The sequence below is a fragment of the Zalophus californianus genome, chromosome 8, assembly GCF_009762305.2.
Source record: "Zalophus californianus isolate mZalCal1 chromosome 8, mZalCal1.pri.v2, whole genome shotgun sequence".
NCBI classification, from domain to species: Eukaryota; Metazoa; Chordata; class Mammalia; order Carnivora; family Otariidae; genus Zalophus; species Zalophus californianus.
In genome coordinates, this window is record NC_045602.1 from 76880446 (window position 1) to 77002873 (window position 122428).

General features: G+C 50.5%; 2 protein-coding genes, 2 long non-coding RNA genes, 1 other non-coding gene and 1 pseudogene across 7 annotated transcripts; 3 read left to right on the forward strand and 3 right to left on the reverse strand.

The window, feature by feature from the left end:
- Positions 1–41628: 41628 nt before the first annotated feature.
- Positions 41629–55515, reverse strand: LOC113937945. The gene is made up of 6 exons (XR_003524764.1): positions 55221–55515; positions 46344–46415; positions 44474–44636; positions 43226–43276; positions 43029–43093; positions 41629–41687 (listed from the first exon to the last, which is right to left on the reverse strand). It is a non-coding gene; the product is annotated as an uncharacterized LOC113937945 (long non-coding RNA).
- Positions 55516–62292: 6777 nt separating this feature from the next.
- On the reverse strand, positions 62293–102371 carry LOC113938106. Of its 2 annotated transcripts, XR_003524826.1 has the most exons (4): positions 102247–102371; positions 68708–68850; positions 63124–63235; positions 62293–62998 (listed from the first exon to the last, which is right to left on the reverse strand). It is a non-coding gene; the product is annotated as an uncharacterized LOC113938106 (long non-coding RNA). The 2 variants fall into 2 exon arrangements; XR_003524825.1 differs by having other exon boundaries at positions 62293–63235.
- Positions 78095–78458, forward strand: LOC113938105 (annotated as a pseudogene).
- Positions 86431–86523, reverse strand: TRNAI-UAU. Its single transcript is given in 2 exon segments — positions 86431–86466; positions 86486–86523. It is a non-coding gene; the product is annotated as a tRNA-Ile (tRNA).
- HAAO (3-hydroxyanthranilate 3,4-dioxygenase) lies at positions 102320–114861 on the forward strand. Of its 2 annotated transcripts, XM_027623244.2 has the most exons (10): positions 102320–102744; positions 106142–106220; positions 108386–108469; positions 108781–108887; positions 111471–111560; positions 111871–111914; positions 112188–112333; positions 113984–114052; positions 114241–114323; positions 114432–114861. In XM_027623244.2, exons 1-10 carry the CDS (start codon positions 102665–102667, stop codon positions 114508–114510), a joined length of 861 nt encoding a protein of 286 aa, XP_027479045.2. In that variant the 5' UTR covers positions 102320–102664; the 3' UTR covers positions 114511–114861. The 2 variants fall into 2 exon arrangements, with proteins under 2 accessions (XP_027479045.2, XP_027479046.2); XM_027623245.2 differs by lacking the exon at positions 111471–111560 and having other exon boundaries at positions 114432–114832.
- Positions 114862–116868: 2007 nt separating this feature from the next.
- On the forward strand, positions 116869–118756 carry OXER1 (oxoeicosanoid receptor 1). Its single transcript, XM_027623246.2, is given in 2 exon segments — positions 116869–118281; positions 118283–118756. Coding segments are annotated over 2 exon segments (1161 nt in total). The 5' UTR covers positions 116869–117204; the 3' UTR covers positions 118367–118756.
- The last annotated feature ends 3672 nt before the right edge of the window (positions 118757–122428 follow it).

The following is a 122428-nucleotide window of genomic DNA, read 5'->3' on the forward strand; positions in this document are numbered from 1 at the left end:
ATGTTTCACGGAGGGTGTTGAGATCTTAAATACCTACACATTTTGAACAAGTTAAGGCTTGATTTCCACATTTTAAAAAAATCGTACCCTGGTGGGGTACAGACTGCTTGAAGGCGTAGATGCCGACTGACAGAGTTGGAGAATCCCTTCACATCTTTTTGGGAAGAAGAATAACAAAAAACATGCAGTGACCATAGACATCTCCTCAGTTACCTACATTATGGAGCAGCAGAAAAGTGGAAAGAAATAGGCAAAAATTAAAGTAAGAGTGCTAGACAAAGGAGAGTATGTTCATATGTGGTTCCAGAGATATCTGGACAGCCTTCTTCTGAAGACTTGGAATAATAAACTGTCTACGTCATGCTGTCTTCTGCTTATGAAGGTCTTGGGCTAGAGTCTCCAGAAGATCTTCTGCTTCTGGAGGATTCTCAAGAGTCCTCACTGGAAAATTTCTGTTTGGGATGGCCTTCCAGTTGCCAGGGATGACTTGTGTCCCTTTAATTGAGAAGCATATATCCAAAAATCAAATTCCTGAAGTTTTACTGCTTTGCTAGGTGTCAGCAATAACTGATAAAGTTTTTTTCCATCATAGTCCATGGGCTGCCTCTCTATGATGTCTCTTCTAGAAAACCAAGTTGTAGGTTGTTCAAGGATGGATTAGGAGGATAGTAATCATAAAACTGGCAGATTGAATGGATCCCTTACAGTATGTGCTTATTACTGCTTCTAACTGGGCAGAGTCTAGGATTACAGGTGAAGTCCTAGGTGCTTGGGTAGGCTTGTTACCCTCGTGAGTAGAGAACTGACATATTCTCAAAGGAGTTGATCTTCTTGTCAGTATGGCCAGGGCAGGATTTTGGGCCAGGGAAATTCGAGTGTTTCTGAAAGCTGGTCTAGTTTAATTTGAAAATTTCATCCATCATTTCTACTTTGCCTGAAGGTTGGGGGTGGTATGGACAGAGGAAATTGTGAGTAAGCACCAATGTCTGGCAGAGCCCCTTAATGGTCTTCTCAGTAAAATAAGGATACTCATCACTATAGCAGTAGATTGGGACTCCAGTAAGACACATAAAATTGAATGGCTTGTTTCAATGCTCTTCAACAAGGAAAGACTTCAACAAATCTGGAAAAAAAAAACATGCAAAAAAAGCCAACAACAAACAAAAATAAAAACAGCCAAATATATTCATATTCCATCACAGGGGATAATTGTATAACATTTATTTGGAGGTTTTCAAATGGGCCTTGAGGTCTTGATTCCCATCCATGCCCCATCTTTATTGTTTTGCCAAGATTGTGTTGTTGGCAGGTGAGGTATGCACTAGAGCAGGATTCAGTGAACTATAGCCCACAGGCCAATTCTGGCTCGTGGACTTTTTTTGTAAATAAGCTTTCCTGGAACACAGTCATGCCTGTTTGTTTATGTTCTGTCTATCACTGCTTTTTGCACCCCAGTGCACAGTTGAAGAGTTGCAACAGAGACTGTGAGACCCACAGAGCCTAAAACATTGACTGTCTGGCCCTTTACAGAAAGAGTTTGTCAATCCCCAGTCTAAAGCACCACGAAGATGGGCCATTTTGGTCATGTTGAAAGTTCCCCAACTGGGCCCCTGTAATTCCAGACTGTTCTTGATGGAGTTGTGCCATTTTGTAAAATACGCATAAGAAGTTGGGTTACAATGAGAATCCTACAAAGAGTGGGCCACCGGTCTGGTGGAGGGGTAGATTTGGACTGAGGTGACCCCATGCAAGTTGAACCCAGTCAGTCAAATGTGTTGCTTCTGCACCTCATGTCTTGGGCTCCCAACCAAAGGGTGACTGTCTACAACTGCAGTCCTCAGCAAAAGGGATTTTGGAGATTGTGTCTGTCAAGTCAACTCTCTGGGTTGACAAAATCAGGACAGAGGAAAAACAGAGCTTGTAACATTTTCGGAGGCAACCCAAGATAAAGTTCATCCTTTGAAGGCCACCAGTGAAGCAAGACCTAAACTTGTTGGTCCTTGGGACTAGTTTTGACCATGGCCTTATTGGTATTCATCTGCTGATGACTCTATGCCCATTTCCCTCCCTTAGAGAAAAATAAAATTCATGACACAACAGGAAAAGACAAGGTAAGATTAGATGAATAACATCTAAATTGTGGAAAAACCCCAGCTCAATTAGAGAAAGCTGTTATAGTAAAAGTAAAACTGACTCTTAATGATTTAGAGAAGCATGGGAGAACACAAAACTGACCATTCTTTTAAATAACATCATTAGGAGAAATGAGTGCATTTTATTTTATTCCTCCATGTGGGGCTTGGAAGTTCTTAGGGCAGGATAGCAGAACAGGACAAACACTTAGAATGGCTGATTTCTTAAGGTGAGGGCTGGTGTATGAGATGCAAGAATTCTAAGCAAAAATGGAAGTCTTGTACAAGTCACCAGGTATTCTGCTGGTGGGGGCCTTGTTCTGGTCCTCACTCCCCATTCATTCCAGAGGTATAACGGCTGTCACTTATCAGGCCAGGCACTGTAGACAATTTATCTCTGCATACCCCTGTGCCAGACACTGTCCATATTGCATCTCATTTAAACCTTACAGCAACACTATCCGGTCTGTATTATTCTTCTTTCCATTTGACAAAGGTGGACATTGAGGCTCTTGCCCCAAACGCGTCAGCTAGTCAGTGGCTGAGCCAAAGCTAGCCTTTTCCCACATCAGCATCTCACTGCCCCTCCTGGCTCTGTGACCCCATGGACACAGCAGCCCCCATTCCCAGGACTCTCTTTCTACCTGGTCTGCAAGCTGCAGAGATGTGCCATTCGAGCGTCCCCACACACCTTCATACTCAGGAGGCCTCTCCCCATTTCTCGCCTTCCTCACTCAAAGTTAAAAGATAAAAACATGTAGGTGACTAATAATCACAGTAAAGCGTGCTCAATTTTATTAATCAAGCAGGAAATGCAAATGCATACCAAACTATAATGAGATGCCATTCCATACCAACCAGACAGAAGAGCTCAAATTAAAAGCACTGATAATGTCAAATGTTGGCAAGAATATGCAGCAACTGGAACTCATGTAACAGTGGGGATGTGAACTGGTATAACCACTTTGGAAACTCTTTAGCGTTGTCTGCTAAAATGAAGTATATACTTCCCAGATATATTTCCAACAGAATGTCTTTGTGCTCAAAATGCTCATGGTAGCACCATTTGTGAGAGCTAAAAACTAAAAGTTACCCCAAATACCCACCCATCAACGGTAAAAATGGAGAAATACATTGCAGTATATCCACAAAATGGAATACTATACAGTAATAAGAATGTACCACAACTCACATAACACATGGATGAATCTCAAACATAATTTTGAACAAAGAACTCACACATGAGAGTATGTACTGTATGGCTTCATTTATAAAAGGTACCCAAAGAGTCAAAACTGTTTTGATCAAGATAATGTGTATCCTCAGCAGGGACTTATAAAGTCCAAAGGACAGGGCACCTGGGTGGCTCAGTTGGTTAAGCGACTGCCTTCAGCTAAGGTCATGATCCTGGAGTCCCGGGATCGAGTCCCACATCGGGCTCCCTGCTCAGCGGGGAGTCTGCTTCTCCCTCTGACCCTCCCCCCTCTCATGTGTTCTCTCGCTCTCTCAAACAAATAAATAAATAAAATCTTTAAAAAAAAAAAAAAGACCAAAGGACAAACAGAGGCCTTTTGAAGTACTGGTAATGTTCTGTTTCTTGATCTGGGTGGTGAATACAGGTATGTTTCCTTTATGAAAACTAATTGAACTGCACTCATATAATTTGTGCACTATTCTGAATGTATATTACACTTATAAATAAAAGTTAAAAAAAATAAAGGTATATAGCCCCTCCTTAACATCCTACTCCTTCCTTCTCTACCCATTAAGGTCCATTTTCAAAGAGAAGGAGTTACGTATCCAGAAGGACTATGTTGGAAATGCCATACTCATTGGTCCCTAGAATGGAGGTTCCTAGTGTCCAACCAACCTACCCAGCCTCACACACACTCTGCAGCATCCACCTTTGTCTTGCACCATGGAAGTCATTGTCTAGTAGTAACAGGGCTTTAAAATCAGACAGACCCCAGATCTGCTTACCTACTACGGAGCACTGTGCAAGTTACTTCATGTCTCCAAGCCCCTATTCCTTTATCTTCAAACAGAATGGAAGCATGTGCTAGCCACTGTCTGCTCACAAGTCATGCATCCCACTTCTTTGCTTTCCACTGCAGCTGAATACACCGCTTGTGTGACTTCTCCAGTTGCCAGAGCAAGAGTATGTGACCCTTGGGAATACGGAAGATGGGAGAGCAGAAGCACGGGAGGGCACTTGTATTCTTGGTGACACTGCAGAGTCATCCTTGGAACCCTGACTCTGGACAACGGCTGGGACAGAGAGAGAGAGACCTAGGGTGGCCTCTCCCAAAGGACCTGTCCTTGAGGGTTTGTTTCCTCAAATCCCCATTAGGACTGAGAGATGAGAGAGCTTTTCCCAGGCTGCAGAGCAGGTCCTGGTGGAGAAGAGGAAGCAGGCACATACGAGCCAATTGTGAGTGGTTCAGAAGTGCCTTCTTATATTATTTCCAACAAGTATACTTGTTCTGTGCCTCTGAGTCCTGGGGACCATGCTGTGAGCTGGGGACACAGTGGAAGACAAGACCGACGGGATCCCTGGCTCTCAAATGGCCACAGCCGTTCAAGCGAATTCAGACTCCGTCAACTTTCGAAGTCACTGTGGGCAGTACTGTGAGCACATTGCCAACTCTGTATTCAGAAACCCACCAATAACCAACCCAACTCGGGAACCCCTGGCTTGAGGCCGCCCAAGAAGAATTGTTTGAAGGAAAGCTAGTATTTTTCGAGCATCTTCTACATGTAAGAGGTGGGACCCATTTTCACCCTTCAGGGAGCTTAAATTCTGGGGCAGTTGGCACAGGACAAATGTTTGATCTGAGTAGCACAAGGTATCGTGCCTGCAGGAACCAAAAAGACGGTCCAGAGCAGCTGAGTCAGCTTTGGAGCTGAGGTGACCCGAAAGATGGTGGGATTCTATCAGGCAGAGGAAGACGGGAGATGATCCAGGAGAACCGGTAAAGGGGCATGGCCCAAAGGGGGAAGAACACAGCTGAGGCTGGGGACAGAAGACAAATGGGACCAGAGGGTTGGTTTGCAGCCTGACCAGAGGACTGTAAATGACGTGGGAAACAAAGGCAGAAGGAAATGGAGATAAAATTAAATGTCCATAGAACCTCCAGCCTGTTGACAAATACTTGAGGCAGGCAGAATATAATGTTCCTCCAGGAAGCTCCTGTCTTAATGTTAATGGCTTGCTAGAAGGAAGAACAACCTTGGTTTGACAATAGCATGGCCTCTGGTATCCTGTGTCTTTAGCATGTGAAGATCCTTTTCGAACTTCCCTTATCTTTACCTCCCCTAACCCCAGAGTATATCAGCATTTGCTCCTCATAATCCCACGCAGCAGAAGGCCACGGGAGCAGCAGACAACAGCACCTCCTTCGGCCCACGGGTCCTACCCCTGGGATTTAATAAAGCCGCCATTTTGTACTGAAGACGTCTCAAGAATTCTTTCTTGGCCATCGGCTCTGGACCCCACCAAACCTCACCTATATTAAAAAAAACTACACCATAAATACCAGGTTAAGGAATTTGGATCAGGTCGTGTGGGCAAAGGGAGATTTCAGGGCAGGAAGTAATGTGACAGGAGAGGCTCTGTGGCATCGGTGAGAGGGATGAGTAAGACCTTGGAAGCAGCAAACTGAGGCATGAGCAGCTTTCAGAGAGGGGCTCACACCCTCTGAGTTTTATTCCTGGCTTTTGGTTGCCCTGCTAATAAAGACTGTGCAAATCCATGGCAGGCCATGAAAAACCACAGCTTGCCTCCTAAAATCCATTTCCCCCTCTCTCTTTTCTTTTCTTTTCTTTTTTTTTTTTTAATTTTATTTATTTATTTGACAGAGAGAGAGTGCACAAGCAGGGAGAGAGGCAGGCAGAGGGAGAAGCAGGCTCCCCGCTGAGCAGGGAGCCCGATGCGGGGATCGATCCCAGGACCCTGGGATCATGACCTGAGCCGAAGGCAGACGCTTAACGACTGAGCCACCCAGGCGCCCCCATGTAATCCATTTCTGGTCAGTGAGGTATATAAAGAATTTTACAGTGGGGCTTCTCCAAAGGGCCTGTTTTCTTGATAAAAAGATGTAAGTTTAGCAGGCCAAACTTTTTTCCCTACTCCCTTCTTCCAACGAACTCAGATATGATGGCTGGAAGTGGCACAGCCATTGATGATCATGAGGACAAAAGCTTCAAGTCAAGGGTGACAGAGCAGGAAGATAGCAGGAGCCTTGTTTCTTAATGACTCCCTTCAATAACGGTACCAACCCAGACTGCTTCTCCCCAGACTCCTTATTATGCGAGAAAAATACCCCCTTACTTGTTTAAGGTTTATTTTAAGTAGCCAGATGTAATTCCTAACAGATATGTGTGGCAACCCGAACACCTCAGTTTCTCTCTCTTTCTATGATCCCACAACCTGGTGCATGAATGGATTATGCATCTGTTACGTGCTTTTCAGAAGCTGCCCACAGGAACACCTGAAGATGCCCCCAGGTTATGCTGCCCGGTTGGTCCCCACTCTCTCAGGCTTGCAAGCCTCCCTGGCTTGCCTGGACCCTCCAGAGACCAGGCGGCAATGCCAGCTGGAGCAAGCCCCGCATACCAGATCTCCAGCTGTGAATCCAAGAAAGGAGCCCTAGACCAGCAGTCCAGAGTCCCAGGATCCTGGATGACCACCTCTGCTTCTAATCAGGGCATGATCTTGACCCAGTTATTTCCCACTCTCCGGAGCCTCAGTCACCTCTTCTTTAAAATAGGGGGAGGGAGTTGAGCTAGTATATCAAATTAGCTTACATTTAGTGGGGGAAAAAAAAAAGTAAAACAAATGAAAAACAAAAAATAGCATATTCAAATGGCTTCAACAGTAAGGAAGTTTATCACCTGATAAAGTCCTGAAACAAGACCACTACACGGACGGTAATGTCAGCTGCTCACCAATGTCATCAGACACTCTGCAGTTCTCCATGGATTCGTTTTGTCCTCGTTCCGACTTCCTGCAGGGGCACAGGGATGACTACCCTAGTATGAGCCATCACAACCAGTCACACTCCCAGCCAAGAAAGAAAAGAATCCATCTTTCTTTTTTTTTAAGATGTTATTGATTGATTGATTGATTGATTGATTTGAGACAGACAGAGAGAGAGCTCGTGCACACAAGGAGGGTGGGCAGAGAGAGAGGGAGAAGCAGACTCTCGGCTGAGCAGGGAGCCCGATGCGGGGCTCGATCCCAGGACCCTACATCATGACCTGAGCTGAAGACAGATGCTTAATCGATGGAGCCACCCAGACACCCCAAGAATCCATCTTTCTTGTGTTTCATTTTTAGGAGCAAGGAACTTCCCCCACATTTCCCTATCAGACTTCCCCCTTTTTTTTTTAAAAAAGATTTTATTTATTTAAGAGAGAGAGAATGAGAGATAGCGAGCACGAGAGGGAAGAGGGTCAGAGGGAGAAGCAGACTCCCTGCTGAGCAGGGAGCCTGATGTGGGACTCGATCCCGGGACTCCAGGATCATGACCTGAGCCGAAGGCAGTCGCTTAACCAACTGAGCCACCCAGGCGCCCTATCAGACTTCCCTTTACCTCTTATTGGCCAGAGGTGCCTGTTTCCAACCAGTCACTGAAAAGGAGAGTGGGATCACCACCTGCTGGGAAGGTACTTTGCAGAGCCAACCACGACCAGTACAGAAAGGGAGCCCTTCCTGCTACTGAAACCCCACGATACAGAGCAGATAAAGGCAGAGGCCCTTGGATTGAAGTTAGGGTTGGGGAGAAGACTGGAGCCCACCCCTATTGTCTTCAGAGTCCCAGTTACAGAGTCCTAGAGCTCTTTCCACCAGTATGAAAGCACTGGGCTCGAGCTCTAAGGCAGCTTCCTCCCAACATCCCATGGGTCTCTGCTTCTAAGGTGAATGGCAGGATGGGATAACCGCCCATGTCCATGGAGGTCACCTTGAAGAAGTGCCCGGGCTTCCTCTGGGCTTGCTACAGCTCAGGAAACTATATGGATTGTTCCGCACTCTACACTCCTAATAGCAACACACATTTATATGACGTTTTCCTATCTGTGGGCTCTTGGGCCCATATGATCTCATCCAGTCCTGGAAACAGCCCTATAAGTACTATAAGGCCCAGGTGGCTCTACACTAGAGCCGTAGAGATGGGAAAACCAAGGCACAAATCAAGGAGGTATTTGTCCCACAAAACCCAGGTCTGGACCAACTAGGTGTAAGGGTGAGTGCCACTCCTAAGAAACTGGAGGTCCAAGGGAAAAAGCCATAGCATGATCGCCAGGCGACTGGGGCCTCTCATTCTCTTTGAGCCCTCTCCCTTCATCTGTAGAGCGCACCCCCTCAGGGCCATGGGGGGGACTGGGGGAGTCCGGTGAAGGTCCCTGGGTTGTTGAGAAGGGCCGTGGGGTCCTCCAGGCTGGGGCTGCAGACAGCTTGGGGAGGGCAAGCTCTGTCTCCTCATCTCCGGACTATACCTGAAGGAAGCCTGGGCCCCAGCCCCCCACCGCCACCCCACGCCTGGCCACTGCCTCCTCCTCCCCGGGCTGCCCAGGCTGCGGCCCTGGCCCAGCACCTCCCCCACTCCCTGGGGGCAGGCAGCTGCTAAGGGCTCTCCCCTCGAGCTGCTTCATTAAAGATTTGTTCTGTGGAGTTGCAATCAAAATAAACAGACCAGCCTGAAAGCCAGGGAACTAAAAACCAATTAAGAGGGAACGGAGGTGGAAGGAGGGTGGGGGCAGGAGGGGAGAAGAGGCCGGGGCTTTCCAAAGACTCAGTTCCCATGGCATCCAGCTTCCAAAATAGTCTGGAAATAAAAAATAATGGAAACCACTGTGGAGAGCGAAGTGATCCTGGCAGGAGGAGAGTCCCAACCTCGGGATTCGCTAACTCCCCTTGCTCATGGCTCCCAGAGGGCACCCCAGTGGGCCGGAGCCCTGGGGACCTGTCCCTCCCCGCTCCCTGCCCATTCCTCTTTCCCTCCCAAGTTGGTGAATGGTTCAGACCCTCCGCAGGGCCCACTGCCAGGGCTCCAAGGTGAGGGAGCCGCAGTTGACCCGGCCCCCTGCGGAAACCAGAGACATGATGGAGGCAGGGAGGGCCCGGGATGAGACCGGAAGGGGAAGTTCAGGCACCACGAGGCCTCCAGCCCAGTTTTAGAGGGCTTCCTGGGGGAAGCGGCATTCAGACTGATACCTGAAGGAAGAGGTGGCCAGGAAATGAGCAGAGGGAAGGCCACTTCAGGAAGCAAGAAGAGGAATTGCAAAGGCCCAGGGAGTAGGGGAGTGGGAGAGAGAAAAACCAGAAGTTCGGTAGGGCTGACAATTATTGACTTAGGCGGATTTCGTGCCAAGCTTAGCACTTTTTTTACACACAGAATCCCGAGAGGCAGGCTGAGACTTACAGATGTCAAGGTGGTGGGGCTGGGACCCCGCACCCGCCCTCCTTCCCCTCTGCCGGGAGCCCCTATTTCCCTGCCCCTTCCTTCACCCTGGCGACAGCGGAACAGTTATTTCCTAGCCATATCTCCAAGGAGGCCCTGCAGCCCACCGGGAGGCATCACGGTTTAACCATCTCCAGACCCCCTTGTGGTCTGGTTTCTGTTTCAATGGTGAGGCAATAGGAAAGCTGAGATCCTGTTAAGCTGACTTGCAGAGGCCAAAAAAGAATAACAGCCAAAATTAAGTTAACCCTTGCCTTCTCCTTGGTCCACCCCCGCTTCCCCGACCATAGAAATAAGCGCTGAACCACAGAACCAGCGAGGGAAGCGACACCTTGGCCCCGGGAGAAGGGGCTCCCAGGCCCTGAGGGACACGTGGCCTCCCCAGGCAGGTCGGAGCCTCCTGCATGGGTGTGAGTGACAGCGCCATACGGGGCCCTACCCAGCCTCACAGCACTTGCCACATGGAAGGCCTCCTAGCTGAGAGGCAGGACTGGGCTAACGGGAAGGGGCAAGGTGGAGTTCAGCTGCCCCGAGGGCAGCTCTCAGGCACTGACTTCTCATGGGTCTCTCTTTCCAAGAAGCCAAGCCAGTGCCCCGTGGGAACCCACTGGAAATGGGATGCCCCTGAGAAGGCAAACCCAGAGCCATTGGCTCCCAACTTAGCGTCCCCTGAAGGCTCAGAGCAGAACAAGGGGAACGTGGGCCAAGGCAAGAACACCGGGCTGGGAGTCCAGAGGCTGACCTTGAGCGGGCGCCTGACCTGTCATCGTGGTGAATAAAGCGTGGGCATTGCAATCAGATCCCCTGAGGGATCAGCCTAGTTGCACCTCCTGGGAGCTGCTTGACCGTGGTCTACTTACTGCTCTCTGAGCCTCAGTTCCCTCAGCAGCAAATGGGTACAGTCATGCTGACCCCCTAGGGTCTGTACTGGGGCAAAATAAGGTGCCAGAGTGCCTTGAGCAAGCTGGGCAGGGACAAGGAATTCACTAGCATTCCTTTTTCCTCCAGACCTCAACTTCGCCAGCTGTAAAATGGGGTGCCAACTCCCCTAGGTTAGGTGTGTAAAGCACTCGGAAGACTGCAAAGGCCTCCAGAGGTGTGCAAGAGGCCTCTGGCTGCAGAAGCTGCCGAGAAACTACTCCCTTTCCAGCCCCCACCCCCCTCGGACTCTCACCTGCCATTGGCCGTAAGGCCTCCCTCACCCTGCATGGCCTCTTCCTGGGCAGTCTTGAGGGGTTTCTGTGGCCACAGAGCTAGAAGAACATTTATGAGGCAAGTATAAGAAACTCACAGCAAAAATAAGAAATTAGAATTCTTTTCCCCCTCCCCAGCCATTCCTCTGCTTTCAGTTGAAGGAAATGAAGCCCAGACATAAAAGGTGATTGGTCTGAAGTCACAGCTTGTAAGTGCCTGGGTTTGGAACCCCAGGGTTACCCCACTCCAAGGCCCATACCCCTGCCCTTTCTCCCTCCCACTCCCTGGCTCGTGGGCAGAACGACTCCTGGGCCCAAGGGGACTGCCCAGGGCCAAAGTGAGGAATTTTCAGAGATCAGGGGCGGGTCTCTGCTCCTGCAGGTGCTGAGAGTGCGGCCCCCTCTCTACCCGTGGGAGAAAGTGGCCCGCTGAGTTGCCACCAGCTTCCTCACTGGCCTGCGCCCTCCTAGAGGGAGCCAACAGGGCAGTGACAAGGGCAGCCTGCCCGGAGGTGGTGACCACAGGCCCGGGTCAGAATCTGAGTTCGGCTGCGTAAACCTACGCAAGGTCCCCCACCTCTTGGCTTGTGAGTCCCCTTATCCAGGAGGAATGCTTGTCCCATCTCCCAGGCAGGCTGCCAGGAGACCCGAAGGAAATAACCAATATGTGTTGAAAACCCTCAAAGCTTGTTATCATTAGTAATTAGCACACTCATTATTTGTTTGTGTTTCTAAGCAGCAGATTGGCTAAGCGTGTGAAACGGCTTCTCCCTCCCCACTCCTCGGGCCTTCCCATCCTGTTGACACTGGTCCTGCTTTGGCCACAGACAGTGAAAAGGTGACTCAATGCCCACCTGTCAGAGCAGCCCCCCATCCTGGGTGAGCGCCCACACAGATACTGAGCGTTGACTGTTTATCTCGAGGTTGTGCTGGCCCGGTCACAGAGCAAAAGAAGCAAGTGCGGCAGGCATGTTTTCCCCTTTTGGCTCCCAGGAATGAAGAAAACCCAACACGTTAGATCAACAGTCCCCTGACACATTTTTGTGGAGCACTCACTATGTGTAAGCACTGTGCTCGCCTGTCATGGATAGAATCCCAGAAGCCTCACATCACAGCCCTGTGATGGAGCAGTGACTTCCGTCCTTCTTCCTGCCTGCCTTCCCTCAGATTTCCACCTTTGATCCGCAAGCCCACATTTCCACACAACCTGAGGGAGCGTGCGGGGAGGACTGCTGGCCTCAGGGGCTCTGTCCTGGGCAGGAGGGAAGGCCTCAGCCATCCGAGAGGACCCCGGGGACCTGGCCCACCCAGAGCAGCAAAAGGGAATGAGGCACATACAGAGACCCTGGGCCCAGAAGGGGCGTTCGCTTGGAGAAGCCCTTCTTCCTGGGTGTGCAAGGAGGAATGTTTCCCAAGCAGCCCCTCAGACCAACACCTCTAAAATAATGCCAGAGGCTCCCCCCAGCAAGGCCTGGGGCTCCATGGGCACACAAGAGGTACCAAATCAAAGCAATCAGGAGATCAGATAAAATGGAGGCTTCCTCTGATATCTGAGGAAAACAGAAGCCCCCTGAGAGCTGAGCAAGTCTTGAGGGCGGAGCAGGGAGTTAGAGAGAGCCCACAGCTGAGAGAAGGCCCTAGCCCCAGAGGAGCCCCTGATTCTGAGGGGCTCTGAGGAAATCCTATCTCCTGAGCTGTAGACACTATTCTTCTGTGTTCCCAGGGGTCCACAGAGAGATGTGGTTAGCCACTGGGTTCAAAGGGACACTGTGGTTCTCACGGGTCATCCATTCAACTCTCTCGGCCACCCCCATGAGGCAGAAATCATCACGCCCAGTTAAAGCTAAAGAACCTGCAGCTCAGAGAGGTTAAATAACTCAGTCTGGGTCACACAGTGTCCTCCTCAGGGTCATTTGGCTGTAAAGAACGTACATACTTATTGTTTAACAGGATAAAATAACTGACCTGTGATTATTCCAAGCCTCCGCCCTCCCCTTTCCTGCAAGGGAGACTCCAGGTGGCCCACGTCTTTGCTTTTCCTTCTCACCCTTGAAGACACCCCTGCCCGCAAAGTGGTTCTTTGGGACTTTGACAAGCAGAATTGGAAGTAAAAGAGAGAGGAGAGGAAGATCCAAGAGGCACCGGGCTAGGACTGGGGTAGCTTTGAGGTGGAATTTACCAGGAGAGGAGAAAGGAGAGTTGGCCCTGGGGAGGCACAGAGGCCCCTAGAGAAATGGGGGGTAGGCTAGGAAGTATCCCCTCTCATGACTGAGGAACGCAAAGAAAGACATGAAGTTAGAATGACATAACATTTGGCTTCCAAACTCTGCTCTTTTGAACCAACACCGCTGAGACCAGACCGCATGAGTCACAGCTTTGTGGGCATTCCATTTGCCGGGGTGGATGAGGAAAGGAACGGGAACGGGGACGGAGGCAAGGAGACCAGCCTCCTTCTCAGACACGTTTGCTGTCCTCAGTGTCATGTTCTCTTCTCTCCACTCTCCCCCTCACTTCATTCAGGCTTCAGAATTCCCGCTCCTTTGTACCTGTGGCTAGTCTACAGCCTTCCATGGCCACCCACAGCATCTTGTTGGCCCTTTTCCGCAATGATGACCGTTTTTGCTGGAGTGCCCACTGCGAACTGTCTCATGGCATTCGTGTTTTCCTGGTTCAAAAAATCATTTCCCCAGTATGAAGTCTCCTTTTGGAAGCTTTATCTTTAAAGTTTAGCCCTAAGCTGTCCTGACTCTTGGCTGCGTTTCACCTCTGTGGCTCCGTTAACAAGTCGAGGGCTTATGAATCTATAGAACTGTGTGCTGATCCTGAAAGAATTCACACATCTAACTGCTTTATTGAAGAGTCTCATTAGGAAATAAACATGCAAATGGTTTTACTTCTTCTCTCTTCCCCTATCCATACTCTGACAAATTCCTTTTCCCCTTGGTTAAAAGCCCCCTTGTCTACTTCGTGGTCCAATCCATACTTTTCCATTTCCTTGAGTTTCTAGGACCATCTGGGTTTGTTCATTAGGACTCAGTTCTGCTTGTTTGTTTGTTTGTTCTCCTTCCTTTCCCAGGAGAGGCCAGAGATGTGGTTACTTGAGTTGGAGAAGGAATCTGATCGAATCTTCACATACTTCCCCTCCCCCCCCCCCCCCCCCCCCGCCACTTCCTCCAGGGCCAGTTCATCCCAAAGAAGATGGGCAGGGAGAAAGGCAAACATCTCCTAACCTAGGATGAAGTCCTTTCAGGGGTGGTTGCTGCTGCTCGTTATTTGGTTAAGCCCAATGACCTTTGGTGCCTTCGGTGGGGCAGGCACCCACGGGCTGGCGCCCCCATGGCATGCAGGTCTGGGCGCCTCAGAAGGCCCTGCGAGGACCAAAGACTGCTGACTCTAGGGCCTCCTGCTGCTGGTGCCTCTCACTCAATGTGCAGCAGGCTGGTGTGGGGAAGGAGAGGAGGAAGGGAGGAAGGGGATGGGAGGAGGACTAACAGCAAGGGGACTCAAGTCCAGCTACCTGATCTGGCGTCCACTCGACCCGCAGAAAATGCAGGAGCCCCGGCCTTACCCAAGTGTGGGAGAGCGGCTACTCCCTCTCCATTCTGCCAGGTCTCTCCAAACCTCCTCTCTCCTGCTCGGCTCACACAGGGCACACCAGCAATTCCGTCTTCCCATTTCCTAAGCTCCTTCAAGATCTAAAAAGCATTCTGCAAGCACCTTCAAAAGATTTTTTTTTAACCTTCTGAAGACATTTAAATGTGGGCAAATGATCTTTGAACAAGGAAACATGAATAATGGGGCCTTTAAGGATAGATCGCTTGATGTCCCCCTCCTTAGGCTTTAAGGATGAGAAAGGGCTGCCCCTTTCTTTAAGAGAGCTGCATACTCCCCCAAAGGTAACTGACTCCCAGCTCTCCCCAGTTCTCTACTGACCAAGGGGATGGGACTTCCATCCAGGAGTCCGGGCAAAGGCAGGCAGCCCCATTTGTACCCAAGGTGAACGTGCCTGTATACAGAGCATGGTGCACAAGGTAAGACTGCCAACCAAATGTGCAGGGCCGGTGGGTCTGCCCACGGGGCTATGTGCTGAATTCTGATGGCATTTTCAACTGGCAGGCCAGTTACTTGTTTCTGTCTAGACAGACTTTGCCTCCATGAGGGGCTGTGGATAACTGATCACATGAAAGTGTCAGATGAGCCGCTCTGGACAACCCAGGGGCAGGTCAGAGCGAATTACCATGCTTCACAGTACTTTTGAAGAAAGGCAGCTTTGCTGCTTTCAAGTAGATCCAGTAATGGGAACCAGGTGTGACCAGGAGAGGTCCTTGGGGAACAGCTTCAAGGACTAGCTAAGAGTGAGTTGTAACCAGCAAAGTGGTTGTTTATATGGGGATGGGTGAGCGTATGTGATTTTAAATGTCCTGTTTGAATATCTCTCCCAACATCATTTTCTCACTATCTTTCTTTCTTTCTTTCTTTTTAAGATTTTATTTATTTATTTGACAGAGAGAGACACAGCGAGAGAAGGAACACAAGCAGGGGGATTGGGAGAGGGAGAAGCAGCCTTCCCCGCGGACAGGGAGCCCAACGCGGGGCTCGATCCCAGGACCCTGGGATCAGGACCTGAGCCGAACGCAGACGCTTAACGACTGAGCCACCCAGGCGCCCCCTCACTATCTTTCTGTACTTCCACGAGGAAAGATCACCCAAGCCAAAACTCACTTCCTCCCAGCCCTGTCCAAATTACTCCAAATCTCAAATGAACACCTCCCCACAATCAAAGATGTTTGCCTGAGAGGGTAGCTCATGAGGAAGCCTGTGTTTCACAGCAGGAGGAGGAGTTTAGCCAAAACCCACGTGGAGACAACCTTGATTCCAGCCCCAACCCATCTCAGAAGGGAGTGTCTCCAGACTTAGGTGCTCAACAGTATTGGATGAACTTAGCTGAGCTGAAATGCTCAGGGGAGAAAGAGGGAAAGCTGAAGGCTCCCCTGTGGGACTGGTCCTGTATCAGATCCAGAAATCAGGTACTGAAATCGTGAATAATTCAGTTCAGTGACTACTGTGGCAGATGCTTTGAGGATCCAGCCAGAGTCCATGTGGTCCAAGAAAATTGAATATTGTTGGTGAGAGGTGACATCCATACTAACAATGGCACAAGGCAAAGTGAAAATAATATAACAGGACAGAAAAGAACAGGATTTCACAGTGGTGCAGAAGAATAAGATTACTTGTAGCCAGAGAACCACAAGAGGCTCTATGAAGGAGATTTTTGAGTAAGCTTTAAAGCTAATTAAAAAAAAAAAACCACAACACCAAATAGACTACACTGATAATGGATACGTGAATGAGTACAATTATTTGGAGAACAGTATGGCAGTATCTCCCATGGTTGAAGATATGCATTCCATCACCCAGCAATTACACATCCAGGTATACATGGTAAAAAACAAAACAAGACAAAACAAGCAAAAAAAAAAAAAACTCTTACACGTGAACTAGACATTCAATGCCACTTTCTATGTAATGTCAAAAAATTAGAAATGACCTAAATGTCCACTAATAGATAAAAGGATGTGTAAATTGAGATATAGCCATACAATGGAATATTACACATAGGTTAAAATGAATGTACTAGAGCTGTGTGTATCAATGTGGAAAAATCTAGAAAGCTTTGTTCAAAGCATATAAGAAAATCTCTGACCAATCATTAGTTGAGCACTAGGCTGACCAAGCAGAGACTTCACTGGTTGCATACAGGGAATACAGACTTTACAGAATTAGTCCAGCAAAGTCACTAAACAGAAAAAGCAGCAATGGCACAACAATAACAACAATAACCCCTTTAAGGAGAGGAGAATCTGATTTCCAGACTTATCACATTGTATTATTTACATCATAGTCAAACTATCAAAAGACAAGGAGAAAATCTTGAAAGCAGCAGGAGAAAAATAACTCATCATACACAAGAAACTGTCAATCAGTAATTCTATATTCATTAGGACTATCCTTCAAAATTGAAGGAGAAATTAAGATATTCCCAGATAAACAAATATAACAGAAGTAACAATACATGTGCATGAGCCAATGTAGCCAGAGATTGTTAAACGGGATGTTTTGATTCTAGCTATATGCGATTTATAAGAGACACACTGAAATATATGGACCCAGAAAAGGTGAAGTAAAAGGATGGAATTAGATATAGCAGGAAAAATAACAATCGAAAGTTGTAGAATAATATCAATATCAGATGAAATGAACTTTAAGGCAAAAGGCATCATTAGAGATAGAGGTTTAATACATTTATTAATGAAAGGAAGCTCACCAGGAAGAGATGAAAATCTGTAACATGTAGATACCTAATAACTTGACTTCAAAATATATAAAGCTTGACAGAATTACAGAAGAGACATTGATACTTTCACAATCATAGCAGATTTCTCTGTAACTGAGATATCAAGGAGACATAATCAGAAATGATTTAAATTGACAGTCTTAGTCTAATGGACAAATATAGAACCCTTCACTCATTGTATTATTCATATTTTCCCTTGGAACATTTATAAAAATTGACCATGTGTTACGCACAAATTAGAAATTGATAGCAAAAATAACTTTCAAAATATTACTTTGTAAATTTATAAACACATCCCTAAATAACTCATGTGTTAAAGAAGAAATTATAAGGAAATGAGAAATGAGAAAATATTTAGAACCTAACAATAATTAAAATAACAACATCTCTAAGTTTCTTGATGCAGTTACAAGAATGTTAAAGAGAAACATGCATTTTCATTTATGGCTCCTGTAAGAAAAGATGTAAAGGTCACAACCTATAAAGAATTAAGTGGGGGCGCCTGGGTGGCTCAGTCGTTAAGCGTCTGCCTTCGGCTCAGGTCATGATCCCAGGGTCCTGAGATCGGACCCCACATCGGGCTCCCTGCTCGGCGGGAAGCCTGCTTCTCCCTCTCCCACTCTCCCTGCTGTGTTCCCTCTCTCGCTGTCTCTCTGTGTCAAATAAATAAATAAAAATCTTAAAAAAAAAAAAAAGAATTAAGTGACCAGCTCAAGAGGTTAGGGAGGAGAGAAACAACAAAGTAAACCCAAATGAAGTAGAAGGAAAGTAATAAAGATGAGGACAGAGACTAATGAAATAGAAAATGGGCATAGCAAGCATCAATAAAACCAAAAACTGGTTCCTTGAAAAGACTGATAAAGTAGATAAATCTCTGGCAAAGTTGATCAACATAAAAAAAGTGAAGGTGCAAATGAACACTGGTGGAACCAAGTTGCCACACCAGCGGTGGACCCCATATCCAGAATGTTATGTGTGAAAGAGATAGCCTTCTATCTTGTTTAAGCCATTGTCACTTTGGGTGTCTGTTTCTCAAAATGGGAACTATTCCTAACCAACTCAGAGGGCTAGGCTGGGCATGGGCTGGGTCTGGTCATCCCAACTCTGCCAGGCAGGATGAGGATGGTGGGGATAGAGGAGAAGCTGTACTATGGGTGATCAGGTGAAGCTGCCTCTGAGAAGCAGAAGTGACAGGTGAGCTCACGGCCAGGCTGGGCTGAGGTGGCAGCTCAGACAGTGGCCAGCAGGACAAGCGGTGACTGCAGCCAGTGCCATGACTATTTTCAACAGTCTCCTGGCTTTCCAGGTGGGCTCATCCCAGGGCTGCCTGGTGGAGGCCAGACCCACTGGGCAGGTCTGGTTCCTCTGGGACAGGTGATGTAGAATCTGGCTTGTGTTTGCAAGTCCCAGGAAGCCCACCTCAAACTGGTTTACACAATAAAGACAATATAGTCCCTCATTTAGCTTAGTTCGATCCCACAGCTCCAATTATGGTTCCAAAGATGCACAATATTGGCCCCACGTGGTCTCAGGCTACCCATCCCTGCAACAGCTCCACATTCTTCTCTGGTGAGAGAAATGGCTTCGGCAGTTACACACTTCCCATTCTCACCCCACACCACCCAGGAAGAAAAAGAGCTCCTCCCCCGCCCCGTCCCGCCCCACCGCGAGCTTCCTTTACGAGTCTAGCGTTTAGTGTTCTCTCATTGGCCAAAATTAGGTCATGTGTTTGTCTCTATGCCAATCAACATGCCGATTGCAGCCAATCAGGACTCACCTCTGGAGCTGCTGTTAAATTAAGTTGGACAAATTTCAGAGCCGTCTTCTCTCCTCATATATTGTAGAGGATGTTAATATACCTAACTTGTAATACTTTCAGGCGATAAATAAAATTAGTATTTACTCACTTAGCACAGTGCCTGACACTGCATTTGATCAATGGGAGCCGTGAATAGCTATTAGCGCTAACACTGAAAACCAGGGCTCCATTCCCACCCCTGGGGTGAGAAATTTGGGCGAGGGCTTTTGGGGGCTAGTTCCTGAGAAAAGAGAGCAGTATCAACACAAAACTCGACACCCTCCCCTCCAGCCCTGGGAGGTAAACTGAGGCGGTGTGTCCTTAATACAGCTGAAGGCACAGGGACCCAGGGAGGGCTAGTCCTTCCTAATCACCCAGAAACCCCAAGGACAAAGAAGCAGAGGTGACTGTGCTCAAAGATGACTTTCCCCATTTTGTGATGACCTCCCCCCCGATCATACCTAGGCCCCTAGGGTGGGACTGTCCCATTAAATGGCCACATTCAAAGTAAGAGGAGCAAGGAGGCTGCAGAGCTTCCCTCAGGCTTGGCTCCTGGTGGGTGAAGGGGTCATACGCCCTGACAGGCCTTTACCCAAGGAGAAAAATCTTTCTAATAGCCCAGAAGAATGCCCTAATCTGACATCTCGTTTAGCAGATTATTGGGCCTGGCTTTGATCTCTACTGGGCATAATGAGTGCGCCTCTCAGGCCAATCAGCTGTCATTAATTAGCAGACCGGTCAGCAGCTGGGCCTGCCCAGGAGCGGGGCCCTCTGCTCTCAAATGGGGAAAGTGAGATGTTTGTGAGCAAGTCAGACCCAGCATGAAGCTATGGGATATATCTGGGTCCCCAGGACCGACCCTGGGCTCTCTCTGGGAAAGTGCGCTAAGCTGGGCCTTCGCATGACACACGTGACACACAAAGCCACTCGGGGCCTGGGCAGTGAGCGATGGCCTACGCTTCCTGCAACACCTCACCCGATGGAGAGAAGGCTGCATAGCAGAGCGTGGGACGCCACCACTCAGCACCATGATGTGCAGGCGGACCAGAGACCACCTGCTTGTGCATCTGGCCCCTCCCCCAAGGCCAAAGGCTGCCTCTCTGACTTATTGGCTCTTGGCCCCCTTTTCTCCCTCTTCTTGGGCCCTGCCATTCCACCACCCCCCCACCATGTGGCCCTTAAGAGTCCCTGGGAGCAAAAGAGAGTGGGTATCGCGTCCTACGGTTTCGGCATCTCTAACAGCAGTGGGACCAGCCTCACGTTCCTACCTTAGGGTTGGGGTTTCAACAGAGACACGACGAAGGACGCAGATGAGGAGAAACGGCACCGGTTTTCCCCGGTCAGAGGCAGTGTCAGGTGCACAAAAACTAGAGACTTAGTGTGGGAAGAGCTGGATCCGTATGCCATCCTCTGCCACTCACTAAATAGCCCTGTGACCTTGAAGTAAGTCCCCTGAATTTCTGTGAATAGTAGTGTTGTCCTTTGCGTGAAACATATCACATAGTGATTGCGCATATGAACTGTCCTTAGTTTTTGCGTAACACCAAACACTGAGTTAACATGTGTATTTTAAGTGTTCAAAATTACTAATACATTTTAAATCAGTGAAACCAAACAGTAAATTTATCTTCATTTCAAAAATTAATGAACAGATAAAACATTAAGTGAAACATTTATGGAAATATAAACATTAAACGTAATACATCAGAACAAAAGACTAGGAGACAAAAATTTTAAAAATAATTATTTAAATAATTACTCATTTGACGTATTCGAAAGATAATAGGAAAATGTCACTGTGAAAATTAAATATTATTTGATCTTATTTAGTACTACCCTAAAAAAAATTACAGATATCCTTGTTGTGTCATTAATAATTGCACATTAACAATTTGTGTGCAAATTTTCCCCACTGCAAGTTCTTTCTGACTCCACACCATTTGGGGCAACAGCACGGAAAGAGTTATAAACTAACAGCAAATATGTTCTTTGACACCATCACTGTGGGGGGGGGCAATCCATCTCTTGCTTAATAAATTTGAGAAAAGCTTTTCAATTTTTTTCTGGCAGAAGTGGGCAAAGAATGAGACCTTTTAATTGATAGTAAACATTTATTGTTTGTTTGTTTGTTTGAATAAAAGCCTTCTTCACTCTCACCAGGGACGGACAGAGACTGATGCACCATTGGTTGTGTCCATTTCAATGCTCTTGTGTTCTTTGAACTAGAACTAGAGCTTCAGGAGAAGGCTTGCTATGTTGATTAGCGTTTTCTTTCTTTTCTTGAGAAGTATGGAAACACACGCATACACACAAAGCTTTCTAAATGAGTATCCCCTTGTTCTAGCTGGAATTTTAATGTAGCATATAACTTATCTGGGTGGTTTCAAAATAGAACTTACTCTGATATTAGATTTTTAAAAATATGAACTAATAGTATTACACTAAAAACTGTGAAGGTGTGATATTTTAAAAACACGGAGAGACTAATAAAAACTGGCTTGGCGATGACTTGCTCTAGTTAAGTGGTTTCCAAGTCTTTTCTGCTGTCGGGACCCTCTACTGAGGGACTAGAATGTAGAAAACAGCAAAGCGGGCGTTTTGAACCAAATGAGTGGAAGGGCCCAGAGCCCTGCTCTCCTCCTCCCTTACGTGACCCTCCCTCCCTCAGACACACTCATGCACATTAACACGGGAGGGGGTAATGCCCGAAGGCTTCTGGTGGAGAGGAACTCAGCATTCCAGGTGAACTCTGGGTGCTTTCCAGCTCTGAACTTCAACGAGGTCAGGCATGTCCTGGCTCAGTCGCTCCAGCCAGAAGGCTGATACCAACCTCATCAAGACCTCTCAGTTCCTCCTGGTTTCCAGGGTGAGGGTTCCTATTTCATGAGAATTGCTAGCTCTCCCATCCATCCTCCTCTCCTCACCCCTCCTCCTTCCTCATCGGCACTGAGCACTCCTCACCCCTGGACCCTACCTGCCGCAGCCCCCAGTCCCCATCAGTGGCACAGATGTCCCCAAGAAGGATGCATCCGTGGACACACAGGCACCATCCACAAGTCTGCAGAGAGGCTTCCTGGGGCTCATGACTTAGAGATGAGAGAAGGTCCTGCCTGGGTCCCTGCCTCTGCCCTGGTGCATTTATTAATTTTTTCAATTCATCTTTTTGCTAAAGGTTTATTAAGCACCACTGTATGCCACTGTGCTAGGTGCTGGGGATACAGTGGTGAGCGAGACAAACACCATCCCTGTCCTCAAGGAGCTTACAGTGTAGAAGGAGAGATGAACATGTAAAATAATCACTCAGGTGAACTTGACAATGGTGTAAAAACGCCCTTCCTTTTTCTGTGGCCCTCCAGTACTGCCCCCATACGCACAAGAAGTGAAATCTAGGAGCCTTTAGGATACCAGCTCTTACCTTCTTGAAGTTCTGACAGCCCAAGGGGCCTTGCAAAGGAGCCCAGCTCTCTGAGCAGGGCCTCCGGGGCCACACGGAGCATGTGGGCAGTGGCCAAGTTCAGTAGGCCCCTCCCCAGCCCTGCCTCTCTGACTCAGGGTACCCTCGGGGGAATCTCAAGGCAACCTCCTTTCCCTCACCCCATCCCACAGACAAATGGCGGCAGCACCAGGGTGGATCCAGTTTTGTGGGGCCAGAGACATATCCAATTCTGGGGGCCCTCCTTAAGAAGCCAAACACAAAATTACAAAACTAGGTTAAAAAAAGTGAACATTTATGGAGCACCTACCTGGGTGGCTCAGTCGGTTAAGTGTCCAACTCTTGATTTTGGCTCAGATCATGATCTCAGAGTTGTGGGATCAAGCCTTGCGTCAAGCTCTGCACTAGGCACGGATCCTGCTTGGGAGTCTCTCTCTTCTTCTTGCCCTGCCCCTCCCCATCTCTCTCTCTCTAAAAAAAAAAAGTGAACATTTATTTCTTTAAAATGTTTCTCATTCTTTTCTAGAAGTCACATCAACTCCTTCATTTTTAAAAGGTGACAAACACCAGAAAAATAATATTTTATCTATTTATTTTTAAAGATTTATTTATTTATTTGACAGAGAGCACAAGCAGGGGGAGAGGAAGAAGCAGGCTCCCCGCTGAGCAGGGAGCCCGATGCAGGACTCGATCCCAGGACCCTGGGATCATGACCTGAGCCAAAGGCAGACGCTTAACCAAATGAGCCACCCAGGCACCCAAGAAAAATAATATTTAAATAAATTAACTCCCTGACACACCTTTACAATACTCTTTTATATTTTTGGCTGGGTGTTCTCTGACGGCCTCACCAAATGCCTCAGCGACTTCCTGCCATTTTCCACAGAGAGTACAGAATGGCCCTTCCTCTACCATGGCTGGGTGAAATATGTGCTCTGCTGTGCAGAGTTTAGAAAAGTTTATTTCAGGGGCGCCTGGGTGGCTCAGTTGGTTAAGTGTCTGCTTTCGGTTCAGGTCATGGTCCCAGGGTCCTGGGATCGAGCCCCGCATCAGGCTCCCTCCTCCGCGGGAAGCTGCTTCTCCCTCTCCCACTCCCCCTGCTTGTGTTCCCTCTCTCGCTGTGTCTCTCTGTCAAATAAGTAAATAAAATCTTTTAAAAAAATAAAAATAAACCCAAAAAAAGTTTATGTCAGCTTCACGACTGATGTCGTGTGAATTCTTAAGATTGCTGTCAGTTGGGGGTAAACCCTTAACAGGTTTCATATGCGTTGTAAGATTAAAACAACTTCCCGAAGACTGGCTTCTGACTCCAAACACTTCTAATCTCGTTTCTCTACCACTTCCCACACACCTCCCCTCCTGATAGCCATAGGACCCTCCCCGGCCCCATCGCACCAGCTGGGTCAGCGCCAGGGGTCGTCTGAGAGCTTGTGGAAACCTTTCCTCCTCAAATAACCCTCCCGTTACACACAAGTGACCCAAGACCTCCTTCGTGAAATGTCACACACGAGCACCGCATCGGCACCCGTACGTACATCCCATCCGACCGCTCCAAATGCATCCCCGACTCCAGGTTCCCTAAGCCGGGTCCCCAAAATGCCACCAGTTACTCCACCGCCACTGGACAGGAGGGAGCACGGCACAGAGGGGACATTGGGATGAAGCAGCAGCCTCAAATGACTGGTCACCAGAACATGCTTTTGCAAGTTTAACAAAAACACGAGACCACGCAAAAGCATTGCCAGGACCCCTCCCGAGGCCTTGGAAGAACCCAAGTGAGTGAGGGCCCAGGGAGCTCTGCGAAGGGGCACGGCCCCCAGAGATGAAAGAGAAAGGAGAGTAATTACTCGGGCGGGGGCCTCGGGGCTGCGGCCTCTGGCACAATTATCTTAACAAGTTAAATTAGCCCCAGATAAACCTGTACCTAATAAACTGGGCGGCCCGCGCCTAAACCCCTCGTGAAGAAGGGGGGTTTCAAAGCCCCAAGGCCGGGTCATCGGAGGTGGTTTTCCCCACTCCGGGCTATAGGCCAAGGCAGGGCCTGAATGTCCCATCTCTCCAAGCCCCGCGAGCACCCACACTGACTCACGTACCCAGACCCGCCTTTGCCCGCCCCAAGTCCTCTCAAATCCAGCACCGCGTCTGACAGAACCCCCCCATCCCAAGAGCCATTCCCGAACACAGGACCAGGGTCTCCGGGGGCCTGAGCAGGGGAGGCGCCCTCTTTGCAGGGGTGGGGTGGGGTGGGGTGGGACAGGCCAGGGAACGGGAAGGTCCTCTCCTCATCTTCGCCCGGAGGGTGGGAGACACACTGGGGAGCGCAGGCCAATACCCTTCTTTTGTTGTTGTTGTTGTTTGAACTTTATTGAGGAATAATTGACAACCATAATTGTATGTATTTAAGGTGTACAATGTGATGATTTGATACACATATACTGTGTAGAGTTAGTACTAAGATCAAGAGAATTAATACATCCATCGCCTCACACAGGTAACATAATGAACTCCGTGCTCATGTGGTAAGAACACTTAGATCTATTCTCAGTAACTTTCCAGTCGGCAAAACCATGTTGGTGACTACAGTCACAGTACCCTAGATCCTCAGAACGTACTCTTCTTATCACTGAAAATGTGTTCACTTTGACCTACATCCGCCGCCCCCCCCCCCCCATTTTCCCTTCCTCCCAACAGAATGGCAGCCAGCATTGTATTCTGTTTCTATGAAATCCTGCCTTTCTTCCTCAGGGCTCACGCCCACACCCCGGGGGTTCAAAGCTCTGCAGACCTGGAATGCTCCCTTGTCCTTCCCCTCTTTCATTCCGCGCATCTCCTGTATCCGAGGAGCAGGAGGGCACCCTGGACCCGACTGTGGAACAAGATGCTGAGTCGGATTCAGAGCAGACTGACGCACTGAGCCCTAGGTCTCCCCCGCCTCGCCTCACGTGATGCAGGCTGGACAGCTGGGTGATGTCACCCACTGGCCCCAGCCTCCACCACGGGACAGTGGGAAACAGTGTAGGGGTGAGGAGTTGGGGGAACTCTCGGGGCTCTGAACTTCTAATGGCTGCAGGATTGGCCAAAGTCCTGGCTCAGTGCCCGAGCCCCGGGGCCAAGACCTGCCCTAGAGCCCTGGCTCCTAGGTTCCAAGGCAGCACAATCCCCAGATCTCAGCAAGGGGCTCGGCTGATGAGCGAAGGGTCTTCTACGAATACCAAGATGGGAGTCCCAGCCCTGGATTTGAATTCCAGGTCTTGGGAGTTTGGGAGAGGGAGGGGACGTAATGGCCATAAAGACCCTTGGGAGGGACGGTGAGGGGGTTTATCATCCTGAATAACAAGAACCATGAGCAAGCAGATCAGCCAGAGCTAGCTGGTAGTGGGCCAGGTCTTTGAGGCTCTTCCTCTCAGGAAAACCCTGTTCTCTGTCCTAAGCCAGGCGGGGGGTTGGGGGGGGGGAGGAAAACAGGAAACACATGTTCTGTAGGGGAGGTGGAGCACCCAGCCCCGAGAAGCTCCCAGGGAGGATCTGCTCCCTTGGATGGGAGTTCCCAGCTACACCTGAGGACCTAGCCCTGACCAGCCTTGAGGGAGAAACGTGCTTATCAAGCTCATACAAAGAACGCAGAGCTGCTAGGCTGACATCTGCTTTCTCACTCATAAACTCCTGGGCAACTTTGGGCCAAGAGCTTAGCTGGGCTAAGCTAAGCTTAGCTGCTTCTTCCCCTGTCAAATGGAGGTAATTGTCCCTGCCACCTGCTCTACCTTGCCTGGCTCCCTGGCTTTGGAAATAATAAGGCACCCCATGTATGGGAACACTATTTCTTCCCTCTGCATCTTTCAAGCCTCAGCCTCCAGGAAGCCTTCTGAGATTGCCCCAAAGGGAAGGCTTGACTTGCTCATGTGAGCCCCTCCCCTCTGGCCTTCACCATCTACCCCTCCTCTTTGAAGGGTCTGATGCATATTCTGCTTCAGACAGAAGTACCGATGTTTGATCATTTTCTCCATAAAATCATGAACAACTTGAGGCCCAGCTGGCCTTGCTGTCCTTCATGCCCTTCTCAGTGGCCAGCAGGTGTGTGTAAGAAGCCTGGTCAGATAATACGACATGTCCTGCGCTCAATCCTACCCACGCCTCTCACCCTCGGTCCAGCCCTGACCATCGGGGACTTTGGATTTTGCCAGCACAGTGACTGAAGCACATGGGGAGAGCTGCCCAGAAGACCCCAGGAGATCCCTCTGAGACCACCCCCAGCTGCCCCTGGCCCGGACAGCAGGAGCTCCAGGAAGCTTTAGCAGGTCCATCTCCCCACATCTCTCCAGATCCAGACTGCAGGCCTGGCTTGCTCCCTGAGTTCTCTTCCTACAGGCCAAGCCTGGGTGGTTGGAGGGGGCTGAAGTGTAAGCCCATGGTGCGCACTGTCTCCTCGAGTGTGTCTGCCCTCCCTGGGGAGGGTCGTGGTTATTTTCCTCTCTTCTTTTTCTGGAGCCCTCTCAGGACCGGGTCTGGCTACAGCAAACCAGCAGGTGGCAGAAGGGTGGGGGCCTGGTGGGGAGAAAGGAGGCCCGTGGCTGGCTTGGCTCAGAGTGGAAGCTGGTGAGACAGCCATCAGAAATCGATGCTCTCTCTTCCATTGTGTAGAGTCTTCATTTTCCAGCCACTCTTGCATCTAGGAGGGGCCGTGTGACTAGTTCTCGTGGCTGGAGTGGGAGCGCGAGTGGTCACACCAGAGGGGTTAAAAAACGTCGCACCTTCTCCACCGGCTCCTCCCTGTCTGCCCATTGGATGGCTGCAGAGAACTCTGGGCTGGAAGGAAGGGCAGGCCACTAGATGCACAGAGCCTAGATCCCTGAATCAGCACATGGAAGGCCTCCTGCCGGCCAGCAGGAACACCCACCTCAGCCCCTTGCGGAGGGGACATTAAAGTCTATTACATTCAGCCACTGACATTTTGGGATGTGTTTCATCAACAAGCATTACCCAAATTAAGTTGCCTTAGAGGAGCAAGACTACAAGGAAAAGATGGGTTCAACCCTGCACATCTGCCAATTTAGGACTTGGGATGTGATCTGAGCCCACTCCCTCAGCCCTACCCATTAGCTTGATTCCAGCTGGGGGGATGCTCTGCATTCAGAACTGTCCACTCCTCACTCATGCTCTAGCTCCCCATCATCAACCCAGACACCCCCCCCCAAGCCCGCCTATGCCAGGACCTCTAGGTTGGCATCCTGAGCAGACGCCTTCCTGGATTCCCACCTTTGGCACCATGTCCTGGCCAGTACAGGGTCTCTCTGCTCTGCCTCAGAGACTTGCCAGGATCATAGGTTTCACACTTACCTGCTGCCCTTGGTCCTGTCCCTTCCTTGCTCAGAGGCAGCTGAGCCCTGTGAAGTCCAGGGGCCAGATGGGTCCATGGCTATCTCTATGCCTTGTCCTAATTCATCCTCACAGTGAGCCTGTGAGGGAGATACCTGGATCACCATCCTGATTCTGCATCAGTGCTCTAAGTTCCATTTTACAGATGAAAAGACCAAGGCGTCAAGTGGTAAGCAACTCGTTCAAGGGCACACAGCTCATAAGTGGTAGGGCCAGGCCTAGAATCCAGGTCATGTAGAGTCCAGAGCCTGCACGGTGATGTCACTATGTTGCAGTGCCTCACAACTGTGGGTGTTCAATAGGTACGTGTTGGAGGATAAAACAAGGCAGACAAATCACCCATGGCCAGACAAAGGCCCCTGGGTCCATAGTGTTAGGTGGCCCTAGGACATTCTGAGAGGTCTTCCTGGAGGAGGCAGCACTCGAGGTCAAGTCACCTGATCTCACTGGTCCCGGTTTTCCTTCCAAGATTTGTCAGTTGCTCAGGTGTGTGTGTGTGTGTGTGTGTGTGTGTGTGTGTGTGTGTGTGAAATTCATATACGCTTGGACATAGAAATACGCAAGAAGAGGCTTCAGAACAGCACTGCCTATAGAAATACAATGACACAAATATTTAAAATTCTCTAGTAGCTACATTAAAAAAGGAAAAAGAAACATGCAATATTAACTTTAATAATATATTTTACGTTATCCATTATATTAAGAAATATTACCATTCAAGATGTAATCAATGTAAAAAAATTAGTAACAAGATGTCTTACATCCTTTTTTTTGAACTAAGCCTTCAAAGGCGGGTATCTATTGTACATGAACAACACATCTCAATTCAGTCTAGCCACATTTTAAGTGGTCAAGAGCCACGAGTGGCTCATGGCCACTGTATCAGACAGCAAAGCTCTGGTGAGGGTCTGGGCTTGTGAGGTCAGGCTGCCCCCTGGGAGCAAGGCTGTAGGGCGCGGTAGGCCTCCTGGACCCAGGAAGGCACAGATGCTTAAGCCTGACCTCGTCAAGAGCTACACAAGTCTGTAAGTAGCATGCAAGGTAATAAATGCTGCATCAACACAAGCCAGTATGTGTTAAAATTCAGGGAAAGCAGCAGATGGTTTTAATTCGCTGCAAGATCGGCATGTGTTTGTACTTTCCTATTTACAGTAGGCCCTGTAGGAAGGCTTGCAAACAGTTCATGGAGCATCAAGGAACCCAGCACTCACTCGATGCAGCTGGTTCTGTGTTCCCTGATTACCCCAGACCCCCGGGTTACAAGCAGGCACAGATTCAACCCAGAATGTTTTCACGACCGAGGGGCTCAGTGTATGAAATGTAAAAGAAATCCGAGCAAGGAGCCAGCTTGAGAAATTGTTGCCAGCTGTGGTATGTGGGAGCAGGGGTTGGGGGTGGGACCCCAGAAGGAAGCCCTGAGCCCTGCCCTGTATTCTCTGGCATCCCTGTCTGGCCCTGGAAGTACCACCTAAGAGAGAAGATTCAAAAACTCAAGTTGGCCTGCAGAATGAGAGTGATATGATCTGTCAGAATCCAGTGGAGGCTAGGCTTGGGACGTGGGTGGTCACACGGGGTCCTTCACTAGAAGGGTCTGTGCTCTGAGAGGCTCCACACTCCATTTAATGCTCTGCTGTCACCATCCTGAAGGTCTTAATAGTTTTTGAACCAGGGGCCCTGCATTTTCATTTTGCATTTGGCCCACAAATTTTGCAGCTGGCCCTGAGTGGAGGCCCCTGCAGGAAGCAAGAAGCCCCTTCTGCGTGGGCGTCCCCTTCTGGGGAGGGGCTCGGCATTCCAGTGGCCTTTCCAGGGACCAGTCTGGTGGTCCAGGCTCTTCACACAGTACAAGGAGAGACCATCTGGAGGAAAGACCAGAGTCGGCCTGACAAGGATTGCCTGGGACCGCCCTGGAGAAAGGCACCAGGATGTTGTGTATTTTCCAAAGTTCCACTTACAATGGTCTCTTTTCATTTAAAGAAAATACCACAACCATTTCCTAGCAAAGGTTAAGTCTTTACACTTAGAAAAAAAATGTTTTTTAACCTGCCAAGGAATGTGCTTTTTTAAGCTGGCTTCCTGCCCTTCCCGAAGCCAAGATTCCCTCCCCGTGCTCACAGGGAGAGCCCTGGGGTCCTCTAAGAGTGGTGAGTGGCCAGACAGCCACTGCCCCAAGCAGGTCAGGAATGGGACAGAGGGCAGAGGACCAGGCGGCCAGTGCCCGGTGGCCATCCCCTGATGTACCCAGAACCAACCAATCAGGACAAGAGCTCCTGAGGACAGAAATCCACAGAGTACCCCTCAAAGCCCATTTCAGGCTGGGACCTCCACCTCCTGCACGGCCATAAGCTCTTCCTGCACCTTGTCCAAAGGGTGCTGGCCACTCACTTGCAGCTTCTGGTCCCTGTCTCCCTTTCAGGAAGCAAAGAATCCAACTGGATGTGAGATAGTGAGTTTAGGGCAGACCCCCTGCGGGGCAGGAGGCCCAGGCAACAGGACAGGAGGTGCCTTGGGGAGGAGGGGGCCTGTGTGAGCTCCCTGCACACCTCGCTGGGTGATCTGCGGGCCTGGGCGGACTGTGCCTGGGGCCTGTGCCCCCTTCCTGCACCCTCACTGCTCACAGACGCCACTCCAGCCATCCTGGCCTCCCCTCCAGCTTCATCCATGCTCCGGCCTTGATTGCTTTATTCCCATCAGCATGCAAACACATCCGAATTCCAAAGCCAGACTAAATCGAGAAAAATCCCTCTTGCCCATTCGCCTCCCATTTTGCCCTAAAAGCAAACTTTCTGGAAAGAGTTGTCTCTCCGTGCAATCTCCAGATCACGTTCCCCTGTTCTTTCTCACTTTTTAATTTTTTAATGTAAACGTGATGAATTTCCCAAAGTGGCTGCCCCATGCAGGCAACCCTCCCGCGAAGTAGAAACACGTGAGCAGTACCCCCAAAGCCCTCTCCACGCCCTTTGCAATCACCATCCCCTCCCTCCTCCCCAAATATCACCCACCATCCTGACCTCTGACACCGTACATGAGTTTTGCCTGGTGTCCGGCATTATATAATCCAAATCAAGCCGCGTATACTCTTATGTATCTGACTTCTTTGTTCAATACTATGTTTGTGGGTTTGACCCGTGTTGTTCGACATGGCTAAATAACCATTCTCACTGCGGGCCGGTATCCACTGTATGAATATACCAATATTTGTTTAGCCATTCTATTGATGATGGACATTTGGTTTCAGGGTCTGATATAAAGTTCCAAAGGCCACTTGCATATACGACTTTTGGGAGTCCTATGAATGCATTTCTAGGGGGTGTATAGCTAGGCGTGGGCTTGCTGGGTCATAGGGTATGCACATGTTCGTATAGTTTTCAACTTATGCCGCCACCAGCAATGGTAAGAGCTCTCGGGGCATCACATCCTCACCTCTGCTCAGCATTACCAGTCCTACTGCAGCGTCAGCTCCTGCCTGGCTCTCCAGCCAGTGGCCTACTCTACACATTTGGGACATGTCAGCCTCCATAACTGCATGAACCAATGAGCCAATTGCTTAAAACCTCTCTCTCTTTATGCACACAGACACACACACACACACGCACATAAACACACACATATCCTGTTGGTTCTGTTTCTTCTTGGCTAAGAGTGCTTTCAATTAGTGTAGGTTAAATTTTATTAAATAATGTTCCTGTACCAATTAGGATGATCTTATGCTTTTTCCCTTTATCTCATTAATGCAATAAACCAAACTGATTGCTTTTCAAATGCTAAACCAATCTTGCATTTCTGTAATAAGCCAAATTTAGTCACAATTTAGTATCTTTTGTATATCTCTGGATTTGGTTTGTTAATATTTCTTTAGGGAACTTTGCATCTACATTCATGAAACAAATAGGCCTGGAATTTTTCCTTCTTGTAATGTCCTTATCAGGTATCAAGGGTTTATCAGACTCAGAAAACAGATTGAGAAATGTTTCCCCTTTTCCTATTCTCTGCAAAAGATCATGTAATACTGCCATTATTTCTTCCTCTAATGCTCGGTAAAATTCGCTCCTGGTGGTGTTTGGGCCTAGAGTTCCCTTTGCAGGAAGCATATATTGGGTTGAGTAAGGATTCGATTTCTTTCTTTTTTTTTTTTAAGATTTTATTTATTTATTTATTTGATGAAGAGAGAGAAAGCACAAGCAGGGGGAGTGGCACACAGAGGGAGAGGGAAAAGCAGGTTCCCCACCAAGCAGGGAGCCCCATGCAGGGCTTGATTCCAGGTCCCGGGGATCATGACCTGAGCTGGAGGCAGACACTTAACCAACTGACTGAGCCACCCAGGTCCCCCTAAGGATTCAATTTCTGTAAGTTTTGAGTTTCCAGATTTTCTACTTGTGGCAAATTTCAGTTGTGTTTTTTCAAGCAATTGGTCCATTTCATTTAAGTTATCAAACACATTGGCGTAAGTTGTCCATGATATCTTCTTACTGTCTGTTTAATAATAGAATTATTATTCCATTATTGTAGAATCTCAATTCCCTACCTCATTGTTGGTATCAATTACTCATTCTTGCTTCCTCTCCCTCCACCCCCCACCCCCCTCCCCCTTCCCCCTTCCCTCTCTCCCTCTCCCCCTTCCTCTCTCCATGACTGAATTTGCCAAGAGCTTGTTAATTTCACCGGTATTTTCATAAGACCAACTTTGCGGTTCCTTTCTATTGCTTGTCTGTTTTCAATTTTATTAATCTGTGCTCACATCTTCATTATTTTTACCATTCTACTTTCTTTGTGTTTAATTTGCCTTGGATTTTGTTTCTTTGGGTTGAATTTATTTTTCTAACCCCTTGGGCTGGATGTTTGAATCATTGATTTTCAGCCTTTCTTTTCTAATATAAGCATGTAAGGCTGTAAATTTTCTTCTAAGTCTGGCATTAACTACATCGTACATGTTCTGCAATGTACTCTTTTTACTATCATTTAGTTAAAAATATTTCCTAATTTCCATTGTGAAATTGTCAAAGAAGACAATTGTTAAAGAAGAATTTGACCATCGGTTATTTAGGAAAATGAATGAATCCCCGGTTCTGTCTCAGTGGGTCCCTCCCCAGACCCCACCAGGCAGGTGATGTGTTCGCCAGCCACTCCTCCCCATCCTGGAATGAATTCCCAAACCCCTCAAACCAAACCCTGTAACTACATGATCGGCCTCCCTGGATCCTCCCTGGGCAATCTGTACCCAGCCCTTAGAAACCAGGCTAAGAGACACGTAGCCTCCAATGCCTCCTCACGCCCGGTCTTTGGGTGAGTATGTTCCAATAACACATGCGGGGGTGTATACGGGTAGGTGGTAGTGAATAGCCACATGATAATTAGTTTAGAAAATGCTTCTATTGTAAAATAGAGGAAAACACTTGGACATAATAATCAGACGTTGTGCCTTTCCTATCAAGATCTGAGGCGAAGAGAAGAACTGTACCTACCCAGTGGTGGCAGAAAGAAGGCTCTGGGCACAGCCCGCTTCATTAGCAGAATGTATGCTGGCTGGGAGCCCCGCCCCCCACCCCCCAGGCTCCTGGCCAGCCCGTGGTGGAGCAGACAGCCAAAAAAAAAAAAAACCAAAAAAAAAACAGAGCTATGAAAACAGGCCCACTGAACTCTGTATTCTAAATCCAACGTTGGGAAGTTGGGGAAACTAAGAGTCTCCTAGGCAGCAAGCCCTAAGAAGAAAGGGCATCGCTGGCATGCACACAAGAGGGATTCAAAATGGTCTGGAGCAAGAGGAAGGTCAGAAGAAAGGGCAGAACTTGGACATGCTGGAAACCTGGTCGAGAACGTGGACTGGAACATTCCTTTCTCAGTTTCCCGTTGAAGAGGGATTGGCAATTAACACGAGACACAAACCTTGTATTATCTGAGATTGCCACGGATAGGACTCCCGAACTGTTGAGAAAACAGATTGTTTATAGTTCATCTGTAGAGAGGTGAGCCTCCTCTCAACGAATCCCATTTGCTGCCATCACCAAGTTCTGAGTGACGATCCTCCTCAGACACCCCTGAGGAGACACCAGTGGACCAGGGGGCCCACCTAACCAGCGCAGGGGAAGCCCCTGGGTCCGGGGAGGGAAGGCGTGTCCACAGCCCCCACTCTGTGGCCCTCGCCCATCTGGGACCTGTCGTCTGGCTGGCCCACACAACACGTGTGCTGCGACTGGCCTCTCCCTATTTCTAGAAAAAGATAAACATGCCCTGAGAACTCATCCACTGATCATTAGAGGAGGAAAAAGAGACTCACAGGATTCTGAACACCAGTTTGCAAATGGCCAGAAAGGTGTCTGTTGCAGGGAATCATTATTTCTGGTTAAGAGGAGAGGACCCATTTCTCTGGCATGTCCAGGTGGCTCCTTGGTGCTCTCAGGCTCCTCTCTCCCTGCCCCACCTCCCAAGGAAGATCAGGGTCCCACCAGCACTGGCCTTGGAACAGATGGCAAACACTGCCCAGGCCTCTGCCGGCGGCCCTTGCGGGGCAGGGAGGACTCTGGAAGGCTCGAGCTAAATCCAGGCTTCCAGCAACATCCTCTCCTCCTGGCCCCAGAGAGCAGAAGGGCAGCTGAGGGGAAGCAGAAATGAGCTTTTGGGTTTTCGGCAACTGCTTTGATTTTTTTGTTTTTCAAGAAGAAAACACTCAGCCCCAATCCCCGGGGGAAACAGGGAGGAGAGAACCAAAGGCTATTTCTGAGCCTGCTGCCTCCCCCAAAAGGAAGGGTGTGAACAGCGCAAAGAGAGTCCAGCCCTCGCTTCCTGGAATGGAGCGTGAGGGCAGCCCTTTGCATTTTGCAACCATTCTTCAATCACGGAATCTCATTTCTGGTCCTCACAATAACCCTAGCAGGGGAGACTGGAGGAGGGGTTGTATCCCAACTTTACTAGTAAAGAAATTGAGGCTCTGAGGTGTTAGCTAACGTCTGAGAAAGAGATGGAATTCTGATCCTAAGGCAGGTCCTGTGAGTCCAAATCTCCCATCGCATCCGCACCTCCGCATGCCTCTCGGGGCTTTTCCCTCTTCACACCCCTGTGCCCAGGCTGAGCCCCTGCAGGCCAGCACCCGAGAGAGGACCTAGCTCAGAGGGAAAGAATCCACTCCGTGACCCAGCTCTGCCACCATCCGACTGTGTGGCCTTGGACACATCCCTGATCTCTCTGGGCCTCAGTTTCTTTGTTTGCAAATGCCTACCTCTATCAATTGATGGAGGGGCAAGTAAGGTACCATATGTGAAATGGCTTCTCAAATTCTAAAATATTCTACCAATATGGGTGCTGTCTAGTATTACCTTCATGACAGGAGTGAGCAGAAGCACTCCCTGCTTCAAATGATCTCTCTCTCCTTTCTTCCCTTGGTGATCCAGCCTCCAGTGAGTCCTACTAAAGGGCAGATCCCCCTGGGAGGGGGTACACCTCTAACTGGTATCAGCCATGAGTTCCTCAGAGCCAGTGAGTCCATCAGCCACCCAGGGCTCTCGGGAGAGCTATGGCAGAGGGCGTTCAGGGCCCGCCTCCACAAAAACCACACGATGCGTCACACAGGAGATGGTCGAAATGGTGTCTCCAGGCCCCCGGAAGCCTTCCTTTCAGTTCTGCACTCTGAGGGTCCTGGGAAGTGGGCTGACTGGGAGTAGGGAAGAGCTCTCCTGCTCCTCAGCCACCCACAGCCCCCCTCACCCACCCACCCATGCCGAGCTGCCCAGGGCCCTTCCCGCTGACCACCCTGCCCCCAGCAGGGACACCTTATGGGAGCAGTGCAGAGACCCCACCCTTCCACAGAGAGATGGGAGGAAGGAGACCCAGCTGATCCCCGAAGTGCTCCCATGCCTGTCCTCCAGCCGCCCAGGGACACAAGCCAGGCTGCTTCCTCCATGTGCACCCTTTCCTGCTGCAACTGTAGAGGGAGGGCCAAGGTCAGCTGGAGACAGAAGGGGCTGCTGGTGGCGTACGTAGGTCTCTCACCTGGGTCACTCTTTCCACCCCTTTCTGAGCTCCCATCCCCCCTCCAAGAACTTTCCCCGCTTCCCACAGTTCCCCAGCGCCTTCCTACAGCCTGGCTCTGGTGGTCATGAGGGACTCATTGTGTTGCGGCCTTCACAGCTTAACGTGGGACCTTCCTGACGTCTGTGCTGGGCCCAAGGGCAGGGGTTCCAATGGTGGAGTATTAGGCACCTTGAAAGGTGGGGCTGAAGTGATGGGAAAAGAGGCCTTCCCTCTCCCCTCCCGTCCCCCGAGTGCAGCCACCCCCCACACCTGTTGTCAAGCTAGCCCAGCCCAGTGGCCCCAGGAGCTGAGAAGGGAGTGCTCAGCAACCTATAAATTAACAAAATGGAGCTGAGCAAGAATTTGCCTGGAGGGCTCGGTGAGGGGGTGTCCCAGCTCCTTTAGAGGTAGGGTGGATGCCAGGCACCTTGTCAGATAGCCTGTCACGATTCATAGCTCATTCACTCAGGTTCACCCGCCACAGCCCCAACCAAGAGCCACCCATCTGAGGGAGGAAGAAATAAAAGAAGACAAGTGTGAGGAAAGCATTTTCTAGCTCTTTAATAACTGTTCTCCTAGGTTCTGTTTATTCTGTGCGAAGTATGTTATAAAAATATTCAGCAAGCAAAGAAAGAAAGAAAGAAAGAAAGAAAGAAAGAAAGAAAGAAAGAAAAAGAAAGAAAGCAGGAAAGTCCTTTTAAAAACAGGTTTGAGGTGCAGAACAGGTTGATCCTATCAATGTTAGGAAAACAGCTCCTGCAGCAAAAAAAAAGGTTCGTGGATGTCTGTGTTTGCATTCCCTGGGAGGCGGGCAGGGGTGACGGTGAGGCCCAGGGGGACAGAGGCTCCAGTCTGTGAGGGCAGCTGCCAGTCCTGCTGGGATCATACCGCAGAAGACACGGCAGCTTTTCTCTGCCATGGTCTGGTCCCCATAAGCACTTCGTCCTGCAATGGGTCCGGCCTGCTAGCGGAGGCAATGACCCCTTCCTGAAACAGGGCACCACACCTCTGCTCATGACCATGTGACTCGCAGGGATTTCAGTGGGAGGGCCATCCTTCCCCACCCCACTGATGTGGCCACCGTGCATCCGGCTTGGCCAGTGGCATGAGAACGCGGGACATGTGCTACATTCAAGCAGATGTGCTGAGAGCCAGTGTCAGTGTCCCGCAGCTCTCTTACTCTTTCTCCTGTCCCGAGAACCATGTGGTCCACACTGGGGCTGTTCCTTCAGTCAGGGCCCCAGACTGAGAAGACACGGGGCAGAGCCCAGCTGACCACAGCCACCAACGTGGGACGTGAATGAGAAAGACGCCGCTGGTTTTTTTGTTTTGTTTTATTTAAGATTGTTATTTATTTATCTGAGAGAGAACAAGAGAGCACAAGCAGCGGGAGGTGCAGAGGGAGAGGGAGAAGCAGACTCTTCTGCTGAGCAGGGACCCCGATGCGGGGCTCAATCCCAGGACCCCGGGATCATGTCCTGAGCCGAAGGCAGATGCTTAATTGACTGGGCCACCCAGGCGACTCAAGACACTGCTGTTTTGAGACACAGAGCTGTGGGGCTGTTTGTTACTGCAGCCTTACCTAGCAAAAGCTGACTGACACAGGGCCTTATACTCCTCTCAGGAGTCTAAAGTAGTGGTCTGAAGTCCATGGCCAGAGAAGCCTGCTCTGCTTTCTTGATCTTGTGCAGACTTCACCTTACCCTTGGTCCCCTAACGTCTGACTGGGACTCTCACTGGATGCCTAGCATAGCTCGCTACCCTATGACCCTTGGCTATGGGGCAACTTCATTCCTATTGCCACAAGCCCTCTGGTAAACTTCCCAGTCACACGCTCAGCTACTTTCCAGCCTTTTTTGGGCTCACAGGGACACTTCTCAGGCCCATCCAGGGGAGAAAGCTGACCTGGCGCCTCCCTCTTCCTAACCCCACTATGCCTCCACAGGCCACCCACAGGTTGATACAGAGGCAGGCTTCTAAGTGACCTCCTCTAACCCCCAACGGGGTGGAGTGAGACCCCTCTCTTCTCAGCATCCCCTCAGCCACACCAGCACTGGGCCCTGGATGGAAGAAATCAGAGCACACACCTCCCGCCCCTTGCTACTCTTAGCATGTTTCCTCCATGGCCCTGGGCTGCAAAGGGGTAGTTCGCCATCTCTTCATTGTCATTACCTGAGCCCTTCCCACACGGGGAGTGGTCAACTCTGCTATCTAGTCCACCAAGGCTGACCCTGCATATGTTAAAGAAGGGTCTTTTTAGCAATCCCTTCATTTCCACAGAGCCTGGATGTCCAGACCATCATCTCAATAATGAGGTCAGACAGTCGGCTTGAGCCCCAAAGATGACCACCCACCCCTTCCCTGTGGCAACATCTGATGGCTGGTCTTCTGAGATGGGAGCTGCAGGAAAACCTGATGGAAACAGTGATATTAAAAAGAAATCAGTTCAAATGTTTAGGATGGTAAGTTTTATATTATGTGGGGTTTTTTTTTTAGATTTATTTATTCATTTGAGAGAAAGAAAGAGAGAGCAAGCAGGAGGGGCAGAAGGGTGGAAGAGAGACTCTCGAGCAGATTCCACACTCAGCACGGAGCCTGACGTGGGGCTCGATCTCAGGACCCTGAGATCACGACCTGAGCCGAAACCAAGAGTTGGATGCTCAAATGACTGAGCCACCCAGGTGCCCCATGTGTTTTCATAGTTGTTTTATATCAGTTCAAATTCAACTCTATTTTGCCGATTAATTTTCCCCTTGCATTACCTAGACCCTTACACAGGAGAAGTTATGAAATAGGGTGGGCTGGCAGCGGTAAGCACCTAAATAGCCACTTCTCTTAAATGTTGCTCTTTGTGGTATTTCTGTTTCCTCCTTCTCTGTGGTTCTTGGTCCTACCGAGGAGGGAAGGACACTTCACTGTCACCCAGATTGCTGCAGTGGGGCTTAAAAATGGCCCTATCTATCCCATGTGACCTTCTGGCCCCAGACTCCAACAAAATCACAGATGAATGGAGCCCGGGGGCTTTGACATAAGCACTAAGATGCTCACTGTTGTTCAGCAATCAGGTTGGCTGCACAGAACAGAAAACCCCAACAACAGTGGCTTAAACAAAATAGGGAAGCATCTCTCTCACATAACAAAAACATCAAAGGTTGGAAATTCAGAGCAGTCTAGCATGGGCACGATGTTAGCCCGGTCTCAGGCTCATTCTAGCTTTCTCCTCTGCCAAGGTAGGGTGAGAATTTTAAATTCACGATCACAAAATGGTTGCCGGAGTTCCCACCATCACACCCACAGACCAGGCAAGAAGGAGGGCCAAGGGCTCTTGTGTGCACCCTGTTTGAATGTCTCTCCCTTTTATGGGGATTTCGTGGAAGCCCAATCCAACTTCTGCCTATATCTCATTGTCCAGAACTGCGTTGTGTGGGGACCCCTAGCTTCAGATGAGGCCCCAAAATGTAGTATTTAAGCTAGGCCAATTGCCAACCCCCCAAAAGGTCGAGATTCTAATTAGTAAGGAAGAGGAGAGGGAGAGTTAGTCGGGAACTGGAAGCCCCCCGTCACTCATTCCTAACACCAGTGTTCCCTTTACTGGCCCTGAGGCTGGTGGCTTCCAGGGTCTGTCTCCTCTCTCCCCTCCTATCATTTCTGTCTGTCCTCAGTTCCCTCAGATGATAAACCCCTTCACAAACAGAGACAAAATGCTACTCTCCCCACTAACCCAACCTTCCAATCCTACAGTCCTAGTTCAATAAATGCTTATTTTCAAATAGAAAAACAAATGACTCACTATTAACTATATACAGATGATCCCCGACTTATGGTGGTTCAGCTTATGGTTTTTGGGAGGTTTGTTTTTGTTTTTTGACTTTGTGATGGTGCAAAAGTGATACCTGTCCAGTAGAAACCAAACATGGAATTTGGAATTTGGAATTTGGACCCTTCCCTAGGCTAGCGATATGCGGTCCGACCCTCTCTCGTGGTGTTGGGCGGTGGCAGCCCCAGCTCCCAGGCTTTCGATCACCAGGGTCAACAGCCCACATCCTTACATCCACTCTGCACCCCTGCAACCATCCTGCATCTCACTTTCAGTACAGTATCCGATCAATTACATGAGATATACAACACTGTTATAAAAGAAGCTTTGTGTTAGACGATTTTGCCCAACCGTAGACTAATATAAGTGTTCTGAGCACATGTAAGGTCGGCAGGCCTAAGCTATCACGTTCAGTGGGTTAAGTGTATTCAATGCATTTTTGACATACTATTTTCAACTTACGATGCGTTGGTTTATCAGTACCTAAGTCCAGGAAGATTTGTATGCCTTGTGTTGCCTCCAATTACTTAACCTGAATCACTATTCTAACCCGTATTATAATTTTACGTTTCAAAAGGGCACGCACTAACTCGGTGGGTGGGTTGTAAACTCTCAAGAATCTGGAAGAGCCCAATCCAGTGACCTTGGTGCTGGGGGTGCCCTAATGAATTGTGAGATTTCTGACCTGGGTTCTCCTGTTTATCAGTAACCACACAATAGTAATTTGATCCCTTTGTGATGCTTTAAAGTTTACACAGCTCCTTCAGCTGCATTATCTCACTCGGTCTTTTAAATAACTCTTTTAAGTAAGAAGGCCTGCTGTAATTATGCCTTTTTTTACAGATGATGAAATGGGGACTAAGTGAAGGTACGCGACTTGCCCAAAGGCATGCAATGAGTATTTACACTGGAACTTAAATGGAGGTCTTTGGACTTCAAGTCTGGGCCTTTTCTAATGTAGTGCCGCCCAATGGAAACAGAACGCGTGCCACATACGTAATTTTACATTTTCTAGTATTCCCTTTGAAAAAGTAAAGAGAAACAATGACATTAATTTTAATAAGAAAATTTTATTTAACTCAAAATATTGTACTTTCAACATGTAATCATGATAAAAATTATTACCTAGATATTTTACATTCTTTTTTTGTTTTGTTTTTTAGTCTTTCGAATTCAGTGTGTTTCTTACATTTTCAGCACATCCCTGTTCAGACAAACCGTATTTCAGGTGCTCAAAGCCACACAAGGCCAGTGGACCCTGTATTGGAAAGGTCAGCTCTAATGTTTGAAGGGTCCATTTAAATTTAAAACTAAGCTCTGAAATTGCAGATTTCATGACCAATAGTCCTAGAAATCACCTAGAAAAATTATCTTTTGTTGATACATTCTTGCAGTAAAGAACTGTGCCTCCAGCAATAGTCCCTATAGAAAAAAAAGGTCTTTGCCTAGATCCATCACAAAGCACCACTGCCATCTGGTGGCAGCCTCCTGAATTGCAAGCAAATTCCGCAGATGAAATCTTCCAGGTTCTAGGAATGTGTTTTTTCCAAAGCATGTTCTTCTGACTGCATCTGATTTACCATGGGAATTTATTAAAAATGCACACCGCTGAGCCCCCCCAATCTGGAAGTCAGATCCCAAACACCCACATTTTTAATAAATTTCCCGAGTGATCATCGTGCATACTAAAACTTGAGAATACTTTATCTGAAGAACATGCCTCCATAACACAACCAAAGAACATTCAGGGGCAGTATATGTCAGAAGGGGACTCATTTTTGTCAAGATGCTCCCCCTGTATTTTGGGGACCTTTCCTTTCTCTTTGTAGTCTGCTGGGTTCTATGGAGTTGCGTGCTGTTCCTAAATAGAAAAAACACCCAGCACCCCACATGCCCAACACACACAGAAAGCTGAAAAGAATCCGTAATCCAATCACTTTTAAAAGACTAGAAGAGGGGGCACCTGGGTGGCTCAGTCATTAAACGTCTACCTTCGGCTGGGGTCATGGTCCCAGGGTCCTGGGATCGAGCCCCACATCAGGCTCCCTGCTCAGCGGGAAGCCTGCTTCTCCCTTTCCCTCTCCCTCTGCTTGTGTTCCCTCTCTCGCTGTGTCTCTCTCTGTCAAATAAAGAAACAAAATCTTTAATTAAAAAAAACAAAAACCAGTATTTAAAAAAAAAAAAAGGCTAAAAGAAAAAAGTTTCACGCCATCCCTGCCTGCCCCACGCAACCTTGTTCACAAATACGTACAGCTCAAGGCCACACCTGAGTCAGCCTCTGCTGGACCCTCCCCCCTGCTCCTTCCACACCCTGTGATGCAGCTCACAGCCCTCCCCTGGCTCTGAGACTTTGCAAATGTTGTTCCCTCCATCTGGAACGGTACTCTACATCCTCCCTCCTGGATGACAACTCAACCCTCAGGAGGCAGCCCAGGTGGCATCTACTCAGGAACCCCCCCCTGGGGAGCCCCCGAGGCTGGGCTAGGTGCCCCCACATTTCATCCTAAAGTGCCCTGCATGGTGGATTGTCTGTGCAGGGTCTGACCTCCCCACACAGCTCTAAGCTCCCAGGTGTCTCTTTTCTCTGTATCTCCACAACCTAGCAAAAACCACCAAAAGCAGGGCATTTAAAAATATTTGCTGAGTGAATAAATGTTTTCTGAGGCAACAAGTTGTCTGGTCTTTGAAATAACAATAGTGCCCATGTGTCTGGAAGAGACTAACAAGGCAGCCCTCCTGCCCCTACGTGCATTTTGCAGCCGTCTCCCGAAGCCATGGCAACGGCACCTGACGGCTGTGCTGTGGGACTTGGGGCAAGAGACTGTGGGAGGGGCTGTGATGCGGACACCCACGAGGGGAGGGAGACAACAGGGAGGGGTGCGGGGAGAGGGCAGGAACACAGCAACCTGGGAATGTCCTCACCACCTCCCAGGAAGGGAGCCATTTCCCCAGAGGACAGAGGCCTGTCACATCTCGCCCAGCTAATCTGACAGAAGCCAGCTGCCTGACTCGCTGGGCCTGCCCCCGGGAAGGCGGGTTCGGGCTGAGAACCACAGGCTGCTGTGTGCCCCCAGGGATGGGGCACAGGGGGAGGGTAATTGACTTGTCTCCCAAATTTATTTATTAATTCCTAGCTACCCCATTTGATGTGGTTTCCAGGAGGCACACCGTTGAAATCTGCCCCCTCCCTCGGCACCCCGGCAGAACATGTTACACTCGCACCGCAGAGTCCCCGGGGAGATGGGCGAGACCAGCCCCGCAAGGAAGACGGTGTGCGGCCCAGGGCCTGGAAAGGGGGCCCACCATGGGGGCAAACAGACCGTTGATGAGTAGGCCCCCAGCAGAGGGGCTCCCAGCCCCCCAGCTCAGGCATTGGGGGGGGGCACTCAGGAGGCCTGGGTTAGGGACAGCCCTGCCACCTCCTGGGACGATGCAGGGTACACCTAGGGACAAGTCTCACCTTTGTGCTTCAGCTTTCCAGCTGTGGGACGGAGAAACCAGTGACGGCTAATGCACTCCAGAGGGCTGTGCGAGAAGATGGAATGTGACAAGGGGCGGGAAACTGCCACTACCAGCAAAGGGGGGCCCAAACCGGCAGGAGCTCAAACGTGGGGGGGTGTTCCACATGGGCAGCGGGGTGAGTCTCTAAGTGCTCACCTCAAGCCACTGAGACAGTCAACTTTATGCTCTCCCGACCATCCGTGTTGCCTGCAATTAGCACAAAGGAGTTATAAGCAGGGAAATACTAAAATAAGCAAAAGATGGGAAGATTGTGGCCCAGGGACCGAGCATGGGCCTGAATTTACAACCTGCCGGAGGCAAATCTTTGAGGCTGAATCCCGACAAGCAGGGAGGTTACAGGATGGAAGGAGAAAGGGGGTCCCCCACCCACCTCAGCCCCAGTCGGGAAGGAGCCCCCACCTGAGGGAGAGGGGTGGAGACCTCAGGGTAAGAGGTGGTGTTGCTGACTTGGATGAGCGCAGCCTCAGAGAGCAGCCAGAAGGAATGGGAGTCAGACCCCCATGAGTCTCCACCACCTTCTAACTCACATGTAGCCTTAGTAGAATCAGCACAGACAACATCTGGGTAGCTGGTGTGCTGGGGGAGGGGTGGCTCCCAATCCTTCAGACCCTAAGGAGACCCTTAGTGACAGCCCAGGAAGAGGGGAGTTGACTCCATAGGCCAGGCGTCCTTGATGCTCCTTCATACACCGTGGCCCTGGTCCCAGGAATGTGTCTGCATGTGCAGCCCAGGCAGGGCTTCCGGCCAAGGCTGCAGGCTGGGCCCCGCAGACCCTGACCACAAGGAGGCACGACCGGCTGCTTCCCCCCCACCAGACACACACTGCCCGGGCCCCTCAGTAACTGCTCGCTCCCTCCATCCACTGGAGAAGGGGCTCATGAGGAAGAAAATGTTCAAAGGTCTCACCGTGGGCAGCAAGCCAGGGTCCTGGGAATCTAAGATATAGATGCGTACGCAGAGGTACCTGACCTTTGAGAATCTGGAAGAACTGGCCCAAATCCCATCACTTATACTCTGCCTACCAGTCTTTGCCCCAGCACCACTTCGGCTGAATAGATCAGAGGGCAGATAGCATCCCTGCACACGTTCGGGGCCCCACCTCCACATGGACAGGCTCAAACGCCAGAATCCACCCCCTTCCTCCGCTCCCCCACCCAAGGATGCTCACACAAGGCCACTGTGTGTGGAGCGAGGCCACTGAAGTTTGGTGGGAGGGGGCTTTACCATCGCCTGTGGCTCTGTCATCTACTGCCTTTCAAAGCCTCCAGCTTTCTCATTTTCCAGTCTCATCCCCGCCAGCCCGCCTCCATAGAAAATTGGTGTCAGAGACGACATTTTTCTCCCTCCGCTCCCTGGCTTCTCTTTCCACCTTCAAAGACTCACTCTCTTGCTCGCTCGCTCACTCGCTGGGCTAACCCCCAGGCTGGGCCCTCTCCTCCAGGCCTGCCCCTCAGGTCCAGGGAAACATGAGCAGAAGCTCTGAGACGTGTGGTCTTGCACTCCAGCCTCCTCACGCACCCATACCCACAGGCTCCACAAGCCGCTCCTGGAAGGGGAGAACTCGGGTCAGCCTCCAACCCCCAGGACATTCCCCGGCCCAGACCAAGGGCTCCCTTCTCTTTGCCTTCACCTCAAGTGCAAAATGGAGGGGTTGCCCAAAAATTCAGCAGGCAAGAAAGTCCGATTTTAATGCAATATTTTTTAAAATCAAAACTAACGCAAAATATTGATAATGGATGAATGAAATAGATTTTTTAATAGAGACAGGATCGGTCTTACTGAGTTTCCCTTTTGCCTCAGGCTCCAATGTGGAGGGGCCCAGCATTGCTTTGAGTCTGCCTCAGGATGAAACCACCATAGGCGGGAAGGTACTCCTTAAAAGTGCCAGGAAGGTGAAGGGGAGCATGACTCAGAGTTCTCTGAAGAAGACTACAACCAGCCAAATAGTGCGTTTTGCCAGGGCTCGAGCTACTTGAGTGCCACAAACCCATGGAGACAGGAGCTCATGTCCCCTGATGGGCCCAGACAGGAGCCAGCTCCTGGGAAAGCACAGGCCGGGTGCCAGATGAGGGTGTACCCCAGCCTGTGTGGGCACCTGGGGAGGGGGAGGCAGAGGGGTAACGGAGTGGATATGGAGGCTGTGGAAGGGGGCAGGGAGGCAGAGAACCTGGGCGCAGGGCAGGCAGCGCCTCCAAGCCCGCTCAGGCCCTGGCCAAGGAGCCCCACAGTCTGGCCCATGAGTGTAGGAGCCCAGATCCTGGCCCGCATGATTCATCAGGCCTCTGGCTCCTCAGGCACGACCAGTCACTGGGGATCCCGACATCATGCCTGCCAGAGAGGTTTACCATCCCCAGCTTGGAAAAATCCAAACTGGCTGATAATGCTGACTCTGCGAGACTGAAATCATCTTCACCTCCGGAAGGGAAGCCTGTGTCTGCTTAGCCAGACCAGACAAGACCTGGACTCCTGCCCCATCCCCCCAGGACCTTCCCAAGGGCAAGAGCTAGCCCCACCTCTAGCCTAGGCCATTTTCCAGGGATGTTCTCCATGCTTTACCTCATAATTGTAGGAAACACTGAGCTCAGAATGGGTGAAGGGGGCTGCGGTTCCAGCCTGCAGAGGCCAGGCAGGGGACACGGGGGAGGCACAAGGTGGAGTCATGGCCCCAGCCCCAGCCATGCACCGTCAGGCTTGCCCTGGGTGTATGGGGCGGGGTGGGAGTGATAGCTAAGCCATTGTCTACACACTGAAGAGGCCGAGGCCTCTAGTGAGGACAGTTTTAGCTGGCTACGGCGGCCATTTCTGGAAGTCTGTCTGCACCAGGGGCCTGTGCTGTGCTTACATTCACACTTATTCACTCAACAAACACTCACTCTATGCCAGGCCCTGGGCCCACGCGGACCAGGCTGTGTGTGCCCTCATGCTGGGCTGGACAGATGCCAACCGCGCTGTGCACACACCCAGTCTGGGCAGGACCCTGCACCCCCTCACGAGGACCAAACATCACACTCGTGGCACTCTCACATACTCACCTAGACCGTTCACACTTAAGGGCTCCTACCTCTGCCCCTCAGAGTCACACCCGCTTCGGGCGACAGATGCTGCTTGTTGGTGGCAGCAGATGAGGTACGCAGAGGCCCACTGCAGAGGCCAGGGCCACTCGGGGCAGGATGACAAAGGACGGGCTGGGTCCTGGGCTGGGTTAAGGCCCAGCCTCTGTCTCTGTCTCCCAGGCCCATCTGGTTCCACTGACCTGTGGGCAAGGAGCCGTCTCAGGCTGACATGGTGTTCTCCAGCCAGGGGGATCCAAACGCAGAAACGGGACCTGAAGAATGTCCAAGAGTGACAAAATGTGGAGTGGGTTCAGCTCTGCCACCGTCTCTCCTCAGGCCCACTCATAGCCCTATGCTTCATCACCCCAAGCACCCCCCACCTTCCCCTTTTCTGCTCTTGCAGCCTCTGTCCCCACCCAGCAGCTGACCTGATCGTCTGGCCAGTCTCTCTTCCTAAACATCCCGCTCCTTTCATCAGGTCACTTCCCCTCTCAAGAATCTTCAGTAGCTCCCCATCGCCTAAGGATGAACTCTGGCTGGCACTCAGAGCCCCCTTGATAGACTGGAGCTGACCTTCCCGTTCATCTACCACTCCTCCCTTCCCAGACCCCCTCTGTGTGGGCACCGTCATTCCATGAAGATCTTGCCCTTTTCCATCTCTGCATCTTTTGCAAAGTCCTCTCCTCCTCCTAGAATGTCCTTTTTCCCTCCACATCCTCACCACCCTTCAAGGCCCAGCTAAACTTTCACCTCCTCCAAGAAGTCTTCCCTGATGACCACAGTCCACAGAGATGGCTCCTCTCTGCCTCCTCTCCACACCATATGCTGCGCCCACCCCCACCTTGATACACCTCTTACCCTGTTGGGGGATTTGCTCTTCTCTGCTAGATGCCACGCTCCCTCAAGTGTAGCACTGGGCCGGCGGGGGGGAGAGCAGGTCCAAACTTCCCTGCTTTTTCTCCACAGCACAGAGCTGGGCACACTTACCCAGAGGCTCTGAGGAAGGCATTTGTGGGCTTCTCTCACCCCTAGCCCATTCCAGCCATATCTGATTGTGTGACTGTCATCTCTGGAACGGCTTGCCTCTGGCCAGCCAGACTCCCTGTTCCCAGGGCAGCCTTGGCTGGCCGGGTGCTTTGCGGCTCCCCGTCAGGCCAGGGCCTGCTCTGCTGGGCCGGGACCCACACACATTCCTTCAGAATTAAACAAGGTCCCATCAGCTCCAGGCTCCCCAGCATCACGATGACCCCAGTGGCTTTTGGAAGTAGCTTTTTGCCCTCCCCGGGGTAGCGAGGCCCACTTGGTTCCAGAGGAAAATTCTCTGGTCTCGAGGCAAAGACCTCAACAGCCACAGGGGAGGGTGAAAGGTCACATTCAGGATCGCTGAGAAACCGGACACAAGGCCCAAGACTTTACTCGCAACCACATCGGGCCTAGTGTCCATCTTGCCAGACATCTAAGGTGCACATGTGTGTGCAGATGCAGAGACACACACACACCCGCACACAGACACAACACACAGGCAAACACGTATACACAGTGTACACTGCAAACACACACTGTTGCCAGGTAAGCATACGTGTTAACACGTAACCACACATCATGTGTGTGCATACATATATGCACCACGCAAGTACACGCGTCAACACCCAGAGACTTGCGCGCACACACATACCCCATGCTGCCCCCCCAGAGACCCCAGAGGTGGGCTGGGCAGCCTGGCCACCCTCACTGGGCTGGGGCTCGGGCCAAAGCCCATCCCTTCTCTTCCCAGAGCCGCAGCAGGAGAGGGCAAAAACGTGACCCGAAGCAGGGCAAGGTCATTTTCATCCTCCAACAGGCTCGGCCCCAGAGGCAGAGGCCCCTTAGCTAAAACAAAAGAGGAGAGTTCCATTCGCACCGCCCCCACCTATGGCTGGGTGCAGTGAGAGAAACGGACCCGGGCGGACGGCGCGGGGGCGGAATGGAGAGGTCCAGCTGCCACACATCTCCGGGCTTCTGGAACATGGAGACAGCATCTGCCCCTGTCTGCTCGTTGGAGAGCTTCAGAGTGTCCCCCCAACCTCCAAAATGTGCTCAATACTTGATGCCAGTCTTGGAGCTGAAAATGTTGGGGTGCTGCCTCCTGGGGCAGCAGGAGGGGGCAGAACCAGAGGAGAGGGTGGAGGAGCCTCTCATCTATGACCCTGCCGCCCAGCAGGCCCGGCAAGGAGCCAGGGCACAGGGCAGCACTGACACGCTCAGGCAGCACGGTCACACTTGTCGTGTAGGCCCTCTGCAGAACCAAGCAAACGGCCTTGCTCTCAGCTTTGGAATCAGATGGGCCTGGGTCCCGATCTTGCTCTGCCACGTGGCGATGGAACTTGGGGCAAGCCACCCAATGCCCTTGGCCCTTGTTTGCACGGCCATGAAAAGAGGGTGATAGAATCGAGTTCACGGGAAAGCTTCGGGGATTGAGTGTGGTGGTCTGGGGAAAGGAGTTAGGCCTGAGTATGTGTTTGAACCTAAATGTGACTGAGTCAGACCTGAATTTGGGGATCTCAGGAACCCAGATGGCCCTGTGCACAGGGCAATGAGATAGCTCTCAGACAGAAGGAAGGTGCTTCCAGAAGCCTTCACTGAGGAGGATTGGGTGGTCATCCCCAGCTTTGGCCACAAGGGTCCCAGACTGGATGGTGAGAACAGGGATAGTTTAAGACCACCCTCATATTTCCTCCGCAGGCTCTGAGAGTAGATTCTATCAATGTTTGAAGGAACAGGGTCATTACAAGATCAAGAGAAGCCATAGCCTCGGGACCAGCCCAGTCCATCAGGCTGTTGGAGGCACAAGATCTCCCTCCTTAAACTTAATCCGTGGAACCACGATGGTCTTAGGACCCTGCTCAGACTCAATCAATATGCCTAACCGAGGTCACATGGCTCCTCCAAGCCAGCCTGGAACCCTTCGCAGTAAAGTGATCTGGCCACTGCCTGTCCAAAAATATGTGCCTATATAGAAAAAGGTGCTCCTTCTTCAATATTTCCATTGGTCAAGAAATTATTGTAATATACATATAGTGTTAGAATAAGCACTTTACTGCCATCTGCAGGAAATCTGCCATAAGAATTACACACTGCCCACCTTTGGAGCCAACAGAATTACTGTAAATATATGAAAAAGTTTTCCAAATAATAACAGTATCTATGATATGAATAGCGCTCCCTCCGGTGTGGTGCCCCGGAGTAATCTTGTGCTTGGCCCTGCTTGTGGTCTCCATCACCCCCAGTATGGGCTGAATTGTATGCCCCCAAAATCCATACACTGAAGCCCTGACCTCCAGCACCTCAGAATGTGGCTGTATTTGGAGATGGGGTCTTTAAAGAGGTGATTAAAGTAAAATGAGGCCATTAGATGAGCCCTAATCCGATCTGACGGGTGTCCTTACAGGGAGAGGAGACTCGGACACGCAGGGAGACACCAGGGGTGCACGCACAGAGGGACCACCACCTAAAGAGGTAGCAAGAGGGCGGCCACCTGTGAGCCAAGGAGAGAGGCCTCCGAGGAAACCAACTCTGCTGGCACCTTGATCTTGGACTTCCAGACTCCAGAACCCTGAGCAAATTCATCCGTCTTTTGAGCCACCAGGTCAGTGGCAGCCCAAGCTAACAGAGCCCCTTCCTTAGTTACTATAATTGCCCCATCCCCCAATCCCCAAGACAGACTCAGAGCCTCCCTCAAAATAAACCCGTCAGGATGGGGGACAATCGACACCCTGAAAATGCAGACTAACGGACTGGGCCCTGCCCTCAGCAGCATCACACCTCCACCTGGCTGGACAAGCATTCCGCACCAGTGATCCTGGTGCGGGGCGATCTGGAAACGTGCAGGGCCTTCCACAGTCAGCTCCTGCCACCCACCCAACACCAAAGAAGGCCCCAGAAGGATCCGCCTGGTGCCTCTGCGCTGGGCCTCGTGTAGAGCGAGTCAGGCTGCCCTCTGCCTCCACAAGGAGGGCCAAGCACACAAAGCCCTCTGTTCCTGAGGTGGGAGAGGCCTGCGGAGGCTGGGGGTGGGGCTGAGGGGAGCCCACCTCTCCCCCACCAAGCAGCCAGGCGGAGGACGGAGGGGTCGCAGTCTCCATCCACAAGGGGAGGGTGTGGGAGGCTCTGGGGCAGGCATCAGGGCAGGGCTGGAATCTGTGTTAGTCCCAGCAGGCCCACTGCCCACAGCCCTCGGTTCTTTTAGGAGCCTCCGAAAAACAGAGGCATTTCTTTTAAAATCGGAATAAATATAATAATAATTAATATAATAATGAATCCTACCTGGGCTATATTCACCTTTATACTAGCACAGTCATAAAGCATAATTTTTAATTTTTTTTTATGAAGGAAGAGTCTCCCGGAAGCAAAAGTACATCGTTCCACAAAAGTCATAATGTGGCCCTAGGAGCTCTGGGTGTTGCAGGGGGTCTGAACTAGAGCAGGGGTTTGTTGTCCCTCTCCTTCCCCAGGGTCTGAAAGGTAAGCCCCTCAGGACAGGCTGCACCCGGCAGGTACCAGAACCTCTCCCCTCTCCCCAGCACTGGCACATCCACATCCTTCAAGCCAGGAGGCAAAGCCCGCCCTGGAGGCCACTGGGCCAAGCCAGAGTGGTCGGGCAGACAGGAGGGTGGGCCTCAAGCCAGGGTGAGGACTCTGCCAACAGTTTCCCCTGGGTGCTGGAGAAGGGCTTACCAGTGTGTCCTGTCCTCGCAAGAGGTGCCGCTCCTTGTGGGGGACATGACCCCTTCCGCCCAGGCCAGGGGCGTGCTCAGCTGGGTGCAGCTGTGGCCCCTGCTGCTGGAGTTTGACTTTCAAAATTGATTTATGGGGAACACCAGGCTGCTTGAAAGGCACTTGCATTCCTCCCCCATGAAGCAATGATTTGGGGAGGGAGAGAAGGGCCCTGGAGCCCTAAAGGGGCCCCAAGAGAGGTGGGGAGCACTCACAGAACTGGAGCTCCCTACACAAGGGAGGGCCCCCTTCCCCCCCGCCCCACCCCGTGGGCACAGCCGCCCCTCGGGGCCTGCAAGGAGCCTTCCTCGGAGAAATGACATACTCATGCAATAGAATGACAATAGTGCAGAGTTGAAAATAAGGGGGCCAGAGTTACACATGTCCACATACCGGAATCTCGTAAACATTGAGTGGGGAGAAACAAATTGTACAAGAATACATATTAGAATGATGCTATTTACATAAAGCATGAAAAATAACTCTATAAATACTTCCAGAAAACTTGCATAGTTAGTACAAAGTTCAATTTGTGACCATGAAAAAACACCAGCTATAGGATAGTAGGGGGGTGCGGTGGAAGGGAAGTGAATTCTACTAGATTTGTAATTTTATTTCCCAAACTGCTTTGTGGCTACGCCGGTGTCCATTATATCACTGTTTGTTTTAGTATATCTGAATTATTTTATAATAACAGTATTTTTAGGAGAATGAAGCCCCAAGGGAATGGAGGATGAAAGAAAAAGTCCTGGCTTCACGTCCAGTATCGCCCAAGTCCAAAATCCCCAAAGAGCTTTCCCATGACTTGATGCCGCTTGGAGCCACGTCCCTGGGGGAGAAAATGTACCCACAGCCAAACCTGGATCCCTCACTTCACTCCTGCATCACCCAGGGATGAGACTGGTGAGGCACTCGGGAGAGACCTCTGGCTGCCCCGGGAGTGGGGCTCGGGCACTCAGCAGAGTGATGGCAAGCAATCACAAAGCCCCCACTGTGCTCGAGGCCAGGGTGAAAGGATGTACCCCAAGATTCCTGCCTGAGTTCCCAGAGCTCCACTGTCACCCTGTAGACTGATTCTCCCAGATGGCCCAACCCTCACCCAACCTAGACTCTCCTCTCCCTCCAAACAGGCCTCACTGATAAACCAGGGGCCCCGCATAGCTGTGCTGGCCCAGAAACCAGGCCTGGGCTATGGCTGCAGCCGCAAACCCCAAAGCCACCCCGAGTGACCCAGGCTACAGCTTCTTATGCTTCTGCTCCATCTCCTCCGAGGACTAGGGGTCTGGGCCTGGGTCTTGCTCCCTTCCGGCCCTCCAGTGGCGGAACTGGCCCCTGGGTGTGGCCCAGCTGACATCTCATTCTCTAATATGTCAGCCTGACTCCCTGCAACCTTGCCAAACGTGCATTTTTTTTTTTTTTTTAACTTTGAACATCAAGAGACACGGAAGGACTTGGAAAGGTGGGCACTCTGAGGCAGTTCTGGGGTAGGGCGGGACGGGACCGCATCAGCCCAGCCCGTGGCACCTACCAGCCAGGCTGTAGAAGTTGCTGGGCTAGGAGAGAGGCTCCAGGCTCAAGGCCCAAGTGGCCCTCAGCCTGTATTGCCCCCACCCCACCCCCCCGTCCACCAGAAGCCAGGATGAAGTCACAGCAAGAGTGTCTCTGCCCCAGGGGTCTCCTGCCTGCCTATTTTCTGTGTGTGTGACTAGCTCCCTGCTGCCGAGGACCTTGCTCATTCATTCTGCATATATTAAGCACCTATTACCTTGTGCCTTGCGGGACATTGCGGCCTCAGTGGTGAAGTCCCATCCTTGCTCTGAAAGACCAGACTGAGCCATGGCAGCAACCAGCAACAGAGTAATTGTCAGAGAACCTGTAGCCTGCTTGGATGCTGGAGAGCAACCAGCCAGACTCTTCTACAGACAAGGAACCGGCACCCAGGAGGTGACATCATTGCCCAAGGTCACACTCTAAAGTGCAGAGCTGAGCCCTGAGCACTCTCCATGCCGCTAGAGGGTCCCAGAAGCCCCAGTGGCCCTGGAGCCAATCTGAGTGTACCTCCTGAGCTTGGTGCTCATTGCCAGGCTGTCTATGGGGAGCCCAGCTGAGCCCAGAACATGCTCCCCACCTGGGGCTACACATGGGGAGATCCAAGGCCATACTCACAATGCCACATCTGAGGCCAAAAGCTGCCCACCCCCTGCCCTCCCCCTACCTCCGACCTAGGAAAACAGGGCAGAATCCGGAGATGTCAGGATCTTCCCCCCAAACCCAGGGATTCTCCAGCATTCCCTCTCTGGGGAGGCACCACATCCTCCACTGCACAAACCAGAAACCGAGAAACCGTCCTTGACATTCCATCTGTCACCTGCTCAGATAAGGTGCCCTGAGCCAGGATGACCACTGCCTGCCCTCCCTGCCCCCGGCTCCGCAGAGGCCAGGTCCAGGGGGGCCTTCCACACAGGATGGTACTCGGTGAAAGAACAGGGGTCTGTGTCCCTGCCTGGAGAGAAAGCAAGCCTATGCCCCCCCACTGGGGACAGCTTAGGCTAAAGCTCTGCTCTCGGCAAATGGGCTCTGGGCATCCCGGAATTAGTTTGGGGCAAGGAGGGCTGGGGAGTCAGGGTGCACATCTCCAAACATCCAGAATGACAGCTCTGCCTTATTTCATGATAGGCACAGCCAGCCGGCAGGCATGTTCTTCTTGGCCCACACCACGTTTTAGATTGAGGTTTGTTGCCAGCATGTAACTTTTGGACAGTTCCATAAAAGACCAGATTTGTACATGGGAGAACTGGCTTCCCTGGGTGGGCATGGCCCTGCTGAGAATGGGGTTGTCACTCTGGATGGAGCACATACTGTCCAGGAGCTGCGGTGCCCACCACTCCCCGCTGCTTCCCAACCCCGAGGCCCAGGGCCCTTGACCTTCCTTCCTGGGTCCTGCCTCTCCTCCCCTCGCATTACCTCCTGGGTCCCTGTGTGCACTGGAGTTTGCGAATCCTCACTTTAGGACCTGAGAACAATGTTGCTAGTGAGATAAGATGGCTCCATGATGTGTATGTTCCTGGGACAGTCCATCATCCCTGGCCTGCAGCAGCCAAGGTAGAAGGTGCCAGCCCGCCTGGGATAGAAGAGGGAGCCATGGCAGAGAAGACAACTTTGTTGTACAACCTTCAATCGAGCAGGAGGGAGAGGCTCTGGGAGCCCAACATACAGCCGTGCTGGAAAGGGAGGCGACGCTCAAACCAGGGGGGGGGGGGGGCTGTGGGCTTGCGTTTTCCTTTGCAGATTCTAAAGCAAGCCTCTTTTCCCTAGTACACGATCATGCCCTCGGTCCTTCTGCCCCCACCCCCAGACTCAAAGCTCCCCCAACCCATTCGCTGTGCCACAGGAGAGGGAAGGTGTGTGTGGGACTGAGGCCTGCGCCCACCCCAGAGATTTCCAACTCACCACCAAGGGAAGACCACCAGCCTAGGAAGGACCTCAACTGCAAGGAGATTTCGGCCCCACGGTGACCGGAGGGAGGGAGGAAGCTGAAGCAGAAGAAAGGGAGAGGCTCTGGGGGTGGAGGCCAAGGGCACATGCCCTCTGGGGGGCACTGAAGGGAGGGACAGGAGGCTTCTCAAGGGGCGAAGGAGATGGATAGATCAAAAGAGGAAATAGAGGCGCCTGGGTGGCTCAGTTGGTTAAGTGACTGCCTTCGGCTCAGGTCATGATCCTGGAGTCCCGGGATCGAGTCCCGCATCGGGCTCCCTGCTCGGCAGAGAGTCTGCTTCTCCCTCTGACCGTCCCCACTCTCATGTGCTCTCTCTCTCTCATTCTCTCTCTCTCAAATAAATAAATAAAGTCTTAAAAAAAAAAAAAGAGGAAATAGTACTGTTCAACCGCCTCCACCCCCACCGGGACCCCCAACTCTGCCCCCTTTGAATTCCCTCCCTGGAAACTGGAGTTTCCTGACATCCTTCTTCCCCTCACCTTCCTCCTACAAGCACACACCCCAGCCAAAAGGAAAAGCAGACTCCGAAGTCAAATTCACTCAGGTCATGGGGACGCAAAGGAGTGACCATGCATGTCACCTAGCCAGAGAAACCATGAGTCGGGCCTGACTGTCGTCCCACATCGCAGCCAGCCAGGTTAGGGATGCCAGACAGAATCACCATCGCCACAGCCCAGGGCCATAAAAAACCGGCCTTCAGGCAGAGCACAATGGTCTAGTTATCGGGAAGTATACAAATGTCGACTGACTTATCACTCAGCAGGCACCAAAGGTTTAATGAAATCTTACTGGCAGAAGACTCAAGGTTGAGAAACTTCGAACCACGTACTTGATATTTTCCTGCAAATCAGGACAAGGCAGCGAAGATTTGGTCTGAGCTGTGAGAAGACATCTTGTTTCAGCTCTTGAGCGCCAAGTTCCCTCTGGCCCGCGGCTCAGGCCCCACCATCCTAGTAGGCCGTCATTCCTGCTGACCTGCCATCATGGACCACGGGCAGCAGGAGCTGGTCCAGCAGTGGGCAGGGTCTGCCTGGAGCCTTCTGGACTCTCCCGCCCAGCCCAGGTTGGGTCATTGACAGGCTAGAGTCAGAGGAACCATCTATGGGATGAGAATGAGGACCACAGAGGCGGCCAGGCCCTTTGCCAGCCCAAGTGGGTGTCCCTTTTTCCTTCTGGCAGGCCCCACCCACTCAGCCAGACTCCTGCCCCCCTGGGCCTCGGTGTACCACACCCCTCCCCCCCACCCACATCTTGGTGCCATTTCCCAGAAATCCGCTTGGGTGGCAGGAAATGACCTCTCAGGCTCCCTTTCTTACAGCATCCCCAAACAAGCCCACAGAGCAGCCTTTCCACTCCGAAGGTTTACTGCCAATCCTGAAGGAAAACAGAGTGGGAATGATAAAATTAACAGCCCCAGGAAGGGACCGATGCTCAGCCAGCCTTCCTCCGCAGCTTTATAGTCACGGGCCTCGCCTGCCAGCACTAATGTTCCTTTTGCCATGAAGCCAGTCATCCTCCCTTTTAACCTTCGCCCTCCTCCCCGCCTTCCTCCAACCGCCTCCTCCAGGCCCTTCAGCTGCCAACAGCCTACTTTCCCAGCTTTGATTTATCTCCACCAGAGGGAAGGCAGAGTTCAATCCAGCCCCACAACCAGTACCTTTATAAAGAAAGTATCTCAAACCCACCCAAGGTCCGGACAGACGGAGGCACAAAGATACACCTCGATATCCTGGAGACAGAGCTAGGGCCCACGCCAGACATGCCACACACTCTCGCACGCAGGACAGACCCCCGGACACGTTCCGGAAGACGCACCAAAAGCCCGCCCTGCACTGAGAGCAATTTGGAAGTTTCTTTTGAGGAAAAACACTCTGCTCCAAAGAAGGCTCCTGACAGGCCGGTTTTTTCAGAGTGGCTGGATAAATTGCTTTTCTGCAAAAATAAACACAAGTGAACTGCATTAGCTGAGCGAGTGACACATTAGTTACAGATGCAAGGCCTGTCAGAACATTGAGGGAACAGCTTTTACTGGGGAAGGGCTGAAAGACTCATAAATAACCAGTTGGCAATCTCACATAAACATTTGTGCATTCTCATAAACACCGCCTACCACAAGCGCTGGCCTGGCTGCTGGTGCGGCCAGGAAGAGCCCTCTCCCCCCTTCCTCAGAGCACAACAAGGCAGCAAGGTGGGGGCTGGTCACAGGCACCTCTTCCCGCATAGTCCCAGCTCCTTGGACTCACGCTCATGTGCCATGGGGTAGAAGGAAAGATCCAAGCCCCATCCTCAATATCTGCCAGAGAATGAGAATCCAGGACCAGCCCCAGTGGGACAACTGGTCCACCTTCCTCCCTCTACATAGACTAGAAGAAGAGAGAGAATCAAGAGATATAATAGTGCTGGGGGCTGAGTTATTACCTAAAGCCAAGTGAGGAATTTAAGAAGTATAGAAATGCCCCCTGGATTTGACTCCTGTGGTGCCCATCAGAATCATCAGGAAAGTGAGATGAGGGCAGCACCACCCCCACTCAGAGAACATAGGCCACAAGGGTTGGCACCAGCCTCGTCCATCCATCCACGAGGGGAGTCTGGGCTTCCTCCCATTGGCTCTCGGGGATGCCCTTGCCTTGGGGCCTGGGGTTCTCTCCTCTGAGCTGAACACCTTGGAGCCACATCCAGCTGATCCCATAAAGAAGGGCAGAGTGGGCCATGCGCGCTGACTCACATCTGTCTTCCCTATTTCTCTTACGGTGCCTACCAACCCAACAACCACCTGGTACCCTCATCCCCCATACCTCTCCCAAGCCAAATCCACTTTCTAGAAAGGATCCGAAGCACTAATTTATCCTGAGGTATGAGTAACACTCTCTGTGCTTCCTTCTTATCCTCTCTGCCACAGATGCTTAGGGCAAAGGGACAGAGTATGAAGTGGTAGGATTCAAAGCAAATGGCTAATACTCACAATCTTTGCTGAACATTTGACTCAGCCAAGAAGGGGGAAGAGTTTCGATCTTTTCAGGGAGGCAGGTGTGGAGAGAAAAGAGAGAACGTCCACTGGCCCCAAGATGGCACTACGATGGTTAGCTTCAAAACCAGCTCCACCACCCACATCTCAGTAACTTTCTATTGAAAGGCCCAAATCCTTAGACTGAGTGAGCTTCTCCTTTATCCATCCTGTTTCTTGACCTGGTTCCACCCAGACTTCGACTTGACTTCCCTTGCTGCCCCTCACGCACCTTGTGGTCCAGCCAGACGAATTCATCCCTCCCCTCCTTAACCCTCTGTTAGAATTTTGTGCTTTCTTTTACCTCAGTTCCTCTTCCAAGAAGGCCTTTCCTTCCAGTCCTGCAAGTCCAGCTCCAACCCACCCTTCCAGACTCAACGCAAACACCTCTTCATGTCTCCCTCCTTTGACCTCTGGGAGAATTTTTTCAGTTCCTTGCTGCTGACTTTCCTTCTTCTTCTAAGTTATTAGTGTATCTGGCCCAATCCCCTAGAGATGTTAAACCCTCAGATCTGTGTCATATTAATCCTTCAGGTTCCTCCACCCTCTCAGACCCTCGCCAATGCCTGGGACATGGGAGGTGTGTTGAATCCATAAAGGAAGGTGGGGATGGCGTCTGGATTCGGGGTCGTGATGGTGGTGGGGATAATGTGAGCAGGGAGAGGAGAGGGTGGTAGTGATGGAAACTGGCCAACAAATCTGCCCCTGGGCAGCCTCCCTTTTGGCTTTCATTCTGCAGCCCAACAACGAGCAGAGCTGTTGTTGCTTTGGAAGAGGAATTAAGATGCCAGGCAGGTACAGCCAGCCAAGCACCATTGCTCTATTGAATCGAGCTCAGCGGTCTAGGCTCTTTCTTCCCATCAACAAATGGAACGCTTTATGAGAAAATACAAAGCACAGCCCTACACAGAAATATCGAAGCCTCCTTGGCCAGGCCATCCCTCAGAAGGGAACGCAATGTAGCCATAATTTATTGCGTTCAATATTTTTGCTTCCAATCTTATTTTTATAGACATTATTTCATAGACTGCAAGTCAAACACAGATGGAAAAGATTCTGGCTTTGTAATAAGAGAAGGTTTATGGTGGGCCAGCCCGCTGCTCTGTGTTTGTGTGTGAGTTAAACGCGCATTATCATGTCCTTAGGTGGGGCAGGGAGATGCTTTTATTATGTGTTTGGACTTTGATCCAACAATTCTGCCTTCATCTCTCCACTAGGCCAGGGCCTCCGGATACTCCCAAGGGGAGGAAGTAACAAACACCGAAGCGGGGCAAGGGGGAGGAGAAGTGCGCCAGCCTTTGAAATGCATTCTTGGCTCTGGCCGGACCTGCCTTTCCATGGGTCTTCAAAGGGCCTTGACCCAGGGACCGGGCCTCCTCCCCAAAGGACAGAGGTGAAAGGAAGTGGACACTATGGTGTTATATGTATGACTCTGTGTTGTGTGATTTGCACCGTCTCTTGGGGTGGGGGAGATCAGAACACTGAGCTCACACTGCCTATAAAATGCCCTTGAGATTCTCTGTAGATAGTCTCATCCAAGGAACATTTTTTTAAAGATTTATTTATTTACTTGACTGAGAGAGAGGAAGTGTGTGTGCCTGCGCGAAGAGGGGAGGACGGAGAGAAGCAGACTTCACGCCCCGTGTGCAGCCCAACGCAGGGCTCGATCTCAAGACCCCAAGATCACGACCTGAGCCGAAAAACCAAGAGTCAGACGCTTAACCAACTCAGCCACCCAGGCGCCGCCCGCAACTAACATTCTTAAAAACATCATCTGGCTGGGCGCCTGGGTGGCTCAGTTGGTTAAGCGACTGCCTTCGGCTCAGGTCATGATCCTGGAGTCCCGGGATTGAGTCCCACATCGGGCTCCCTGTTCGGCAGGGAGTCTGCCTCTCCCTCTGACCCTCTTCCCTCTCGTGCTCTCTATCGCTCTCATTCTCTCTCTCTCAAATAAATAAATAAATCTTTAAAAAAAAAAAAAAATCATCTGGCTTACGATGTTCATAGTCCGGAGGTACTAAGGTTTGTTCGATCAACCTCGTTTCGGTTGGGGAGAGAAAGAGCATGCGCAGGAAGAGAGACGGGCTGGAGGGAGATCTAAGGAGGAGGAAGGAGAGAAGGAGATGGAGACAGAGAAGTTGGGACAGGACCAGACCAGAGCAGGGGTCAGGAGGTCTTGGCCCCAGGCGTGGCCCCACACACCCACAAATGCACCGCTAGCAGGCAGCGCACCTTCTGGAGCAGAGGGAGCGGCCTCGAGGTTGGGCCACCCAGCCCCTCTTTTCTTTGCTCTTGGGGGGCCGTCGGCTTCCAGCCGCCTCCAAGAAGCAATGAGAGCATGTGTCAGAAAACACTGGGAGTGGGGAGGAGGGGGCTGCAGCCACATTCAGCTGGGAGGCTGAGTGGAAAGCAAATCAAGGGGGAGGGCCCCTTTGGGGCCTCGGGAAGAGTGATCTGTCCTACTCGCCAGGCTTCTGGAGGATTCCACCGGAGGAACGGCTGTGTGAGGTGAAATGTTAATGAAAGGCCGTCCATCGGGTCTCCAGCCATGGAGAGCCTGTCAGTAGAGCTCTGGGGGAGAGGAACAGCCCCCCCAGTTGCCTGGTAGCAACAGTGTCTTTGATGTTTATTGTGCAGACATTTCTACCGTGCACACCTGCAGGGGTACCGTTCTGGGGGAGCCGTCCCTGGGGGGGGGCTCTGAGTGTTCAAGCAGACCTGAGGAAAAGGCGAAGCGCACCCAGAAAGCCTCTGCCCTCCTTGGGCCCAGTCCCTTCTGCTCGGCGGCTGATTGTCACACCTCCCCCGGGGGCCTGGCGAGGGACGGAAAGCTTTGAAACACGGGAGTGGGTGAAGAATCTGCCACAGCCAGTGTCAGGAAAACAGTCCCTCCCACCTGCGCTGCTTGAGAAATCAGGCCCAGGTGCCCAGCCCAAGAGACGGAGAGCTGAATTTCGCAAACGGTTATAACCAGGTGTGGAGGGCCTGGTGCCTTCTGGCGACCTCCCGTCCTTGGGGGCACTGTGCACGCTTCCCCCACCCTCCCAACACTAGACGTCCTAGTGGGCTGTCTGTCGGTCACAGGGCTCTCCCCAGCCCCCAGCCCTGACAACGAAGTTTGAGCCCTCTCTCTGTGCCCTTATGGGAGCCACCATATTCCCTTTCTATTTAAGCCTCTTTGGATTGGTCTTCTGCCACTTGCAGCTGATAACGTCTCAACTGATACACCAGGCCAATAACGGCCTAGGGAATGTTTCAAACCAAAGAACTAAATCAGAATAAGAACGAGGCACCCAAGGGTCAGAGTTCCATAGGACTTCGGGAGAGAGGCACAAGAGGGGTCTGCCGGGCCCGCACAGAATGGCCGGAAACAGTAGCAGCCTTTTGGGTGGACGCGATCCGCCTCCGTTCAGAACCCCACTCTTCAGAGGACCCACATTTCACACACACACACACACACGTATGCACACATGAATGCATACACACTCGTGTACATGCACACGCGCACATACACGCCCTCTGTTCAGAGCCCCACTCTTCAGAGGACCCACATTTCACACACACATACACACGTATGCACGCATGAATGCACACGCATGCACACACTCATGTACATGCACATGTGCACACACACGGCCTCTGTTCAGAGCCCCACTCTTCAGAGGACCCACATTTCACACACACACGTATGCACGCATGATGCACACACATGCATACAAACTCATGTACATGCACACGCACACACATGACCTCTGTTCAGAGCCCCAGTCTTCAGAGGACCCACATTTCACACACACACACACGCACGCACGCACGCATGAAGGCACACATATGCATACACTCATGTACATGCACATGCGCACACACGCCCTCTGTTCAGAGCCCCACTCTTCAGAGGACCCACATTTCACACACACACACACGTATGCACGCATGAATGCACACAGATGCACACACTCGTGTACATGCACACACGCACACACACGGCCTCTGTTCTGAGCCCCACTCTTCAGAGGACCCACATTTCACACTCACACGCACACACACACACATGCACATACTCAAAGAACATGACAGCTCCGTCCCTGCGGAGAGGGCACTCAGCGCGAACACAGCATGATCTCTCACCCTAAACATCCACGCTCACGGCTAACGCCATCCAGGCCCCAGGGAAATGCTTCTCCCCGACATTCGCGTCGTGTCCTTCAATCAAGAGGAGACCGTGTTCAAATGCTATAAAAACGTGTGGGTCGTGGGGCTGCTGACACAGACCTGGCCCTGCTGCTCTGGAGGATCGAATGGTGGAAGCTCTTAGAGGGAAGACAGATGAATTTCTCAAATCCTTCCTCTTACATAGAGCAAGAAGACAATAGAAGTAGCGTGTCTCGGTGGTGGCAAACATACATTTTCCTGCTTCTCTTTGTGGTTCCAAAGGTACTCACAGATTAGCAACGTTACAATTGTACATGGCAGCCGCAGAACACTTTCCAGTATAAAAAATTCATAATTCTCCCACATTTGCACATATAGAGGTCAAGATAGAACATGCATAAAGCATGAGACTGATTCTTTACATTGGCAACGAGACAGACATGGAACAACTATAGGATTTTATTTTCTTTTTTTAAGATTTTATTTATTTATTTGACACAGAGAGAGAGAGAGACAGCAAGAGAGGGAACACAAGCAGGGGGAGTGGGAGAGGGAGAAGTAGGCTTCCCGTGGAGCAGGGAGCCCGATGCGGGGCTCGATCCCAGGACCCCGGGATCATGACCTGAACTGAGGGCAGTCACTTAACGACTGAGCCACCCAGGCGCCGCCCCTAGGATTTTATTTTTATAAAAATGTTTACTAAGATGTAATAAATTTGCAAGACTTAAATTTAAAAATTCAGCTTTATTTAAATATTTGACATTTTTGTATTAGATAAAATGCGTTAAGTTATAGTATTGGTTACATTTGCCTTTTAATTTTAGTAGATAATTTTGAATATTTTAAAGAAAAATAACTTGGTAAAAACTTATGTGAAAATGTTTTGATCTTTTACAATTTAATTTGCATTTTTTAAATTAAAACGCACATAATTTTTTTTATTGTTTCAGTTATCTGTTGCCATATAACAAAGCCCAAAGTTTAGTTGCTGAGAAGAAATTCTTTTTAGCTCTTGCAGTTCTGTGGATTGACTGGCTCGGGCGTCACTTGGTGGCTGGGGCGAGGGGTCTCACATGGTTGCGGTCAAACCGTGGCAAGGTTGAGAGTCAAATGCAGGTTCAGCTGGGCTGTACGGCCAAGATGGCAGCATCCTGACTCTCCTAGCTGGTCTCAGCTGGAACGGCTGGACCAAGCAGAGTCTGGTGGACCGAACTGCTTTCTCCTGTGACTTTTCCACATGGCTAGCTTGGCCTCTCCATAGCATCTCAGTCTCAGAAGAAACCAACTTCTTACACGATGCCTGGTTTGTTCCAGAGCAAGCATTGTAAGAGACCCAGGTGGAAGCCAAAAGGCTCCCTATGCGCTGTCCTCAGAAATCATGTGGCATCACGGGCACTGCTTTCTATTGGCCAAAGTGAGTCACAGGGACGACGCAGATTCCAGAGAGCGGCCTGCACGAGGTCATGAATACCAGGAGAGGTGGTTTTCACTGGGGGCTAGCTTTGAAGACTAGCCCTCTGCACCGCACCCCCCGATGAATCACATCCCTCACACATCCGAATGACTGTACACTCACCCCCGAGGCCGCCCGAAGTCTCATCCAGGACTTCAACATCTACATCAGGTCCGGAGGAGAGGAGGCCCCTCAGGTGTGGGTGCTTGGAGATGGCTCTTCTTGACTTGAAGTTCTGTGAAAAAAAGAAACGAGTTGTCTCCCTCCGCCAAACCCCACAAACAGTAAGGAGGTAGGCACGGGATAACTGCATTAGATGCTGTCATTCAAAAAGGGGAAGAAACTTGTGCAGAGAGCAGTTCTGAAATTAAGCCGATTCCTTAATCAGGGCCCAGTCCTGTTCTCTGTGGCTCTTGGCCATACTCTGAGTTATCCTTCGTTTTCTAGAAGAAATAAATGGTCAGTGTTTATAGCCACATTGACTTCTCAACCTGTTTCTTGCCCATTAGAAAGGACTCTTCGGGGGCGCCTGGGTGCCTCAGTCAATAAAGCGTCTGCCTTCAGCTCAGGTCATGACCCCAGGGTCCTGGATCGTGAGATCAAGCCCCGTGGTGGGCCCCCTGCTCAGCGGGGAGCCTGCTTCTCCCTCTCCCTCTGCAGCTCCCCCTGCTTGTGCTCTCTCTCCCTCTCTCTCTCTCTGTGTCAAATAAATAAATAAAATCTTAAAAAAAAAAAAGGACTCTTCGTTTTGAACAGTCTCTGTCCCTTTCAATCCAAGCTGAAAAAATATTTTTAAAATATGTGGGTTTCTTATATACTAAATTAAATCCTATTCCATTAAAGAAAAGGTCCCTCTCACTTTAAGCCACTTGTGAGGTTGTGGTGAGATTCTCAGTTCAGTCCTATTGTTCAGCAGAGAGGACCTAGGAGGTACCCCTTTACATTCTTATAAGTCCTGGTGTGTATCCAAAGGGTCTAAAGACATGCCCTTAAATATTTCTAAGGTCTTGACAGAGGGTCTTACAGGCACACCTTTGACTCTACCTGAGAACACATTTTACTGGCAACACCCAGGATTTTCTTTGCCCTGAGGCCAGGCCTTGCTTTTTGAGCCTTTTGCTGGCTGGAATATAGACCTGGCCTCCTCAGTTACTAATCCTGCTCCGAAACTTCTTTAGCTCATCTTGACCTTTTCCTATTTTATCAGCGTCATCTGGAAGAAGCTAATTAGCACTTTCAACTTTCTGCTTGGAACTGGCCTTAGACGTGGCACAAGTTCATAGGCACCCCTTCTATTTTCCCCATTACTATAGGGGATGGTCTCACATAATTCTGCCAGTGCATGGCTTATGTCCCCTTTTCTCCAGTCTCCAATACCCTTTCCTTACCGTGTTTCACGACTTCCATAATATTCTCCCCAAGGTTCTTCAGCTTCTGCCCCCCATTTGCTTTCTGTCCCAAAGCAAATGCCACAGGTTTTAAGTTTTTGTTACAAAACTCCCTTCCAACACTGTGGTAGCTGGTCTCCAAAGAAGGCCCCAGTGAACAAACCTCCTGGTATTTGCGTGGTCTGGGGACCCTGTGTGGTCCTCCCACACTGAAGCTGGGCCGTGACTCATGCTAACACATAGGACACAGTGGATATATGCTGCATAAGTTTTGGACGTAGACTTTAGCTTCTTCCTCTTCCTTTTTGGAATACTCGCTTCTGGGAGTCCTGCTACCGTTTGCGAAGTCTAGCTATCCTACTAGAGGGATCATGTGGACGGAGAAGGACCCAAGGATTATATGAAAAGAAGGAAAGGACCGGCCGTCCCGGCACCCAAATTGAGCCTCTTGATGATTCCTGCCCCACCCACTAGCTAGCCACAACCACATGAGAATTTCAAAGCAAGCAGCAGAGGAGATGCTCAGCTGTGCCTGGTCAACCCACAGACCATGGGAGATAATAAAATCATCTTTAATATTGCTTTAAACCACCAAGCTCTGGAGTGTTTTGTTACATGGCAATAGCTGGGTAAAACAACTCTGAATACAATCACACTTGGTTTTTAATCCTGTAGGTCATTACTGTTCACTAGAACACAGACTATGAGTTCTCTATTATAAAAGCATGATGACTGGTTTTGCTGAAATTAAGACAAGAAAATAAATCTCAAAGAACAAATACATGCTAATATATGAATTATTAACGTCTTTATTGTATTATTCATCCAAACATCACTGGCCCTTCCACAGAACCCCTGGTGTACTTAATAATCATTTAATTCAGTTGTCTTCAGTATTTTGTAAACTTTCAGTCATGTAAAAGTCATAACTATATATGTAGTTTCAATTTTATCATCTTGAAGGTAAACTCGTAACGGTTGAAGTGTAGAACATATTTCAATGAAGAGTTTGTTAGCTTGACTTACAACTTTTACATATTTAGACATATGGTCTGTGGGCCTCCACTTATACCCTTCTCCCAGGAGTGGCTAGCACCAGAACCAACATGACAGGTGCCTGACCAAGGGGGAGCAGCAGAGGTACCACAAGAGCCAAAAGGGAACTTGGATACGTAACTAGGCCGGAAGGAACACCCGAGCAACCACCAGAAAAGACCAGAGAGGAGCATGGGGTCAAGGGCGGGCGGGAATGAGGTGGGGTGGAGTGGGGTGCTGAGAAGCCCACCTGCCCCATCTGCAGAGCCAATCACTGCTCCACTGGCCAAACTTAAATGGCCTGGCCTGGCCTGGCCTGGGACCAGGTGCAGGAACACCACAGAGCTAAACCCATCCCCAGAGTCGTCCTGAAACCTGACTTATTCTGGGGAGCATACCATCCTTCCGAGGCCCCCAGGTTCAGGCCCAGGCCCAGTGCTAGGTCAGGAGGGATCTATAGTCAAACTGAGTCAGAATTTGCTACTAATGAGTATCTGAGATTCATGCTTTCTACATCCAATCATTTTTACAATTGCGAATGTGCTTCCTTTCCCCCATAGTTTCCTTCCAAGAATTATATCTGAAACACCCTCATCTTTTCTTTGCAAAATTAAGGTGAAAAAGATCTGTCCACATTTTCGTTAAAAGTGTCGAGTGGGGAGAAGAGAATAGGGGACAAGGAGGTTGAGTCGAGGAGGTGACAGGAGCTGCGGATCTTCTTGAAGACCTGGAGAGCCGGACATGTGTGTGACCAGGATCACACCTATGCCTCAATTCTGCAGGGCTGGTGCAGTAGATGATCTGGTCCCGAGACTACACATGTCTGGGGCCTGGGTACAGCTACCTGCCTGGGCTCTCCTTGCTGGTATAGGGGGTCTCTGGGCATGAGACTCTCAGATCTTTCCAAGGGGAGCAGTTGAGGAGCATGGCCACCCTTATGCTGGAGGACAGGCTCACAGCTCCAGTGTGGAGGGAGCATTGCCTGATTTTGAGTCCTCGTTCTACCTCTTTCTAACCTGGAGGCCTTAGGCAAATTACCTAATCCCTTTGTACCTCTGTCTCCCAATCAGTAAAACTGGGATGATGATGATGATGATGGATGATGGTGATATACCTGCCCCACTGGGCTGTTGAGAGGATTAAATGAGTAACACAGGTAAAGTGCTAAGAACAGAACTTGGGACAGGGGAAGTGCTAAGGTTAATGGCTGCCAACAGAGAAAACAGTCCAGGAGAAAGATGGGGCAAATGCAAACTTCCGTGAGGGTTGTTACTCGGTTAAATGCAGATGCATTAAGGAGTACTCAGATCTATTCAGGCCGGAAATCTTCACGTGGCTCAGAGCTAGTGCCCTGGCCAGGAACAGAGGTGTCTCTCATGCAACAGCCAAAATATATTTTATTTTATTTTTTAAAGATTTTATTTGTTTATTTGACAGAGAGAGACACAGCCAGAGAGGGAACACAAGCAGGGGGAGTGGGAGAGGGAGAAGCAGGCTTCCAGCCCAGCAGGGAACCCGATGTGGGGCTTGATCCCAGGGCCCTGTGATCATGACCTGAGCTGAAGGCAGACGCTTAATGACTGAGCCACCCAGGCGCCCCCAAAGTATTTTTTTTAAAAGGTCTCCTTGGGTCCAGATTAAAATTGCCACCCAAGGCAAGGAAATATGACTTTGGATGCCAGTGACTCTGGTTTGTCCTGGATTTCTTGTACACTTAGGAAGCCTTATCTTCCCCCCTACGGAGCCTCATCCTATGACACACTGAACATTGGACTTGAAGTTAAGACTTGAGGTTGAAGATTTGCAGGGCTACCTCAGGCACATCCCTTCCAATCTCAGAGACTGTTTCTGGTCTATAAAACGAGGGGGCTGGACTAGATACTCAAAGTCCCCAGTTACTCTAACATTCTGGGACAATGATTGCTCACCCCCTGCCCAAGCCTGGTCCTGGACAAAAGCCCACATCCGGTACAGTGTCCACATCAACAAGGGGCCAAGGAAAGCCATCAAGGCAGCCCCTGGGGCTTGGTTGAGCCTCCTTGCCCTCCCCATTTGCAGAGAGCTCTACCCCAGGCCCAAGAAGCCCAGGGGACTTCCCAGTTGGGCCCACCTCAAAACGTCTAGTAGGGCTGTCTCTGGGATGGAGGTGAAGAACAAGAGCCAGGCTTGGGCAAGCACAGAGGAGTTAAGACCATGGCCCAGGGCCGTATCCCATATGCACAAAGGACAAGGGGGTGGAAGGAGGCCAAAGGGTCCTGAGGTCCCAGGGAAGGCCAAAATGTGATTTAGCCCTTGGAGGTGAAGGCAAGTCTGGCCTCCTCTCCCAAACCATGCTGAGACCCCCAAATGGGTGGGGGCTGTGAACCCAATGTCCACTATAGCAGGTGCTGTATTGGAGCCATTTGGAAGCTCACTCCCTGAGAACTATCATATTAGGTCACTGACTCAGAAGGCTAGAAGGTTCGGCAAGGTTCAGAGCCATGGTTCAGCATGCATGTTGCAGGGATCCCATGCCTTGCAAAGTGTCTTATGACTATAGAAGTGCATCTACCTATATGTAGAGGTTTCTTCACATCTGTGGGAGAATCTGTGATTGAGCCTGGGGCATCCGTGTGAAAGACAGCAGAATAGCAGGCAGCTATGTGTGCAGGCTCTGAGGCCAGATTGCCTAGGCTTGAATCCCAACGTCGCCAATTACTAGCCATATGATCTTGAGCTGTCACCTCTATGTGACCCAGTTCACCCATCTGTTAATTGGGATAAATAACAATACTAATTCATAGAGTTGTTGTAAGGATTCCATTGCCCTGAACCCTCATGTATGCTAGAACAACACCTACTAAATTTCCAATAGGTAGTAAATTTCCAATAGGTGTTTGTCAGCATTACCATGTATGAGCATATCCACATGTGCAAACGTAGATTCAAGTGCTCCCATGTAAAGATTTATGGGCGTCCATAGGTCTTTGAGTATAAGAAGGTACACATCTGGGTGTCTGTGTCTCTGTGCGTTTGAGAACTTCTGGTGCACCCACTGATAATGACAACTGGCATTTATTGTGTGCTTACTGTGTCAGGCACCGCTCTAAGAGTTCTACAGGTATGCACGTGCAAACACACGCAAATGTGAGCAGCTGAGCACGTGTCCAGTCATAGGCACCAGTGAGGACCTGTGGGCGTGGCCTCTCAGCCCCGCCCAGTGAGCCCCCCTTCCTGAGTTAGCTGTGTGAGAGATGAAGGCAAGACAGAGGATTCTGCCTGTGGAGAAAGCCTTCACATTTTACCTGTCATGGTTCCTTTGCTTCCATTGTCCAGGGTAAGGTTGTAAGCATAAAAGTATATTTGCAAATGGATGAATGTGCTTTTCTTTCTTGTCCTCATGAGTTCGTGACCTTCATCTTCCTTGGCCTGAGGCATCCATCTCTGCCTGAAGAGAGACAAGGCTGAAGGTTTGATTGTAGGCAGAATGAACAGAAAAAAAGAAAAAATGCTGTAATGTTTGGCATCTGACATGCAAAATAAGATTCTGTTAGGTCAAAAGTCTTCTGAACCAGGCTATTCTTTTAAGAGCGCAATTTCTGGATCCCTTCCTTCATCTCTCTTCTTGGGTGTGACCATGGTGTTTTATGTAACAGCTGCCCAGGCCAGAGGAGAAAGGGCTTTGGTCCTCTCCTTCCTGCCCAGGGGATAGCAGGGAGGGGCCGGGAGGAAACCCGAACAGTCCCATCTGGCTTTGCTCCAGAGAAGGAACCCCAGGGAGGGGCCCCCGTCCCCATCTCCCTTTGGAACTCTGGGAGGAACAGCATCCCAGGCTGCTCTGAACCAGCCCGGCCTCTGCCTCTGACACCAGGGCCCCCTGGGCAAAAGCAGAGGAAACAGCCTCAGTGGTTGGACTTCACAAGCCAACTTCAGTTGCCACCGGGCTGGCTGCCATGTTGTGAGCCAGCAGGCCAGCCAGGACCCTGGTGGCACAATGAGGAGATGCCACAGGAGGAGAGGTAACACTCCTGGACCGTTGGGAAGCCCTCCAGGAGGCAGCGGGGATGAACCAGGTGCAGCAGGCTGGTCAGCCGGGGACATGTCGAGGCCCTGGGCAGACAAAGAGGGACCAGACCAAGAGTGACATAAACTCAGCTTCAAGTGCAATCCATGGCTGGCCAGGGACAAGAGATCTTGCTGGGAACCCAGAGGAAGCCACCCCCTAGACAACTCCTCACTGCCACCCAATGTCCCATAAGTTGCTCTTGAGTGTCCACACGCCTTGACACCATCTTAGTGGGAGAAGCTAAGGAAGATGGTCTGAGAACTGGGCACTCACTCCAAGAGAAACAAACCATCACCGAACAGGACAAGCTAAACCATCAGGCCCTGGTTAAAATCAAGTTGACTATTTCATTGGTTTTCTCCCTAATCATCAGGTAGGGGTTGGGAGAAAGGCCAGATTCGTTAGAGATGAATAAATAAATTGCTTCTTTTCTGCACAGATGAACTGAAGTGTGAGTTAAATTTTCAACCCTGTTGCACACACAAAAAGAGAGGACCCGCCCACCTCTGCCCTGCCCCAGCCCCCATATGCCAGCTGGCCTTTCCAACTAAAGACAATGACCCCGGCCGAGGACAAGTCCTGGCCTCCGGATCCTAAGTTGCCTCGTGTGGGACGGAGTCATGGCAGAGCAGGACAAGGTCGCCCTTCCACCCAAGTGCACGCATCAGCCTTCTTGGGCTCATGCACCCCAGCTCCCCTCCTCCTGGCTTGTCTGTGTTTTTCTGAGGGAAAGAACAAGGTTCTAATTCTCTTTCCAGGCCCTTCCTGTCCAGGGCATTTGGGCTCCCAGCCCTGGCCGCTTTCTCAGAGGCCGCTCAGATCCCTCCTTCCCCCGGGGGAAGGTGGGACTATGGGGTGTGAACTGAGTGAGGTCCAGGGTCCTACACATGGTGCCTGGTAGGAGGGGGTGTAGACGGGGATGGGGGGGGGGAGGAGGGATCCGCACATAGGGAGGGCGATGCTGCCACCTGCTGGAGCCCGGGAGAGAGACAGCCCAGCTGTGGAGCCACGGACCGCTTGCCTTGGGTAAAACCACTTCTGAGTCTTGCACTCAAATGATTCGCTTTCTTTTTTCCAGAACGGCGTCCCCCCTATTCCTTCATTTGGCCATTTGGTTTGCAGGTTGGAGCAAGATCACCATCCCGTTTTACAGATGAGGAAACATGCCCAAGAGACAAATGCCATCTAAAGTCACATTACTGGGGATGGCTTGAAGGCAACATTTGGTCTCCGGCCTCCCAACCAAGAGCTGTGTCCCCTCCTCAGTGCTCAGACGAGGGTGCCGCAGGGAATGAGAGGGGCCCCCATATGCACGCAGTTGAGAAGGCCATCTCCAGCATCCAGGGAGACGGTATGAGGGAGGGAGGGGGCATGTACATCTTCCTGCTGGGACCCATGCGCCAGGCAGTAATGGCCCCCCTGCCTTTGGCTCAGGGCCTGTATGCCCACAGCGCTTCTGTTTCCTAAGGATTCCACACACACATTACTGCATGGATCATTTCGGCTGCTTCGGCTCCGTTTTCTGGAATGCCGCAAGGGCAGGCAGGCTACCAGGGAAACCCTGACCAATGACTGTCCTGATTCACTGGGAAGAGTTTGTGCCACAACAAGGTTGACACCTTAACACATTTTCCCCCATAAATTGTCTTTTAATGTCCTTGCTGCTTTTCTGTTGAGAACATCAGGCTGTTTGCTTCTGTATTAAACAGGAAAAGGTTACTTATTTGGAACCCTCTGAATTTTGAAACTGTGAGTATATTACCTACCAAATTAAAAAGGAGGGGGGATGACACTGTAAATACAAATGAAACAAAATATTTTAATTGATTCCATGTGAAGAGTTGAGGAATGAAAATTTAATATTAAAAAAAAAATTCCTAAGGGGAATTTCTGTCACAGCACTCTGCCCGGACACCAGGGAAAGGCAAAATTGTAAAGCAGCCCCCACCCTTTGCTTCTGTCTCACTGCCAAGCACCCCTCTTTCCTGAAGCCCTCCTGATGCTCTCCCACTCGCCACAGCGATGCTCTGCTCTTGCCCTCGGTGAGCTTTGCTCAACTCCCCCATGCAGACACCATCACATGTCACATGCCAACATCAGCACGCAGGCCAAGCCCGCTGTTAGGCAGTTGATACACAGCAAGTCACCACCTGGCGCTGGCGTGGGCTTTGAAAAAGAGGGAAAAGCTTGTTGTGGTAATGTTTCTTGATGAGAATCTAGACGGCCCAATTCCTTATATACAAAATAGGTGATGAGGGTCCTCGAAGGGCCAGCGTCCTCGAAGCCATTTTCCCCAATGGCGAGGGCTCCTGGAGGACAGCTGGGGACCGTTTCGATGGCCCCCACTGAGGATGTCCTGTGGTCAGCAGGGGGCAGACTGGCCCAGAAGGCCCCCAGCTTGGGGGCACCCAGGCCATCTCGGCCTCCCAGCCCTTCCAGCCGAGGCGTTCCCTTGGCCAAAACAATCTGTGGGACAGAAAAGGTGCCTCTTCTCAGCCCAAGCCCCACACCCCCCTCCCACCATGGAGCGAGTCCGCTTGTCCTGATGTGTTTTGTGCACACTGGGAGATGATTCGGGCCGGTGTTATAAACCCCTTAGTTCCAGTAACAGCAACATCTACCCTCCTCCTGAAAGCAGTGCTCACCGGTCACCCTCACTGCCAAGACTCTGCATTGGCCCAAGCCTCCTCCTCTCCTGACCGACCTCCTGACCTTCTCTTCCCTCTCTTCTTGGCCTGCCAGAGTCCGGGCAAGACAGAAAGCTACGGACCGGCCCCAGGGTGCCTGTAGGCTGCAGATTAAATAAAGCTCAGTGGCTGGTCCTGTGGTTGGCTCTGCACCAGGGGAGTGCTGGGGGGAGCCTTCTAAGGCAGAGCCACAGCGCCACCTCGTGGTAAACTGCCACATGCGCAGCCAGGCCAGAGCCAGCCGAAAGAACCTTCCTACACAGGGGCCTCTTCCTTAGCTATTCCACTGTCCAGTCCTCAGGGTCTTCCCTTCTCCTGGATCCCAGGAGAGCCCCGTCCCTGAGGATTGAGGGCCAACTGCCAAACTGAAGTCCTAGCCACATCTCTGACACACACACCCCCATACACAAAGCAAAACACCTAGAAAGGGCCTGGGTTTCTGTGTCAGGGAGACCGGGTACTCCCGTGTCCTCTGTTCGGCAGATGTCTGAGCTCAGGCAATTACATAACCTCGTGAGCCTCAGTGTCCTGCCTCTAAAATGGGGGCAGTAAAAAGGCTGCCAAGGAATATATTAGGTAACAAAGGCCCTAGAGCAGGGGCTGGCTCTCCGCAGGGGCTGGCTCTCCGCAGGGGCTCAAGAAACGATGGTTTCCTTTCCTTTCTGCCCGGGCTTGGCGCCTGGAGAACCCGGACTTACTCAAAGGCAGGATTGAGGGGACAATCAAAACCCAGAGTCTAGGATGGGAAACGATTCTACCTCAGCAGCTCCAAGAAACCGTTCTGAGCCACTTCGTCCAACACTCTTTGCGTCTCTTGGAAACATCTCATTTAGGATGACCAAGCCGCCTGGTTTGCCAGGGTCCAGGGGTCTTCAGAGTGAGGGACCTTCCGCGCTAAAGGTGGGGATGTCCCTGGCCAACCTGGATGGGTCGGTCGCCCCCTCCTTACCTTGCTTCACAGTCCAGTTCGCTGGGCCCAGGAATCTGCATTGTAACTCTCCCCTCAGTGATGCTTGTGAACACCAGTGGCCACCCCACCACAGCACTCTCTGTGTTTTCTTATTGGGCTCCTGGTGGGAACGCTACTCGCCAACTAGACAGGAAGCCACCTGAGACGTGACACACACGCAGTGACGGGACCTTGGAAAGACTCCAGAGAACTTTCTAAAAACCAGGCTCTGGACCAGGATCTGCAAAGCAAACCAGCAGCGGCGGGACCCATTCCTACTCAGCTCCACAGACTGCACCCGTGTGTTGCCCTTCTATGATCCTTCCGTTCATTCTCTAAGGATTTGTTGAGCACTTGTTGGCCTGGCCTCTGACTGTACATCCTAAGGATGGGAAAGAAAAATTGCCACTTGCGTGAGCATAATAATTTTAGATAGTGAAAATAGCAGTAAATACTGTATACGGGAGTAAAACAGTACCATGCCACGTTCAAAGGCATCTCTGAGAAGGTGATATTTGACTGAGCCCTGAAGGTTAAGGAGCTAGCCACCCCAAGATTTGGACGAAGGTGTTCCAGGAGAAGGAAGAGCCCCGAGGCGGAAACAAGGAATAGAAAGGCTAGAGTGACTAGAGCGTAGCAAGCAGGGACAGAGCTACCGGAGCTGAGGATCGGGAGGTGTGCAGGGGCCAGTTCAGGCATGTGGGGCCTTCCGGACCTCTGTAGGCCTTTGCATTTTATTTTGCATGCAGTGGAAAGCCGTCAATGATTTTAAGCAAGAAAATGATAGGATGTGATTCATGTTATTAAAAACTCGCTTGAGGGGTGGGGGCTGGGCGGCTCAGGCAATGGAGTGTGTGACTCTTGATCTCAGGGTTGTGAGTTCAAACCCAATGCTGGGTGTAGAGGTTACTTAAAAAATAAAAATCTTTAAAAAGTAAAAGGAAAGCTCACTTGGGCTTCTGTATAAAGAAGGGACTGGAGAGGGATAAGAAGTGGAAGTAGGGAGGGCCTCTGGCTCAGGCCATGATCCCGGAGTCCCTGCTCAGCAGGGAGTTTGCTTCTCCCTCTGTCCTTCACCTCTCTCTATGTCTCTAAGAAATAAATAAAATCTAAAACTAAAAATAAAATTTAAAAAAGAAGTGGAAGTAGGGAGTCAGTTAAGAGACTGCTGCAATAGTCCAAGCAGGAGATGACAGGAAGTGCAGATGGACAGCAGTGATGGGGGGAGATACAGACTTGCTGGTGGATTAGATATGGGGGAGCAAAGGGGCACAGGGAAGGCTGCCTCCTCAGTGTTTCACTTAGAACCCAGGTGAATGGATGAAAGAGACATTTTGTGGGATGGGAAAGACTACGGGAGGAGCAGGTTTGGGAGGGGAAAGCTCCCCTGCTGTGCTTTGAATGAGTCATCCTACTGGAGGAGATGGGTGCGCTGATAGGGCTGGGCTTTGTACAAAGGCACAGGGAAACATCTATTAACTCTATCCCCAGGCCAGCTTAATAGTGTGAAAGATTACAGTAAATTTTAGTTCAGCTAGAAATGGATGCTGCCTTTTCTTTCTGAAAGGAAATCTCATTATTAAGAAATTTGAAAAATTGGCCATCAATGTAAAATCATGTTTTGTACAATAGCAATGGCATCAGTCATTGTTACAAGTGGCAGAAACCCAAGTCTGACAGGCTAATGCAAAAGGGCACTTTTGGGGGCACCTGTGTGGCTCAGCTGGCTAAGCATGGGACTCTTGGTTTCCGCTTTGGTTATGATCTCGCGGTCATGGGATGGAACCCCACATCTGGCTCCCCACTCAGCAGTGAAGTCTGCTTGGGATTCTCTCTCTCCCTCTTCCTCTGCTCCTCCCCCACTCACTCCTGCTCTCTCTGTCAAATAAATAAAATCTTTAAATAAATAAATAAACAAACAAATAAATAAAACTTCTTAAAAATACTCTTTAAAAAGGGGAGGGGGTACTTTTCTGGCGCACACAATCAAACCACAGAAGGAGAACTTGTGAAGCTAATTTTATCTGAGACACAAACACTTCTAGACCGCTTTATCTCTTCTCCAGGTCTCATTAAATGTAGCCTTCATTCTCCCAGGCCAAATCCTCAGCTAGGAGGATGCCTGCTAGAAAGAGACCTTCTGGGGACAGCAGGAAGCTCTGGATTTATATTTTTTTATGTTTCTAAACAGAAAGAGAAAACGACTCTTCCCAGATAACTCCAGATAGAAGAGCGCCTGGGTGGCTCAGTCTGCTAAGGGTCTGCCTTCACCTCAGGTCATGATCCCAGGGTCCTGGAATCAAGTCCCATGGGCTCCCTGCTCAGCTGGGAGTCCGCTTCTCCCTCTGCCCCTCCCCGCTGCTTGTGTGTGCTCTCCCTCTCTCTCTCAAAACAAAACAAAACAAAACAAAACAAAACAAAATAAAACAAAAACCACCTCGAGATAGAAATTCTGATTGGCTCACTCGGAGTCACATGCCCATCTCCGAACCAACCAGCGTGCAGCTGGGCTGATTCAGCGTGACTGGCCGAGTGCTCAGCGGTGCTGAGGGGCATGGTATGTTGTAACCCGAAGAAAAGGGAACGGGGTCTACTGCACAGTGTTATTTTTCTGAAACTATAGCCAAAAGAGATCTTGGACGTCTCAGCCCCCTCCCCACCAACGCAAGACTCAAGGTCCTGCTGTATGACTTGTGCAGCTGGGACACTTACTCCGTCACCAGCCAACCCACCCTATTTCTCAATGGTGCTGATCCTTTTAAAAAATAAATGTGCTTCCTTGTCGTCATCACGTTGGGCTGTAGTTCTAAGTTCATATTCTTTCCTCTAGGTCAATAGTGAGTACATCGACTCCTTTCACCGATATTTGAAAGCAGCACATACATCCCTCTCCAGCCCGCTCTTCTCCAGGATCCAGATTCCTAGGAGTTGCACCAGTAGTCTTCATGGGTGGCTCCTTGTGACGGGAGTAGGAGGGGCATCTAGTCCCCAGGATCCTTGAGGCCAGGGGTTGTTGAATCAAGGACTTGATGGGGAAAGGCAGGGAACTCAGGGAGGGAGGAAAGGGGCCAGCCAGCCAGCAAGGAGCATAAAAACACGTAAAGAGAATCCCGTTTTACCATTTACATTAAGAAGCAGAAGAAAAGGGAGGGTGGGGGGATGGGTTAGCCTGGTGATGGGTATTAAAGAGGGGCACGTTCTGCATGGAGCACTGGGGGTTATACGTAAACAATGAATCATGGAACACTACATCAAAAACTAATGATGTACTGTATGGTGACTAACATAACATAATAAAATACAATTTAAAAAAAAGAAGAAAATAGATGAGATAAAAATAAATTCAGAAGAAAAGGTTAAAAGAAGGCTCAGAGGAAAATAAAAGAAGTACAGAGGGAGAGGTGGCATCACAGTTTTAAAGGGAAAGCACATCCTCATTAACAAAAGGGTGTGTAAAGGAACGAAAGGGTTATGACAGAACAAAATCAGTTAAGTAAAAATATTTTTCAGTGACTTTAAACATTATAAGGCTAGAAGGTGATGCTGAAGGCAACAGGACAGAGTCAAGGGCAGAAGCACCAGGCAGGGCTGAGTGGAGAGTCTCCTGGGCTTCTGCTAAATCTGGAGTTGCCTTCAGGCCACCCCTGCAAGCTGGGACACCTCTGACGAGCAGGCCATGCCTTATGTCAGAGCCTCCAGGAAATGCCCGGTCCTCAAATCGCTGTGGGGGAAAGGCACTCAGTGGGGGCTTCCCTGGAACTGAAGAACAAGTGCATGCCCCACCAGCCTCGGTCAACACGGCCCCTCAGCCACTGCCTGCGGGAGGTGGATTCTAGAGGTCTCGTGCCCATGGATTGCCGCCTCAGAAACCCTCTTTAACGGTGATTCCACACAGCTGCAAAATTTCACATGTATATAAAATAGATATAGAATATATATCTTATATGTTATATATAACATTATATAACATCACAAAGTATATATCACATTATATCTTATATATAAATTATTATATACATGATTGTATTTATTTTATAGATAGATATCTACCCCTTGGACCAGAAATCCCACATCCAGAATCTATCTTAAAAGTATACTGGCCAAAAATTCCAAGCAATGTGAACAAATTTCTTCACTGCAGCACTATCTCTGCAACCAGAAGACTAAAAACCACCCAAGGGTTCATCAGTAGAGGAGTGGAACGCCACATGAGCAGAGTACCGGGCTGCCGTACTAAGGAAGGAGGAAGAGCTCTAGCTGCAACATTAAAATGATCTTCAGATATGCTGTTACTGAGGGGTGCCTGGCTGGCTCAGTGAAGCACATGATTCTCAATCGCAGGGTCTTGAGTCCAAGCCCCACGTCGGATGTGGAGCCTACTTAAAATAAGAAAGAAAGAAAAAAAAGAATATATCATTAGTGAAATCAGTGAGGGATAGGACAGCTCTTGAATGAGAAGGAAAGGAAGTGGAACACAAACGTAAGTGCGTATTTGCCTATATATTTTTTAAAGATTTTATTTTTTATTTATTTGACAGAGAGAGACACAGCAGAAGAGGGAGCACAAGCAGGGGGAGCGGGAGAGGGAGAGGCAGGCTCCCCGCCGAGCAGGGAACCCGATGCGGGGCTCGATCCCAGGACCCTGAGCCGCAGGCAGACGCTTAACGACTGAGCCACCCAGGCGCCCCTTGCCTATGTTTTTTAAGAGAAACAATAAAAGGATAACCAAAAAAGTAATTTTCAAAATATTACCTATAGAAAGAAGGAGGAGACAGGACTAACAGACAAGGATAGAAGCCGGACTTCTCTGAATAAACCTTGTTTTATAGTTTTGACTTTGGAAGCATGTAAATTTTTTAGATAAATAAATGAAAAAGAAAAAGAAAAGAATCCCTAAAAATGTAAAACAAACTGAATCAAATGGCCCTCACTGTTTATCAAGCCATAACAGAAAAATTACGTTGACTTTAAAACACAATACTTTGGCTCTCGGGTCTCGCTACCAAGATGACCAAGAAAAGAAGGAATAATGGTCGTGCCAAAAAGGGCCGCGGCCACGTGCAGCCTATTCGTTGCACCAACTGCGCCCGTTGTGTGCCCAAGGATAAGGCCATTAAGAAGTTCGTTATACGGAACATAGTAGAGGCTGCCGCCGCCAGGGACATTTCCGAAGCGAGCGTCTTCGACGCCTATGTGCTTCCCAAGCTGTATGTGAAACTACATTATTGTGTGAGTTGTGCCATTCACAGCAAGGTAGTCAGGAATCGCTCTCGTGAAGCACGGAAGGACCGAACACCCCCACCCCGATTTAGACCTGCCCGTGCTGCCCACGACTTCCACCAAAGCCCATGTAAGGAGCTAAGTCCTTAAGGACTGAAGAAAAGCTGTTCTCCAGAAAAGAAATAAATGGCGATTACACTTCAAAAGAAAAAAAAAAAAAAACACAATACTTTGAATGCTGCGTTTGGAATATAAATTAAGGACAAAAGGAATCACAAAGGAATCTTAAACTGCAATCAATAATCTGATTGTTAGAAGTAATATTGATAACATTACTTTTTATTTATTTATTTATTTATTTATTTATTTATTTATTGAGCATGCAATGAGGGGGATGGGAGGGGCAGAGGGCAAGAGAGAGAGAGAATCTTAAGCGGACTCCACGCCCAGAGTGGAGCCCGATGCGGGGCTCCATCTCACAACCCTGAGATCATGACCTGAGCTGAAATCAGGAGTTGGATATTTAACCAACCGAGCCACCCAGGTACCCCGATAATATTATTTCAAAACGTGTGTGTGTGTGTGTGTGTGTGTGTGTGTGTAGTAGGATAAAGCAAAGAAGTAAATTAAGTAATTATGTAAGAGTTGTAAAGAACTAATATTTTCAGAACAAGAGAAAAGACATCCAAGTATAAAATTTAATGGCATAAATTTTGTAATTTTAAATGGAAATATCAGTATAAACTCAGACTTTTCCTCTTTTTAAAAAGTATATGAATTTCCTAGTTCTGTCCACTGAAAAGACGTTGAAATACGATAACCATAGAGTAGCAACAATCGATTCTAGCACATAGATTGTGGTCTCCTAAATAAGAACATTTCTCAGCAAAAAGAACCAGACTCCTAGGAGAAATAGCCAATTCCAGGATTGAAGAAAGAAAAATACAAAATGTATTCTGGAATATCTTGTTATGCTGGGAACAAGAAGACTATCAAAGATCTAAGATTATGTCAAAAAGACCCAGGAGCCAACTTTATGGCACTTTCTCTGGCCAAACATGAGACAGATCAAGCGTCAACAGTGATAGCTGGGCCAATGAATCATGAGAACGTAACAGTCCTAAATACCGATGCAGCCAAAAACAGAGCTGCAAAAAAACAGTCCTAAATACTGATGCAGCCAACAACAGAGCTGCAAAAAAATAAAGCAGGAAAAGGCAGAGCTAAAAGGAGAAATAGAAAAATCCATGATTGTAGTTGGTTATTTTCACACCCTTCTCTCAATGACAGAAGAAGTGGAGAGAAAATCAAAGCTATTGAAGCCTTGAGCAACACTAGAAACCAACTTGATATCATTGACATTGACAGAACACTCTGCCCGACAACAGCACAATACACATTCTCTTCACATACATCAAAATCTAATGAAAAGCAGGAAAACAATTGAGAACGTGAAATGAAACTGAAATGAAATGAAACTGAAAACTGGATATTTGAAAAAGATAAACGAAAGTGAAAAACCTCTTATTAGACTGATCAGGAAGACATATAAAAAAAGATACAAATTACCAGAAACTTGCGAGGACATCACTACAGATCCTAAAGACAAGAAGGGAATATTATGTATAACTTCATGCCAATAAATTGAACACATTTTTTTTAAAGATTTTATTTATTTATTTGACAGAGAGAGAACATGAGAGAGGGAACACAAGCAGGGGGAGAGGGAGAGGGAGACCGATGCGGGGCTCGATCGCAGGCCCCTGGGATCATGACCTGAGCTGAAGGTAGATGCTTAATGACTGAGCCACCCAGGCGCCCCTAAATTGAATAAATTTAACCAAAAAGATAAATTTCTTGAAAAACACAAAATACCAAAGCTCACTCAAGAACAGATCGCTTGAGGGCGCCTAGGTGGCTCAGATGGTTAAGCGTCTGCCTTCAGCTCAGGTCATGATCCCAGGGTCCTGGGATCAAGTCCCGCATCCGGCTCCCTGCTCCTTGGGAGCCTGCTTCTCCCTCTGCCTCTCTCTCTCTCTCTCTCTCTGTCTGTCTCTCATTAATAAATAAATAAAATCTTTAAAGAAAAAGAATAGATCACTTGAATAACCCCATATCTACTAAATTAATTGAATTTATAGGGTTTAAAAAAAAAACCTTCCCACAAAGAAAACTGCAGACCCACAGTGCTTCACTAGTGACTTGTGGCAAATATTTAACAAAGAAACAATACAGGACTTACACCCTGAAAACTACAAAACATTGCTAAAAGAAATTAAAGGCCTAAGGGTGTCTGGGCGGCACAGTTGGTTAAACATCCAACTCTTGGTTTCAGCTCAGATCATGATCTCTGGATCATGAGATTGAGCCAGGGCTCTGCACTCAGTGCAGAGTCTACTTGAGTTTCTCTCTCCCTCTCCCTCTCCCTCTGCCCCTTCCCCTGCCCCCGCTCTCGCTCTCTCTCTCTCTCAAATGAACAAATAAATCTTGAAAGAAAGAAAGAAAGAGAGGAAAAAAAGAGAAATTAAAGGCCTAAATAAGTGGGGAGTTGTACCTTATTTATGGAATCCAAAGACCCAATATTGTTAAGTAGATAATTCTCAAATTGATCAACAAATTCAATGGAATTCTTTTAGAAATCCCAGAACGTTTTCATAGAAAATTGCAAGCTGATCCTAAAGTTTATATGGAAAGGTAAAGGACCTAGAATGGCCTAAACAGTTTTGAAAAAGAACAAAATTGGAGGATTTACACTGTCTGGTTTCCAAACTTATAGTAACCAATACACTGTGGTGTCATCATAACATCACACTGATATATAGGTCAAATAGAATAGAATGATAGTCCAGCAAAAGACCAACACATTTTCATGGTCAATTCATTTTTGACAAGGTGCCAAAGCAATTCAATCAGTAAAGGATAATATAATATATTATATATTATAATATGTTATATACATATATCATATATTATATAAATATATCAATAAATGGTGCCAGAATTGAATATCCATATGCACACACACACACACACACACACAGAATTAGACCTCTACTTACATCATACACAAAAATTAACTCCTAAATCTAAGAGCTAAAACATAGAATAAAATCTTGGTGATCTCAGATTAGGCAAAGATTTCTTAGATATGACACCAAAACTACCATCCATAATAGAAAAAATTGTATAGATTGAATTTCATCAAAACTTTAAGTTTGTTCTTGAAGAGACTCCATTAAGAAAATGAAAACACAGGCAGGTGGCTGGCTCAGTCAGGGGAGCATTGTGACTCTTGATCTCACGGTGTAGAGTTCAAGCCCTATCTTGGGCAAGGAGCCTACTTTAAAAAAAAAAAAAAGAAGAAGAAGAAACCCCAAGCCACAAACTAGGAGAAATTATTTACAAAGCATATATCCAATAAAGGAATTAGATCTGCAACTCAAAAATTAAAAGACAGGGGTGCCTGGTGGCTCAGTTGGTTAAGCGTCTAACTCTTGATTTCAGCTCAGGTCATGATCTCAGGGTTGTGAGATTGAGCCCTGCCTCCCACTCTGTGCTCATCATGAAGTCTCATTGAGATTCTCTCTCCCTCTCCTACTGCCCCTCCCCCACCCCAGCTCCCGAGCGTGCAGGGGTGCACTCTCTCTCTTTCTCTAAAAAAATAAATAAAAATAATGAGACAGGGTGCCTGGGTGGCTCAGTCGTTAAGCGTCTGCCTTCGGCTCAGGTCATGGATCTCAGGGTCCTGGGATCGAGTCCCACATCGGGCTCCCTGCTCCGCAGGAAGTCTGCTTCTCCCTCTCCCACTCCCCCCGCTTGTGTTCCTGCTCTCGCTATGTCTCTCTCTGTCAAATAAATAAATAAAATCTTTAAAAAAAAATAATGAGACAAACAACCCCACACACACAAAAAAAGGGGGGGTAAAAGATTTGAATGGACAATTCAACAAAGAAGATATACGAATGTCTACTAAGCACTCAAAAGACTACTCAACATCATTACGTAGTTTATTGTATGTAAACTATTGTTCCAAACAACCCTGTAAAATAAAAAACTAATTGGTCACCTTTGGGAATTGTGAGGGTATCAACTCATTATTCTTAAAGATTCGTAGAAAAAGGAAAAGAATCAAACAATACTATCCAGGCTTTTCTAAAGTGAATTGTGCTTGAGGAAAACCAAATAGTCAATAGAAAAAAAAGGGGGGGTGGTTTTTTTCTTAGAATCACAGTCATAAATGCAGAACGAATAATAGAATTAGAAAATCACTATTGTGTAATCCTTAATAAAATGATAACTCTAGACAAAGAGCATCCATGGCTGCTGAAACCATTAGGTTAAAGGCTGATGCAGAATTTAATAATGGATGGATTAGATTGACCACATCTGAAGTCACCAATAAAATTAACATCATGAAATGTGGAACGTTATGTACTTTCTCCTATGATGCAATAGTACATAGTACCACCTAGAATATAATTTTGCAAAAAAAAAATTGAATCAATATTATCAAGCTTCTAGAGCATATTGTCAGGAGGGATCAAAGAGCTTGTTATAGGGTGTCTTGAAGGTGCAATTGGCCAAATTCTGTGGGAAATTCTGCAGATCAACAAATAAATACCATAAAAGGGAGTGGGGAGAAAGGGAATTGGTATACATTAAGAGAAACTTAAGAGATATATCGGTCAAATGCAATGGGTGGACTTTGTTTGGATCATGATTCAAGCAAACCAACTGCAAAAATACCTTTCAGGGATAAGTGTGGAAATCTGAACACGGACTAGGAATTAGGTGATGCAGGGGCATTATTAATCTTACAAGGTGTAATAATGATACCATCTCGATTTTTCATTAGAAAGTTGAAATCTAGAGATTTCAGTAAAATCTCCCAAGATGTAGGCGAATGATTAAAAATGTTTCGAACGCTGGGCCGGTCAGTGCTAGAAAGCCAAACAAAACCTGTCAGGAAGCTAGATTTGTTCCACAGACTGCTGTTCTGTGATCTCTGACACCACAGCATGTAATGCATTATACAGTGCCATGAGGCATTAATAATTGTTGACATTTTTACCATTTGGGTCACACACTGGGACAAGTGAGGTTGCATACATCTGAAACCCCCAGATCCTTCACATGCAAATGGTTGTCGAGCCAGGCACCCCCACACTGAACTCTGAACTGAACACAGGCACACGATTATCTCTGTCGAATTGCATATTGTCATTTGTCAGAAACATTTGTCTCTGGATTGTCTCTACTTGTCCTCCAAATTCTATTGAATTTGCACTCCCGTCCAGATTTGTATCATGCACAATAAGCCTGTCTTCATCCAAAGTAATTACAAAGCTAATGTCCGCCTGGGGTATGTCAGGCTTCTCTCCTGCTAGAGATCTCCAACTGTTCACCTATAACTTCACCCTCCCTTCCAAGTTCATCCACCTCGTATTTACACATCTGCCTTCTTAAAGCCACCCTACATCATACACAGGCCTAACCCACCAATCACGGTGTTAATAATGCCCTTTCCTCCTGTCTGCATAGTACTGTTTGGCTTTTAAGGCATTTTCCCATAACATCCTGACTTGATCTTTGTCACCTCTCAAAGTCTTTAAAAAGCCAATCAATGTCACATTAAGATGTTGGACTACAAATCTGCCAATAGTCTATTTGTTTGTGTCTAACCCACTACTAATTTCCCAGCAGGGAATTTCTAGAGTAAACAGAGAAAGGGCAGCTCATTTCACTTCCTTCCCTCCCACCTCACCATTTAACCAGAAAAATAGGCCCCTAAACCACCACCACTCCAGCAATACCCAACAGGGACAGAAACAATATTTAAGGCAAAGTTCTAGCCTTGAGAGTTGACAGGAAGTGGAATGGGTTGCCTTGTGAAGAAAACACATTCTGATGCCAGAAATCTTCAAATAGGAGCTGGGGTTTTGTAGAAGGGATTCTGACATGGAGGCGAAGTTGGGCAGAATGATCTTACCTTCATTTATTTCTGTCCATGTGGGGAACCTGCTCTGTGCTCAGCTCTCAGAAGTTTCTGACCAGTTCTTGCAGTGAGTACTCTCAGACAGAAACATTCACTTGGCAAGGCTGATCATTTTTACGCTTTGTGTATTTTAAAATTAGTTCCCTTTTAAAAAATAGTTTTTGGGGGTGCCTGGGTGACTCGGTCCATTAAGCATCTGCCTGCGGCTCAGGTCATGATCCCAGGGCCCTGCTCCACGGGGAGCCTGCTTCTCCCTCTCCCTTTGCCTCTCCCCCTGCTTGTGCTCTCTCTCGCTATCTCTGCCACTATCTGTCTCTATCAAATAAATAAAATCTTTAACAAAAACAGTTTTTGGCAAAAAGTTTTTTAAATGCCAACCTTTTCACCATTGTTCAAAAATGAAGAGAATCCATACAATGGAATATTAATCAGCCAGAAAAAGAAATCAGGTAATGATACAGGGTGGGACATGGGTGAATCGTGAAAGCATTAAGGGAAAGAAGCCAGTCACAAAAGACCACAGGTCCTATGATTGTGTTCATATGAAAGTCCCCAGTAGGGGAATGTATAGAGACTGAAAATAGATTAGTGGTTGCCTAGGGCCGAACTGGGGAGTTAGGGTGGGGACAGCTAGAGGATATGGGGTTGCTTACTGAGGTGCTGAAAATGTTCTAAAATTGAACGTAGTGATGGTTACATGGTGAATATACTAAAATCCACTGAATTGTACACTTTAAAATGATATGTGAATTATTTCTTAAAACTGTTTTTTTAACTTAAGCAAACTTTATTATTATTATTATTAATTATTATTATTATTATTATTAATGGATAGATTATTGTCTCCAGGCCTGAGCTAGATTTCTCACCATCTGCCAAGGATGAGCCTGTGAGCAAAAGGCTCTAGCTGGGAGAGGGCCTGGCCTCGGGTTAGGTGAGGAGGGCAGACTTTCTCACATTTCACTGGGCATGAGGCTCTCCATCCTGGATCTGGGGCTAGGGTTAGTAGCTGAGGAGACAGACCAGAACTCCACCCTCCACCCACTTTCTCTGTGCCTTCTCGATCTTACTTCTCAGCGCTCCAGGTAGTCTTTCCATCCCAGGATTTTACTACCATCCTGTCCATAAAAACAGGAGAAACCACTCTTTGGGGAGAACGCGTTTGGGACGACTGTCACCCTACTAAACTTGTTCCCCGCTCCGCCCACACCTCCTGGGGATGTGGGGCACACATCCACCCATGGCAAAGCAGCCCCCACGCTTCCGAGGAAGTGTTCCCGTGCTGGCTGCAAAAACAGATTGCCTGTCTCTCCCCGCCCCACCCCTCCGAGAGGACTTCTGAACCTAGCATTTGGGGCATGCAGGAAAGGACAGCCGCCACTCGAACATCACTAGAAGGCGTCTGCTCTCAGGTCCGTCGGCGAATCGCACCACCGCAGACTGACACCCGGGAGAGGAGGCGCAGAATGGGGCGAGGGGAAACGCCCAGTGCACATTTCCCAAACTCTGCACGTCGGCCCAGGGAGGCCTGTGTGCCTGGGGAGGGGAGAAGGGCCCGCGGTCTCGGGGTGTCCGCAGTTCGGAGGGAGGGGAGCAGCAGCTCCACTTTCTGCCCTGCGCGGAGCCCCTGGCCCCAGCTCCCGGGGGAGCTCCCCGGCTCGCGACCGGGCACCCACAAAGCGCCGCGCCACGCCCCACCTAACCGTGGGCTAGGGGCCGTGGACGGGAAGCCGGACCTCGTCCCGGCGCCGGGAGCTGGGGCACGCCCGGTAGATTTTCGACCTCGATGCCCAGTGCGGCGCCCCGGGATCTCCCTTCCTCAGAGCCGGTACTGTGGCTGGCGACTGGATGCCGTTAAAGGAAACGCCTGGGAAGAGAAGTAGGAGGAAGCAGTATGCAGAAGTCCAGATTCGAGGGGCTGGATGGTGCGTGGGGGCAACAAGTAGCTCGCATTGCGGGTAAGAAGCTCCAGGGCGAGCGGCAGCCTGCCTGCGGCGGAGCGACAAGCGCACACAGGCAGTCAGCGACAGGAACTGAGAACGCTAAAGAGAGACTAACTCGCCCCTTTGAGTAAGGAGATAAAAGGGGGCTGCGGATGTCCAAAAGGGTCGTGCTCCAGGTGAGGCTCGAACTCACAACCTCGGCATTGCTCTGCATGTACTGCTGTATAAGTACCGCGCGCTAACCGATTGCGCCACTGGAGCTCCGCTTAGCCGGCCTCGCGATGGCTCTATCAGGGTTCACCCAGGCCCGGTGCGGGCCTCGGCGGAGCATGCGCACTCGTGGCTCGTGGCTCCGCGGGGCTGGGTCCGGGCCCCGAGTCGCCGGCAGCTGCGGGCCCCACGGCTCCCGGCGGAGTGAGCGGGGAGTCCTGCGAGGGTCTCCCCCGGGGACGAAGGGCCGGTTGGCAGGGCCGTCACGGGCAGGCTACTGGGGCGTTGAAAAGAGTGCAGCCCGCCTCGCCGAGCAGCGCGGGAGGAGGAGCCTCGGCCGTCGCCTTCGGCGTCCTACCGAGAGTTTCGCCTTCGAGAGCGGGCCCCGCGAGGAGCCGGGCGGGCGGCGGGCGGGCCTCGGTGCGGTGGTGACGCGGGCCGAGGGGTGGGGTCGAGCGGGGCGGCCTCGGCTCACCGGCCGCACTTCGCCGGCGGCCGCCCCCTGCCCGCGCCCCGCGTGACCAGTGAGCGAGAGGCCCCGGCCTGGACTCCCGCGCCGCCCTGGAAGTCAGCGGAGCCGTCCGGCGGGGCAGCCAGGCGGCGCCCGGGCCGGGGGTGTACCGAGGGCGGCCTCAGCCGGCGGGGCCTCCGGAACCGGACAGGGCGGGGGCTTCAGCATCAGAGCCTGGTTGGCCCCGGAGGTTCCCCTCGGCCCCTCGTCCATCCTGAGCGCAGGCAAGGATGTCAAGCGTGTCAAGCCACGGGCATTGCGGGGACATGACGATAGCCCGGACCTTCGAGGGAGTGCCTGCTAAGCCCCGCGTGTTTTGTTGGGCCACAACATATTTGTTTGGTTTAATTGTAAAACTACTTCCTAGTATTTAAAATCAAGAGGTCTCATACAAATACCTGGATATCCATTTCTTTTCTTTTTTTTTTAACCAGACAAGGTCACACTGTACCTAGGGCCAAATTATGGTCAAAGGTGCCCTATAGGCACTTTTTTCTTCGTGGACCCTTTCCTCCATTTAAAAAAAAAATATTAATGGCATTTTATTCCTGCAAAATAAAGACAAATATAATCCAGGCAGCATTTATTGTTACAACATGATTATTGTATTTTTTTCTTCTGATTTCAAAAGAATTTAAAATGTGAACATTTTTGCGGGCTCTAGGTACTGTGCCTACTGTACCTAGTTGGTAACTCCGCCGGGAACCTGCATTCCCCCGCCCCGCCGCCCCCGCCGAACCTGCTCCCCGCCTGGGAGGTTAGCTGCAGCCACCTCCACAAAGTACGCACCACTCTCTCAGTGTTTTTCTCCAGGTTGCCTCTGGGCCTGGTCGATTGTCTCCTGGGCCTCTGTGGGGATGTTGGTCACCCTGTTTGGTTGACCAGAGCCGGAGAGCAAACAACAGAACACTATGATAATAGATTGGGGGTACTGGTATGGGCAAGTGATGAGAGGCAGAAAAAAGATCCTGTTCGTAGTCACTTTGTTGGTGACTTCCCACGGTAACAGGTTGTGTTAGGGTGACAGTGTCAAGCAGTAGGATTGTAAAAAGCCTTGAAATTCAAGCGGAACTGATTAGACTGATCAGGAAGACAATGAGGAAACAGTAGCAGTAAGGCAGGGGCCTCCTAAAGATGGTGTTTTTAGGAAACTTCGTGCCCCGTGCCTGCTGGGTAAGCAGAGGAAAGGGGTAAGTGAGACTCGCCAGATAGTTTTGAACTGTAAGAGACATAAGTCCAGAGCAAGAGCTCAGAAAAGGGGACGGTCAACACATCCCTGCAAGATCCCATCAGGCACCAGGCAGGTGGTGGGATGCAGAGTTGTTTGCAACATGCCCGGATTAGGGCTCCTTGGAGCATGCCTGGCCAAGTCCAGAATACTTTGAGGGCAGCAGAGAGTGAGACTTTGAAATAAATGAGTTGGAACAGGCTATTAACGTAACCACATGGTTTCTCTGAGGTGGGAATACTTTTTCAAATTTTTAAATTTTATCTGTTTATTTTTAAAGGTTTAATTTTTCTTTAAGATCTAATTTTTAAGTAACCTCTACACCCAATGTAGGGCTCGAACTCACAACCCCGAGATCAAGACTTGCATGCTGCACCTATGGAGCCAGCTACGTTCCCCAAATTTTTAAATTTTAAATTGAAAAGGGTTAATTTCCTGATGAACAAGAAAGTAAGTCGTGGACCTATACATAGTGTCTTCTCAAATCCAGTAGCATCTCCAGAGTCTGCTCTTCCTCCCTCCACATCCCTCAGGTAGAACGCACCTGGTGAACCACGAGCAGCAAGTTTAGCCCCTGGTGGTCCACTTCCCTCTCGCTTCTCCCATCCTGGATTTACTCTTTCATTGATTCAGCAGATATTAACTGATCCTGGTTGCATGGGAGGGGAAGGCAGCACCTGATACAGACTTTGGGAACTAAAATAGCTTAGTCCCCAAAGAAAGTGGGGCTCTAAAGGAAGGACCTAGTAAAGGCAGTGCTGAACCTGGAGGGGGACGATGTCAGAACCTCTGCTACCAGAGAGATTTTTTCCCAGCAAGAAGTCTCCTAAGACCTTCAAATCACTTAAACTCATATGAACTGACTCTGAAGAGCCACGAATTAAGAGTCTGAGCTGTGACCCTCCCTGGTTGTGTGACCTTAAGTCAATCTCTTACCCTCTCTGGACCTCAACTTCTTCATCTGTAATCTGAGGGATCTAGACCAAAGAAGAGCTTTCTAGCCTATCTTGACTGGAGAACTCTTTTTATCACGTATATACTTGCCAACACCTTGAGATTATTAAATCATGTAATAATTTTCATGATGTGTATAATTAGTTATTTTAAAAATAAAGTTATTTTAGGGGCACCTGGGTGGCTCAGTCATTAAGCGTCTGCCTTCGGCTCAGGTCAGTCGTTAAGCGTCTGCCTTCGGCTCAGGTCATGATCCCAGGGTCCTGGGATCGAGCCCCGCATCGGGCTCCCTGCTCCGCGGGAAGTCTGCTTCTCCCTCTCCCACTCCCCCTGCTTGTGTTCCCTCTCTCGCTGTGTCTCTCTCTGTCAAATAAATAAATAAATTCTTAAAAAAAAAAGTGTATGAGATTTAATGACTCATTATAGCATCAAAAATAGACAAAAACTGCTTTTCTAAATGAATGTTTGGGATTTGTGCTTTTTGCACTTTAAAAAAAACTGGTTTATTTTTATTACTCTCATGTTTTTGTGTCCAAACAATGAGATAAAACAGAAGAGTTCAGGCTGCTATATGCAAGCATCATTCTGCAAATAATATGAAGTGGGTCTGGCTCATGTTTATTCCTAATAATGAAAGGCTATATTGGATAGAATGGTCACTCTATTTTCTCTTTTTTGGCTTTGGTTTCTGACATAGAAGAGATATCAGGATGAGCCAGATAAACATTTTGATCAGCTGAATGCAATTTGCACGTCTATTGAATGAAGATCATCTTGAGTCATATTGTGGAATTTTCATGTTAGGGTCTTCATTTGCTTTACTTCAGCAAACTTTTCACATTTTATATTTGTAGCCAGCATTCCATTGTGAGCATATATTAAGCAGTTTAGGACTAAAAAAAGTTGCCATCGAGTAGTCAAAACCCACATAGGATCCACAGGAGTGGCTGAGTCATATGCACATATCTGGGCGCTGCTGCAGGTGCTGGGACATGCATTGGGAGGCTCCCAGAAGGACCCCATTTTCATGCGGCAAGAGGTTGTCTGAAGAATTCCTTTCATTACTTCTTTTCAAACTAGAAGTTTAAAAGATGCCACTGCCACCTGTAACAGTGCAGAACACCTTGAATGCCTTTCAGAGCCCCTGGGATCAGGCAGCATCTGAGATCCCCTCCTATGCTAATTCGCCCACAATCCTCTCTGGCACCACGTGGGGAAATGACCCTTTATTTTCCCTGGGGAGAAGAAAGATGTGTGGCTCCCAAGGCCCAACCTCCAGGGAAATGTGATGCAGACTGAACTGACTATACTCAGGAGTGGAGCAGGATAATTTGGGGAAACACAGAGCCCTTCACTCTGGATTCAAGCTGAACTGAAGATCTGATAAGAGCCCATCAGATGAGAAGAAACTTAAAAGATGGCTAACACCCAACGCTGATAAGAGTGTGGGAAACGGACACTGTTGTTTTTTGTTTTTAAGACAGGTCAGCAGAATCTTTCCAATGCATATGTCCTTTGACCCAGCAGTTCTGCCTCTAGGAACCTGTCCTTTAGAGACACTCATACACGGGAACACATATACCATATTTCACCAACTCTAAGATGCCCTAAACTGGGAAATATACCATTATTTTATGTACCAGTAAGAGAGAAAAAAGTGCTGCCATTTTAACTATGATGCTGTGCTTTCATATTACTTAGACTTTTTATTATAAACTTATTTAAAAAGCTCCCTTAGGGATCCCTGTGTGGCTCAGTTGGTTAAGTGTCTGCCTTTAGCTCAGGTCATGATCCCAGGTCCTGCATCTGGCTCCTTGCTCAGTGGGGAGTCTGCCCTTCCCTCTGCCTGCCGCTCCCCCTGCTTGTGCTTTCTCTCTGTCAGGTAAATAAATAAAATCTTTTTTTTTTTAAAGGCTCTTTTAGACAGACTCAGATGTACCTTTTTTTTTTTTAATCAGATATTACTCTTGCCAGAGACACGCTTTCCTCATCCCCCGAGCGACAGCTTAGCCAATGAGAAGCCACCACATTTGGAACTCCCAGTTTATTCCACTGGACTTTTAGTTTATAACAGCCTACCCAACTTACTCCTTTTCTCCTTAAAAGAGTGTACCCCTCCATTGTTCCCCAGACTTGCCTACAGTTTTGTCCCAGCTTGTTTGTCCCAGATTGCTATTCTCTTTTATTCCCAAATAAACCCACCTTTTGCTGATAAAATAAACTGGCAGTTTTTATTTGTAAGATTAACAACACATTGTTTAGCTATTCTCTTATTAATAGACATCTTGGATGATTTTCTGCTTGGAGCTTTTTTTTTTTTAAGATTTTATTTATTCATCTGACAGACAGAGAGACACAGCAAGAGAAGGAACACAAGCTGGGGAGTGGGAGAGAGAAAAGCAGGCTTCCCACGGAGCGGGGAGCCCCATGCGGGGCTCCATGTGGGGCTTGATCCCAGGACCCTGGGATCATGACCCAGGCCGAAGGCAGATGCTTAACCGACTGAACCACCCAGGTGCCCCTGCTTGGAACTTTCATAAAGCTGCCAAAAGCATTCTTGTGCACGGCTTCTCATTTTCATTCCTTTTGGGTTAAGTACAGGAGTGAAATTGCTGGATCATAAGGTAGGATTATGTATAGTTTTTGTAAAAGCATTTTTTTAACTTTTTAAAAAAGATTTTATTTATTCATTTTCATGAATGAAATATTATTCCTATTTCATTTATTCATTCACAGTGAGAGAGCGAGCACAAGCAGGGGGAGCAGCAGAGGGAGAGGGAGAAGCAGACTCCCTGCTGAGCAGGGAGCCCTATCCCAGGGCCCTGGGATCATGACCTGAGCTGAAGGCAGATACTTAACCAACTGAGCCATCCAGGCGGCCCGTAAAAGCATTTTTAATGTAAAACTTATAAACATAAAATTTGCCATTTTAGCCATTTTTAAATGCACAATTCAGTGACATTAAGCACATTTACATTGTTATGCAACCATCACCACCACCCATCTCCATCTGCCCCTTTCTTAATTTGATTTTTTGTGTTTTGCTGTTGAGCTTTAGGAGTTCTTTATATATTCTGGATATTAATCCCTTACTAGATACATGATTTGCAAATATTTTCTCCCATTTTGTGGGTTGCCTTTTCACTCTCTTTTTTTTTTTTTAAGATTTTATTTATTTATTTGACAAAGAGAGACACAGTGAGAGAGGGAACACAAGCGGGGGCAGTGGGAGAGGGAGAAGCAGGCTCCCCGCTGAGCAGGGAGCCAGACGCGGGGCTCGATCCCAGGACCCCGGGACCACGACCCGAGCCGAAGGCAGACGCCTAACGACTGAGCCACCCAGGCACCCACCTTTTCACTCTCTTGATAGTGACCTTTGATGTGCAAAAGTTTTTAACTTTGATGACGTTCAATATTTTATAAGAGACTGCCAGACCCTTATTTCCAAAGTAGTTGTGCCATTTTACACTCTCACCAGCGATGTTGAGCATTTCAATTGCTCTACATCCTTGTCAATGCTTGATATTGTCAGTTTTTAACTGTATTCATTCTACTAGGTATGTAATAGTATCTCCTTGTAGATTTAATTTGTATATCCTTGATGACTAATGGTGTTGAGCATTTTTTTTTTTTTTTGGTGTTGAGCATTTTTGATGTACCTATTGGCTATTTGTATATCTTTGTGAAATGTTTGTTCACATCTTTCACCCATTATTTTGTTGGCTTTTTTGGAGGGGGTGGTTTGGGTCTTTTCTATCAAGTTGTAGGAGTGACTGATATTTCTCAGTTTCTTCATCTGCAGGTAGCAGGTATGAATTCCTCCAGGACACATGGACTACAAGAAATACCTAGGTTGGCCACTGTCCACAGTGCCCTGGATTCATAAGAGCCCCACTCTCATCCAAAGCATGTAGGATCCATGCCAGGAAAAAATAAGGGAATGCCACAGGATGTTGGGGGGGTGGAGGGGTGGGGTGGTGGGGAGTGTCTACCAGTGATTTGAAGGGAGGGAGCATTCAGTGGCTCCTGGCAAAGAGAAGCTGTAGAATATCTCCATGGGAGGGAGGAGGGAGGAAAGAATAGGGGAGAGCCCACTGGCCCTGGAGCCAGAGAAAATGGAAATGGAGCAGACATATGAGCTAAACTAAAAGCAGAGCTAGCCTATGAATGTCTCCCCAAGAACCTTCCACCTGTGAGGTGACAGGGAGACATAAACTTCCTGTTCTATTTACAGAGCCCTGGGAAACAAACAGTAACCACAGTGCAGATCAAGGGCGTTCTCCTAACCTGCCCTGCCCTGTCCAGTAGGGTCTCAGCTGAGGTCACAGACTGCTCCATCCCAAGGCCAACAGCCAACTGTGATCACATTAGAGAGGCAATATATTGGAGGGCCAACCACTTTTATTATGTGATGCCCTGATCTTAGGACCTAACCCTCCCTGAGTTGCAAATCACAACTATAAACAAAAAAAAATTTTTAAGAGAGAGAGGGAGAAGGCGGGGAGGGGCAGAGGGAGAAAGAGAATCTTAAGCAGGCTCCACGCCGTGCAGAGCCCAAGAGGGGAGGGAGGGGCTCGATCTCATGACCCTGAGATCATGGCCTGGGCTGAAATCAAGAGTTGAACACCTAACCAACTGAGCCATCCAGGCGCCCCAACAGATCTTTTATTTATTTTTTTTTTAAGATTGTATTTATTTTTTGACAGAGAGACAGCGAGAGAGGGAACACAAGCAGGGGGAGTGGGAGAGGGAGAAGCAGGCTTCCCGCGGAGCAGAGATCATGACCTGAGCCAAAGGCAGACGCTTAACAACTGAGCCACCCAGGCGCCCCCCCAACAAATCTTTTGATATATAAAATTAAGCATATAAAAATATGCCAGTCAGGAGACAGAAACCAAGCCAGTTACTTAACAAAGTATCTACTACAGAGAACTATTGACAAGGTTGTATTTATTTTATTTTATTTATTTACTTAAGAGAGAGAGAGAGAGAGAGTGCTTGCGCACGAATGGGGGAGGGGCAGAGGGAGAGGGAGAAGCAGACTCCCCACTGAGCAGGGATCCCAGGACCCTGAGATCATGACCCAAGCTGAGAGCAGATGCTTAACCACCTAAGCCACCCAGGTGCCCCTATTAGCTAGGTTTAAGGTTGCTAACTAGGTAACTGAAAAGCCAAAAAAAGAGAGTTCTGCAGTATCAGACACCACAGGAGCTGGAAGAAGCAGCTACCACCCCTAGGGCTGAGGGCAACCAAAGAAGGAACAATTACTATAACTTGGAAGGTGGGGGAGGACTTGAGCAGAATTGAAACTCTGACCTCCGAGGGGATACACCAGCTTCTCCTGTTGGTATCTCTGATGCGGTCACTTTAAAGCTGATTCCGCAAGAACAGGGAAACTGCAAGTTGCAGAGGACAGGACAGGGAAGCTAAGGGAAGGACCCACGGTGTGGAGCTCAGGAACCCCAGGCAGGCAGGGCATGGACAGAAAACAATCAGGGAGGAGCCAGCCCCCCCAACCCCGTTACCCCCACCCCCATCCTTGCAGACCCCCTCCCTTACCTCCATCTGGCAGGGCCTAATAGAACCAGTTGGGAAGCATCAATGGAGTTTGCAGCATCCCAGCCCCTGCATCATAATGCAGAATATAAACCATGGGTTTGGAGCTGAGAGACAATAACTTAATAACTGGCACAAAGGGCTTCATATCACACAGAAAGGGCTTCATATCACACAGAATGGAATAACCCTGCAGGCAAACAGGAACGTTTTGAGAACAACCCACCCATCCTCTGTTCACCCAGAAAGACAAGGGTTATCTTTTTTTTTTTGTAAAGATTTTTTTATTTTTTAACAGAGAGAGAGAGAGAGAGAGAGAGAGAGACAGCGAGAGAGGGAATACAAGCAGGGAGCGTGGGAGAGGGAGAAGCAGGCTTCCTGCTGAGCGGGGAGCCCGACGTGGGACTCGATCCCAGGACCCTGGGATCATGACCTGAGCCAAAGGCAGACGCTTAACGACTGAGCCACCCAGGCGCCCAAGACAAGAGTTATCTTAAGAGCAGAAGAGATCAAAGGTCCAAGCATCTGCCATATTGGTTTTTCTTTTGTGACTCCCTTTGGTGGTTCTAGCTCAGTGGTTCCCAAGCTTTCATGTCTAAGAATTACCACGTACTGTGCTTTATAAGGGATATAAAAAATATTCTAATTTGATTTTAACCATATGCAACTTTTGCCTTACTAGATTTAGAACCAAATCCCCCCAACATCACCATACCCCAGCCCCAATGGAGTGGATTGAAGGCAGAACTTTTTTTTTTTTAAGATTTTATTTATGTATTAGAGAGAGACACACAGCAAGAGAGGGAACACAAGCAAGGGGCATGGGAGAGGGAGAAGCAGGCTTCCCATGGAGCAGAGAGCCTGATGCAGGGCTTGATCCCAGGACCCTGGGATCATGCATGACCTGAGCCGAAGGCAGACGCTTAACGACTGAGCCACCCAGGCGCCCCAAGGCAGAACTCTTTTAAGAGGAAACACTGTAAGGGCGCCTGGGTGGCTCAGTTGATTAAGCGTCCGCTTTCGGCTCAGGTCATGATCTCAGGGTTCTGGGATCGAGTCCAGCATCCAGCTCCCTGCTCAGCGGGGAGTCTGCTTCTCCCTCTGCCTCTCCCTCCCCCCAGCTCATGCTCTCTCAGATAAATAAAAAGAAAGAAAGAAATACTGTATGCAGTGGGGGAAAAGCCTTATATTCCATATCCCGGTGCTTCTACTTACCAGCTGTGCACCTTGGGGGGCGCTAATTAATACTCTCAGCTTTAGTTTCAATTTTCTAACCTGTAAATGGAGAAGCAGCTACCTGATGAAGGAGACAAGGTCCTGTGTCAACTTCTGTCAAATCAGATCCCCAAATCTGCAGGACAGAGCCGCCTCCCTTGCTGTGCCTCATAGGAATGAGGAGTGAATGGTCATTGTGTTAAACCACCGAGTTTGGGGTGGGCTTTTCCTGTTACAGCAGCTAATATTACCTTCACTGATACAGAGTTCACACTTTACAACAGTTTCCTCAAAGAAATAAGGGTGAGTATCACATCCCTGAAATGCAGACAGCCAGTTGTAGGAAGATACCAATTAAAGTCTTTGTAAATAAAAATACGAAACCATTGAAATTTAAAACCCAGTAGATGGGCTGAACTGTAGAATACTTTAACTAAATAGAAAAACAGTAAGCTGGAAGATTAGGCAGAAGAATATTCCCAAAATGCAGGACAAAGGGAGATGGGGAAAAGAAAGGAAAGTTCAATGACATGCAGATAAGATCTAAAAATTCTAGCATTCATCAAAAAAAAACTTAGAAGTTGATAATAGAATAGATGAGAAACAATTTTTTTAAGTTATTTTATTTTATTTTTTTAAGATTTTATTTATTTATTTGACAGAGAGAGATATAGTGACAGCAGGAACACAAGCAGGGGGAGTGGGAGAGGGAGAAGCAGGCTTCCCGCTGAGCAGGGAGCCCGATGCGGGCTCGATCCCCGGATCCCAGGACCTGAGCCGAAGAGAGATGCTTAATGACTGAGCCATCCAGGCGCCCTGAGAAACAATTTTTTTATAAAAACCAAGAATTTCCCAGATCTGAAGAAAGACACACACACACACATACACACACACACACACACACACACACACACACGAACACACAAAGAATAATTCCCCTAAAATATATGGAATATAAGAAGTAATTGCAAGTTAATACATTAGGGAAACATACGAAGACATCTAAGTATTGCCTGTATAAGATTTTTAAATAATAATCTAAACAAAATCAACATGGAAGTTGCCATAGGGGATTCCAGAAGAAAGTTAAAGCTTGCCCAGATTCCTTTGTTCTTGCCTTAGGGTCTAGGGGTGGATACAGATGCTGTTTAACAATACACATTATTAGAAATCTACAAATTTAAATAAATGCATGTATTTAAAGAATAACCCCTAGATACATGGGAATAGAATATAGAAGGAGAAATGGAGCAAAGAAAATGTAATCAAAAGCCAGGTGTAGTGGACATGACTAGCTACCTCCCAAGCATCATTTCCTACATCCCAGTCATGAGCCAGAGTTTTGTGTAAGGATCTGGCCACAGACTTTGGGGGAAACCGACTCCACCTCCAGCTTCAAGTACAAATCTTAATTTGACTTAATCAGAGTAGCCCACTCCCTCGCCCCAATAACTGGTTCAGGTGTGGTCATGTGAACCTTAGATTGCCGGTTCTCACCTGGGGGTAATTTTGACCCCCAGAGACACTGGGCAATGTCTGGAGACATTTTTGATTGTCCCAACTGGAGAAGAGCTCCAGCATCTAGGGGAGAGAAACCATGGATGTGCTAAACATCCTACAACACAAAGGACAGCCCCCACAAAAATCATTCAGCCCAAAATGTCAGTGGTGCCAAGGTCAGGAACCCCTAGTCTAAAGGAAAATCTATGGATACTTTACATCCCTTGATCCCTCAAAGAAGCAGCCTTGGGATAAAACTGATGCTGAAGATAGCACATCTGAAGGATGGAAAGAATCAGCGTCCATAATGACACCGCTGGTCACAGGCTCATTCTCCCACCAGGTATCCAGTTACACGGACCTTTAACTTCCTATTGGTTAAGCCACTGTCTAATTGGTGTTTCTGTTCCTTGCAGCCAGGAGCATCCTGATAAACTAGGAAAGAAAGAGAGAGGGGAAAAAAGAAAAAACGAGGAGGGATGTGTGTAGACAGAATAATGCCCCACTCTCCCATCCATTCTCCCTTCCAAAGACCCCCACGTCCTAATCCCCAGAATATGTAACTATCATTCTACATGATGAAAAGGACTTGTGGAGGTGTGATTATACCAAGGGGTTAGAGATGGAGGGATTATCCTGCGTTATCTGAGAGGGTCCAATGTAATCACCAAGGTTCTTATAAGGGAAAGAGGGAGGCAGGAGAGAGGTGTGACAAGGAGAACAGAGGATGGAGTGATGCCCTTTAGCAATGGAGGAAGGGCCTTGAGCCAAGGAATGCAGGTGGCTTCTAGAAGCTGGGAAAGGCAAGGAAAACAGGTTCTTTCCTCAAGCCCCCAGAAAAAGATACAGGCCTGACAATAGTTTGATTTTAGCCCACAAGACCCATTCAGACTTTGGATGTACCGAACTGTAAGATAATAAATGTGTGTCATTGTAAGCCCCACCAGGTTTGTAGTAATTTGTTTTAGTAGCAAGTGGAAACTAATACAGCATGGCAATTGGAAGACAGAAAATAAGATGTCAGGAGTATGTACAAACCTAGCAATAATTATACAAACATGAAAGACTTGATCTCCTTTTCCTAACAGAGGCTCTCAGACTGGAAATTTTTAAACTTAAACGACTGACGGGGCGCCTGGGTGGCTCAGTCGGTTAAGCGTCTGCCTCTGGCTCGGGTCATGATCCCGGGGTCCTGGGATCGAGCCCCACATGGGGCTTCCTGCTCGGTGGAGAGTCTGCTTCTTCCTCTCCTTCTGCTGCTCCCCAGCTTGTGCTCTCTCTCTCTCTCAAATAAATGAATAAAATCTTTAAAAAAAATAATAAATAAATAAATAAATAAATAAACTTAAACGACTGAGCCACCCAGGCACTAAGTAATCTCTACACCCAACATGGGGCGCAGACTCACAACCCTGAAATCAAGAGTCACATGCTCTACTGACTGAGCCAGCCATGAGCCCCGTGGCATCTTTTTGATGAATTTACAATACCTGGGGGGGGAGGGCACCTGGGTGGCTCAGTTGTTAGGCGTCTGCCTTTGGCTCGGGTCCTGGTCCCAGGGTCCTGGAGTCGAGCCCTGCATAGGGCTCCCTGCTCTGCAGGAAGCCTGCTTCTCCCTCTCCCACTCCCCCTGCTTGTGTTCCCTCTCTCGCTGTCTCTCTCTATCAAATAAATAAATAAAATATTTACCAAAAAAAAAAAAACTTACAATACCTGGGAAATACCCAAACACACAAAGGTATAGCAATATTAGTGTCAGACAAAGCTGAAGTCAAGGTGAAAAGAAACTAAGAAGAAATAGCTCATATTGATTAAGAATCACTACAACAAGAAGGTAAAATAGTCATGAGGCTTTTTACATCTAACAATGCAGATTCAAAATATGTAAAGTAAAATCTACTCAAAGAATAAGGAGAAACTGACCAAAAACTACAGTGGAGACTCTAACATATTTCTCTCAGAAACCAAAATATTAAGTCTTTTTTTTTTTAAGATTTTATTTATTTATTTATTTGACAGAGAGAGACACAGCAAGAGAGGGAACACAAGCAGGGGGAGTGGGAGAGGGAGAAGCAGGCTTCCTGCCGATGTGGGACTCCATCCCAGGACCCTGGGATCATGACCTGAGCCAAAGGCAGATGCTTAATGACTGAGCCACCCAAGCACCCCTATTAAGTTGTTTTTAAAAGTAAGGATAATGATGGGGCACCTGGGTGGCTCAGTTGGTTAAGCGACTGACTCTTGATTTTGGCTCAGATCCTGATCTTAGGGTCATGAGATTGAGCCCTTCCTTGGGCTTCATGCTGGGCATGGAGACTGCTTAAGATTCTCTCTCCTTCTCCCTCTGTACCCGCCACCCGGCTCAGTTGCTCTCTCTCTCAAATAATAGTAATAATGATGATGATGATGATGATTTGGGTGACACTGCTGGTTGATCTAACAGAAACATTTAGAACTGCATTCTAAGAGAATACACATTCACAAAGTCGACCACAGGCTAAGCTGCAAAGGAAATATTAACATATCCCTCCACCCAAAAATAATACTCAGACCATCTTCACTCACAATAGTGCAATAAAATGAGAAATGAAAAACAGAGTGATAGCCAAACAACAACAACAAAAAACCAACAACAAAAATAAACCAACCATAGGTCTAGAAATTTCAAAACAGACTTCTAAATAATTCAAGAGATAGCAGGCCCAAAGCACAGATTTCCAAGTAACCAATACCATTCATAACCCAGCCCTCTTATTCATCTAAAGCTATCAGTTCTTAAATACTTGCTGAATTACATGAAAGTGTGGGAAAGTGGGAGAGTCAGGGAGGCAAAGACAGACCCAGAAGCTCAGGGAAAGGGATTGGCCGAAGCAACTGGTTCTGTCTATGGAGAGATTGTAGGGATCTGACAGTTACCACCATTCAGGTTCACCAAAGCCTCAAAGCATCTACTGAACGCAGCGACTTGGAGAGGGAGTCACTGGCCATCCAAGGGAGGCCAGAGCAAGGCACCAGGTTCTAAGGAGCTCTGATCCTAGGGCAGATGCTGTTTGCCTCTGATTCCGCAGTGCTAATGAGCTCCTGTGTGCAGAGAGCAGAGGTGGCTACTGCAAGGAGGTAAGGTCTAGAAAATGGAAAAAGCCCACAGCTCCACATGTAGGAGGATTCCAGCCGGCTGTGACTAGACAATGCCAAAACACTGGGATAAAATGGGAACTGTCATTTTTCTGAATACTGGAGTCAAAAGGTGCCCAACACTCAAACCAGGAGGACTGCCAATTGCACAAATGTGATTTTTTTATCTAAATGGTACAAGCGAGAGGGTATAGTTGACAGCGACCAGACAGCAGATTATTTAGCCTGTGTTTAGGGTTCTTTTGGATAATTCAGACCCCGAACATTCTACTTGTGGTCTCAATGATTCAGGTTATTTGACTGCATACATTAAAATACAGGGTAGGGGCACCTGGGTGGCTCAGTCGTTAAGCGTCTGCCTTTGGCTCAGGTCATGATCCCAGGGTCCTGGGATCGAGCCCCCGCATGGGGCTCCCTGCTCAGTGGGAAGCCTGCTTCTCCCTCTCCCACTCCCCCTGTAAAATAAAATAAAATACAGGGTAACTGTCCTTTCCTTTGTACTATGTAACAGAACATGTGTTCTGTGAATTCATTCATGCCTTTATCCGCCCACCTACCCATCCATCCAGGTAACAAACACCCAAAACAAACCTAACCTATCAGGGATCCTTGTTGCTTCACCAGTCGCTGTTTACCTCTCCTCTGGATTACTTACAGAGACAAAGAATAGGGTTTGAGTTCTTTGGGTGCCAAGCAATATTCCAGAAAGAAATGCTCAGCAAAAAAGTTCTAAGTAATAACTAAAAAGAAAACGAAGGGCTGGCGAAAGGAGGGTTAGAGATGGGGATGGAGAGGAAACAGGAGGGTCCTCCCAGCAGAGGTGGGTGGCAATCTTCTCGCCTCTCTGACTGGGTTCTGATTTGCGCAGGGCTGAGGGGGGCGGGTCTGTGTGTGGGAAGGTGCTGAGAAAACCAGCCCACCCCAGGCTGCAGGGAAGGGGCGGGGGGGGGGGACTGGGAGGGCAGGAGCTGGAGGAGCTGAATTTCTTAAACTCTGTACAGTCTGGATTCCCGCGTCAGAGCCTGAGCTGTTTTCCTTCTCCCCACCCCAGCCTCCAACACACGCACATTTTTCCTAAAAATAATGAGTCCGGAAGGAAGAGAAGAAAACAGGGGTCGGGTTGTCTTGCCCTCCTCCTCGTCCCCACCCGGTTCTCCGATTTCACAGTCGCCCCCCACCCCACCCCACCCCCGCCGCCCCCAGGGTAACCGGGCTGGAAGCCTGGGCACAGGTTTGTCCGCCCACCCCACCCCGGAACCCCGAGATTCCCGAGGGCTGGGACTCCGAGTGCCCGGTTCTTCGTCGGTAAAACTCTCACGAAAGTATCGTGTGACTTGAGTATGTCCCTAAGACACGTCAGGAGCTCAGACAGTGCCGGGCGCTTCGTCGGTGCTCTGTCTGCCGCGGGCAAATGTAGGCGAGGGCCAGGGCCCGTGGCGTGCCCGGTCCCCTCCCCGCTCGCCGTCCTCACCCAACCTGAGGCCGAGCCAGGCGAGCGGTACTCGCTAAACCTGGGGACTCCGGCCTGACCGCTGTCCTCGTCCGCGGATGGGGACTGACAGCCATCGGGGGCCTATGGTGGCGGCTGTGCAACCCTGGGATGGCTGTGTAGGCATTCCCATTTCTCAGATGAGAAACCGAGGCTTCCGTCCAGGGCCAGCACCTCCGTACTCACGTGCTCGGATTTCCAAACCCGCCTTCCTCCCATCGCAGTCTGTCTTCCGGGGGCCTCCGCGGGGTCCAGGCGCAAAGTTTGGGGACAGGGGACCGCGCACGCTCTCGGGGAGCCCCGGCACGTGAGGGGGGCTGAGCCCGAACCCGGCGGAAAGCAGGGGCCCCCCCCACCCGGCGCCCGCTTCCTCAGCGGAGACCGCGGGGCTGGGCAGGGACAGCCCGGGGCGGCGCGGGGGACGGGCGGCCCGGGACCAAAGTCTGGCAAGGGCTACCGTCGTGGGGGCGGTGCGGGGGGCATTGCCCCGCCCTTTGGCCCCCCGGTCGCCGATTCGCTAGGCGGCCAATGGGTGGCTGGGCGGATCCGCACCCCTCGGACACCCGCCGGGGCACCTGGCTCCAGAGTGGGCTCCTGGGCTGCCATGGCGCGTCCCGTGAAGGTGAAGACTTGGTTGGAAGAGAACCGAGCCTCCTTCCTGCCCCCGGTCTGCAACAAGCTCCTGTGAGTCCCAGGCACGCCGCCCTCCTCCTGCCCTCTGCCCCCACCTCCCCTCCCCGGTCCGCACCCCTCATCCCTCACCCTCCAGCCCCCAGCTCCTTGACCCAGGAGCCTGCAGAAAGGGGCTGCCACCCTCTTGTGCCTTGGGCGGGGGAGGGGGAGGGGGAGGGCAGGCTGTTCCGGGTTCCCCCACCCTCATCTGTTCCTCTTCCTGATGACTGCCCTGGAGATTGTGACCTTGACTTCTGAAGATGGCTGGGTGACTGAGACTAGGAGAGATGCAGATGGCAGGTCACCGCCCTGTCCCCAGGGCTTAGAAATAGCTCTCCAACCCCCCAGTGACAGAAATCTGGGGAGGGTGGTTTTTCTGATGCCCCAGAACTGCAGTAGAACCTGCAGCCAGAGGGTCAAGGGAAGGATCAGCTCCTGTAGGAGGATCTTGATTTCATGCTCTCCCCAGGGTCCTCCTTGCAGGCATACACACTCCCACCAGGCCGTCCCTGGCCACCTCTGCCCACAGCACCCAGCAGGGCCGGTGGTGGTCCGCAGCGGTCTTTCTCCAGCAGACCTGGGCCCTCCCCTGTGGCCCCTTCACCTCCCTCCCCTGCCCTGGGCCCCATGGCCGGGCCTGGTGTGCTCCCCAGCTCCTGGCTCACATTGCCAGGTCTGCAGAACACCCCCAACGGCCTGGCACCCCAAACCACACAGCTGCATTGGCACACCTTGACAAGCCAGAGGCCGTGCCCAGTGTTGTTACACCCCCTCACCTAGTCCTCACACTAGCTGCTTGAGGTGGGATTCTAATGAGTGACTCTCCCAGTGTCCCACAGCTAGTATGGGCCCCGGTCCAGACTCCAGCCCACGGAAGAGCTTGACTCCCAAGTCCACACTCTTGGTCACGGTGTAGCGCCACCACCGGCTCACAGCCAACCGCCCCCACCCCCACTCCAGAGCCTCGTGTCTTCTACCACTGTTGTGGCCCTCACCCCTTTCCTCCACTTCATCCCTGTGCACCCCCCAGGGTGCCCCAACAGTGTCTCGCATCTCTCTGCTCCTCTCCAGCCCTCTGGCCACGGCTCTGGGGCCACCCTTGTCGCCTCCAGCCTGAGTGGTGCAGGCTGCCCCTGCCTCCAGGCACCCCCCACCCAGGCCTCCGGCTCCGCCCCAGTATCACCATCACAAAGTGCAGGCCCTGCCTTTATTCGTTCGGCAGGTGTTCACTGAGCACTCAGTATATGCCAGGCATTGTTCTGGGCACGGCAGATGCAACCGACAACAAACGGACGGTCACTTCCTTGGGGCGCTGACATTCGGGTGAGAGGAAGCGACCAATACGTACAAACAGACAAGGGGTAGAGGCAGGCCGGCATAATGGGCCACAGGGTGGGACAGAGCTGTGGCCCCCCCACCCTGTGTTGGCTGGGGCTGTCAGGGAGAGTCTGCCCCAGGCCTCTCCTAGCTCCTGGTGGCTTGGTGGTGACCTTGGCCTTCCTCGGCTGCTGCTGCCTCGCCGTGATCTCTGTCCTCATCATCACAGGGCACTCTCCCCATCCGTGTGTCTGTGTCTAAATTCCCCCCTCCTTTTTTTAAAAAAAGATTTTATTTATTATTTGACAGAGAGTGAGAGAGAGAACATAAGTGGTGGGGGGTGGCGGGGAGAAGCAGACTCTCTTTTGAGCAGGGAGCCCAATGCGGGGCTCGATCCCAGGACCCCAGGATCATGACCTGAGCCGAAGGCAGACGCTTACTGACTGGGCCACCCAGGCACCCCTAAATTTCCCCTTTATTTAATAAGGATTAGGGGCTCAGCCTACTCTAGTGTGACCTCACTGTGGCTTAACCAGTTACATCTGCAATGACCCTATTTCCAAATTGGGTCACATTCCTAGGTCTGGGGGTAGGACTTCAACATATGAATTTGGGGGTGAGGGGGCCATATGACACTGCGGTGGGGAGGGGTGAGGCAGAGGAGGGGTATGATCTGGCTGATGGGTGGAAATAGTTCTTGAGTGGGCTCGTTCCATAGGTATCTAAATTAGATCCCAGTAAAGTTGATTTAAAAAAAAAAACTGATTTAAAAAAAAAATGGAGGAGCACAGCCATACTGAGATTTAAAAAAAAAACTGGGGCTCCTGGGTGGCTCAGTCTTAGTTAAGCGTCTGCCTTCAGCTCAGGTCATGATCCCAGGGTCCTGGCATCGAGCCCCGCATCGGGCTCCCTGCTCAGCGGGGAGCCTGCTTCTTCCTCCTCTCCTTCTGCACCTCCCCACTGCTCATTCTCTCTCTCAAATAAATAAAATCTTAAAAACAAAACAAAACAAAACAAAACATAATGTTAAGTGAAAGAAGCCAGACACAAAAGGCCATATGTTGCTCGACGGGAAGCCTGCTTCTCCCTCTCCCAGTACCCCCTGCTTGTGTTCCCTCTCTCACTGTCTCTTTCTCTGTCAAATAAATGAATAAAATCTTTAAAAACAAACAAACAAACAAACAAACTTTGAGGCGCCTGACTGGCTTAGTTGGAAGAGCATGTAACTCTTGATCTCAGGGTCTTGAGTTCGAGCCCCACATTGGGCGCGGAGATTACTTAAATAAAACTTAAAAAAACAAAAACAAAACTTTCCTAGGCTCCCTGGCACCCTTCAGGCCAAGACCAAACTCCTTGGCTGAGCTCTTGAAGCCTGGGGTGACCTCCTTCCGCCTTCTCACCATTGCTCCCCAAGACCACTCCCACTCCCACACCACCAGGACCCCCAGTGCTTCCAGCCTCAGGGGCTCTGCATCCAGCTTTCCCCTCCACTTCCTTCCCCAAGTGTCTCACAGCTTCAAGCCCGCAGTTTGCGAGGAGCAGAGAGTCTCACGGTCAGACAGCTTGGGAGAGGTGGTTAGATAAAGGTCATCTTACTCCTCCGCTGCCTCTAGCCCAGATAAAGGTCATCTTACTCCTCCGCTGCCTCTAGCCCAAAAGCCTGCAGTTTGCTCTCCTGTAACTAGAGATCTTGAACAAGGCCCGGGATCCTGGTTGATGAAGCGGTAGATCTGCCACCACCATGCTCCCCATTACTAGGTCAGAGGATGTCGGGGACACACACACAAATCCCCTGAGACACAGATACAGAAAGACGCAGGTACACATATAGTCTCAGGCACGCGCGCGCGCACACACACACACACACACACACACACACACACACACACACACACTTGCAGGAGCACAGCCATACTGAGATGAGAAGGGAGGGGGACAAATGTCAGAGACTACAGGGACAGTGTTATAGAAACAGCCTTGTCACCTCTCTCAGGTGTACCCAGGCTCCTTCCAGGCCCCCCACGGGCCCCTGCACCCCTCCTGTCCTGTCCCACAAGCTGGTTCAGGACCTCCTCCCCCTCGTCCATTGCAGGCACCAGGAGCAGCTCAAAGTCATGTTCGTCGGGGGCCCCAACGTCAGGAAAGACTACCACATCGAGGAGGGTGAGGAGGTAAGCCTGCTACTGCCCCCTTCTTTAATAGCCCTGGAGGAGGGGGACAATTCCCAAGCAAGAGCCAGAGCCAGTGGACAGGAGGTGTGGGGGGGCGGTCAGCTGGCTGATGGATGAAGGGGGCGCTACTGAAATCCCAGGGCAGAGCAGCTGCCTGCAAGTTGTGGGCACACAGTGATAGCCCCATCCTCCAGCTCTGCTGCGGGAGCCCCAGGAAAGAGCCCAGGCTCTGTGGGTGTGAGAAGGCGGCTCAGGCCACTGGGCGTCACCCCCTGGCCATCCATGTGCCAGGTGCGATGCCCTGGTCCCCTCCCCCTCGAATCTGAATATGGGAGACTGGCCTCCCAAATGAGACCCAGATGCCGACAGGGACCTGAGTGCTCCACTCTGGTCCCGGGAGCTGAGTTCTCTGGAAAGGGTTGGAGATGGGAGGTCCCCTCATCTGGAGGGCCCAAGACATATGAGTTCCTGGGGGCTGTTTAACGGAGGGGGAGGGTGGGGGGGGAATTTGTACCGAATCCCCTTTTGTACCTTGAATTTTGAACTGTGTTTCTGTACTACCTACCTACCCCAAGATAAATAAACAAAAGTAGAATTCAAAAGAAAAAGATGGGCCCCCTGAAGGAGGGACATGGGTGGGTTTCCAGCTTTCAGGGTCTCTGGTGACAAAAGAACAGTAGAGGGAACCAAGAACCATCATCGTGCGGGGTCCTGACGCAGGGGTTCAAGGTCCAGAGTCCAGCTTGGTCACCAGCCTCCACCCCCACCCCTGGCCTCCCAGCCACAGCCAGGGCCTGGAGGGAGCACAGGGGAATCACTCACTCGACAAATATTTACAGAGCACCGAGTGGGTGGGGCGGGCAGGGGAGTGAGGACCCTGGACCAGCAAGGAAAAGCCTCACAGAGCAGGCCAGCTAACCCCTTAGCTCTCCCGGCCACCCACTTCTCACCACACCTCACGGGAGGCCGCTTTCCTCTGTGGCAAAAATCAGCAGGAATATCCAAAGCTGCCGAGAGAAGACAGGGAGACAGGGTTGGATTGGGAGTGGCCACCGCGCCGTGTGGGAGACTAGACGGGTTGTGTGTCTCTCTGCTTGCCTCAGTCAGCCTTAGGCCCCTCCACTTGCCTTCCCAAGGTTTCCACTCTGTTACCCTGGTGTCAGTACCGACCTTTCCTCTCTCACTCCCTCTTGCCTTCCCTTGGCCCCGACTGCCTCTGCCCCACACCCCACTTTTGGGCCTCCCCAAGCTGCTCTGGTAGTGTGGATGGGTGTCCACTGAGGGGTCCAGGCCAAGCCGTGACTCAGCTGAGTGGCTGACGGATGAGAGGGCTGACCTGAGTAGGCGGCCCCTCTCAGAAAGGACACTCAGGTGGCTGGGAGGAATTTGGCTAGAAGTGGGTGTGTGCCAGCTTGTTCTCGTCCTGGGGCCAGGGAGAGTACCAGCCACAGGCCCTGGGAGGCCACAGGGCTGAGGGTCAGCATCCTCTCTGTGCCTGCCCGTCCTTCCCCAGGCTGTGCATAGGAGTTGTCCACTTCCTCCCTGGTGAGAGAAAAGGCATCACTGAGCCAAATTGTCATCCTCGCTGAGCTCGGGCTTCTGCAACAGCCCTCGGGTTCCCCAGCTCCACCACCCACCACACAATACTCCCTTTACCCGACTCCTTCTCTTGGGGTGTACAGATGCGAGGGGACCTGGGCTGGGAGTCAGCCAGCCTTGGGCTGAAGGCTCTTCTTCTTACTACCGTGGGATCTCAGGCAGGTAACATCATGCCACCTCTCTGAGCCTGTTTCTATGCAGCACATGGGGACACTGGCCCGTGCCTGCGGGAAGGAGTCAATGTGTATAGAGTGTGCATGTGCACAGAGCTGGGGGCAGAGAAGAGGCTTCGTACACACTGGCTCTCTGGACCGCCCCCACCCCTGTAAGGCCTTGCAGGCCAGACTCGGTTTAACATCCGCCTGAGCTGGTACAGTTCGTCTTGTGGCCCCAGCACTCCGGTCTGTAGCATGTGTCAGAGGAGACTGGGGCCTCAGAGCAGGAGTGACAGAACTGCTTATACAGGCCTTCAGGAAATTTCTCAGGTGTCCGTGTCAGAACTCAGGCCAAGGACCTAGAAGAGGGAGGGGGCAGGGGCTGAGCCTGTCTGCCCTCCTGTCCCACAGGTGTTTTACCAGCTAGAGGGCGACATGGTTCTCCAAGTCCTGGAGCGAGGGAAACACCGGGCCGTGACCATTCGGCAGGGAGAGGTGAGTCAGGGACCCAGGGCATGGGAAGGTGAAGGACCAAAGTGCAGGAACCCATGGTCCACTCGTGCTGGCTTTGGTTGGAGTGTGTCCTCCCTGGCTTGTCCTGCCTCCCTTCCTGGCCCTTGGGCACTTCCTCCTGTGAGCTGCCCATCCTCAGCAAGGCCTGACATTTCCTCCGCTTCCGGGCTAGAGGCTAGCAGAGCGGGGGCTGCCGGACCCTGTGGGCCAGCTGGGGAGGCCAGGACACTGCGGGCACCCAGGTCCCTGGAAGGGATTGCAGGCTTGCTAGCACCTTGTCTCCACCACTGCAGATATTCCTCCTGCCCGCTGGGGTACCCCACTCTCCACAGAGGTTTGCCAACACCATGGGACTGGTCATTGAACGGAGGCGGCTGAAAACGGAGCTAGATGGGCTCAGGTAAATGGGCCTTGTCCGGACATCCGGGGCAGAGACAGGGGGCAAGCCACCGCAAGTGTGGACTTTACAGATAAGAAGACTGGGCACAGGGAAGTTGAGTTTGCTAGAAGGCAGCCAAGCTGGCATTGTAGAGAAATAGGAAGTGAGGGTCAGGATGGTCTAGATAGGAGTGTGAGTCAGCACCGAGGACGGGACAAACACCGGTGCCACGTGGGGGGCGGCGACTCTTTCCAGAGCTGAGTTCCCAGTGGGCTCCAATATGTCACCCACTTATTATCTGCTGCAGCCTGTGGCTCCGAGGGACACAGTTTTTTCCAAAAGCTAAACTATTTTTTGTATTTTTTAATAAAATTAAAATTTCTCAACAAGTTCCTGAGATCAGGATACTTTGCCCCCATCTCCTGTTACAATGGATTATTTTTTAACGCTTCCCCTTTTTGAAATCAGCGAAGTCATACACATTCAGTCTTGAAGTCAGGAAAAGTAAAAGAAAGCAAATAAAGTTAAAACTATGTCAGGGAGAGGGAAAATCTTATGGAATGCGAATGACATCTCAATAAAATGAAATGAACAATAATAAAGAGAAAACCAAAAAAACCCTGTCATGTTACCATCTAACAAAGCTGTTAACCTTCCATCTTGCCTCTTTTCTATGCATATCTACACCTCACAGCACTGTAGTCTTAGCAAGCATGGGGTTGAACTTTGCTTTTTTTCACTTAAAAATCTCCTGAGCATTCCTTATACTATTCAATGCTTTTCAAAAACACAATGATAATACTAACCTACTGTTGTAGAAACAGATGTCTGGCCTTCAATTCCAAAAGAAATCTTTCCTATGGGGCTTTATGAAGGGAGTTTTTAGTGACAGTGGACAGTGTCCTCAATAACACTTTTTTTTTTTTAAAGATTTTATTTATTCATTTGAGACAGAGAGAATGAGAGAGAGAGAGCACATGAGAGGGGGGAGGGTCAGAGGGAGAAGCAGACTCCCCGCTGAGCGGGAAGCCCGATGCGGGACTCGATCCAGGGACTCCAGGATCATGACCTGAGCCGAAGGCAGTCGCTTAACTAACTGAGCCACCCAGGCGCCCAATAACACTTTTTTTAATCTTATTTTTTTATTTATTAGTTTATTTATTTTAAAGAGAGAGAGCTTGCACATGTGCATGCGGGGGAAGAGGCAGAGGGAGAAGGAGAGAGACAGACTCCATGCCTAGCACGGAGTCAAATGCAGGGCTCAATCTCATGACCCTGAGATCATGACCTGAGCCAAAATCAAGAGTCCATTGATTCAGCTGGGTGGCTGAGCCACCCAGGCACCCCGTCCTCAGTAACATTTTTACAGCAAACTCAATAACAGATTTCATCTGGCTGCTTTTGACTTTTTTTTTTAAGACTATTTTTAAATAATCTCTACACCCAATATGGGGCTCAAACTCACAACCCCGAGATCAAGAGTTTCAGGCTCTACTGACTGAGCCAGCTAGGCGCCCCTGGCTGCTTTTGACCTTTAATAAAAGCCAGGGATTTGGTGCCTGCGTGGCCCAGTTGGTTAAGTGTCTGCCTTCAGTTCAGGTCACGACCCCGGAGTTCTGGGATCAAGCCCCGCATTGGGCTCCCTGCTAAGTGGGGAGTCTGCTTCTTCCTCTGCTTCTCCCTCTCCCTCTGCTCCTCCCCCTCTCACTCTCTTTCAAATGGAAAAATAAAATCTTAAAAAAAAAAAAAAAAAGCCAGGGACTCAACTTTAAAAATGCCGCTCTGAAGGCAAGCTTTCTGGTGTCCAGCTCCATCCCGGGATAGAACTTAGGATGAGCTGTGTGTCTATAAACCATGTCCCATAAGCAGGACCACTTCTCTTTTTCGGGAGAACCTGAAAAGGACAAAGCAGGCCTGGTCCTGGGAGCTGAGCCTGAGGATTAGACATTCAGTCAACAAAAGAGCTGCACACACCAGGGGCCTGAGGCCCGAGCTCACTGAGCCGGGCTGGGGCTTGGGTGGGCTTCCGAGAGTCTCGGAGAGGCTGTGTGTACACGCACGTGGACTTTCCTCCGGAGAAGAGGCCCAGCCCTTTGCTCCAATTCTCAAAGGCATCCATGACCCCTGAAGGAGCAGGACAGCTCATCTGAGGGGTATCTTCTGCATGTTGGTTCCGTAAGTTTCCTTGTGCAGGCCCTGTCAGCTTCAGCTTCCTCTCTGGGAAAATGAAGACACTTGTTACTGATTTTTTGTCTGTGTTTCTAAGACTGTCTCGAGTCCGTCCAGCACCTGCCACTCACAGGCTGTGTAATCTCTGCCACGTTACCCAGCTTCTCCGAGCCTCAGAGTTCTATCCACTTTGTAAATGGTTGTTTGGGGAACCAGGAATGCTAATGAGGTCGATAATAGCCCCCTGACTTTGGGGCACATAGTGCTTCTGGGAGAGCCAGGGGTGGGTGAGTGAGCGTTGGACACTAGGTTGCGCTAACGGGGTGAAGTGGCGGCCAGCTCTGTGGGGCTAGCCAGGCTCCAGACTTCCACAAGCAGAGCCGCCCAGAGGCTACCCAGGTGGGGAGCTGGGTTACCTGTCCTTTGCTCTGGCAGGTACTACATGGGTGACACCACGGACGTCCTGTTTGAGAAGTGGTTCTACTGCAAGGACCTTGGCACACAGTTGGCCCCCATCATCCAGGAGTGAGCCCCAGCCCAGTCCCTGCCCCTTGCTCTCTGAGGCCCCCTGCTCTGGCTGGGGAGGACAGATCCACCCAGCAGTGCCCACCACACTGGAGCCAGCGTGCCTGGGATGTTGGGGGGAAAGTCTGCCCCTCCCAGGGTGGGAGGGCCTGGGCTGGGAGGGGAGGGTGGCCCTCCATCGAGTTGTGTAGGGCCCCATGAGAGTGTGGGCTCCTGCACCTAAGAGTGTATGAGTGTGTGTACCTGTGTGTCCCTGGCCGCTCATTCGGGAATGCTGGCCACTCGTACTCCTCCGCATTTCTCCCTGCAGGTTCTTCAGCTCTGAGCAGCACAAAACAGGAAAGCCCATCCCTGGTGAGCCCCCCGGGGAACCGCCTTTCTCCCTCCCTCTCTGCTTTCCCAGAGTAGAATGGGTCTTGGTCCAGAGTACCAGTCTCCTTTTGAGTTCTCTGCCCAGTACTCAAGGTACGAGACAATGGCACCAAATAATGTCCCCCACGTGGCTGCTTGGTGCTCGAGCTGGATCCAGAGCCTATCCTGGTGATTCGGAGCTGGGAGCCCTGGGCCTGCTGGGGCTCTGGGCGGGCCAGGCCAGAGGCCACTGACATAGCTATGCTGTGGGCGCAGACCAGCTGCTCCAGGAACCGCCATTCCCCCTGAGCACACGATCTGTCATGGAGCCCATGTCCCTGGAGGCCTGGCTGGATGGCCACCGCAGACAGCTGCAGGCAGGCACACCCCTCAGCCTGTTTGGGGACACCTATGAGACACAGGTAATGAGGCCCTGGGCCACCCAGGGCATCTACCCAGCAGCCCTAGGAGATGGGAACTAATCACCCACACATGTGCACGTGCACACACACACACACACAAACACACACACACACAGAGTTTCAGAGGTTGTGACACAAACAGAGGTCTTCCTGTTTCCTCCCTGAGGAGTGGAGTCTACGTGGTCTCAAGCAGTCTTTCTTTGCCTTCAGAGTAGGGGGTTGCCCCATACACTGACCGATTCCTGGGGGTCTAGAGTTATCCTTCTACTAGGAATTCCTGAACTTTTGGCCAGTCTCAGCCTGGGGACCCGGAAGGAGGAGAGGTGCCTGGGGGTGAGGGTTGGGTGGAGAGGTGCACGGAGAGAGACCCACCCAAACAAAGTTGGCCTTCTTTCATTCAGCATTTGTTGAATGCCTATGATGTTTCAGGCTTTGGTAGGAGAAAAAGAGTCACTTCCTCAAAGAGTGTATGGTCTGATAAACAGACAAGTTAATCAACAATTACCACAATCAGGTGGTATGTTATTTGGTAAAGAAGATTCAGGAAGCCATAGGACAATGAAGGAGGAACCCAGGCTGGGAGGGAAGTCAGGGAAGACTTCTTAGAGGAGGTGACGTGTAAGCTGCATTTTAAAGCAAATATAGGAGTTTGCAAAAGGAAGAAAGGGAGGCTGAGAGAGCATTCCAGGTAAGGGAAAAGCATGGGTAAAGGCATGGAAGCTTGCAATAGCCTGGCACTGCAAGTAGCTGAAGTTGGCAGGAGCCAGGGCAGGGGAGTGGGGGCAGGAAGCACCATGGCTGGATGGCAGGAGTAGCAGGCAGTGCCCAGGTCCTGACAGGTCTCCTGGGCTGGACAAGGTACAAGGCTTGGGCTTGCTTGTCCTTTACAGTTTGCCATGGGCGCATACGTTGCAGTTTGAATCAGACACCCTCGTGGAGGGATGCTCCCTGGGTACACACCTGCCCTGAAAGTTCTGGCCTGCAGACACCTGAGCTTACACAGGGCCGTGAAAACAGGGGCACGCCACAAAGCCCCTCCCAGCCCAACACGGCAATAGCATTCGGCATCGAGCTGGCCTCCCAGTGCTGCCTTCTGCCACGTGCACACGCCTGTTCCCACCTGCTTCAGTTTATGCCAACAGATATCTACTGAGTCCCGCTCTGGGCCAGCAGGAGCGAGGCCTGCACAGTCGCTGCTGGGCTGATGCAGGTCAAAAAGCCTCGTCCCCTCCCATCTCCCTCCTCCTCCTCAGGCCAGAATCCCATGGAAGAAGGCAGGTGGGCACTCTTTGGGGAGCTGTGTGTGTGATACACGTGCACACATGAGTGTGTGTATCCCAAGCGTGCCCCTGGCAGTCATGCCTTCATATGGGTCAGCAGTCGTGGGCATGGGCGGCCGAGGCATCCGATGCACATGTGCGTGTGAAGGGCAGGCAGGCGTGGTCCTGGACGGCGGGCAGCACTGCTCAGCAGGGAGGCAGCAGGGAGGCTCGCGGCCTGGCAGCCTTCCCCTCCAAGTCCTGGTCTTGGCCCTACACATGAAGATAAGGCTGTGCCTGGTGCTGCAGGCCTAGCGTCTGGGGGGCAGGTTCAAGGCCATCTCCTGTGTGGGGCAGAAGCACCAGAAAGATGTATGTCGCTTCCTGCCAGGTGATCGTCCATGGACAAGGCAGTAGCGAAGGCCCGAGACAGAACGTGGATGTGTGGCTGTGGCAGTTGGCAAGTGGGGCCCCTGACAGAGGGTGGCACATCCTCCTGCCCATGGGGACCAGGTTGCTCCTGGGCCTTGGACACCCAGAGCCTGGAGTGGCTCCCAGGGCCTCCTTGCCAAGGAAGACTCAGGGACCCCTGGACAGGTGTTGAGGCCCAACGGCCTCCATTCCCATTCTCCTGCTCCTCTTTCCCAGGAGGGCTCCTCTGTGGTGACAGTGGGGCAACAGCACCTGAGCCTGGCCCCGGATGACAGCTTTCTGGTGCCAGCCGGGAACGCGTGAGTGCACGGGAGGACTTTCCCCCCGCCAAGCTGTGGGACCACCCTCCTTCCCCTGGGATCCTCAGGGCCCACCTGTCTGACCCCAGCCCACCTGTGTCTCCACAGGTACACCTGGGAGCAAGGGCAGGGCTCTGTGGCCCTGGCTGTGACCCAGGACCCCGCCCGCAAGAAGCCCCTGGGCTGATCCTCTGGGTGCAGCCCGAAACAGTGCCTCCCTCCCCCACATAACTCCCCTGCCGGCTCTGCTTCTGGATGTACCACTGCTGAGCCACTCTGTGTCCCCGGAACTGGGCCCTTGACATCGCCATCCACCCTCCTGTCCTCTCGGCCGAGATGCCAGGCTCTTGGGGGGATGGTGGTGCCCCTTCTCCTCTAACAGCCCTCTGTCCACTGCCCTGCACGGTCTGCTCCTTGATGGAGGCCAGACTACCTCTCCATTCCTCTGTCCCCACAGGCCCAGGGCAGCACCTGCCTGCTACCCAGAGGGCCCTCAATAAAGGCTTCCTGGTGGACAAACGCCTGTATGTCTGCATGCACACGGGCTGTCATGGATGGCCGACCCCCTGTACTCCTGTGACTCTGTGTGTGTGTGTGTGTGTGTGTGTGTGTGTGTGTGTGTGTGTGTGTGTCTGGTGTGTTGGGGGCACCAGGTGCACGTAGATGTGTGGACAGTCTGTTAGTGGGCGTCCCTACTCGTAAAGGGGCTCTCTTCACTGTGTGTGTGTGGCCCATCCATTCTCGCTCCTGTGCTCGTCCTGGGGACAGGGTTCATATCGTCCCTCTGCCTCTTGAATCTTTCCCGCTTACTCTTTTTACATGACTTTTAAAAAATAGCGTCTGTTGGGTTTTTTCTCCCCAGTAACAAGTGATGTGTACTAATCATAGAAAACAAAAATACTTAAAAAGCCAAGATCCACCACTCAGAATTAACCACCGTTAGCAGATGAAGATCACAATAACGCTCCCCCCCCCCCCGCTACATACAGGCGCCGTGTCCAAAGACTCAGAAGGCTCCTGGGTGCTCTGCGGAGTCCAGGAGTGCTGGGAACCCTAGAAGCAGCCGTGGGTAGAGACAAAACCCAGAACCTACAGCGGAGACCAGAGCCCGGTTTCCTGGGACTTCAGTGAGAAGTCCAGAAGGGGTTGCAGGTGGGGGTAATCAAAGTGGGGTCTGGATGGAACAGGTCCCTGGTTAGGGTCAAAGCTTCCTCTGGAAAACGTGGACTCTAACCCCTGCCTTCCCCCACTGCGGCCCACTGTTTTGATTCGCTCCACCATCTGTTTTGAAAGCAGATGGGAACCTGGCTTTGCTGAAAGGGTTTCCACCCCAGGGCCTGTGCCCACCTCTCTACCCCTAAGGCTTTCCTCTCCCACCAGCCAAGAAGAAACACTGGCAGCCTCCCCCACAAACTCACACAGTCCAGGAGGTGAAGCCAGAGGCTAGTCCAAACGTGGGCCACAGCAGGGTATTGCTCTGATCCCCCAGGAGAGAACACGGGGAATGTCCCGCAGAGGCCCCCCCCTGCACAGGGCCAGGCGGCCAGGAGAAGACGAGCTTGTCCCTAGTGCCCAGGACAGACCTAACCTGAGAAAATAACAAAAATGAGATCTTCTGTTTTTCTGAACATTGGCCCCGTGCTAGGGAGTTCCCTGAGAGGTTTGGCAAACAAGCGGCTGTTTCCAAACAAGGCCTGTCTGCATTCAAAGCTCAGGCTGGTGGTCTCACCACCCAGCACCCTGGGGTCACAGCCTCTTACGGCCTGTCTCCCTCAGCCTTGGCCAGATGAGAGCCCAGGACAGAGGTGAGAGAGGCCTGGAGGTTCTGAGAAAGAGAGGCCAATGGCCACTGTGTCTGAAGCCCCGAGGCCTAGGCAGAGTTGGCACGCACGCACCCTGCTGACCGTAGCCAGCCGGCAAGGGCGGGTGTCAGGTCCTGCAGCCCGGAGCCACAGGCTCCCTCGGCACTGTCCCACGTCAGGAGGAGTCCAAGGCCCCAGGGGCTCCTGAGAACACCACGCAGTAGAGGAGCAGGAAAACCTTGCCTGAAGACAGCCCGGAATCTACTGCCCTGTCTGTGGTGAATGCTGGGTGCAGATGGAGTGGGGCGGACAGTGGACAGGGTATCTTGAAGGCTCTGAGGATTGTTCTGTCTGGGGGAGGAGCCCAGTTTCTACTGGCAGGGGAGCTCTCTGCGTGTGGGAGGTATTTCGTGGGGTACATGGACTTTGGACCATCGGGAATTGGGGATGGCAGGGCACAAACAGGCTTATGCCACAAGGCCATGAGCACGTGGTTAAGGTATTGGCTGGAATCCCCACCTCCCTCTCCGGGGACAACGTCCTGTTAGCTCCACACTCCCTGCTTCCAGAGCTGCTGGGGGCAGGGAGGCAGCCACCCAGTCTGTACAAGGGGGTTTACAGGGTGGCCTGCATGACCCTGAGAGCTATGGGTTGCCAGGACCAGCTCCGGCCTTCGGGCAAGCAAACGTCTGAGCCCTCGGCGCTGTGGACACTCTTCCCCTCCTCACCCCAGCTGGGCCTTCCTCCCACTTCAGGTTCTCCCTGGGCCTCCGTCTCACCCCTGCCAAGCCCTGCTCTCCTCCTGTGCCAGGGGCAGCCCAGACTCCCCCCACTCCCTTCAGAGACCTCGCAGCCAGGTCACTCAGTGTGGGGGGAGGGAGAGGGGCGGGAGGGCTGCAGGGTTCCCCTTTGGCTGGGTGTTTCTCAGTGGCTGCAAGGCTGCTGATAAAAACCCCAGGATATTGAGTCATCATGGTGACTAGCTGGTAGTGAGCATCATTCCACTCTGCCCTGAACACTCTTGCAGGGGTAGAAAGCTCGAAGGGGTAGAAAGGGGTAGAAAGCTGGAAACTTCTCTCATGGAATCTCATAACCTGAGCTCTTCCTCTCCCCTCCTTTCTCTCCCTCCCTCTGCTCTCCCTGCCTCCCTCCCCACCTCCCTCCCTCCCTTCCTCTCCTCCTCTTCTTCAGCCTTCACCACAGACTTGGGGACCACCAGAGAGGCCACGGTTTCCTGCTTCCCAGCCTTCTCCCCCACCGTGTCTGCCCTCCTAGCGCCGATCCTGGGTATGGAGTTCGTCCTGGGCCTGGTGGGGAACAGCTTGGCGCTCTTCATCTTCTGCTTCCACACGCGGCCCTGGACGTCAAACACGGTTTTCCTGGTCAGCCTGGTCATTGCCGACTTTCTCCTGATCATCAACCTGCCCCTTCGCGTGGACTACTACTTCCTGCAGGAGCACTGGCGCTTTGGGGCCACCGCCTGCAAGCTCAACCTCTTCATGCTGTCCACCAACCGCTCGGCCAGTGTGGTCTTCCTCACGGCTGTTGCACTCAACCGCTACCTGAAGGTGGTGCGGCCCCACCACGTGCTGAGCCGGGCCTCCGTGTGGGCGGCCGCCAGGGTGGCCGGGGGGCTCTGGGCCAGCATCCTGCTCCTCAACGGGCACCTGCTTCTGGCTGCCTATACCGACGGCTCCTGCCTCAGTTACCAGCTGAGCGCGAGGTCCTCGGCCTCACTCCACTGGCACCAGGCCCTGTTCATGCTGGAATTCTTCCTGCCGCTGGCCCTCATCCTCTTTGCCATTGTGAGCATTGGGCTCACGATCCGGCGCCGCAGCCTGGGGGGGCAGGCGGGCCCGCAGAGGGCCGTGCGTATGCTGGCCACGGTGGTGGCCGTCTACACCGTCTGCTTCTTGCCCAGCATCGTCTTCGGCATGGCTTCCATGGTGGCCTTCCGCCTGCATGCCTGCCACGCCCTCGACCTCTGCACACAGCTCTTCCACGGCTCCCTGGCCATTACTTACCTCAACAGTGTCCTGGACCCCGTGCTCTACTGCTTCTCGAGCCCCAACTTCCTCCACCAGGTCCAGGCCCTGCTGGGCCTCAGCCAGGGCTGTCAGGGACCAGCCAGTGACGAGAGCTCCTACCAGCCCTCCAACCCGGCGCCGGGAGGCCTCTGGGAAGGCGCAGGCTGCAGAGAAGCTGCAGGTGGAGGTCTCGCTGGAGGGCCCGCTCAAGTAAGGAGGTCCCTCCCGAGACTGGGGGTTCACAGGGCCGCAGGAGGAAGGATGGCCGGGCTCTGACCTGGAGGGAAAATGTTGCCAGCACAGGGTGCCTCAACCAGCGGGACATCTGCAGGAGCCAGGTGGGTGGCAGGGGAAGGAAAGGGTCTTGACCTTACACAGCAGTGTGTCCCAGATGACATCCCCAGAGCACAGGAAAGAGCCCGACGGCAGGTGGAGACAGGCAGGGGCTGTGACAGCTCCCCTCCAGACAAAGGGCCACCCAGCAGCCCAGTCCAGGAGCCAGAATGTGAGGACTGAGAGCACAAGTCTTGCTTTGGAGATTGGACAGCCACATTTTCTGTCATCTCTAACTTGTCCCTTTCAATGCTAATAAACTTCCTTTTGAAAATGCAAGTTTGCCTCAGCTGTTCTAAGGAAAACCCAATAAATGTCTTCAGGCCCATCTGGCCCTGGGGTCAATGGGGTTCAAAGCGAGTGCCCCAAGAGGAAGGGAAACACTGGGGACAGAGTGAGGAAGCCACCCAGGGCACCATCCTTCCATATTGCTCCTGGAGGACGGCAGTATCCTTCTAGGCAGAATGCTTCTCCGGGTCATAGGAAGGGCAGCTCCTCTGGAGCCCTGGGAGACCCCTGTTCCTCTCTGGCCTTCAGCTCCCCTTCTGCAGTCTTTGAGTTCTTGCCCAGCGCACCAAGGATTCAGCGCTGCCCTCCATCCAGGTCAGGCTCCTGGCTCAGCTTGGGCTTCCTCCCACGGCTTTCCTCAGCCCCAAGTACCCTTCCCCGGCTTTGGAACCTGGGGTGACAGTAACCTAAGCAGGCCAGGACCCCAGCTAAGGGCAGGAGCCTGAGTCACAGGGCTGGCTCATAGTGCTCTGCCAGGACCAAAGCCATCTTGCCTACCTCTATTCCTTTGCTCTGCTCAGTATGCCTGTGGTCAGTGTCAAACCCTCTGGGTTAACCCATCTGTTGTCCCCCAGGCACAAGGTGTATACCTGGCATGAATTTGGGGGTTTTTTTGGAGGGGAGGGCGGGGGGCAGAGGGGTCGTGGTTAGCCCTTCTGTCCACAGGGGAAGTCACTGACTAGTAGCTGCTTTTAGGACAAATTCCTAAAATACTTGTGCAGACCCAATCTGCATTTTCTACTCCAATCTCCTAACTTTTGGAAAACAAGAAGTTTTCTAATCTGGGTTGGGGGAGGGTGAGGCAGAGCCTTCAAGTCTTTTCAAAGGGCTACTTAGAGGTCAGTAAGGTCCCGAACGTGCACCACCTGAACCCCATGTGCCCCCAACCCTGGCCACCTCAGGAGAATGAGCACATATGTCCCCCCCACTGGCAGGACAGAAGAGGCTGGAACTGGTTCTCCACTTACCATCTCAGCCACAGGCCTCCAGACCTCAGGTACAGGGTCTGATGAGGGCACCAAGTCCCCTCTCCCCAATTCCCTTTGGAGTTTTAATCCAAGTCCAACCCTCTCATATCACAGACAGGGACACTCTCCCTCTGGTACAAGTCCTCAGGAATGGAGGCCAAAGCCTAGGAGTCACCCGTGCCCCGGGAGGGAGGCACCCAGGAGCAATGCGGATGTTGGGGTGGGAGATGGAGAACATGTCACGTGGAGGGAGGTGCCCTGGGGGACAACAGGTTGGATGGATACTGGACCCCATCTCCCTGGTGTGTCACCAGCCTGCTTTCTTTTTCTGAAAACTCCCCAGCTGCTCTCAAAGCAAGGGTGTGCTGCCTGGGCCCCTGCAAGGGGCTTCCTCATGCCTTTCTGCCCTCCATGGCCCCTTGCTCCATACCTCCCTTCTTGTTGCTAACTCTTTGACCCTCGTAGAGCCACTCCTAGGGACTCCCCACTTCTCCACCCTCTGCCATGGGGAGGAGCAGGCCAAGTCTGGGCCAGCCCAACCTCAGCCTGAGATTTGTAACTGCCAAGGAAGACTAGAGACTTGGGACTGAGCACGTTCTCATGGAGCCTCACCCCCAGGGCGCAAACATGCACTGTGTGCTGAACGCCAGGCACCTTCCATCTGGTACCATCTCTTCCCGCGTTTGTGGGCCAGGGTGGCTCTATGGGCAAGTGGGGCTCCGTGTGCCATTTCCTCCGTCTTCTCTTCACTGGCCCCTTCTCATCTACTGCACCATCCTGTCCACCCACCTTCTCAGCACCTGGGCTCACTTGCCCTGCCCCCATTCCCCCAAATGGTTCCCATGGCTTCTGTGTAGTGCTGTCTCTCCCCTTGAGGAGCCCTAGAGTAGACACCAGCCACAGTTTGGGTCCACTCCTGACCTGCCCGGTATCCTCCTTGCCCCCTCCCTGACAAGCTGGGCCACCCTGCCCTTCACAAAGCCCTCTCTACAGGGAGTCTGGATGTCCCTCACGGGAGAGAAGCAGGGACTCAGGCTGCCTCCACATTCGCCCTGCATGGGAGGCCTTCCTGGTCCTGACGTTGGTCCTGACATAGCTCTCCATCTGTGAAATGGGAACAGTGATTCTGGCTCTCACCCGGCTCCAGGGCTTGGAGATTGGAACAACTGAGATGCCAGAGTGCTTAGTGAGGAAGGGGAAGACGGACTGAGAAGGAATGGAAGAGGAAAGGAAGGTAAACTGTGATGAAGTGTAGGGTTTCCTACACGTGGGGGTGGGGGCGGCACCCATGGTGGTATGCGGTGAGTTGGAGGCAGGATGAGTAAAGACCCCATCTCCTACATTTGGGTTCCAAACATCATTTTGGTCCCCTGGGTGAGCTGCACCATTTCGTGTGAATTTGGAGCAGGGCTTTCTCTTCTTTCTCCTAATATCCCCTGAGACAGCAGATGGCATCCATTAGTTTACTCTGGGGACTTCTGTGCCGGGGGAGAGCAGGAAAGGCTGGGCTAACGGCCCATAGCCACTCATCATCAGCATTTACCGGGCTCCCACCCGGTAAGCCACACACTAAGCTACAGAGGCCGATGATCGGACTCTGACCTTGACCCCTCCAGGCCAAGCCTGGGAGAAGCTTGATCTACAAGTGGACCAAATGCAACCCAAGCCAGTGTAATCCAAGGTTTTGGACGTAGCAATGCATAGCTGGGGGCACAGAAGAGCTAACTGCCTAGTGTCAGTGAAGTGATGCATGCAATCTCAATCCTGGAGGATGAGGAAAGTAGCAGAGGGAACAGCATCTCTGGCACAGGGCACAGCACTGTGAGAAGAGCTGGCATGTAGGGAAGGCTGAGGTCGCTGAAGCGAGAGAGGAGGCGGCCTAGGCACAAAGTTAGGAACAGGCAGGAAGGCAGGGCGAGCCAACTAGGCTCACCACATTCAGAATGTGCCCCAAAAGACAGGGACTGCCCATCCACAGAGGGCTCCACAGCTGCAAAGTCCTGTGGTGGCAGGATCAAAACCAGCCCCTAGCAGGTGCACGGCAGTTGAGGTCCCAAGGCAAGTAGCAGAATCTGTCAGGCTCCCTGTTAAGAATGTCTATTGAAAAAGTATGATGCCAGACACCTGGGTGGCTGTTGGTTAAGCGTCTGCCTTCCTCTCAGGAGTCCCACATCGGGCTCCCTACTCAGCGGGGAGTCTGCTCTCTCTCCCTCTGCCCTTTCCCCCCTGCTCATTCCCTCTCTCCCTAATAAATAAAAAAAGAAAAAGAGTATGAGGCCTTTAGAACTAATGGTGGTGAATGGTTTCTGCTTCTTGCATCCATTGATCCTGACGAAAACATATGCTTTAGAGATAAAAAGGTAATGAAACCTTTTTCATAAGGGGTGCTGTGGGCAGAGAGGAGGGCATGTGTGACAGGTAAGAGAGAGTATCTTGAAAAAAAAAAAAACAACTATGTTTTGCTATGACCCCGTTCCTATACTCCTGAAATTTGAGACCGTTATCATTTGAACAATCTAACCTTCGTCTCTCACCTCATCTGACTCCCCCCAAGTCAGTGAAACCAGAGTTGGAAGGGAAAGAATGCACCCAGTCTCTCCAAAGGATAGTATCAAGATGAGCTCACATGCACTAGGACACGCCAAGTAGTCTACCAGAACTATGGCCTCCACCCACAGAGGGTCCCA

What these genes read in the sequence shown, in the direction of transcription:
- HAAO (XM_027623244.2), top strand. Translation starts at nt 102,665, where the DNA reads ATGGCGCGTCCCGTGAAGGTGAAGACTTGGTTGGAAGAGAACCGAGCC. An exon ending in CCGGTCTGCAACAAGCTCCT is followed by an intron (nt 102,745 to 106,141) that starts GTGAGTCCCAGG and finishes CGTCCATTGCAG; the next exon opens with GCACCAGGAGCAGCTCAAAG. An exon ending in TTGGCCCCCATCATCCAGGA is followed by an intron (nt 111,561 to 111,870) that starts GTGAGCCCCAGC and finishes TTCTCCCTGCAG; the next exon opens with GTTCTTCAGCTCTGAGCAGC.